The 144,179-nt window shown below is 42.1% G+C and overlaps 1 protein-coding gene across 3 annotated transcripts; it reads left to right on the forward strand.

Moving 5' to 3' along the window:
* The first annotated feature begins 9,338 nt into the window (after nt 1–9,338).
* TUBGCP3 (tubulin gamma complex associated protein 3) lies at nt 9,339–77,797 on the forward strand. 3 transcript variants are annotated; one of them, XM_054801598.1, is made up of 22 exons: nt 9,339–9,628; nt 21,391–21,498; nt 22,049–22,116; nt 25,472–25,549; nt 26,164–26,381; nt 32,281–32,453; nt 35,709–35,827; nt 39,239–39,364; nt 42,909–42,977; nt 47,719–47,851; nt 49,270–49,436; nt 51,233–51,343; nt 51,748–51,856; nt 56,442–56,631; nt 57,904–58,039; nt 58,840–58,908; nt 59,726–59,861; nt 62,491–62,579; nt 62,714–62,845; nt 63,221–63,361; nt 63,703–63,819; nt 77,459–77,797. In XM_054801598.1, the coding sequence occupies exons 1-22, from the start codon at nt 9,553–9,555 to the stop codon at nt 77,462–77,464; spliced, it is 2,571 nt and encodes an 856-aa protein (XP_054657573.1). In that variant the 5' UTR covers nt 9,339–9,552; the 3' UTR covers nt 77,465–77,797. The 3 variants fall into 3 exon arrangements, with proteins under 3 accessions (XP_054657573.1, XP_054657554.1, XP_054657564.1); XM_054801579.1 differs by lacking the exon at nt 77,459–77,797 and adding an exon at nt 66,725–67,867; XM_054801589.1 differs by lacking the exon at nt 77,459–77,797 and adding an exon at nt 66,790–67,867.
* Nucleotides 77,798–144,179: the final 66,382 nt, after the last annotated feature.

Consider the following 144,179-nt stretch of genomic DNA (forward strand, 5'->3'; position numbering starts at 1 on the left):
GCATTCACTATTTTTTCTTACACTGAGGAGAAGAGGGTTTTCTGACTTTCGTAATGCTTTTCACATTAGAAAGATAAAAATAACTTCTTTCTTCAGGTTTAGGAAACCTGAACAATCTGTTCATAACAAATGTGTGCTGCTGGTGTGCCTTCTAGAGATGTGCTGAGTACATATCCCTGTCTTTAAATAGAAAACAGTCAAAAGATAATTGCAGCATTTAAAAACACTGAAAGCATCCTAAATAGGAAGGAAAGAAGGTTCTGTGGTTAAAGTATAAGAAAAAGAGAATATCTGGGTTATATTCCTGGGCTGGACAGATATTTCCTTTATAACCTCGGGCAAAATGCTTCATCTGTGCCTGTCCACACTTCCATATTTTATTCTGTGTAAAATGGGGATTCTAACCCTTTTCTGCCTCAGAGAATACTAAAAATTTTTGTGCGAGGACGGACATCCTGAGATGGAAGGTCTTATCTGACTGTTATTATAAATGGAAACACGGGATATGTCTACATAGGCTCTAAGTTAAGAGCTGATCTAATTACACAGAGGAAACCCAAGAAATAGAGTTAACAAACCTCATTCTCAGAGGCTCCAGTTACTATCTGATTTTTATCTCTCACGTGTATTTATGTCTCTCTCTGGGAGCCCGGCTCTCCTAGAATATGCTTTTAACTGCCTCAGATTTTCAGGAGGGAGAAAGTGTTGAGATTAGTTTCTAATCCACCAGCTATTGTATTTAAGAAATCTTTGAACAATACAGCACAAAAGAAGTTACCTACAGAAAAAACCTACCCTGCCACAGGACAAGGAAAGGTTCCTGCAGTTAGGAACCAAACGTTGTTCCCCTGCTAAATCACACACCCAAGAACTGGCAAATCTTTGTAGCTCCAGCGCTCCTCTTTTTGTCTGTAGCCCCTCTATTGCTACTGCTTCAACAGCGGTAATAATAAACTGTACTTTGCAATTCTATACCATCCTCTAATCTGAGCATCTGGGAGCACGTAACATCGGCTTGGATTCACAAAGACATTTACAAGCCTAAAACCCACCAATGTTTTAAGAGCCACGGAGACGCATATTCCTACATCCCTTTGTCAATTCAGGCCTTAAAATTCACTTTGTTAGACCAATTTATTGTACCTCTTCATAGAATGCGGTAGCTTTTTAACCAGGCAGAGCAAAACGTTTCAATAGTTTAATGCAGGAAGCAGAGAAAAATACCATATTCACTAATTTAGATACAGGGGATATTATTAATCATCAGGCTAGAATGTGGCAGGCAGGAACACTAGGAATTAAGAAGGCTATGGATTGAAGGTTTTCCTTGTCTTTTCTTACAAATATATAGTAATATACACAGACTCCTCCTAATACTGTGAATGAAGTCAGTAATCTTCAAGAATTGTAATGGAAAAAACTCAGGCTGGTATGAAGTGGACTTTAGGAGATGGATGAGCAGCTTCATGAATACGAATGGTTCACTAAAGTAAATAGCAATTCTTCTTCCAATATTTGTAGGAAGATGAAGCTCAAGATGTATTCTGCAGGAGATATTGTTACCCTGACAGTCATTTTTGTCTGGAAGTATGGTACATACCGTTACGAAGTGACTAATTGCTATACTCAAAATAAACCTGCAGGAAAGGAAAGGAAAATGTTTTCCTGTATTTTTAAAATTGTTTACACTACACTTTTAACTCAGCTAGAGATATAGCTAGTTTCATCATTTTCTTGACTAGTTTATTGGAAAGAAAAAAATGAGCGTCAGAAAAACTCTCCAAACACTGAGAGGAGAGCAGAAAAATCAATAAACACTTTAAAAAGCACTACTGAGTGAAATCCTCAGACTGACCCCTTAAAGAGTACACTGTCAGAAAACTGCCTAAATACAGCTCGTTCAAATACAACCAAAAGATGATATTTGCTTATGAGTTTATGAAAATTTTTTCCATTTAAAACAAAAGCACGGGAAGAATCAGTTCCTCCTTTGCCAACTGGATGTTTTCTCTTCTCCCCTGTGATAAAAGGAAAAACTCAAACCTTGACCTTGAGGCTTTCAGCTCACACAGATGTGAGAGTTGCCATTGACATGAGAAATCTGCACCTGGGGAAATAAGTAAATAAAGTAAGGTAAATAAAATAAAATAAAATAAAATAAAATAAAATAAAATAAAATAAAATAAAATAAACCCTCTGACTTTATTGCTTTTTAGTGAAATTAGCTAAAACACCACCACCAAAAAAAAAATTGATACAAAAACTCCAATCACCTTGTCATTCCTGCTTGCACAATATTGCACTGCTTTGTAGAGCTTATGCTATATTTGATCAGTTACTTTTGCCTATTGATATTATCACATTTATAGAAATAAATACAAATACATTAGTACATCTTTTCTGATTGGTCTGCTATCTACCATTTTTGTATTCAATGTCTTATTTTGATAGTTTCCCCCCTACTCCTTCGTGTACTGCTGAGAAAGATCAAAAGCCTTCGCTCTGAAATATTGAAGCCAGTTATGGTCAAAACTCCTCTTGAAAAGCTGATGTTGTATACAAAATGAAACATATATTTGGAAATATTAACTCAGTTTTTTACAGAGCTTCATTCCCTAGGCTCCCTTCCAAAATTATTGCTCTGCTTTTTAAAATGAAATAGTTGTCACAAAGTGGCTTTAACTCCCAAAAAATATTTTGACAGCATTTTGGGGGGGTTGACAAGATAGAAGTGTTCTTGTAAAACATTTTCACCAAACCACTTTCTGGTAGGAGATAATTTGATGTGATTTCTTTACCGCAGCTCCGTATGTGTAACGTGACTGTGATACTACGGACAGCACAGGAACTTAGAAAATGTCAGGTGGTTTTATTGAGCTCGTGGGAATGCCTGTTTGCTGGCTGCAGTTGTACTATTCATTAGAAAGATATATAATGCTGTCCACCCCTGTGTGATCAATAACATTTAATATTGAGTGGGCTTCAATGCGTGTGTGTGTCCGTATATCTTCATGTTGGAAAGGAATTCTGTTGATGGCTAAGAAATACTGGACTGATAAAAATGAAACTTATCAAAGAGTGGAGGCACCACCAGAAGACAAGACAACTGTTCTGAGAAGCAAAACATTAGTACCACTTCCAGTTTATAGGACAGTGACGTGGTTCAGCCCCAGCCCCAGCTGAGCACCACGCGCCGCTCGCTCACCCCTCCCCCGGCGGGCTGGGGAGGAGAATGGAAAAACAACGGCAAAGCCTCGAGGGTTGGGATAAGGGCAGGTTACTGGGACAGCAAGGGAGAGAGAAACAATCAGCAGCAGTACTGATAACAGATATTCACAATGGGTGATAACAATTTACCGGACCTACCAACCAACCACTGAGCCGGAACCCACGCTGCACCCCCTCCCCTGCCCGACTAGCCCCCTTCGGAACCGAGCGGCCCCCTCCCCTGCCCGACTGGCCCCCTTTTGTGGTGAGCATGACGTCACATGGTATGGAATAGCCCCCGGCCAGCTTGGGTCACCTGTCCTGGCTCCTTGTGAAATTAACTCTAGCCTTGCCAGAACCAGGACAGATAGCTAGTATTATCTATCTATGATTGTTATTTTACTGCAAATACTGAAAAAAAATCCAAACTAAAAAATGAAAATGTCCTTAATTTTGCCCTTATATAGCTTAAATCATAGTTTCTGGCATCTCTTAAATATTTACATGTTTCTTTTTTGATATACATGTCAATTCAAAGGATTTTCTGTAGGTATACGGCATTATGGAACACGCTTTAGGGCTCCTCAATCAACAGAAGAACAGCTTAAGTGGAGAGTTTTGAAAACAGAGAGGAGGTGGTACTATTGTGAAAGTTACAAGCAGGCTGCAGTGCAGAACTAACACACTCGGGAGGGTTAAACTGCATCAAACTCTCCCTTCATCTGAGCCCTACTCCTGCACAGGGACAACATCTACCTGAAATCGAGTCACAGCACCTCATCCTAAAACACATGGCTTTTCAAAAGTTAGATCTGTGGGCATCTTTAATTACCTCTTCATATTGCAGACTCAGCATAGCAGCGCTCTAGGCCATTACAGGCTTGCTTAGGTGGAAAATACATGCTTAGGTACCGAAGCAAAATGGTGCTGGAGCCAGAAGAGACCCAGCTGCTGCTCCTCCGGGGCTGCCACACGCTAAGTAAGGCATAGACAGTATCCTCCACTCTCTCCAGCCACTATAATTCTTGACATTGGTTATACGACACAAAAAAAAGGTCTATCTAGCAGAGTGAAATGCTGGCTGGTGGTGTCAGCATGGTGCCTTACTGATTTTGGTGTGTCCCACCAACAGCTAGAGCTATCTAAGGTATTGTGCCCTGTAGACACAACCATAAAGGAGTTAAGAAAACCAGCACAATTAACCCTGAGGTTTTTTATAAGGGTAAGAATCTTCTCTTATCATTGTTGCTTAGATTTAGAAAGCTTAAGACCAAAAGGGACTACGATGCCCTCCAGTCTGACCCTGTGCACAACATAAACACAACTCAGTAGCTTCTGTGTCAGTTTGTATCTGGTGACTAAGCCTGCAACAGAAGGCTGATTTAAAATGTTTGAGATATGGAGAAAGTGCCATGCTCTTAAACATATCTCTCCACCAATTCAATATCCTTATTGAATTAAACCCATAATTTTTTTCCAGCCTTGTTTTGCAAGCTTCAGCTTCCATCTCCTGCTGGATCTCATTGTATGTTCTTCTGTTATAAAGCTATTTACTATTAGAAATACGGTCTTTATGTAGCAGCTCTGAATGCAAGTCTCTTTAAGCTTCTATGGATAAACTGAATTCCTTGTAAGTCACTGTCATACTTTCAAAAGCATGCATTTAACTATGCTAAATGATGGATTTTCTGTACTATGAAAAATCTGAACAGCAATTACTTTTTTTTTTTTAATTGTGCAATGCTCAGAGGCCAAGCAGCGAGGTCAACTAAGGTTATAGCTATACGGTAAGAAAAAGTTGATATTTTTTCTTTCTCATTTTTCAAACATGAAACAAATTAAGGTATGATTCTTTATGTCCATAAAAATGCTGAGGGACATCCTAAGCTGATTTAAGCGATCATAGCTGTACTGGAGTTGGTAAAACCACAATAACCTGCATATGCTAGCAACCTGCCTTGTCAGAATTAGCATTTCTAAACAGGATTGCAGGATTAATTCTTTTCATTAAGAAAAAAAGGAAGGAGATCTGTGAGCAGTAGAACTAACGAAGCGATTTGCATCCCTCTTGCCTCTTTCTGACTACTTTCCACATTATTTCCAGAGGTCTCTGTGTCCCTTACAGCTTCAGTTCCTGCATGACCCAACTACCAGGCTGGGCAAGAAGTAGCTGGTTCAGAGCCAGGTGCACATACCCAGCTATCCAGGGTGTGCATAGCAATCACCCGGTTTGCTAATAGCAAACACAACAGGGAGAACGAAGTTTTCCTTGCACTTCTTTTCCACTAACTTGGCCCTTAGTACTCTCAGCCACTGAATTCCATAACATTTTTATTAAGCTGTTATCTTTAAGAACGCTGTCCCTCTAGTAAATTTGTTTGAAATTGGTCAAGAGATCTGACAGTTGTGAGGAGGCGCTGACACACAGAATAACTGTATAAGCTCAATTTTCCTTAGGAAAAAGAAGCTAGAAATGAAAGAATCCATTCCCAGTAATGTAACAGAATGGTTGGCTATTACAGTGCGTCAGAAGCATAACGAAGGATGTGGTTTTGCTGAAATTGAAAAGCTTAGATTAGTAATTGTACTTTTGCTTGCAGGCACACATGAGAAAGCCCATTTTAATGGCATGTTCTTATTGTGCTGCTCCGTAATGTATTCTCATTTCAGAATGGTGACACAATTGCCATAAGTAAAATGACCGGCATGACCAGAAAGAATTAGTAATATCCACTTAAAAGCAGTAACAGGATATTTGTGAGTGACTGGATTCCCTTGGAATTTAATGATTTTGTAAAGGAATGCCACTTACTGCCAAAGGGGTTTGGTTTTTTTTTCACATGTGAACAATCATACGCTGCTTGATAGATGAACACCTTCCATGACGGAATCTAAATCTGAAGTGACCGTCAGCAGCAGTGAGTCACTGGCTCTTTGTAGGACAATGACTGCCTTTGCTTTGGTGGGGAATGAAACAGAGATTGTTCTGCTGCTCAGTACAAAAAAAAAGTCACACCATCTTCGAAGTCTTTCCTTCAGAATTATTAGAGATGCAGCTTACAACTGCCCCTTATTCACATGGGATAAAGTTCTGATAACTTTAGTAATTTGGGGTTCTACTTTACTTCTCAAAAGACTCTAAAGAAAGCATCAACAGGATTTGAAGAGTTATAATGGAAATGGTAAGACTATGATGCTCCTACGACAATACTCCCAGTAACAAAACACCATACATCCTCAACGAATTTCAGTTCTCAGCTCGCCATCATGATTAGCTTCTACCAGTAATGCTAGTGATGAGCCTTTTTTTACATCTATAATCTTCTTATGATGAAAGGCCTGCAGGTATGTGTCTGTAGAAGGCATACACACAAAATTGTGGCTACACAGAGATAATGAAGCCCACAGGGGCTGCCAGAAAGTGTTTTGCAGAGCAGGAATATATTTGTTTACAGCCAGTGGTGCACCAAACCCACCTGGCTGCTGCAGTGTTTCAAAGCACCTCTTATGGGACAGAGCAGAGGTGAGTTAGCAGCCAACTCCAGCAGCACAGGGAGAATAATTATTCCCAAATTATGTATTTTGGGTCTGACCCAATGTAGACTAAGTAAAAATATATGTTTGGGTCAATGCCTAGGTTATAGTGGCACTGTTTAATTTAGAATTAAATATACTGCATTAGTTTTCTAAGGAGGACCATTGATCAACAGCTTTATTTTGTAAGCCTGATTGCTTCATATAAAATGCATGCCTTGCTAAAGACTATCCTTGAAGAGGAGCTGCCTTGCTAAGGACTATCCTTGAAGAGGAGCTGAGAGACTGATAAAAAGGGAACATCCTGCCCCAGAAGGCACCGAGCTGGATAATTGTCAAGGAAGCATGAAGTCAACAAAAATCTGCAGTAACTGGGGGAAAGGTAAAGGCAGGGGGGGATCACGACCACCAACTCAATTGAAGGATGATGCAAATTACCTCCTCCCCCCCTTCAGGAGCACACGTGCTAATTTTAATATGTTTAACCAATAGTAGATGATATAGTAATTACTAACCAATGAAAGTAAATTTAGACATTTTTTTCTAATCATGTAACGAGATAAATATGTTGTAGTTTCTTTGTGTAGTGTGCTAGCTTTGTGGAATTACCACCTAGCACGCATCTGTGCACAAACATGAAATAAATAAATATCTCGGCTCTGTGTGTAAGACCGGCTTATTGCACACCGGGTACCGGACCATGCTTGTGGGACGACACCAGCATGAATTTATCAAATAAAAGAAATGGAAGACAGACATCTTGGAAAGTCAGTGTCTGTGTTAGGAGGTGACAAGCCTGAGGAGCAGGTCGCTGGGAGCACCCGCAGTCCAGCCAGGAGCCTGCTGCCCCCACACCCCATGCTGCCCGCGCACCCCACTCTGCCCAGCCGGCCAGAGACCAAGACCTCCCCAGGGGACAGGGGCTGCACAGCCGCAAGACCAAGTGGTGCAGGGAAGATGTGGGTTGAGGATCTTCACATATTTTTCCAGATCCGCACTGATTCGTAACTACTTTGTGTGGAAAAGTTACCCACGTGCCTTGACTCCCCAAGGGAGGGAATTACAGCAGGTGCAGGCCCCCCATGGCCACACCTAGCTTGTTCTTCTCCAGGGAGGAATGGGTGAGCCTCAGCTCCCCAGGTTTTTGAGGGATGGGTGAGGGTGGTGACAAACGGCCAGAGGAGAGTTGTAAAAGAATGCCAGGAATCGATAGGGGCTAACGCAGGGGCCTTGAAGATTCACGTTGTAATTAAAACAAAGAACTAAGATAAGGGAAGCATCTGAGGACCCACCAACTGCTGAAACAAGCTGCCCAAAAGTAACCTAACTTCTTTGCCAATTGTGTCCTGGGCTGCATCAAAATCAGCGTGACGGGCAGGTCGAGGGAGGTGATCCTGCCCCTCTACTCTGCTCTTGTGAGACCCCACCTGGAGTACTGTGTCCAGCTCTGGGGGCCCCAGTACAGGAGAGACATTGAGCTGTTGGAGAGAGTCCAGAGGAGGGCCACGAAGCTGATCAGAGGGCTGGAGCACCTCTCCTGTGAGGACAGGCTGAGAGAGTTGGGGTTGTTCAGCCTGGAGAAGAGAAGGCGCCGGAGAGATCTAATTGCGGCCTTCCAGTACCTGAAGGGGCCTACAGGAAAGATGGGGAGGGACTGTTTATCAGGGAGTGTAGTGACAGGACAAGGGGTAATGGCTTTAAACTGAAAGAGGGTCGATTTAGATTAGATGTTAAGAAGAAATTCTTCACTGTGAGGGTGATGAGGCACTGGAACAGGTTGCCCGAAGAGGTTGTGGCTGCCCCTGGATCCCTGGCAGTGTTCAAGGCCAGGTTGGATGGGGCTTTGGGCAACGTGGTCTAGTGGAGGGTGTCCCTGCCCATGGCAGGGGGGTTGGAACTAGATGGTCTTTGAGGTCCCTTGCAACCCAAATCACTCTGTGATTCTATGATTATAGTACAATTATAATGTGAAAAGAGACACCCCTTAATTTGATAATGGTTTAAGATGTACCCCCCAAGCCCTCGTACATGCCCTATGTGCCACATAAAGACATGAGAATTTTAGTCCAATCTCAATCTCTTGTGAAGTTAACCTTCCGTCCTTGAAACGTACAAAAAGCTCTCTGTACAAAACCGAGGTGTGTGAGCTTTGGGGAGCAACCACTCAGCAGCCATCTCTGCACAGACATGAAAGAAACAAGTATCTCCAGTCTGTGTGTTAATCGGACAATGAGAGGACGTTTTCCAAAAATGGAAAGCTGTTACGGGATGGCAATTTTCTACTTCCATTTTTGGGAATTTGGGGGACATTTTTGTCCAGGGCTGGCGCACGCATTGTAGGCCTCGCAGCGGTGGCCTAGGCCTGGTCACCGCCAAATTGCCTCAGGATGTCCGGGCCTCCCTGGGGCCCTGCGTGCCCTCTCCCGGGGGTGTGCCGGGCCCGGCGGCAGCTCAGCCTCCGCACAGGGCTGCCGCGGGCCGGGAAGTGTCGGCGCCTGCCCCGGAACCTCTGGGCGGCGGCGGCGGCACGGCGGAGTGTGTTCGTGGCTGCGCGCTCCGATGCCACCCCGCGCGCAGGGGCATTGTGGGTGCTGGGCTGCCGCCGCTGCGGCTTTCGGCGGGTTCTGTTAAAATGGCGCCTTAGGCGGCGGCGGCGGCCGGGGCTGGAGGTGTCGTCGGGTCCTTGCGCTGCTGAGCGGGGGGCGCCTTTTCTCTCCCCCCACCCCCCGCCTCTTCCTCTGTCATCCCGCCGTGCCCCCGGTTCTGCCGCTGGTTTCCCCTCCCATACCACCTCCTGCCTCCCGGGCGGCGATGGCGACTCCGGACCAAAAATCCCCCAACGTTTTGCTGCAGAACCTCTGCTGCCGCATCCTGGGCAAAAGCGAAGGTAACGGCTTTCACCCCTCCCAATCCCACGCCATTCCTCCCGCCGGCAGCCGTTGGAGCCCACGACCCGGGCGGGGGGGGGGGGAAGGAGGGTGGAGGGGGCAAGGAGGGTGTGCGAGACCCAGGGGGAGGGGGGTGGGGGCGAGGGGGTGCCAGGGGGGCGCCACCGCCGTCGCCGCCGGGCGGAGAGGTGCCGGCCCCGCCAGACCGGCCGCCAAGGGCGTCCCCCTCGCCCCCTCGGCGGGAAACGTGTTGCCGCCCGCCCCGGCCCGGCGGGGCCAGGCAGCCCGGGCGATCCGCCCTTGGCGTCCGGGCGGCTCTGCTGCCGGCCGGGCACAGCAGCGGTCCCGTGAGCCGGGGCTGCGGAGCCCTGTGGCAGGGAGGTTGGCTTGCGGTGCCTCAGTGTCCTCGTCCTCCTCCCCCAGAGCGCTTCGCTGGCTGCGAAGGGCGCTCCCCTCTTGTGGGGAGCGGGGCCCCGCTCCCGGGGTGCTGGGGGCGAAAGGTGGCTCGCGTCTACGTTCAGGAATCTCCGCCTTCCTCTGGTGTCTGCTCAAGTCGAGCCATTGACAACCGCTAGGTCCTCCACAGGTCCTCTGCATTTTACAGCTCCTGGCTGTGATCCTCCAGCAAGGGAATGAATCTCTTGCCTGTTTGCGTAAGTTTCTGTCTGTTGCGATGAAGGCAAAGACGCTGTTTTTAGTAAGCAGCTGGAGGATGGAAAGGAAGAGGTGCATCTGCTAAGTCTCCTTTTTAAGTTGCTCTGTTTATAATTGCTCACCAGACAAAATCATGCCATAGCTTTTGTTGTATCTGTTTTCTTGTATGAGAGATGTATTTCTTCCTTATTAGTAGTCTCTTATGTGTTCTTTTCTCCTTCTGTGCCACTCTCTTCTAACAAGTCATTCCTGGTTACGTTTAGTTATTTCCATGACAGTAACTAGTAATTTTGCATATTGACCTGTTGTAAAGAATTGGGTTCAAACTGACTAAAACATGGCCTGTAAGTGAATTACTGTTATTTTAAAAGTCTAGAAAATAAGTGACAAGGTGGAAATATACTTGTCTCTCTCAAACATTATGTTTGCACCTTTGGAGACATCACCTCATGGTCTCATGTGCCATCCTTGTCTCTAAATTGGAAAGATATGGGTTTAATGGATGAACTATTCAATGGATAAGGAACTGGCTGGCTGGCTGCATTCGAAGAGTTGCAGTCAATGTTGAAATGGAGATCAGTAACAAGTGGTGTCCCTCAGGGGGCTGTATGGGGACCGATGCTGGTCAATATCTTTATTAATGACACAGTGGTACTGATTATGTTCTCAGCAGGTTTGCAGATGACAGCAAGCTGAGTGGTGCAGCTGATATGCTTGAGGGAAGGGATGCAACCAGATGGACCTTGACAGGCTTGAGGAGTTAGGCCCGTGTGAACCTCATGAAGTTCAACTAGGCTGAGTGTAAGGTCCTGCACATGGGTCGAGGCAATCCCCAGTATCAGTACAGCCTGAGGGATGAATGGATTGAGAGCAGCTTTGCAGAGGACGTCTTGGGGATACAGGTAGATGAAAAATTGGACGTGACCCAGCAATGTGCGCTTGCAGCCCAGAAAGCCAATCGTATCCTGGGCTCCATAAAAAGACGCATGACCAGCAGTTCAAGGGAGGTGATTCTCCCCTTCTACTCTGCTTTCATGAGGTCCCACCCGGAGTACTGTGTTTAGCTCTGGGGTCCCCAGTACAAGAAGGACGTGAACCTGTTAGAGCAGGCCCAGAGGAGGGCCATGAAAATGGTCAGAGGGCTGGAACAACTCTCCTGTGAAGAAAAGCTGAGAAGAGTTGGAGGAGTTCGGCCTGGAGAAGAGAAAGCTCGCTCTGGGGAGACCTTATCGTGGCCTTTCAGTAGGTAAAGAGAGCTTATAAGAATGACAGAGAGACTTTTTACCAAGGCCTGAAGTGACAGGACGAAGGGCACTGGTTTTAAACTGAAAGAGGGTAGGTTTAGATTAGATGTTAAGAAGAAATTCTTCACTGTGAGGGTCGTGAGGCACTGGAACAGGTTGCCCAGAGAAGCTGTGGATGCCCCCTCCCTGGAAGCGTTCAAGGTCAGGTTGGATGGGGCTTTGGGCAACCTGGTCTAGTGGAGGGTGTCCCTGCCCATGGCAGGAGGGTTGCACTAGATAGTCTTTGAAGGTCCCTTCCAACACAAACCCTTCTGTGATTCTACGATGTATCTGAGAAGCTTGGAAGAGTTTGGAAGAAGTTGAAATTTGTCTTCACTGAAATGTTGAATAGGGACTCCTTCACAGGAACAAAATTCTGTTGACTGGTTGAACTCAATGATCTTAAAGGTCTTTTCCAACCTAAATGATTCTATGATCAACAGCTGTTGATTGCTGTGTTTTGTGTTCTTTTTTTTCCAACATCCTTTCTGTCTCCATTGCATGTTTAAGTCTTTTGCAAGACCATAAATTTCCCATTTCCAGAATTGTCAATCTGTTATAATTCTGTGACAGGAATTCCTGGTGTGAGATTTTATCGGGATGTGGCAAGTCTCTACTCTTTCCCAAATCAATCGTAGCTTCTAAGCTGTTTAATATCTCTTGTGTTTTTATGAAACCACGTTTCTTCTAGCAACTGGTTTAATTGTATATTAAAGGGTATTTCACATCAGCCTACAATTCTAAGGTGCTGTTATAGCTTTGCTTTTAAAGCCGTGTCTTGCTTTTAACATCCCTGGGAAACCTTTTCTAATACAATTGGTATATGTTCTTATTTATGAGCACTTCAAACTTTTTGCTACCAGAAATCTCAGATTATCATGCTAGTTCTGCTTCCAAAAATTTAAAAAAAAAAAAAAAATTGAAAAAGAGATTGTCTTACTTTATTGGAGTAGTGGAGGCCTCTGTGAGGCATTATTTCTGTATTGCCTAATCCTATTTTGTTCATGACTCCCTTTCTTAGATTTGAAAGAGACTGCGATCTAAACTCAGTCTAAGCTTGTTTCTTGGTATCGAGTATCTTATCTGGCTCTGTGACCTAAAACTTAAACAGAGCGTGAGAAGAAACCTCTCTGTTTATCAGTCAGGGTATCAATATTGAGGAGAGGTGGCTCACTTCTACCAACTTTGGATCTAGCCTTCTTTTTGAAGCCATAGTTTCTATACATCTCTGTCTTTTTTGACTGCAATAATAGTTTTATTTGCAAGCAGTATGTGTGAAAACATGGACAAGAACTCTGATTTTTGTTATTTTAAAAAAAAAAAGTTGAACCTATTTCTGTATGCTGGGATTCTCCTCACATAACTGAAATCTCATGTGTGTGTGTGACTAATGAAAGGGGAAAATTTGCCCAAAAGCACGGTAAGCTGCTGCATGCAACCTGCAGCCCACTACATCTTTCACTTGTGGGTTATATGAGGACTTCTTTGAAGTAACAGCTTTAAAAAAAAATAGTGTGAGTTGTCTGCCATGTTTACCATCACCCATATTTTTCTGCACGTGACAGATAGGAAGCTCATCCTTGTCCTGCTTTTTATTCCTGTGTTATGAGGGACTCCAGCACTGAAGGCTCACCCTTCTAATGTAAGACTTCTCTTGAAACAGTCAACTGTAGTACGTATGTTAGTTTGTCATCAGCTCAGCTATTGATTTAAACTATGTAGGGACTGATAAATCAAAAAGTCTGTGAAAGACATGTCAGTCGTGAAAGTTGTGTATGGTGGTTGTTCCCTGTCTCCCTGGTTTCTATGTCCAGGGAACAAATAAAGACAATAAGGGAATTTTGTTAGTACCAGCATCTTCTGTGTTGAGGTAGATGCATGTATCCCTAGGTGGTAAGGGAACCACCAGACAAGTTATTTAGCATCTTACTGTTTTTCAAGCTTGTAGCTCTAGTTCCTTTCAGCACAGGATAAGTTTGAATTATGGTATTTGTGTGTGATCTATGTGCAGCTTTTCTCCTCCGTGTGTACTGAGGAAGTTAGAACATGCATATACAAAGCAGCCTCTTTTTTTGAAGCAAGCTTTACTAGTATTATCAGTTTAGTCTTTGGTAAGCAATTTATAATGTTCAATTACTTCTACAACGTTTAGGGAAAAAAGCTTGGATACTTAAGAGATCTTTAAATTTATTAGAGAAATTTCTAGTAAAAATTAGTAACAAGAAGCTGGAGCTAGGTACAAACAGTCATCTTTAACCATTTATGTAGTTAGCCTGCTGTGAGTTTCTTGAAATCCTAGCTTTTGATACCTTCCTGAAATAAGTGCTCTAGTAAAATACGAGGTACTGATGCAATTGGGTGAAATGTAATGGGTGAATAATAGGAAGGAGTTGAGATTTGATTTAATGATTCTTCCTGCCTGTACGTTCCCTGAATTTGTACTTAGAAGGTTTGTACTTCAGAAGGTTTGATTTACTTGGCTATGTTCCTTCTCAGCACTTGTGTTTTATTATGTCTGTGAGGAAGCTATGGCTTCAGAAGGAGCTGAAGGATTCTGTTTATATAATGTTTATATTGCAATAGTGCACTTACAGCTAATGTGGGATGAGTGGTCTTACTCTACATCTGTGTCTACATTCTGTGACCCCATGCCTGAAGTCCTCCATAAACCTGATGGAGTCTATTGTCTGCTGGGGATTCTTTTGCTTATGCCTGTGATGGCCTTAGAAAGCCTACACCTTCCACACTTGTTAAACATTTATGTTGAAGTGAGTTTGTGCTATGATGGAATGTGACTGCAGAGGCTCCCAGCAGTGAGGTTATTCTCTCTCTCTCTCCCAACTTTTTTGAGACCATAAGCTAAGTAGATAGCTTGATTAGTTTCCAAAATCAGTCAGCTGCATAGGCCTAGTTACTGTTTGTTCTCAAACAGCTCTGCTTCTGAGAAATTCATTACAAAGTCTGCTGAGTTATGTTGAAGAACTCAATTTAAATTTTTTTTTTTTAAAAATCTACCTCAACTTTTTTTTTTTTTTGGTAGAACTAAGGTTTGAAAGCTCTTTGTTCTTCCTGTGCTTTAGCCAGTTCTCAAGTTCAAGGGCTTAAAGCTAACTTCCCATGGCGCTGTGTGTCCTCAGTCACCTACTGTGGTTAGCTGGGGACTTCTGTGCTCTGCAGTTGGAGCCGTTGCTAACCTCTTTCTTCTTCATGTCCTCGTGGTGTCTAAGAACTAGTGTACTGGTTATGCTTCACCAATCTTTCTGTGTTTATCCAAGCTATCCACCTCACTTTTACACTAATACCTGGTCTTGTGGAGAGCTTGCCTGCCTGTGCGGTGATTTCCATGATTTTTTTTTTTTCCCTTATTTGTGGACTCCGGCAGTTACACAGGGTTGCATGCCTCTCTTTGGGCAGTGAATTTAATCCTTCTGACAAAAAGCTTCTTGTTAGCTGTGTTTCACAAATCTCTTGGTAATCTTTGTCAGAGACTTTGTAGACTGCCGTACAGGCTTGTCAGTTTTAAGACCTCTTAATGTATCCGATGGTATCAAATCATATTGCTGTAAATATTGAAGCTACATCTGTTTAGTTTTGAATCCTAAAATGATTTTTGTGTGCCAAAGTGCTTCTGGAGGTGTGTATGCTCTAGAAAGTGGTATTTCAGTTTTCAGAGAGTACTTTGCTAACTGAAGTCCATACATTGGCCTTAACTTAATCTCTGTAATGTCTGTGGGGGTTTTGTTATTGCTGTTTGTTTGGGGTTTTTTAAGCTCTGAACTACCTCAATAGATCTAAAAATTTCATGGTGGGGGGGAAAGCGGAGAGTTCATTCAAAAGGTGGTATGGAGGGGGTTTTACCTATGCTAATAACAGAAGCAAATGCAAGTTCACAAGTTGGGCAAAAATTTGTAGTGAGAGGAAAGTTCTGAGAAGATTATGTGACTGAGTTGCTGATAGTCTAGTGGGACATTCCTCAAAAAAATCTGTTTACTGACAATACAAGAGCCAGCATTATTGCCAGAATTAAAGTATAGTTATGTTTCTTGTGTTGGGCTTCAAAGTTTGTGGACGACTTCTAAGTAAGGAAAGGCATGTGAGTGTGTGTGGTTTGGGTTTTATTTGGTGGGTTTGTTGGGTGTCCTGGTTTTCGGCTGGGATAGAGTTATTTTTCACAAGAAGCTAGGAGGGGACACATCCAAGACAGCTGACCCAAACTAGCCAAAGAGATATATTCCATAGCATACAATGTCATGCTCAGTATACAAAGGAACTGGCCACGAAGGAGGAGCTGCTGCTCAGGGATAGGATGGGCATCGAGTTCTAGGCAGTGAGCTAATTGCATTGTGTATCACCTGCTTTGTATATTCTTTTATTAGTATTGTTGTCGCTATTTTCCTCTCCCTTTACTGTCCTTATCCCAACCCATGAGTTTTATCTTTTTCTCCTCCCCATCCAACCGGGAGCAAGCAGCCGCGTGGTGCTCAGCTGCTGGCTGGGGCTAAACCACGACAGTCCTTTTTGGTGCCCAACATGGGGCTAGAAGGGTTGAGATAATGACAGATCCAACCAGAGTGTGTTAAAACAAATTTGTTTATATGCATTTATTATATTAGTCGCTGGTCACAATGGTGTTTTGTTTGTTCACAAGGTTGTGTTATATAAATCCTTACTTGCTGTATGTATTCCCTGAGGCACTGTTTATCACCTCTGAGAGAGGCATCAGGATTCTCATTTTGCTGTACTGTGTAATACTGCCTTATGATATGGCAGCATCACTGGTCATGGAGTTAAGCTGGTGTTTGTGTGTGGCATTGCTGTCCTGCCCGTACCTCGGATGACATCTCCCAGAATTTATTAATAATCCCACCCAATCTGTGGGGAAGTTGGGGGGGAATGCTTTCTCCCACTCTTTCACCTCTCCTTTTTCCTTCAGGCTGGCTACAGCAGCTTTTGAGAATTTTGAATATCCTTGGGGTGTTCAAGCCAGCATCCTCTTACTGCTATGTCTCCTGAACGTGTTTCTGGTCTTGTGTAGTTACAAAAAATTGTTTTAAGAATACCATCCAGAGATCTGCCCCAAGACTGGATAGTCATGGGTGGCGTGGCATGTGGGAGAATAGGACAGGCGTCTAGAGACCTTCTTACCTCCAGTGGTTTGGAACTTCAAAACAACTGCAGGGCCCTCCTAAAGTGATAGAATGTTTGAAAGAAAAATGCTGTGGCTATTCCAAGGAGGCACAGCTCGCTGCACTGTGCTGGGCCCTGGCCACTATCTACCAAACACTGCTCAATAGTAGGCAGCACCCTCAGGGGGAGGAGAGGGAAAACAGAGATGGCTGCTCCAGCGCCGGTGACGGGCACTGTGGCTACTCAAGCCCTGGCAACAGGCACTGCAGCTGAACCAAAAAACCAACCCATGCCAGTGTCAGTTGCCCCTATACAGAAAAAATAATACGCAAAAAAATCAGTTCACTTAGTAATGGATGACGATGAACCAGGACCATCACAAGAACAGGAGGAAGAGGCAGAACCAGAGGTAATCACCCAATCCCTGTCCCTGAGCCAGCTGCGAGATACGCAAAAAGATTTCAGCCACCATCCGGGCAAGCACATCGTTACGTGACTGTTCTGATGCTGGGATAATGGGGCCAGTAGCCTGGAATCAGAGGGTAGGGAGGCCAAGCAGCTGGGATCCCTGTCTAGGGAAGGGGGGCATTGACAAGGCGACCGGGAGGAAGACACAAACCCCCAGCCTCTGAAGGCAACTTCTTTCAGGTGTGAGGGAAAGGTGTCCTTCCAGTGAAGATGATGTGTGTCAGCCAGGCAAGTGGACCACCATGGAGAGAGGTATCCAATACCTGAGGGAATTAGCCATGCGGGAGATGGTTTATCACGACCCACACAATGTGCAGTTACCCACAGATTCTGATGAAGTCCGATGCAAAAGACCCATGTGGTGGAAGTTTGTATGGAGCACACCGTCATCATATGCCAACTCACTGGCAGTAATGGACTGGAAAGGCAAAGAGGCACCAACAGTGGGTGAAGTGGCTGGCCGACTCTGACAATACAAAGAAAGGCTCTCTTCCTCCCTTGTCTCAGCTGTGGAGAAACTGTCCTTGAAGGTCCAGCACATCCTTGGCTACCTCAGGAGAGGGTATTTCAAGGACCTAAAAAGGTACCGATGGGCTTTTGGCGTAGCTGCCTTGGAGTCGGAGGAAATTAAACAGCTGTCTACTTTGCCCAGTCTCTTGGAGGACCCTTCTGTTGTGGGGTTGCTGAGGGTCAGAGAACAACAGGTGCCAATCGCTACCACAGCGGTGTGCCAGCAGCGATACTGCACCAGCCAAGACTCCCTAATTCCCATCCATAAGCTGATTTGTCAACTGGAGAGCCAGGGAGTGATCAGCAGAACTTGCTCACTGTTTAACAGTCCCATATGGCCAGTGTGGAAGTCCTGTCGAGAGTGGTGGCTGACAGTAGACTATCGTGGCCTGAATGAAGTCACGCTGTCCATGAGTACTGCTGTGCCAGACATGCTGGAACTTCAGTATGAACTGGAGTCAAAGGCAGCCAAGTGGTACGCCACAGCTGATATCACGAATGTGTTTTTCTCCATCCCTTTGGTGGCAGAGTACAGGCCACAGTTTACTTTGACTTGGCAGGTTGTCCAGTACACCTGGAATTGACTGCCCCGGGGGGTGGAAACACAGCCCCACCATTTGCCATGGACTGATCCAGACTGCACTGGAACAGGGTGAAGCTCTGGAGCACCTGCAGACCTGATGACATCTTCATATGGGGCAACACAGCAGGAGAAGTTTCTGAGAAAGGGGAAAAAATAGTCCAAACCCTTCTGAAAGATGATTTTGCTATAAAATGAAGTAAGGTCAAGGGACCTGCACAGGAGATTGAGTTTTTAGGAAATAAATGGCAAGATCAACACCATCAGATCCCAATGGATGTGATCAACAAAATAGCAGCTATGTCTCCACTGACCAACAAAAAGGAAACACAAGCTTTCTTAGGTGTTGTGGGTTTCTGGAGAGTGCCTATTCCAAATTACAGTCTGATTGTAAGCCCCTGGAAGAAGAACAATTTCAAGTGGAGTCCTGAGCAACAACAAGCCTTTGAACAAATTAAACGGGAGACTGTTCACACAGTAGCCCTTGGGCCAGCCCAAGTAGGACAAGATGTAAAACAAGCTCTCCATGAGCCAGCGGTGTGCAGTCGTGGCCGAGGCGGCCAATGGTATCCTGGGGTGCATTCAGAAGAGCATGGCCAGCAGGTCGAGGGAGGTTATCCTCCCCCTCTGCTCTGCCCTGGTGAGGCCACACCTGGAGTCCTGTGTCCAGTTCTGGGCTCCCCAGTTCAAGACAGACAGGGAACTACTGGAGAGAGTCCAGCGGAGGGTTATGAAGATGATGATGGGACTTGAACATCTCTCGTATGAGGAAAGGCTGAGAGAGCTGGGTCTGTTTAGCCTGCAGAAGAGAAGACTGAGAGGGGATCTTATCAACACTTATAAATACCTAAAGGGTGGGTGTCTAGAGGAAGGGGCCAGACTCTTTTCAGTGGTGCTCAGTGACAGGACAAGGGGCAATGGGCACAAACTGGAACACAGGAAATTCCATCTCAATGCGAGGAAAAACCTCTTTACTCTGAGGGTGACCGAGCACTGGAACAGGCTGCCCAGAGAGGCTGTGGAGTCTCCTTCTCTGGAGATATTCAAAACCTACTTGGATGTAATCCTGTGCAACCTGCTCTGGGTGATCCTGCTCTAGCAGGGGGGGTTGGACTAGATGATCTCCAGAGATTCCTTCCAACCCCTACCCTTCTGTGAAAAGAAAAAAAAAAAACCCACAACCCCAGACCCATCCATGGGATTGCTTTTGCTCAAGGACCTGGGTGTACTTGGTGGGTGATGCAGAAGGATGGAGAAGTCTGATGTGTACCTCAAGGGGATTTGATTTTGGGTGAGAATAGCCAATGATCTAAATTTGATGATATTAATTGCTATATAATACTGTATATCATCACTTCTATAGTGGCTATATGCCTTATCAATGGTATTACAGTAAGAATCACCCAGATTTGATGAAACTGAGCAAAGTGCAGCAATAATGAACCAGAAGTGGCTTCAGCATGCAACAATCCAACAGCACACATCATCTCTCCTGCCCTGAAGGACTGTTTTGACAGATGGAGCCCAAAGTCTTGGTCTGAATGACCTCAATGGTTGTTTTAGAGGGATGGCCTATAGACTAAGGGAGTGATATCTGTGCGTATGTATCAAAAGACAGGAAAAGTGGTAGCGATTAATTGGAATGTATTGGGAAATATATGGTGTAGAATAAAGGGTGGATACTGTCGTGGTTTCAGCTGGGGTAGAGTTAATTTCCTTCCTAGCAGATGGTTTAGTGCTCTGTTTGGATTTAGTATGAGAATAATGTTGATAACACACTCATGTTTTCAGTTGTTTCTACATAGTGCTTGTACTAAGTACTTTTCAGCTTCTCATGGAAGCGCCAGTGAGTAGGCTTGAGGTGCACAAGAAATTGGGATAGGACAAAGCTGGGACAGCTGACCCAAACTGGCCAAAGGGATGTTCCATACCATATGGTGTCATGCTCAGCATATAAACTGGGGGTGGAATTGGCCAGGGAGTGGGGATCGCTGCTCGGGGACTGGCTGGGCATTGGTTGGTGAGTGGTGAGCAATTGTTTTTCATTTGCATCGCTAGTTTTTCTTGGGTTTTATTTATCTTTTTTATTTTCCTTGTCACTACAATTTATTGTTGTTGTTATATTTCAATTCTTAAACTGTTCTTATCTCAAGCCATGAGTTTTCTCACTTTTACCCTTCTGATTCTCTCCCCCATCCCACTGGTGGAGGAGGGGAGTGAGCAGCTGCGTGGTGCTTAGCTGCCAGTTGGAGTTAAACCGCAATGCTATCTCAGTGTTACTGGACTGTTAATCTTCCCAGAAAGCAGAGATACTTGCATTAAAATGGTACTGTTCAGCAACAATATTAAAAATATAATTATTGCATGAAGAAGGAGCAGTGGAGGGAGGTCACTGGCTTGTGACCTCTACATTAGGATTTACATTATGCACTGGGATACGATGCCGATATCTCTGAGCTGGCTATGAACCCAAGTGGTGAAACCATTTAATGTGTTTTAAAACCAAAACGAAACCTAAAAGTAACACACAAACTGGTAAAACCGCTGTTGTGGGTTTCTGAATAAAGGTCCACAGGTGGGATAATCCAGTTTGGGTGCCTGGTGAACATGGCTATATTGTTCCTATGCGTGAGCTGAATTGCCTGACTTTGTGCCAAGTCCTACACTGGTCTAGTGGAGGGTGTCCCTGCCCATGGCAGGGGGGTTGGAACTAGATGATCTTTGAGGACCCTTCCAACCAAAACCATTCTATGATTTCAGTCTGTGGGGAAGGGCAGAGCCAGTTGAACTGTGCTAATGCTCTCTAATAACTGGGTAGGCCTAAGTGACTCTTCTGTCAGCACAGAATGGGAAAGGCTTATTCACAAATTTAGGTGCAGTTATTTTGCAGAGCGTATACAGGTGAGTGTGTTTGAAGTATAGCATTTATGATATGCTCATGGGTAAACTGGACTTCACTGCCCTTTGGTTAGAAGTGTGTCTAAGGATTATAGTATAACATTATTTTATCTAAGCCAGGTACATTTATGCTGGATTCAGCCACAGCAATATAATCTCATGTCTAACTTCTTAAAATTTTATTTTAATAGTACTTAAACACTCAACTGAGAGAGTTTTCCTTTTTTTTTTTTTCTTTCAGCTGATGCAGCCCAACAGTTTCAGTATGCAGTGAGAGTTATTGGAAGCAACTTTGCTCCCACTGTTGAACGGGATGAATTTCTTGTTGCAGAGAAAATCAAGAAAGAACGTAAGTGCATCTTTGTTTCTTTCTTAGAAATCGGAATGGAAGTTTCTTCAAGAAATTATTTGATCAGTTTATTCCTCTGAAAATGGGACAACTGTGCCTCACAGATAGTTACCTAATTAATGTTCACCCCCTGGAAATCTGATGTTGGAAATTCCATTAATTCCCTAGTTAGTATTCTTGAGTGACTGTTTGTATTCACAGCTCAGATTTTTCTGCATACTCTAACCCATATCTGCTTTCAGTTACATTCTAATTCCCAAAACCTGCAGAATGGCAGACTAGACTTTAAAAGGGCTCTTATTTAGAAGGTGTATATCTTGATTGCTCTAAGAAAAGCAGGTACTTACATTGCATCATTTCTGATGCAAGAATTTTCGGGGCTGGAATACGGATAACATGAAAACAGGCAAAACTGTATGAGTAGAGTGAAACAGTTAAGTATCATTAAGCTTTCTTGGGTACGTTTTCCAATTTACCACAAATATATAATTTCAGACATGACTATTATACTTCTTTCAATTTTTTAATTTATATTTCTTTTTTTTATTAGTTGTGCGACAAAGAAGGGAAGCAGATGCTGCTTTGTTTTCAGAACTCTACAGAAAACTCAGTTCACAGGTAGCGTAATAAATGTATAAAGAGTAAAGAAACTGAAAGCACACATATGCATCCTTTTGATGTTATAGAGTTGTTTTGGAGAGTGCTCGGGTCATTAACAATATTTTTACTGAGAGGATGGTTGAATACTAGAACAGGTTGCCCAGGAAAGTTGCGGAGTCTCCATCCTTGGAGACAGTCAGAACCTGAGGGGACACGGTCATGGGCAAACTGCTGTAGACAGCCCTGCTTTGTGCAGAGGGGTTGGACTAGACAGTCTTCAGAGGTGCCTTCCAACCTCAAACATTTTGTAATTTTTGTGAAAACAAAACCAAACCAAACCAGGTTACTTTTTTTTTTTACGATGAGCTGTGTGCTATTAATTAGAAATTAATTTGGATTTAATTGTAAATCAGAAAAGCATAAAGATTACACTTTTAGTTTGAGTCCAGTTACACGAAGGGGCACTTCATATGAAGGAAGGAACTCTGTAAAAGTAGAGGTGTTCATTTTATATGTAAAAATGATGAATTTTCTTGTTATCATTTATTTTACAGCGATGCCTTGCAAGTATATTGATTTGATTAATCTAGCATTCAAATAGTTCTCATGCTTCTGAGTTTAAGTGCTCCAAGTCTTTAATGTTGAAGGGTAAGGGTTTGCTGACTTTGGTTCTGCTAACACCAGTGTTAATCAAAGAATACTGCATGTTGATATACTGACATAAGATGTTAATGTATAGAAAGCCCACGATGCTGGAAGATGGATCAGGTGAAATGGGGCAAAGATGTGAGGATAGAAATTTAGCTGAGGTAGGTGAAAAATGACTGCTGCTAATCTGTTCTGGATTCTCCATAAAATTGAGTATTTAGCACAGTAGAATATGGTAGGCAGTAAAAAAATAAGATTCCCAGTTGTCATTTGCACATACCTGATTTTTGACAACAAAAGTTAGTGATTGTAAAAGATGATGTTTTCTATATAACAGAAAATTTGTCCTTATTGTGCTCTTCGTATTTAGGAGAAATGTTTTTCTCTGTTCTGCTGCTTTTTATTCATTAGTTTATAGATAGATCATGGCTGAGTTTTACAGGATAATACTAAGATTTTTCAGATTACATAGAAGTGATTCTGTGGAGAGTATTACTAGTCAGAACTTGGTTCTGCCCTTCCCCTCATCCATACTTAACTTATCGATTAGCTTGTTAGTGCTTGGAGCTAAAGTTACTGTGCAACTCTTCCTGTTTTCCTTATCCTGTGGGTTTGTATATTTGTGTTGGTTTGTACAGTGAAGCAAGTGTCACTGGTTTGCAGACACCTGTACCCATGACCTCAGCCATTCGTTTCAGCCTCTCCTTGCATGTGTTATGGTGTGTGATCTTGCTCTTTTAAAACAGATTTTCTATGATGTGTTTCTGTATCTCATGTACTATGTTGCTATACCATTGCATTTGGTAAGCAACATAGCTGCAGAGCATGATGGCTGTAATCTTTGAAACAAAATGCCTTTGCTGCTGTGTTCATATCAGTTTGATTATTCTTCCAAATGCAATACAAGCTTACATCAGCAATCTCCTCGTAATTTGCTGCCTGCTCAAATGTTTGAGGTTCTTTCAACCTTCTGTCTTTCTTTTTCTGTGCTAGCATCTCATGTACATGAAATTGTATCATCTGAATACTGCCTTCTTTAAAATTTACTCTACTAATTATTATTCAATCTGCTGTTAGATTTATTCCTAACGGTGGACAATCATTGCTTTTCCCCATGAGCTTAGGGAAGGGCACAGAAGGAATACGCATTTTCTGAATCAACCAGGCTTTTTCTTCCTCCAGCAAATCTCTTGGAAGCAACTAGAGAAAGAAAAAACCTTGTGTGAATCTGTTTTAACTTCATTTCATCCATTACTCTAAAGAGAAAAGGAGGTCAGTGCTTATTTTAGTGGCAGCTTGCCAGTTGAGCAAACTGTGCTTCTTCAGGCACTTAGACTTATTCCATCCTGGCCAGTAGAAGAAGTGGTGATGTTGCTGCTCCTTCTTCACCAGTTGTTAATGAGTTGCTGGATTGGTTAGTTATTTGCAACAGATGTGATAACTCTACTTTTTGCTTGTTGTTGAGATTAAAGCAGAAGATAATAGACTTCTGCTCTACATAAGAATAGAGAATGTCTCCTTCTCATACAACAATATAGAGCTTTGGTTGGTTTGGTTAGTGGGCTCTGTCCTGAAGAAAGAAATGTTCTATGGCCAAAATTCTTATACCATGTAACATACACACACAAAATGCATAATTTGAAGAGAAACACGAAAAATAGAAAAAGGTGAGAATGAAAATGTATTTAAGAAAGAGAATTTCAAAGTGACCTTGAAAGTGCTTTTTGCAAGACTGATAGCACTGAATTACATTGCTGCTTAAGGGATGGAATCTCTGCTGAATCTTGGTATGACTAAATCTTTCTTTATATTCAACATTGCTTAACATTCCAGACCATAGCCTGATCTATATCGTGAGAGAACTTGTATGAGTTTCTTTGACTTACTCCATTACTTAATGTCCATTATAAGGTTCTGTGTCCCTGATCAATTCAGGTGCAAGCGTTAGTGACACAGAACTACGGAGTTCTAGAAACGTATGCATATCTAAAATCAAACATTTTAATATTTACTATAATTCTTCAAAGTGTTCTTATTGTAGCTTGGCCTTTAACATTGTTCTGTCTTCTGCTGGTAAGCTTTCTGCTGAGATCTAAAGCTGCTGAGAGTGTTATTCTAACTGTATGTATCTGCTATTTGTCTCTTTGCTAGAGACTATATTGCATATTCCTCAAGTTTCACGTTAACAGTGTCTCTATCTTAAGCTGTGAAAATTTTGGTAGCTCTCTTAAATGGCATTTAAAGTAATAGAAATTGAAACCCTGAAACTTTTGAAGCTTCCCTGTGAAGGAGAATGAAAGAGTAAGTAGAGAAAAGACAGTTCTTTGCTTAAAATTGTACCAAGAGTTTTCCTCCTTCACCTTTAGGTTAGAGTAGCATCCACATCTGAGGTGTTTTAAGTAGTGAGAGTGTGTAGAAAAGCTGGTAGAAGTTCAACTCTGTATAAACCTCTTAGTAGCTATGAATTTTAAATTGAGTGTACTTGCTGATCTCTGAGCAGGTGAGAGTTCATGATTTGAACACAGTGGAGAAAAGTCATAAAATTAGCAATACAGAGGCTGCACTGCACATTCCCAGTTTACTCAAGAACATGGCTCTGAGTTGGTCTTACTTGGGTGGAAAACAAAATTTTTTTTTTAAATTATCCAGCCTACTAAAATGTACACATATAAATTAATTATTATCAAGAGTTAAACTAATTTCAGGATGTCTTTTTTTTTTAAAGGGCATTTTGAAAAACAAATGGTCAATACTCTACCTCCTGCTTAGCCTTAGTGAAGATCCACGTAAGCAGTCTAACAAGGTAGGTGAGGAGATCTTTGTTACTTCTGAGAAACAGTAAATGTGTGTCACATTTTAGACATCATTAAGAATCACTATCCAGGCTGAACCAACACCTCAGGTTGTGTTTGTGTCTGAGGCTGAAAGGAAGAACACACTTGACACATATCTGCAATTTTTTTCTGTGTAAATTTTTTTATACTAAGTAAATGTAAAAATATGAGCTGTTCAACATTTGTAGATGAAGTTGTGACTTTATTAAATGGCTTTGTTTGCTTTCTGCTTGGTGGTGTAATCTCTGCTCACATTCTAATGAGTTTGAAGTGGAGTAGGGAGAGCAAAATTCCTCCTTTGGTTGCAGCTCTGCTAGTGCCAAAGTGCTTTTTACAGCTATTGCTAATGACCCTTCGCAGGCAAAAATAAGCTATATTGCTAAAAGTGCTTTTGCTCACTGTAAGGGACTTGCTTTTTTTGTCATTACAATTGTAACAACAAATTTTTCTTTGCATAAACATGGTCTTCAGTTATTTTTTTGCCTTCTTGAATATTACACTCCTGTTGCCTTAAGTCATGTCTTTAGTTAACTCACAAATCTTTTCTTTTTATTCCTCCCTTTTCATATCCTTTCCTTTTCAGGTATCAAGTTATGCCACGCTTTTTGCTCAAGCGTTGCCACGGGATGCTCACTCAACCCCTTATTACTATGCCAGGCCTCAGAGCCTTCCATTGAATTACCAAGACCGCAGTGCTCAGTCTGCCCAGAGTTCTGGCAGCATGGGGAGCAGTGGGATCAGCAGCATCAGCCTGTATGCCCTGAATGGTCCAACGCCAACTCCACAATCACTCCTCCCAGGGTAAATTAAATTGTTACCTTACAAATAGGTTTGGGGAAGACCAGAAATTATCTGCTGGGGGTTTTTTTACTATTTTTTTTCCTTTCCCCCATCCTCCCCATTTGTATGCCATTGGAAATTCCACTGTAAGTTCATAGAAACTGAGTTCCTTAGCTGAAAAGTTCTGAATATCGAGTGCTGTCATAGGACCACATGAAACTGTAAATGACTGGTCAAATGTATCCATTCTTAATCTTGGCTGTCTGCTGAACAGCTGATATTTTACTGGATCCGCTTTTTTGGATTCTAGTGCCAAGTTCTTTTCCAGATTTCTTAGTTCTCTGAAACAATTTAAAATACTCTATCTTTCTTCTGTAGACACCTTGGCTTTAGAGTCCTCAGTCAAGTGTCTTTTACGAAGCCTTCCTCAGCCAGTGTCAAATTAATAGACTTAACATCCTCCAGTTTCAAATGTGTTACCTTTCTTGCATGGTCCAACTTTCTTTTAGTCATGTTCACAGCAGGTTGGCTGTTGTACTAGAGCAGTCTTGCATCTTGAGTGGACAGGTAGTTTTTGGTGGTTTGTTTTTTTTTAAAAAATTTATACAAGAGTTGATTAAAAAAAATTAGTAGAAAAATCTTAACACACCTACTGTTCAGCAGTAGTTTAATTGTCTGTTCATACCAAGATGAATCTACATTTGGAACTGAAACATTCAAATATGAAATAGTTCAAATTTTTTATGAGTAAAAGCTGGCTGTTGCAACCAATAAGATGATTACTTGAGTATTGACTTTAACTAAGGCAACACACAGTTACGTGCTCAAAATCTGAGCCCTTGTGCTATTGGATATCATGTTGTATTACCACTGCAGCTCTACAAAGCCTGACAGATGCACTGCATAGAGTCTGTGTTCTATGGAGGGAAAATGAACGTGTTCATAGTCTGCGAGAAGGAGTGGTTCAACGGTCATTCTGTAATACATACCTGGAAATGCATTGCTTCATAAAAGTTAGGCATGGAAAAGTGAACAGTACGTTACAAAACTTGTAAAAGTGAGGACTGTACTTATTTGCATAGGTGTATCAGCCTTGAATAAAAAAGCCTGGAAATAAAGCCTTCATCCAAGGGCAATGGGGACATCGCTCTTCAAAAAACTGCGGTTAATGTCGGAAAGACTCAAGAGAATATAATAAAAGGGGGAAAAAAATTCATCTTCAGGGATGCAGAAATGAGCAAAGCACTATTATTTTGTCCTAACAGAAGCTTCGTGTGTTATGATTTGACCAAATTCCTGAAAGAAGGCTAACTTATGGAAATTTTTATTAATTTCTTTCCTTTCTCATAATCAGAAAAGAGAATGATACCATATTCTTGTCTCTTAATTCTCCTCCCCACCAACAGTCATGAAACAAACAAAAAATTGGAATAGATGCGTCTTCAGAAAGTACCACAGCTTTGTTTTGAGTTGAAGATATTTTTTTTAATGCAGTGTTTTTGAGATGACTTATACAATTCATATTATGGAACTACTAACCAGTGCTGACACAACCGTATTTTATTGTTATTAATACAGTTTACAATACAAATACTTGACTTTGTCAGTACTAGGTTTGTATGGTGTATCTTGGATGCACAAGTAGAGGATATCTTTAAGCTAGGAACACTGGGGGAGGACTGTGCCCCACAACTGAGCGAGGAGATGGTAGATCAGCTTTGTAAGCAAAAGGTGCAGGGTGATCTGGTCAAGAGAGACCTTGAAACCAACAGGGCAGGGCAGAAGGGGGTTCCCCCAAGTGTATGCACACAAATGAGGAGTGTGGAGAAGACAGCCTTATAAGGGAAGCTCTCATACCTTTCCTGGGACATCAGCACGACTTTGCTGGAGTGCCTACACACTAACACATGCAACATGGGGAACAGACAGGAGGACTTGACACAGAGGTCTATGTGCAGTACTAGAGCTATGAGCTCATTGAGATCACAAAAACATGGTGGGATAGTTCGTGTTGTAGAGAGTGGATACAGGCTCTTTGGGAAGGACAGGCTAGGATGGCAGGGAGAGGAAATTGTGTTTATATGAGAGAGCAGCAAGAATATACAGAGCTTTGTCTAGGGACAGATGAGGTGCTGGCTAAGACTTTATGGGTTAGGATTAAATGGCAAACCAGCATGGGTGATGCTGTAGTGGACATCTGCTGTAGACTGCCTTATCAGGAAAAAGTAGATGAAGTCTTTAGACAAGTGGAAGAAGCTTTACATTTTCAGGCCCTGGTGTTCATGGAGGTATTTAATCACCACAATATCTGCTGGAGGGGGAGTGCTGCATGGCACAAGCAATCCAAAAGGTTTCTGAAGTGCACTGATGATACATTTCTGACGCAGGTGATTGAGAAGGTGATGAGGAGAGGTGCTTTGCTGGACTTGACTTTTTTTTTTTTTTTAACAGACAAGAACTGGTTAGGAAGGCAAAGGTTGGGGGCAGGCTTGGCTGCACTGATCATGAGATGGTGCAGTTCAGGATTCTGAAAGGAGGAAGCAAGGCAAAAAGCAGGATCCCATCCCTGGACTTCAGGAGAGGAGACTTGGGCCTCTTCTGGGATCTGCTTGGAAAAATCCCATGAGAGACTCCCCTGGAGAAAAGAGTGGTTCAGAAGAGAATAGAATAGTTCAGTTTGAAGGGACCTACAATGATCACCTAGTCCAACTGTCTGACCTCAGAGCTGGTTGATATTCAAGGATCACCTCCTTCAAGTTCAAAATGGTCTACCCTGACAAGCAGGAGTTCAAGCAAAGGTGGCAGGAGGCCTCCATGGAGGAACAAGTTGCTTCTGACAAAACTCAGACATGAAAAAGTGTACAGTAGATGGAAGCAGGGGAAGGTGCAGAGGGGCATCCAGGGTGCAGGGAAAGCCCAAACTCACCTAGAGTTGAATCTATCAAGGGACATGAAGGGCAACAAGAAAGAATTCTACAAGTACATAAGCAGTAAAGGAAGGCAAGGGAAAACACGGACCTGCTGCTCAAGGGGCAGGGGCTATGGCAACGGATGATGTGGAAACGGCCAAGGTACTTGGTGCTTTCTTTGCCTTGGTCTGTGCTGGTAAGACCAGCCCAGGACCCTGAAACCCTTGGGAAAATCTTCATTGCTCCCAATTTACCCCTGGCAGAGGATGATCAGGGCCTGGTATGCATCCACAAGTGCTGAGGGAGCTGGCCAGTGTCATTGTGAGGCCATTCTTGGTAATGTTTGAAACATGGCAACTGGGGTTCCTGAGGACTGGAAGAAATCAAATCTTGCTACTTTGTTCAGGAAGAAGGATTCAGGGACCTACAGGCTGGTTAGCCTCACCTCAATACCTGGGAAGGTGATGGAGGAGCATCTACTCATGGAAAGCATTTCCAGACACATGAAGGACAGGAAGGGGACTAGGACTAGTCAGCACAGGCTTAAAGGGAAGACATGGTTGATGTATTTTACAGCCTTCTGTGATGAGATGACTGACTTGGTGGACAAGGCGAGAGTAGTGAAAGTTGTTTATTTCAACTTTAGTAAGACTTTTGAGACACTCTACCCATAACATTCTTATTGACAAACTTATTAAAATATGGACTAGGTAAGGTGACAGTAAGGTGGACTGAAAACTGACTGACCTGCTGGGCTGAAAGAATTGTAGTGAGTGACACAAAGTCCAGTTAGAGACCAGACACTAATGATGTAGCCCAGGAGCTGGATCTTGTACACCTCCATACCACCTTATGGCACAGAGTGTGCCCTCAGCAATTTTGCAGATGATACAAAACTGGGAGGATTGGTTGATAAAGCAGATGCTTCAGCTACCATTCAGAGGGACCTCAGTAGGCTCCAGAAATGTGCTGAGAGGAGCCTCCTGAAGTTTAATAAAGTCCTGGACCTGTGGAGGAATAACCCCATGCACCAGTACATACTGGGGGCTGACTGGCTGCAAAGCAGCTTTGCAGAAAGGGCCCTGGGGTTCCTGGTGGACACCAAGTTGAATGTGGGTGTGCAATGTGCAGTAAAAGTGGCCAACAGCCTCCTGGGCTGCATTGGGAAGAACATCACTAGGAGGTTGAGGGAGATTAACCTTCTTCTCTGCTCAGTACTGGTGAGGACACATCTGAAATGCTGGGTCCAGTTATGGTACAAAAAAAAGACGTGCGCAGACTGAAGAGAGTCTGGAGAAGGAACAACAAAACTAATTAAGGGGTTGGAGCATCAGACATAGGGGAGGCTGAGAGAGCTGGGACTGTTCAGCCTGGAGAAGGAAAGGCTCAGGGCCCCTTACTCATGTGACCACACCCTGACCAGGGGAGTAGAGAAGACTGCACTGGACTTTTCTGAGTAATGTCCAGGGAAAGGACAAGAGGTAATTGGCAAAACTTGTAAGACTGGGAATCCCAGTTAAACATAAGGGAAGAAACTTCTGCGGTGAGGTGGGGTGTGTGTTTGGGGGCAGGGGGGATGTTGTGAAACACTGAAACGAGTTGCCTAGAGAGGTTGCATAGTCTCCATGCTTGAAAATACTCGAAATGTGACTGGACGATGCACCAGGCAACCTTCTCTAGTTGACCCTGCTTTGAGCAAGAGGGTTGGAGGAGGTGATCTCCAGAGGTCCTTTCCAACCTCAGCACAATCCTGGTACAATATAGAAAGGTATGTCAGTGAGGTTATTTCGTGTACCTGCTTAAAAATATCAGCAGAACCTACCCTGTTCCTGACATTCTTGGTCTGTCCTGTTCAGACTGTTCCATCTGATAGCAATTTCACTTCTTTCTCTTTAGTCCTGTAGTCTGTGAGCAGGGCAACCCAAATTAAATCTGTGAGCTTCATTCCTCCTGAAATTCTCATTATGCACGTTTCCATTTGTTTCTAGAGTACATTCTTCTTGAAAGGTAACAGCGTAAATTCAGTGTTGTACTCTAGTTGAGGTATTATAAATGCTAAGCACAACAGAGTTGCTCTGTCTTGCAGGCTGTATCCTTGTTCATTAGCTACAATTGTATAACTGATGTGTGACCGTCCCATGAGTTATGATGTGGCAGTTGAGAGAGGCAAAGCATTCCTTGACTTTTTTTTTACATGGGCATGTGTGTTGCACTCTTGTTCCATCTCTCCCTGCAACTGCTTTCACAGCTTTGTGGAATTAGTTTATTTTTTTAAAATATGTATGTATTTCCAAATGTTTACATTCAATTGGGGGAAGAGGGAGAAATGGTCAGTAGCAAAAATCCTTTGCAAATATTTTCAACTTTATTTTTCATCATCGTGATACAGAAATAGTCAGGAAGTTAACTTCTAGTCTTAACATTTTTCACGTTTAAGCCTATTTTTGTGAGAAGAATTGACACGTTTGAGAGGAAGGGAAATCAGAGCTTGTCTAGATGCTTCCTCCTTGATCACATCTTCAGGCACTTGATACAAACTATCCTAAACAGTAGAGTAGCAGGAAAGTGAGCTTCCTCCTCTTTCTCTATTTTCCTTTAGTTCTTTGGCATATAACTACAATTTCAAGTAATAACAAAACTTAAATATTTGTTGTTTATTATGACTTTATTATTATTATTCTAGTTAACTTTTAATCCATTTCAGCATATCTACACAGTTCAGTATGAACAAAGTCAATCTTTGGTATGAAATCATATTTGTCAAATTCATATCTCCTTTCTTTTCTACAGTTTGGTTGGGTTTCTTGAAAGCGTAGGCTCACAGGAAGCAATAAATTCTTGTATGTTCTGCACCCTTTTTAAAGTTTTCTTTATTAAAAAAGAAGCAACACAAAACATCCACAGAAAACAAACTCAGGCTTGGGGCATTTTTCAAAATTTGCATACCCAAAACCAGGTGATGGGTATAGAATCAAAGTTTTTAAAGAGGTTTCTTCCTTTCGTCCTTTTAGACAATCCTATCAAGCTCCAGGCGTTGGAGATTGCCTGCGTCAGCAATTAGGGTCACGTCTCGCATGGACTCTAACTGCAAGCCAGCCTTCTTTACAAAGCACTACCTCAAAAGGCTTTTCAAATGCGGTCTCCCGTGGCGTGCCAAGGTCAAGGCGAGAAGGGGATACAAGTGGTGAGCAAAGATGCGTTTGAAGATAATTTTATACAATTGTTATCTATAGCATCCATTACTTTTTAATGATTTTTGAAATAGTTTTATAGCATGTTGAAGTTTTTGAGGAGTGTTTTGCTAGAATGTATTTGATAGAAGGATAGAAGCAAATATGCAAAACCAGTATATTTGGCCACAATCTCTTTGGCTGGTTGTTAATTTCTTTTTGCAGTGATTGGTTTGATAATGTGTTCTGGTCCTCTTAAAAGGCTGACTTCATTCAGTGTTTGTCAGAATCAGGTGATTGTTTTTGTGAGTAATGCTCGCTCTTGATGATCAGAAGATGCTACTGCTTTTAGAAAGTCAGAGCTCAATGACTAGAACTAGTTTAAAGAAGAACTTGCGGGTGTTTAGTGGACAAGAAGCTCAACATGAGTTGGCAATGTGTGCTTGTAGCCCAGAAAGCCAACCATGTCCTTGGCCGCATCAAAAGAAGCGTGACCGATGGGTCGAGGGAGGTGATTTTCCCTCTCTGCTTGGCTCTCGTCAGACCCCACCTGGAGTACTGCATCCAGCTCTGGGGTCCCTAGTACAAGAAGGACATGGACCTGTTAGAGCGAGTCCAGAGGAGGGCCACGAAGATGATGAGAGGACTGGAGCACCTCTCCTATGAAGACAGGCTGAGAGAGTTGGGGTTGTTCAACCTGGAGAAGGCTCCGGGGAGACCTTATAGCAGCCTTCCAGTACCTGAAGGAGACCTAAGAGAAAGCTGAGAGGGACTGTTTACAAGGGCTTGTTGTGATAGGACAAGGGGTAATGGGTTTAAGCCGAAGGAGGGTCGATGTAGATTAGATGTTAGGAGGAAATTCTTCCCTGTGAGGGTGATGAGGCACTGGAACAGGTTGCCCAGAGAAGCTGTGGTTGCCCCTGGATCCCTGGCAGTGTTCAAGGCCAGGCTGGATGGGGCTTTGGGCAACCTGGTCTAGTGGAGGGTGTCCTTGCCCATAGCAGGGGGGTTGGAACTAGATGATCTTTGAGGTCCCTTCCAACCCAAGCCATTCTATGATTCTATGATTTATTTATTGCCCCACCAACCCAGACTCATCCATTTGTGATTCTGTCTTTTAAAACTTGGAAATGTGCACTGGAATAGAGAGCTCTTAAAACTATTTTTTCTTTAAATTAGCACACTGTTTACGGTGGTTGTATTTAGAGCAATTGACATAAAATATTATCAATAAAATATAAACCAGATAAATATTACTAATTTATTTCCTTTACTAAGTGGCTGTAAACTTGAAACTGATGCCTAGAAGATCTATTCTGAATTTACACAAGTGTAACTAAGGAGGAATTGTTTAACAGATGCTCTCTGTATTAATTTTGTAAGTTTCAACCCACTCCACTTTTACTGTAAAAGTGGGATACTTTTCTGAATAAGAGAACTAATGGCAGATGCTGTCAGCCTACAGTGCTGTTACACTCTGGCAAAGAAAGGTAAGAGTTGTGGGGTTCTTAATGTATGGTTTTTTAATTACTCCTATATAAAGAAGTATGGATAGTTAGAAGGTAAAATATAGAATCATAGAGTCGTTTTGGCTGGAAGAGATCTTTAAGACCATCAAGTCCAACCATTAACCTAGCACTGCCAAATCCACCACTAAACCATGTCCTTAAGCACCACATCTACGCATCCAGTACTACTGTTGTGCCAGAGGACACATGTGTGCGCACATGTTCATATATATATAAAAATAAATATTTATATATTATTTTTATATATATTTGATAGATTTTTGTATATAAATATATATACGCAATCTAGCACTGTCTCTTAGTAGTGGTGTTGTACTAATTGCCATAAAGAGCAGTACGAACTTGTTTCATTCAGTGAGTCAGCAGCTGTGACTCTTGATTCTTATGTGGGATGGGTATAAGGACTGACAGTTGTCTTAAATGCAGTCACTTGTTGATGTAGAAATAGTAGTAGGACTGCATTCAGAATATAAAAGGCTATCGTCAAGAAGATACATTTCTGTGAATATGAAATTCTTCTAACTAATTCGGAGGTGTTTTTTTCTTCTAAAGTTGATTGCTGTTAATTGGAGTTTTCTTATTGCTACACCCATACAGACAGTATAATCTTGAGCGTTGTATGGTTGATAGTAATACCTGTTGTATTATTTACCAATTAAAGAAATGCGAACCTGAATCTTTTACCATTTCACTAAAAGTTTCTAAAAGGGACTAGCTACTCTCATGCACATCTTAGTATTATGAGAGGAGTCTATGTTTTAAACAGCATCTTGAGGTGATGGCTACTTTTGTCAAAATAAGAATAGAATTTAATTTTTGTTGTTTTTTATTCTGGGAAAGTGGATTGTTGGTGAGGCAAACTTAGAGTGCTGTAAATTTTGGGAGAAGCATGTTGTAACATCTCAATTTCTGGATAGTCATTGTTGAAATTGTTTCATTCTTGTTGCCTTAAATGAAGTTACAAAAGCAGATGGAGCTGCTTTGCCCAGACAAGGTGGGCGTAGTTGCAGTGGCCTGCACAGCACTTTATGTTTGAGATTTAGGATATTTATTGACTTAAAAGAAACAGAAGATTGAATAATCTAACCTCTAACTAGAGATACGAGCGAGAAGCAAGCTGTATGCTGCAATAGCAAAAGCTTTACTAAATCAAAGGTATATCTATCTTCAGAAAGAGTATTTACACTTTTCTGTTTGCCAGCTCTATAGCTGTTATGCAGCTGGCACTCTGGTTTTGATCAGTCTTTTCACTGACCAGTGGCATATGTGATTGAAAGCCAATATTAAGCAGCTCTTCCTTCTAAATTAACTGTGGTGGTTTCCTAGCTGAATGTAGAAAAGATAATTCTGTAAGTCCCGGTTAACAACTTCAGCTGTTTGCTTGAAGAAAGGTAAAGTTATTATGATGCTTGCCTCAGAACTTGCACTGCTGATTGAATCAGAAAAGATAACAAGTTTAGGAACTGGCTGAAGTGTTGTTTAAAATATAACATGCCCTGCGTCAAACAAGCTGACCTGCTCTGAGAGTATCCCAAGTATTGGTAGAGGCAAGTAAGGGAATTCTTGGCTTTCGTGTCGGGTTGTTATGAGGACTTAAAACATTTCTTTACAGGTAAAGAAACTTAGGCTTTCTCTTTTCTTTTTTTGGCTAGGCTTCTGGATAGCTTTTTGAAGTTGTAATCGAAAGTAATTATCCCCCAAAAATCTAAATACTGGTTTTGTTTTGTTTTTTCTTTCTAGGCTCTGTTGAAATAACCGAAGCAAACCTTGTAAGAGATGTTTTGTATGTCTTCCAAGGAATAGATGGCAAAAACATCAAAATGTGCAATTCTGAAAATTGCTATAAAGTGGAGGGAAAGGTACTGTATGGTGACTTGTATTTCATATGTGAGCAGAGAGGTATGTAGGGGAAAAATAGCTATGAAAAATATGTTTAAAATATTATCACAAGTATTTTTTTTAAGTACAACAGAGTAGTTTCGACAGTACCAATTTAAAATTCATTGGGTAGATTAGGTTCCAGAAAGAAACTGTAGCATTTCACGAGGCATGAATAGACTCCCAGCTATTAAGCCAGTACAAAGGCCCCTAAGTTATGGCTTAATTTGAGTTTTTTTGTCATTGTTTCCCCTCCCCAGTGTATAAAATGAATATAAAGAAGATGCAGGCTTTTGACCACATTAGTATTGGATTAAATTTAACAGCCTAAGATGTGAAATGGATGTTAACCACTTGATGTTATGGTCTTGATTACAACTTACAAGTGATCAAATAGGATCATGCAGATCACCCAGGAAAGGACTGGTGATAGAACTGAAGTGCTTTCAACTCCTGTTGTTGATTAGAATAAAATCCAGTTGATGTGAATTTGAAGGAAGGTGTCAAATAGGGGGCAGAGGAACAGGAGAGAAGCCTGAGAGAGAGAAGATCTCACTTTAAGGTGGTGAGATGTTAAGCATATTTGCAATGTGGAAAAAAAACAAGAGTGAGATTGGGTCAGCTGAGCAAAGCAAAAGAAAAAGCCGCTCGTTGCTTTAGCATTTTCTTGTTCAGTGTTTAGACAGTACTGCGTCACAGTTCAGTTTCAGCTCACTAATTGGTTTTTGTGTTTTGTTCAAATGGAAAGACAGTGCTCCTGATTTTCATTTGTATTAAGAACTTTATACTGTGACAATATGACATAGTTCTAAAATGGTGGGGAATTGATTTGGGGCCACTTTGTGTGCCAAGAGCACAGTAAACTTATCTTAATGTTGATGATAACTAATTTCCTTTTCTCCTCCATAATACTAGCAAAAAGTGAAATGTCTAATTGTTCCCACTGTTACTTTACAATGACATTCAGGGCTGCTTTGTGGAGGGAAAAATGGAAAACCTAAATCTTAAATCAGTTAAATCTTGTTAATAGATTCTTAAGGATGTCATTTTCTGTACTTGTAGATGTTGTAAAGTTTGTAATTCCTCAACACCTGCACTGAGTTAATTATATTCTGTATATGTTAGATTATATATGGCAAAGGAAAGATGGTGTAACATTTTTCTAGAGGAATGTGGATAAAACTTAATGACTGAAAAATTGGCACTATGGGTTTCATTAGTTTTCTGTGTAGGTTTCATATCAAATAGGCTAGTTTGAGGTAAAAAACTGTTTTAGTTTGAATTCCTAATTCTGTTAATACCCGGAGTTTGATTATTCGAATGGTTTGTGGTCAATAATGCTTTTTCCTGAGAACTTTGTGTTTTCAGTTATTTTTGAAGTCAATTGTCTTCCACCCTCCTTCCTTATTGGCACTTGTGCTGAGCCACTGGACCCAGTGGAGATGAAATTATTTGACTGACTAGAACCACAGCTGGAACTTTTTCTGATGAACAGGAGGACCAAGATCATACCTCCTCTAGCTGTGTTGGCTGCATGTTAGGCAAAATAGTAGTTAAAGCATGTAGTTTTCCCTCAGCTGCACAAAGAAAATGTAATTGTACACAGTCCATTTTTTTCCAGAAACAAGCACACTTTCCAAGCTGTTATTCTTGCATGAATGTTTTCTAATGTCAGCATTACTATTAGTTCTGTTGCTGACATTCAGCACTGTATAAGGTAGCAGCTTCTGATTTGATCTTAAGAGGTACAAATATAATAACACAAAGGCAATTTTGTTTGTTCCTCATTTGATTCCAGCAGATGTGTATTGTACTTAATGTGTGCCAAGTACTCTGTAGTTGCAGAATTCTAAATAGTTCTTATGTCACCTCTTTGATATCTCTTAGATATACAGAAGAAATTCTTTACTGTGAGGGTGGTGAGGCACTGGCACAGGTTGCCCAGAGAAGCTGTGGATGCCCCCTCCCTGGAAGTGTTCAAGGCCAGGCTGGATGGGGCTTTGGGCAACCTGGTCTAGTGGAGGGTGTCCCTGCCCATGGCAGGGGGGTTGGAACTAGATGATCTTTGAGGTCCCTTCCAACCCAGACCATTCTGTGGTTTTAGCTGTGGGCAGAGTTTCTAACTGTGTCCAATTATGCTTGTTTGGGCTAGAATTTATCCTACAGAAGTTGTTCAAGAAGTTAAAGCTGTGCCTCTATAGCTAAACAAGCAGGCCAGGGACTGAACTCTGGTCTTACAACTAAATGCTGCTACCTGGTTGAAGCCCACACTGCTGTAGCTAACACGCTCTGTAGCTGATTTTTATCTTTAGAGAATGCCTGTACTGCTAACTAAAAGGCTTAATGAATTAGCTTGATTTCTAGTCCTTTGGCAATCCATTTAGCTTGTTAGTGCACTTTCTTGCTTTGGTTTGGACTGTTCCAGTTGGCTCTCCAAGTTCAAATTATAGAGGTGGGATAGGCCCAATTGCTGCGGGCAAAAGTCAGTCTCTGCCTCTTGGCCTAATGTATCAGTCAGATTGTTTGGATTTTTTTGTCCAATAAAATTCTGAAATTTGATGATAATGTTCTTGGGTAATGTGACAAAATGCGGTAGAAGCAAATCTCAAGTAGGAACAAGAACAACAGTGTCTTTTGTGTTGGTAATTTAAAGGAAGAAATGTGCTGATTCAGTTGAAAATAGTAGTAGTAGTAGTTAAATAGGGTGTTGGTACTAAGGCAGGCTTGCAGGGTGAAGTGAGATACCTGGTACAAGAAAAGCAGTAACAGACTAGAAGAGCTCAGAGGGGCACATGATTAAATAGCTTATAAAAGCTGTTACTGGTGGATCAGACTTAAACTTGGAATTTGGATTCTGTAAGTTTTGGTTCTTGATACCTAATCTGGCATTGGGTCTTTTCTCTTCTATTAAAGGATTGTTTCACATGTAGTAGTAACTAATTATTTTCTCTAGGTTTCATTAATTTTAGTCATTGACTCATCCTTTAGAGCTCTAGTATTTTTAGTCTTAGTGATTATCAGGGTAAGATGGAGTGTGATTCTACATCATAAAATTCCAGATTTCTTCCTCTTTTCTGAAGACCTTTTTGTTACTGCCATAACTGCCTAATGTAAAAAGAGTGAATGAATACTGTTACATTTAGATTTCCAAAAGGGAAGGTCACAGTGTTGCCAGTAGTTTGTTGCTGCTGCCTTTTGTACACTGATGTGTATAAATTTAATGCTAATTATATAGTTGTCTGCTTTTTTGGCACTATCTCTGTTATAGAATGTAAAATGATTGTTTCCTGAACTGGCTCGTTTTATGAGAAAGAGGGTCTTTCAAGAAGAAACAAGTATTGGTATGGCAGATTTGACTTAATTGCAAATTATTGTTTCTGTTAACTTTGTAGGTGAGCTTGTCCAAATCTCTTAGAGATACTACAAGCAGACTTGCAGAGTTGGGGTGGCTACATAATAAAATAAGAAAATACACAGACCAGAGGAGTTTGGATCGTGCATTTGGACTTGTGGGACAGGTAGGTCAGCTAAAAAATTGATTTTGCTTACAATATTTTGGTCTTGTTTCCCTTAGAAACTACTGACTAAATGCAGTACTAGAACGATGCATAAACTTTGGAGCTTCAATCATTCATCCTTTGATTTACTTTTTTTATGGACTGCCACTTTTGGTATGGGTCATAGTCTGAAGGGATGGGAAAGGCATTTGGTCTTGCTGGTCATAAGGAGGAGTTGCCCCTGTCATTTGTAGTCTCATGCATAGATTCCTTTTCTTAATCTGCTTTAAGTTCATTTTTTTAAGTACTCATGCATGTTTATAAACAAAAACATTGCTTAAGTGGGATGGTAACATCCCTGAGCTAATTACTCACCAATTCAGTTGTTAGTGACCTATGCAGGAGACACTTTTGTCAGCTAATGTTGATGTTCCTGTGTTAATACTGCATTAACTTACATAAAGTGCAAATACCCCATTATCTTCTGCCCTTTCTTTTGAATACAGCATCAAAAGAATATTAATTTTTGTTTTTATAGGTTTCATCATCATGATTTGTAGTCTACAGTAACTTCACAGCTGCTGTAATACCCAAAACCACATTTACTGCTAAGGCATTCCCGTTTCCTCTCACTTGCTCCCTCTGTAAAACTGGATATTATCCCTTCTGAGTCGACAGAAATGTTATCCTTGCCTCTAGCCATAACATCCTACCTAATCTGCCAAGAAATTGAAGTGCTTCTCCCTTCAATCTAATTTTTCTTAAGAGGTCAGTAGAGACACTGTAGTGCTTCCTACTTTTCTAATGTTTTATTCTGTTCCCTTCTGTCTCTTATTCTAAGTAACCCTTTTAGTTACATATAAATAATTATTTTTCTAGTGATCCAATGTTGATTTCCATGTTTTATATGGTAGTGCTACTGTATATGCATTTTCTTCAGACTCTCCCCCTTATATCTGGGTGAAGTTTCTTATTCTTTATCTAGTAGCTTCCTGCTTATGCTTATTTTTACTGTCTCTGGCTTTAATCTTCAAGTTTACAGCAAGGGGAGAACTTTAATTCTTCAGTTAATTTAAATGTACAATATCTTAGCTGCCATATGCAGGTTTCAGGTCCTGTGCAGAAGGCTGTGCAGTTAGCTAGCTGAACCTGCATAGCTCTAATGCTGTTAATTTTGCTTGAGACAAGCACTTCCATATATTTCTAGGACATGAGTGTACAAATAAAAACATATATTCTATTTCTGCTGTCAGTATCGGGGCAAAATGAGTATATACCATTGCTCTTCATGGCTTTTATAGCTGACAACTTCAGGTGCTGTACACTGTGCATTAATAATTTAGCACAAGAATATATTGTGCATTTTAAAGCATCTTTTGCTTAATGTTTTAAAAGAATGCTTGTGTAAACCCTTGTTTAAACCACATGTAGGATAAGATGTCTGTCACCTCTTTTATTATGATCCCGGTGACTGTTTTTACCATACAAATAGTCAAGTATTGACAATTATTAGGAGTAGAGATATAACGATATACTACACTTTAACATTATGTTCTTCTACCTTTGCTGCTTAGTATCTAAGTTCTACTTTGTCCTCAAGAATTAAAAAAAAATAATAAAATAATCAGCAATGAAATATAACTTGCCTTAAATTTTGACATTTTGCCCATTTAGATCCAGTTGCGGTAGTGGGCATTTTAATTTTTCTCTTGAGCAAGCATTCTGTTTCCTTCCTGAATTCTCTTTTGCTGTAGACCAAATCAGAATTCTAGGATAATGTCCAGTTTTCCATAACAGTTAGGGAAACAAAAATCTGTAGTTTGTGATGCGGGAATTGGCACTGGATGTAAATTTTAACTTCTAAGGCTTCTCTGAAAAGTTGTTGGCCAGTTAGATCCTAAATCCTTTTGGCTGCTAAAGTCAGTGATTACTGTTCTCGCTTTTTGAGTACATGTATAGTGCCTTTGAATGTTTTCTTGGAGGCTCTACTCTGCCCTCTATCTTGGCAAGTGCTACTTTAATAGGTTCAAAAATGTACTGAAGAAGCAAGTGAGAAGAAATGAAAAGTGGAGTTACATATAAGGGGATTTCTTTTTGCCCTTCAGTATCCTCTGGAATATCAAATTTCTTTCTAATTTATAACATTGAGTTGAAGAAGGGAACCCTCTTTCCTTATAAAGGATACAATGACGAGATTAATGATTTTTTGATTTTTTTTTTTCCTAGGCTTCTTAGCCTCTTAGCAGGAAAGAAGATTTTTTTCCTCTTGTGCTTGTAGTAATGATTTCTCCCCTGTACATAATCTAGTGAATAAATATTTTAAGCTTTGAGTTCTGTCTTTGAGGTTTTCCTTATTTTTTCTGGATTACTTTGTGATGATTTTAATTTTAAAAGGCATTGAGGGGGAAGTCCTGGGGATCTTCTTATTAAAAAGAAAGTCCATTAAAATAGATATCAAAATCATTAGCTGAGAATTGGTTAAGAAGTCAGTTCTGAAGAATTTTTGTCTGTGCATGGAAGTACTCTTAAAAAAAAAAAAATTTTAAAACACCCAAAAGTGCTTAAAGTCCAACATTTTCAACTCAATCCAAAATTAATGATGAGCCTTATTTTTAATTCTGTTTTAGAAAACGTGTTGCAGGATTATTTTTGTTTTTTATAGTCTGTATGTTAGGTTAAGAACATTACAAAACAAAGCAAAACCCCAGCACCTCAAACTGTAGAAAACTATCCATTACTAAACATGTATTTGTTTAGGAATTGTTTTTAAAATTTACCTTTATTTATTTTTAAACAACCCAAAGTAGCTGTGTTTAGAACTATTTTACAAAGAAGAATCTTTGCTTTAGTTCAGGCCTGTTAACTTCTGCACATTTTATAAATTTCTTAGGATATAGTGTTCTCATTTCTTCCATGTCAAATGAAGAATCATATACAGTTGTCAAATTGATAAAAGGCCAAAAATCTAGAGTACTTGATCCAGCATCACTGACTGGGAATATTCTTTTAGGAGCATTGTGTTTTCTTGCTCGTGTCATACAGTCTATACTGTAAATATAATGATGGTTGCTTCTGTGTCTGATGGACACTTCTGTGTCCTGTTATTAGAGGCCTTCCTAAAACTGAAACTCTATTACTTTACTACATACTGTATTTTACATAATTATTAAAGAAAATTTTTTCTAGGTCATGTTAAGATTTGCACATCCTCCTGTGGTAATTATTAATGTCTTTATTGAGATGATATATCTATTTGGAGAGTTATGTTTATCATAGTTTAATCTGTTGATAGAATTAAGACAGCAAGAAACAGAAAGTCACTTAATAATGCGTACATATTCTTGGAAAAGATCTGTGCATCTCTTAGGGAAGCAGTTATCCATTGGCCAGCTTTCTAAGAGTTGGTTTTTGTGCTGAAAATTGTAGCTTGATTCCTTTTAGGAAATTTCTAACTACCTTCACAACATGGTGATAGGATGAAAGTTATTCTAGATTAAACCGGAAAGATTGTCCTGATATTTTTTCTTTTTTTTTTTTTTTCTTTTTTCTTCTCTTTTGCTTATAGAGTTTTTGTGCAGCCTTACATCAGGAACTTAAAGAATACTACCGACTTCTATCTGTTTTACATTCTCAGGTAAGTTAGGTGGTTCTTATGTAACTTTCTTACTTTGCTTTATGTTGTCTGAATATCTCCTAAAAGGTGTACCTAGGTATCCCGTTAGAAAGGGAAGGATGTCCAGCAGTTTCTATTAACAGTGGACACAATTCTCTGTAACTTGTACGTTTCTTACTCTTTGGATGTATGCACCAATTAATTTTTCTCTTAGAAATTCACTGTTATTTGATGTACTACATAAGCAAGGAATATAATGTGTATTTCTATGCCTCTGTCCCTTTTTATGCATCCTTTTTGTCAGCTTCATCTCACATGATCTTTGTCATTCAAATCCCAAACAGTATGACACATCTTTAAAGGGAAAAAAACCCCCTTTTTGTATTTCAAGCAATGTATGGTTCAGCAGCTAGTAACAACAGTTCCAACTTTTTGTTTTGTCTGGGGCAGTTTGTGCATTTTCATTGTCCCTTCCATTGTATTGAGTAATTTGTTTCAGTGTTTTATTATTTTTCTGTGATACATATAGACCAACTCAGTGTTGATAATCTTGCAGTTTATCTGCAAATATTTATAGGTATGTGCACCTAGATGCTAGCTCTAAAATAAAAATCAGATATTTTTTTTTTCCTTCTGCTTACTTTTTTCTATGGGACTTTCAAGGAGTTCGTTATTTGTAATTGAGAAAAATTCATTTTTAGAATTGACTTAAAGTTAAATTAAAATGCCATTTAAAATTCCAATTTCAAAAAAATCTGTAGCTGAAGTCATAGACTTTAAAAGCATCTATTTCTTTTGACTCACCTGCAGCTCTCAGACATTTTTGAGTTTTGGAAAGCCTGTCACATACTTTTTGCTTGTTTTTCCTGGCTACTCTCCGGCTCCTCTGCAGTTACTCTTTTTGTAATTGTTTCCTGCTCTGTCCAAAATATATTTACTCTCTTAGTTTGTTAGAGCTTTGATTTATTCTGACTTCTTGATTATGAAAATATTTATGGCTTCTTTGAAATGCAGCTTCTTCTACCTTTCCTGCTCCACTAAACCTTTCAAAAGAAGAGATGAGTCTGGTGGGAGGGGAAGCATGTAAGGGGAAAACGAAAGGAAAGTTCTGGCATCGCTTATTTTCAAACTGCATCTGCCTTTGTGGTGGGTTGACCCTGGCTAGCAGCCGAACGCCAACCCAGCCTCTCGCTCACCCCCGTCTCTTGAGAAATGGGGAGAAAATAGAAGGAAGGCAAAAGGACAAGTCAATCAAGTTAGTGACAGATTAATAGGGAAAGCAAAAGCTGTGCGTGCAAGCAAAGCAAAGTAAGGGTTTCATTCACTACATCCCATCAGCAGGCAGATGTCCAGCCACTTCCTGGCAAGCAGGGCCTCAGCACGCTTAACACTTGCTTGGGAAGACAAACTCTGTCACCACAAATGTCCTCCCTTCCTCCTCCTTTCCCTGAGCTTTTCTTCCTGAGAAAAGCTTTTTGTCCTCCATATGTTTGGAAATGGTTTCCCGGATTAGTTGCTCTTGTCAGCATCCCAGGGAATGAGGGGAGTCTCACTGGTGTGTAGTTACGTGGATCCTCTTTCTTGAAGAAAGCTTTTCTCTGGTTTGCTTTCTCCTGGTCATCAAGAACCTTCTCTGATTGCTGTGATGTTGCAAAGATAATCGAGGGTGGATTTGCAGTGACATTGGCCAGCTCCCTCAGCACTCGTGGGTGCATCCCATCAAGTCTCTTGGACTTAGGTATATCCAGTTTGTTTAATGTTCCCTAACCTGGTTCTTCTCTACTTGGAGTAAGTCTCCCTTGTTCCAGACTTCCCCTCTGATCTCAGATGACATCTGGTATTCCCAATGGCAAATCTTAGGAAAAAAAACCCAAACCCCAAGGCATAGAAGGCATTAAGTACCTCAGCCTTTTCCATTTTTTCTGTCACTGCTTTCCCAGCACTATTCAGTGGTTGTACCCACATTTTTCACAGTGTTCCTTTTACTGCATTTCTTGTTGATCTTCATGTTCCTTGCCAGATTCATCTCCAGTGTTAGAGTTCTTGAGTGTATTGAGCACATTGATTAAATGCGTTCTGGTATGGAACTGTCAATGCAGTGCCTGTAAGGTGAAGTTTTGCTGCACTAGCATAGACTGGAGTTTCTGGGCATGTCCCTCAGCACCTGACTGAAGGGGATCTCAGAGGCATGTTATGTTTGGATTTTCAAGAAGCCCCTGGTAAGATTCCTTCCCAAAGGCTGTGAAAGAAAGGAAAGAGATCCAGCAGTGGAGGAGGAGAAATTCTCTTGTGACTTGAAGGCTGGGAAGCGCAAGGCCACACTGCAGGATGGAAAAGGGTCAGTAGTGTGCACGAAAGATAGGTGCTGGCACTGGTTTTAGTTGATGTTGATGATCTGGAGAAGGTAAGGCAGAGTGAAGTCTCCCAGTGCGTCACTGAAAGCTTGCTAACATTGGTACTCTGGATGCTCTGCCCATGGCAAGGAGCAGCATGAAACAGTGTGTGAGCAAATAGGTGCTGGGGAGCCCCAGTGTAGGAACTACAAGGGGTTTTATCTGGAGGAAAGCTAATCTAATATGTGCTTCCTCAGTGCCAGACTTGGTATCAGCAGGCCCAGTTTGGGAAAACCTTTGGTGTCCTTGCAGGTGGTTGTCTGCACTGCTGGACTTGGTGTGCTTTTGGGTGCCAGGGAGATGGGTGCTTAGAACAAGGCAGCAGGTGCCAGTGTGACACTGGAGCACTGTGTGCAGTCCTGATGGCAGCCTCTCAGACATTGGGGAGGTAGAGACTAAGGAGGGAGAAAGTCAGCTACAAGGAGCATGGGACAATTGCTGCGTGAGGAGAGAGGAGATGGGCTGAGTCTCTTGAGGCTGAAGAGGAAAAGGCGCAAGGGGGGCTGTGGCTGAGGCTTCCAAACTAACGAAGGATAAGTGAAACACAAAGTTGTGGGATTTGGTGAATGACTACAAGAGGAAAGGAGGCACTCTGTGAAATTAGCAGGAGGTTGGTATGAAACAGAGTAGCCAACTTGCAAAATTTGTTTCCCTAGGATGTCATGGCAAAAGGCAGTACCAACAGATTGAAAAGGGATTATGCAAATTTGTGGAAGGCAGATCTGTAAACTGGTATTAGAAGGTCTGAGCAAGGATGCATCCTCTGAGGTGTTGAACGCTGCAACTGGGCTGCAAGGAGCCTAAGGGAGATGGACTGCAGAGAGGGGTCAGCTTTGCATGCTTTTCTTGTACAGCACTTCCTTTTGTCATTTTGGAGATAGAGCAGTAGTTCATCTAGCCAAAGTTCTGACAGAGGATGGCATTTCTTATGTTCATAATTGATGGAGCAGAAATCTTTAAGTCAGCATTTTCAAGACTTGTGCCAGATTATCCCAGAGGCGAGCTCAGTGACTTGTCAATTTTATTTTAAAAAGCGATGGAAAACAATCTACTTTTTTGAAAGACACTGTCTTCACAAAACCCGTACATTTCAGTTACTTGAAAACACGTAGAAAACTGTGTCTTGGAATTGAGTGCATGCTGCATTCTTGTATTCGGGAGATCATATGGGCTGCCAGCTTCGGAGTTGTTAGCTGCAGTTTGAGTTAGCAGTTCAGGCACAGTACTACATAACAAGAATCTCATGAAAAGGTTCTGTACTGTCTTTGTATAACTATGTCTTCAGAGCTTCCCCCAAACATGTTTCTGCCTCTCAAAGAGTCATCCTGAGTGTACTGTGTACTATTCCATGAGCTTTTCAGGTCTTTTCCTTGCAGACTGTTTTCACATTGTCAGTTTTTTTAAAAATGCAGTTCCATGATGAAGATGTAAGTGTATCATCTCTTCCCTAAAGACAGAGGGTGGTTCTTGCTCATGTATCTCTCTTACCATTGCCAATTTCCAAACAAAAGAAAACAAACATGGATTCAGGAGCATCTAGGAGCTCATGAATTTAACTGGCTTTAAGGCTGAGCTTAATATGGATGACATTAGTCATCGCATACAGAAACAGAGTATCTTTTCCAAGAGTTTATCTGCTTGGACTGCTCTAGGAACTTGCTTCTGTATTTTTAGGTTGTGTTCTTGTCCTGCATACCCCATCTGTACTTGTATGAGATGTGCATTTGCATCTCAGATTTAAACATCTGGCTTTCATTTTCCATGGTGTTGGAAGCTTCATAGTAGTCATATTGTGACAGATTTTTCTTATCATAGTTTAATGTTTTGGGGGGTTTTTTAATGGTAGCAATTCCTTATTCTCACTATATAGCTAACTTACGTTCTGATGGCTTCTGGAGGAAGACACTGAACAGAATTTGTCCCATGTTGAACTAAAATAAGCTGACTGTGCAGTAATATTTTACCTCCTACACCCTTCCTTTCCTTTAGATGTTTCTCTTTTCTGAGCATCTCTTTGGCCAGTATTTGCTGCCTTTCAGGATCTCTGCTCTCTTTTCCTTTGCTCTTCTCTCCTTTTGTGACTAACTAGCTATCAGCTTGCTTTCTTTAACTTTCTCAGCCTTTGTGCTCTGTCTGCCCTATCGCACTTCTACTTGTCTCTGTCCTTTCACCTGTGCTTGATTCTCTGTTTCCACTTGTGTGGCTCTTGGGTTTTGGCCCAATGATTTAATGAAAGAACATACAATACTAGGTATTCCAAGTATATTAGTAAAAAGCTAACTTCAGAATAAAAACAATGAAACGTCAGTTCTGCTTCAGTTTTACCGGTTTTGTTCCTTGATGCGTGTTTCTGTTTCTAATTTGATCAGTTGCAATTGGAAGATGATCAGGGCGTGAATTTGGGACTTGAGAGCAGTTTAACGCTTCGCCGTCTTCTAGTCTGGACATATGATCCTAAAATAAGGTTAAAGACTCTTGCAGCACTTGTTGATCACTGTCAAGGTCTGTTTAATGTTAATTTAATATTTCTGGGGAAGTTACATAACTGAGTGGTTATGAATGCCAAAGGTGAATATCAATAATATTATTGGGCTTTAAAGAAAATTATTAGTTATTATTAATAAATAATTTTAATAATTATTTATTAGAAAATTTTAAGTAGCTAATGCAGAGAATTCTCTCTCTTTCAGTATAAGTAAAAAACCTGACGAATTGTAGTGAACTTTGATACACCTAGACTTCAAGTTTGGGGGGGCTTTTGGGGGGGGTTGGGTTTTTTTTTTTGAATACAACATGCTTGAAAAATCCTTCAGATTTTAAGCACACACTTTTCATGCTGTTTTCAACTATTCAATTTTAGTCATCTTTCAGAGAATGTTACGCTGTTAAAAAACCCCCTAATGCACTATGAAATGATTGACTTAGTCTCTGCACTATGTATGAGTATTATGCTATTTCTCTCTGTGATGGCATATCAGTCATTTGCAACTTGCCTGCAGATTCATGTGAAACAGCGAAACTTTACAAATCTGCAGATAGTGTGTGGCTGTGTTGGCAATCCATAAGAAAATGCTGAGGAGTGATGTTGGAGTTCACCAAAACTTTGGCCAGTAACTGCCCCATAGGCTATGCTTCTCCCTGAGGGTACTTCAGCTTTGCTGTCTACGAAAATAAATGGAAATTGTGGCCCTTTGGAAAGAGCATCTTAACCCAAAAGGCTTATGACAGCTATTTTACCTTGATTATTGGAAATGGTAACAATTTTGAAAAAAAGGTGGGCTTTACTTTTAAGACATTAATGAAAATTCTGAATGCTACAGCCTGTGCTGTAAGGAACCCTTAAGCTGTGCAGCATAACAGCAAAACAAGTACTAGTTCTATTTTTTTTAATTATTTTTTTTACAACCTCTTACCTTTCAATTGCAAGAAGACAGGAGGTACTACCTAAAGGAGCTATGGGGAGAACTATAACCAAGAAGCTGGAAAGATGTGTTTTGTTTATCTGTATGTATGCATGCAGAATATCTGAGAGAGAGAGTCAAGTACAGGAGAGAAGGAAAACATACTAAGGCTCCTTTAATACTATTCTGGTGGGGGCAGTGGGGAAGAAGAAAAGCATGAAGTCAACCTTTGTGTGTGATTTGATACCTTGAAGTTTGCATTCCTCCAAGCTACCATAAAAAAAGAGAGAATGTGGTGTCAGAGAACTGTGCTTAATGCTTCAGTGAGATTAATGATTCATGCCTTAAAACCTAGGAATTCCCTCTCAACATTAAAAAATGTACTTTTGCTACATTTTAGAATTGCTGTTCAGCAAGCTCTGAGTGACATATGACTAGCTAAAATCAGTGGCTGCTGCATTTGTGTGGTGTATATATTTCCTTCATACATTTCGTTTCCTCTCCCCTGTGATCTTACAGGGAGAAAAGGTGGTGAACTAGCCTCAGCAGTTCATGCCTATACTAAAACAGGAGATCCCTACATGAGATCTCTGGTTCAGCACATCCTTGGCCTAGTATCCCATCCTGTACTGAATTTCCTTTATCGCTGGATTTATGATGGAGAGCTGGAGGATACATATCATGAGGTAATGTATTTGATACAATAAATATTTTATCTCTGTTCATTTGCATTGCGGGAGTATAATCTGTGGGAAGCTTAGAGGAGAATTTGAAAAGTAGACTGTGGTGGAAACATATGACATATGAGTAAGTAATATATACAATAACAACATGAAATGCGACTCTCTCCATGAATTCAGTCAGTGTGATGTCTGGAGGTTGCAATGATGCAGTATGGTAGGTCCGATGAATCATATCCTAGATCTGTTTAGTAGAGGCAGAATGATGGAGTAACAATAGATGCTTACTTCTGAAGAGAGGCAGAGTCATCTCTCTGTCTTTTTTTGCTTAGTGTAACAGTAGCAATGTATGCAGAGTTCTTTGTAACTGTTTAGAATGCAAGCCTTGTATTTGGAATAAACTTCAGAATATTCTATTCTGACTACCTACTGTTATCCTCAGCTTCATAAACAATTTGGGTTTTTCAAGTTGGGTAAAAGAGGTATATGGTTCCAGAGTTCCTCTAGAAACTCTACAGAGTTATTTGTTCTGTCTTCTCTAACAGCAAGTTCTAGTAACTGTCCTTTTTCTTCTTAGAAATGTTTTTATGCCTTGTTAAGCTGTCCCAACTCTTTTTCCCATCTCCAATCAGTACAGTCTTGTTAAAGTGACTTTTTTTTTCTTTCCAAGAAGCCAAAGAATCATTTTTAAAAAATGAATTGAGCGCTTCTGAGACACATCTGAGTAACTTTACTTGAATGTGAAATATGCTGTCTCATTTCTTAAACTGTCCATCTGGGTCAAAATTAAAATGAGTACAAATATCACCCACAGCTGATCTTTAAGGTCAGCATTAGGAGACCTGTGTGAAATATCTTTGGATCTTTATGGGTAGAAGTGTAAAACAGACTTTACTTTTTTTCCCAGCTACTCCTCGGACACATGAGGTGTTGTCTTTGGGTTTTATATCATTGATTAGCTTTCAACACTTTGTTTAAAAATGTACATGTGCACTGTATGAGTGTTCTTAACACTGAAAATCACTGTTGGATGTGGTATACTGAAAGCTACAGTTTTCATACCATAGACACAGTTTTTGAACAAAGACAACTAGCCATTCTTGGTGGAAATGATATTTGGAGGCAGTGAAAAAAGTTCTTGTCCAAAAAATTGGTATCTTGTTTGACAGGATGAGGACAGAAACCATCCACAAGTCATTTTAACAAAACTAATCATGTTGTTTTAGTTTCTTACAAATGAAAATATTCTCTTGTGTGGAGTTGACAGACCTTAGCATTTGACCACCAGTTCAATTGCAGCATTTCCTGGTTTTGTTTTGTGGTTTTCTCTGCAATTCTGCATCTGTAGGAGAAAATCCAACGGGGCTTGAGTAAAAATAGAACCAGTAAAATAAAAGTATATTATAATTATAATCTGAACTTTATCTCCTACCCTAACTGTATAACTAATTGCTGGAAAATGCTATGCACTTCTCTATTTCATAGTGAATGTTTTACAGATAGTACACTTTACCCTGAGGTAGTCAAGGTTTCATAATGTACAGAGGAGACTAAATTATGTGAGCTGTTCTTCAACTTCTTTCTTCAGAGTTCATATTGGTCAACATAAAATTTACATACCGATTGCGAGGACAACTCTGCATGTTAGCCATGAAAATATTTTTTTCTTTTTTTAGTTAAGTGAACAACTCAATATTTTTACAGTTTTCTGAATACAGAAATGAAACACTAGGGGAGAGAGGTTTTGGGTTTTATATATATTTATAAATATATATATATTTAATATTTATTTCAATCTACAGTTTTTTGTAGCTTCAGATCCTACAGTTAAAACTGATCGGTTGTGGCATGACAAATACACTTTGAGGAAATCAATGATCCCTTCTTTTATTACAATGGAGCAATCAAAAAAGGTATGAATTGAAAAAGTTAATCTTCTGATGATTTGTTTGCACTATGCTGCTGTTTAGATTTCCATTAAGAAAATAGAGACATTTTCCATTAAGAAAATTTAACAAGAAATAATCATCTTAAGAATTTTAGAATTGTTTGCTGAGGAAGACTATAAGACTGTTTCTCCTTTCCATTCTCTAACTGATAAACTTTTTCTGAGAAGATCTCAAGGAGGGAAAAGAAGTTTGTGTTTAAAACCTTTTTAGCATTGAAGTTCTGGATTGCTGTGGTTGGGATTGTGAAGCTAAGAGCACAGAAAGATGACAAAATATCCTGTTGTCCTGGTGGTTGTGGGTGGCCACTTTGGTTTTTTCCTTATATGCAAATCACGTTCAAAAAAAACCAAACCCTCTGTTTTCTTCAGGTCCTCCTAATAGGAAAATCCATAAACTTCTTGCATCAAGTTTGTCATGACCAAACTCCATCCACAAAGATGATTGCTGTGGCAAAATCTACAGAGTCTTCAAAAGATGGTACAGTATCAGTGTTACTCAGCTTCTTCCCTTTGAACTGAGCTCTGTACAGTATGTGGTTTAGACCATAAACTGGCATTCTGGATAGTGGGGTGGAAAGGAGTACAAAAGTCCTATCTGCCCTAAAATAGATGTATTTTAAGGGATATTTGCGTTTTACAAAAAATGTATGAAGATGCATATGTGTAATTTTCTTAATTTGATAGTTTTGCTGGATGGTTGTTAATATACTGGATTTTGGAATTAAACCATTCAGAAAACAGTCTGCCTTCAGTTGGCTTTTGGTGATAGGGATGGGGTGGGGACAGGGATATTCTTGAGTGCTGCGGTAAGAATTTAGTACTTGTGACTTCTCATCAAATATACTTCATCATACAATTCCGTAATAATGCTGAATTAAAGTGTGATTAAAAAATAATAAATAATCAATTGGTTGTAAATGAGAGAATGAGCAGTAAAACCAGGCAGGACAGGAGCCTTTCTGTTAATGCACTCTACCACTATAATATCTCTGAAGAAAATTGGGTACGTGGAAGGTTACTAAAATGCTTTTTTGAAGATTACTTAAAATTGGGGTTGCCAGCTGTTGAACGTTAATCCGAAACTTAACTATCAGAATTCATTCAGGTTATTTCTTTATATTTAGAAGAGATTTCAGTTTTAATGAATGAGAACTTATATACTGTTTGCGGTTATTCTTTGGTGGCAAATTGTTTGCAATGCAATTAACATTGTTACGATGAAAGATAGCAAATAATAAACATCTAAACTAAGGAGAGTTTATGTGTAAATACTAAGCAAAGAAGGTAAGACAATGTGTAGGATGCTGCTACATCTGGGAGAAAGGACAACTTTCTTCTGGTGAAGGTGATATTTTCCTACTATAACTTCTTTTTATAACTCATTTAATATACCAAAGAGAGTCTAATTATTCAGATGTAGATCACTGGAATAATTTCTCTGATACTATTTTGTATATAGTTTCTACAAGTATAATGATGTCCTACTAGTATATCCAACTTTTGCCAAGAGAAGAATTATCTAAAAATTTGTTTTTCTGCCAAGCTCTTTACTTAGTTCTCTAAGAACATCTTTCTTTGCATTTTTTGACATCTTGTACAATATCTTTTCTGTTATTCCTGTACTCAAATATGACTTTATTATATATAACTTTGAAACTTGGCTTTGTGGCATTGTCTTTTTTTTTTTTTTTTTTTCCCCCTCCATATTAACCTTGGATTAGTTTTTGTATTAACTCTTCACAGCATGGACTTTTAGCATAAGTACCTCCATGAAAGCTGTTCTAATAATAAAATCTCATTCATGTCTACAAGAATATTTCATCTAATAATGCGATTTTTGTACCATGCGTGGTGCTTGCCTGGTCAAAGATGTGCTTAAAGTGCAGAGAGGTGTCGGGGTTAAGTGAATAAGGACTGTAAATGCATTTGAACCTTCATCTTGCCAGCTGCTCCTGAAAAAGGCAAAAGCGTTCTTTGGCTACGCTGCTTTCACCACTTTACACAGCGTTTGTGGCCATGCTTTTTCCCATGTTTTTTTAATTTGCACTTGTTTCTCTCTCCTTGACTGAATGGAAGATCTACAGAAATACAGGTTCCCTATCACGTAGGGGATGAGAGCTTCAAAGCAAGCACATTATCTTAAGTGCTGAGAATACCTGTTTCAGACAGAAGTGTAGTTTTAGAAATGGACGTTATCCACTATTTCTGCAGTATGCTGAAGCGCGCTGAGTTTATTTAGGTCTGCAGCCTAAATACCTCTTGGTATTGCACTGCCTTAATTCTGCATGAAACTCCATTTGCATTTAGGGCATTTTACCCATTCAATCCAGAAAGAACATTCTGTGTCAGTGATGTTGGAAATGCATCCTGTCATCCTTGTTTGTGCCATCTGACAATATCCTGAGAGTCCCTTCAGATTATTACTTCTAATAAGACGATGGAAAGCTAGGATGGATGCCAGCTTGAATTCTGGATGCTTTTTCTCATTTTAAATCTGAATGTTTCATGGGTTTGGCTGTATTTATTTCTTTAATTTGCTTTGGAACCTTAACTCTCGTGTTTCTCCAGTTTCCTTTTGACGCTGAAGTAATCATGATGTAAAAAACTGTCTGGACATGTATTAAAACAGGAAGATGAAGAACAATGTAGAAGGTGGTCATCTTGACTGACAGAAGATTGTAGCAGGCAGTTGGGGAAGAAGGACAGTAAAAAAAGAAGATAAGGGATGCCAGCTCCGACCTCTAGCTGTCCACAGTTTGGAAACTTCTGAACCAGAAATGATGTGAAACCACTCCGTTCAATAGCAACTCACGGACCTGTCTGTCAGTGCTTTTTGCCTGACCCTTTCTTCACCCGTTTCTGGCTTTTCACAATGGCCTGAGATGATTTTGCACAGCTTTAAAAACTTGTGCCTAGGCCTCTTGTTTGTTGATGTAAGCAACCTTTTTAGTAGTTTTGCATGTCCAACAGGGATATTGCATTACCTACACTGGTGTGCATGTATGCAGAGATGGTGCGTTACAGCTACACATGTACACTGGAATTTTCCAGTCTCAGAGATGAAGGGCTGTGGCCAGATCCCTTCCCTCAAGGCAGGGGGACAGTACTAAGGAGAGGGGAAAGACTTTTTGTCCGCTTGGGGTAACAGGAAGTTGAGACTGGTCCGTGTGTTATCAGTCATAGATATTGCCTTACATACGCTCACCCCTGGGTGAGTGGAGACAGGACTAGCATGTGCAACTCAGTAGGTTTGCCGCAGGCAAACTAGGTGACTGCCTGCTGCCTCTTGGCTTTTGCCTGTGCCTTGAGCCAGTCCTAGGCACGACGTCTGTCCAGTAGCTGAAGGTATTAGCTCATAACTCTTTCTGGGTTGGCTTGTTATCTCTTTTGTTTTGCCCTTTGGGCTTGCAGCGTCTTGTGGAAAGACACTGGCAGGAACAGATCATTGGGGTGTTGTAACTTACTGTGTTCTGCCTGTGAAACTCCTATTCTAGCTTTTTTCCCCTTCTGGAAGCTCTTCCTTCTTCCTCTAAAGCCAGCAGTGAAGCCATGTGGCAGATCAGATGGCTGCTACCACTATGCCTGCAAGCAGCCATGCTTGAACCCATCTTTTGAAGATAGCAGTTAAGAGGACAGGATCTGCTGACGGGGAAAGACTAGATGAAAGTCAGAATTAATTGGACGTTCTCACTGTCCTGTTACCCTGTACCAGTGAGATAAATGCATTTGCATGAACTGACGTTTTTCCGTTTTTCGCAGCAGTGGGAATACTGCTGCATGCTTCTTTACCTGAGCAATGCAAGAATTGCTTTGTCTGATCACACCAGATCTCTGCCTTGACCAGAGTGAGCAGAGACCTCGGTGAGCTGTCTCTCCTGTTTTGCTGTCAAAGGGCACTTTGAGGATTCCTTACTGTATTAATTCTTACATCTCCTAAGCTTGACACATGTTACTTGACTAAGTGTTCTCCTAGTGTAGTGATTTTGAGCACAGCAGTGTATTATACAAGAGTCATCTCTTTGACATCTCTGCATATACTTGCACTTTTGGTGTCTTAATGGAGAACTTAGTTTACTAAATGAGAGTTTGGAAACCTCAGGGAATATCATTGAATCAGACATTGTGAGGTTTCCCTCATTCAAGAGTGATTTCTTTATCAGAACTACTGTTTATTTCTTCAGTTTAAAAGCACTTTATTAATTGAGGCTGAATCTCATCAGAATAACATGAAACTTGGTTTTAGCTTTTCCTGTCAGCAGTACAGGTTGAAACTAATCCTGGAGCAGGCAGTGCACTGTCTTACTGATTTGGTACCTGGATCTTCATTTTTTACCTTTAGAGCAATAGTTGTGTAATTAAAAATGGCTGAAAATGGGAGTATATCTTTTAATGCAGAGAAAGGTCACAATCTTATGATAGTATTTGGAGTTTTGCTTCATGTTGCCTGAAGAGGCCACGCTTCTTGCAATCTCCTAACAGCCTTATTGCAGTCGCTTTCTTAATAAGCTTGTAGTTGTAGAAGAGAGTGAAATATGCTTCCTACTAAAGGGTGGTGTCCTACTTTCTGCCCCCAAATTGCCATGAATTAAAGGTGGAGAAGAAAACATCCGATTGCTAGCTGTCCCCCAGACAACGCAAGCATATTCGCTCCTCTCTTGTTCAGACTTACATGCGGGAACTGTTTTCTGTTGAATGTTCTGACTGATTCTTTGATTGTTTTTCCCCCTGCCCTTAGAAGTGACTTCTGATTTAAATATCTCCCCAACAAAGCTTTTCCCGAACTCCGACCTTTTAGAACTCCTTCAAATTATTTGATTCTGTAAATTGCAGTATTTGAGCAAGCTAAAAAAAAAAAATCACTTTCTGTGTGAAAGTTATGAAATAATATGATCTCTTATTGGAATGTACAAGCTGGGCACAGATTAATAATGTTGAAGTATGGGCTGGTTTAGACTTCCTTTCACTTTGGCTATGCCAAATGTATAATATAGTGGATCAGAATAAATACCTTATTTGCCTCAGTTTTGGAAAAATAATAATTTAACTTTTTTTTTTTTTTTTAGCTGCTGATTTGTTCACTGATCTGGAAAATGCATTTCAAGAGAAAATTGATGCAGCTTATTTTGAGACCAGCAAATACCTGCTGGATGTTCTCAATAAGAAGTACAATTTACTGGAACACATGCAGGCCATGAGGCGCTACTTACTACTTGGTCAAGGAGACTTTATCAGGCATTTAATGGACTTGCTCAAGTAAGAGAGTGGGAAGGGTAATTATGTTGAATTTCTGATGCTTGCAAATGTGCATGACCAGCACAGAAACTTTTGCTTTTGGAAGAGGACCCTTTAAGTATTTTATTAGTCAAAGGTTTAATTGAACAACTTTTAAATTCTCTTTTGGGCTTAATTTCTTTGACCCTGAGGCTTAAACTTTTGTCTTCCTTTTCAGTTGGAAGTATGTACAGTACCATTTCCCAATGTCTTGAAAAGTTGCACTAATATAGCTATCTTTATGCTGACCCTGTGACAGCCTTGAGGATGTCAGCGCTTCTCTCGCTCCTGTCAACAAGTTTAAGCAGAAAAGTTATGCTTAAAGTTATCATTGTCATGAATGTTAGGCTTCTGTATTTGGAGATGTTTGGTCCAAAACGTTGTGTCAAAACCCCTCAAAGCATTTTTTAAAATGTAATTGATGCCTCACAAGTCTCTGTTTTAAGCACTCAGGTACACCCGCAAGTATCAGTTTCAGTTCTTACCGTGTGTTTGCAAGCTCACTGTATTTACATGCTGTTGCTACTGATGAAACTTAGTTTGTCAAAAATGTCCTTTACAAAGCTTTCCTTTGGTCTAGAAGGCAGGCTTTGTAATACAGCTTCCATTAACTTGTTTGTAAATCAAAATCAGTGTTGTCTGGTGATGATTTTACATGACCATGTTTTTTAAAGTGAAAATTAGTGTGAAGCAGGATAAGGTTGATTTGTGGAGTCAGTATTATATTTGAGGGGCTTTCCAGTACTGATGATGGGGGAGAGGAGTAGTTCAAGGTGCTGTTACTTACATGTTGCAACTCTTTGGAAACTTTAAGTTACATAGAGGGGGTGGGTTTGTGTTCTTCTGCCGGTACTTCTAAGCCTGTGGGATGGCTATCAGTAAGTCTCTCAAGACTGAAATGAAATTACTGGTTTGATGTGTTAATGATGTAATCTGCCTCATTTTAGATATGAATGCAACTCAAATTACAGGATAGTGATGCTAGCAATCCTGGTAATTTCAAATTACTGGCATTAAATGAGGATCAAGTTACTCCTCATGCTGATGTTCAGGTGTACAGCTGCATATGAATAGACATATTCTGCTCAAATATTTTGCTCATTGATTTTCTTTGTGGTTAAGACTGAAAGAGTAATACGAGAGGTTTTGAAAGTCTGTCAGAAAAACATTTCGCTATGTGCTGCGGTTAATACCAAATTGCTGCTGCAGAATATCTCAGTAATATGCTGTGACTGTTTGTTTCATAACCACCAGGCCAGAGCTTGCACGACCAGCTACAACCTTATATCAGCATAATCTAACTGGAATCCTTGAAACAGCGGTGAGGGCAACCAATGCCCAGTTTGATAATCCTGAGATTCTCAAACGATTGGATGTTCGACTTCTGGAGGTCTGTTGTATCATGGTGACTCTGACCTGAAACATACTGTGTGTGTGTGTGTGTGCATGCAGACATCTGTATGAAACAAAATTTTCATATGTGTATATAGTAAATACATTTCCCCACACACACTTTCTATTGAAGTCTACTTTGAATTATGTAAACCTCATTTCATAAGTCGTCTTTTCCCATTTCCTGCGTATTGTCTATTTGTATTTCAAGCTGTGGGTTTACAGCTGTTTCATTGACAACATGAAGTTGAGTACTTGGGGTCTAACAGTAATTGATGCTGGTGGCCCTAATTTGAGGGTCTGTAAACAGCTCCTACTGCTGTTGCTCTTAGAAGAACCTGGAGGGTAGTCTCTTTGTCGCCAGTACTTATAAAGAGTGAAGCAATGAAAGTGCATTTCATGAAGGAGACCTCTGGTAAGAAACTTGAGTTAATGAGCGAGCTCCAGTCCCAGAGGTGGGAGTTAACTGATGAACTGTAGCATCTGAAATAAGCCTATACTTTAGGCTGAGTCCTGCCTAAGAAGTTTTTCCTTCCCTTCATTTCCTTTACTAGTTCCAATGGCAAAACATCGATATTAAAACACCAACAATTTGGTGAGATGAATCCCACCCTTGAGTCAAACTTCAATTAATTTTTGCTTACTCTACTACTTTTGACAAGGAACTCCTGTATCTTGTATTGATGTAGATGCTTGTTTTTTCTTAGGCTGTGGAGAATGGAAGAGTAAGCAAGAGTTAGTCTTCAGCACTAGTACGCTCTGATTATACACTGAAAGTAGCGTATCTTTTTAATACAGGTATCTCCTGGGGACACCGGATGGGATGTCTTCAGCTTGGACTATCATGTTGATGGACCAATCGCAACGGTAATGTCATATACTACTGGCTGTGAACATGTCTCAGTGAATTGAATTGCTAAATATTTTTAATTGAAATAAACTTTTTTTTTTTATTCTGGAGTGTAAGATCAGAGAGACTTTTTTTTTTAATCTAGGATGCACCTACTGCATAAACAGTTGAGCCAAAATCTCAATTCTTATAAATTAACTGTGAGTGCTGAAAAGCTACACATAAAACAATCATTACTGAAAACCAGTAATTCATTTGTTCCAGCAGATGTTTTAGCAAGTACTTAATAAATGAAGTGCTCCTCTTCTTCCATTATTACTAGTTTGTAGCTGCTAATTTGGGATATTTTGGAAGGAACTGAAGAATGTCTAACTTATTTGTACTGTCTAAATGAAATTTGATAGGTAGCATTCATTAGAATTCCTGAGAAAATAGCTGCACTGTTGATCAGAATGCATTTAGCCTCTATAAAGAACTTGTAAAGAACCTTTTTTTTTTTTTTTTTTACACGCACTGGACATTGAAATGTGCGTCTGACCAGCAGAAGGAATTTTCATGTGTAATTTGAAAAGAGTGAAATCTTTAGGCTTTGTCATGTTCACCCCTTCTTACACTTCCTGCATTGCCCTGTTCATACTTGAATGTTAGGTAACTCAGTTCAGCCCTTGAGGGAGGATCTTTCCAAAAGCTCTGGGGTTTCCAGAGATTTGGTTTTGACGATATTTACCAATAAACTGCATGGATCAGATAAGATGGAATGTGAAGAGGTTCTTGGTCCTTCAGAACACATGGCGTGTCTGTTGAATTTGTACTGGTATTTTGTTTGTTTTGTAGGTATTTACACGTGAGTGCATGAGCCATTATCTAAGAGTATTTAATTTCCTTTGGAGAGCGAAGCGAATGGAGTATATTCTTACTGATATATGGAAAGGGCACATGTGCAATGCAAAGCTTCTGAAAAGTATACCAGGTGAGAGAGGCCCAAATTGATGACATGCTTGTAAACTGGATTTAGATGACTGCATCTTGTTTTAAACTGTGTGTTAAGAGGGGAAAAAAAAGTCTGTTTGGACAGGTGAATTTTATGTTTTGTTGCTCCTCTTGACTGACTGTTTAATGGTAGATGATGGTGAAGATAAAATAACAGTATTGTAAATGGAAGTTTTCCTGTTTGTTGTTTTACTTAATCCTTGGTTGTGAGCTTTTGTAGCAGTGAGCAGATGAAACATCCCATGTCTCTAGAAAAAGACCGTTACTCTTCCGTGCCCTTTTAGTCATTTTCCTTGATGCCTTCCTATCTGTACCCCATGTCTCCCTCTTTCTTGTGCTGGAAGTAGTAAGTCTCACATGTGCACACTTCTGAATCTACTAGTTTTAACTTGACTCACTGCTTTTGTTTAGCTAAGAACAGAAGAGGCTAAGATAAGAAGAAACAGATGTTTGAGAAGAAATAGGAAAGCTCTTAAGTGTAGTGACTCTGGTGTATGTTTAATGGACTGGGATTTTTTGATCCTGTTTCTCAGCTGAGAATATAGTCATATTTGCGAGCATCTGTACTGGCTCAAGCTTGACTGCTTTTTACTTATCTACATTTCTCTCAGTAAAAATTAGGTATTGAGGGTTACGCTTCTTTGTGGCAAAGATAAATTTGTTTTTATAGTTCAGAACTGTTTGGTGGGTGGGAGTGGACACCTTGGCCCCAGAAGGTTGCTGTGAAACAAGCTCTTGTAAAGTCTGCCCTAGTGCACAAGGCTGATGTCTGAAAATGAACAGGATGACTAGGTTTCCTTTCTCTTTCTGTGGGATAGGATTTAGTTTACTGTCATTTCCCTGTCCCAAACAAGTGCTTGTTTGACTCAAAACCAGTGGTGTATTGCATTCTTGCTTTCTGTTCCCTTTAAGACTAGGGTATATTTAACAGATTTTATTCTCATCACCTGAGGTCTTCAGGCTGGAGCTGTCTCCCATTGCTAGGATTTTATTTTTCTTTTGTTCTCAAGAGGAAGTTTGGGTTTTCTTCCTTTTTTTTTCTCTCCCCCCACCACCTCCCCTCCCCAGGGAGGCCTTTCTTATGCTTTGCCATGGAGCAGTCTTCTGTAGGAAAAAGCTCAGTTACTTGTAGCCTTTAGGTTTGGCTATGTTTTAAGTAACGCAGACATTTAAAATGCTGGCCAAGCTCTTACAGCTATTGTTGGCAGAAGGAGCCGAATGTTGTATTTCTCAGTTTGTGCCTCTGACAAAGGAGAGTATTTTTACAAAGACCTGTACTACCTGCTGCCTGGAGGGACAAGAGTCTTTTTTGCTCACTGGCATGTCAGATGGAAGCTGCAAGTAGAGCTTTTTTCTGAAATGCATGGAGACTCCACCCCAGCACTGATTTATGAAGAAGTAGTAGAACTTGCTTTTATTTTCTCTCTCTCCCTCCAAAACAGTACCTTGCTCTTCCAGTCACAGAGCACCAAATGGAAGACAGTAACTGATAGGCAGAAGCAGCTGCAGAGTCCTTTGGTTTTCAACCACAAAGAGGTAGCGCTGACTTTCAAGGACAGCTTTATTCACAATTCCCAAAAAGTCTTAACAGCCAGGGATTTTAATGCTTTAAACGAGTACTTCTAGGCAGTAGCATCAAGCTCACTCTTTTCCTATCAGTAATTGGAAGAAGTAGCACAGATGTATCCAGCTCAACAATGCTGAAGAATTTCTGTTGTTTAGCCAACCCTGGAGGTTTTTTTTTCATTGATCCTATTTGAAGTAGATAGTAACATAATGTGTCTTCCTGCAAATGAATAGGAAATGAAGAGCAGAGTAGCTTGTTGTAATATCCTTCAGATTATTGGAAGGTTCTGTAACATCCCAAGATACGAAAACAGAATTCCTTTTGTAGTAGTCTCATAGCTTGTCTGCAGTGGGAAATTACTTTGGCAGCTTTTTAGAAATTACTTCCTCTGGACATCTGCCTGATTCCAGAAGGCTGAGTATCTTCATTCCAGAGAATTGTTGCAGTTGATGGTAATCTTGATAATACCCTTCTGCAACAGAGGTACCTTCTCTTACAGGTGAGCAGCTGAGGCCATTAGTGACTCACCTGTGGGTCTCTGTTGTGGATCAAGGAATCAAACTTGAACCACATGAGCCATGAATTCCCTACCCCTGTCACAACCACCCTCTCTTTTGGTCTCAGTGTAGTTAAGTAAGGCAAAATACAGAGTGTGTTTTGAAGGCTAATGGTAAGAGATGCGAGAGGCCCCAGATGTAACTGCAAATCTGTGGCCTCAGATTTTCAACCAAAAGAACACAAAGGGCATTAACTGCATTTTGGTCTCTTGGGACTGAGAGGGTCTTTTTCACTTGTGATACTCAGCAAGTTTCCAGCACTGTCTGAACACGCAGTCAGTGTCATCTTTGGCTCATATTTTCTAGGAGATAATTGTGCAATGTACTTTGCTCATCTGTTGCCAGGCAGTATTGCTGCTGTCATCCAAGATTAGTGGCTGTTTTATGAAGTATTCAATTTGGTAGAAAAAAGTTTACCAAGCTGGTTTGATGGCTGTGCCTGTCCTTGCGGTCTTTAACATGCCATCTCTTTGGATTTTTTACAGAGCTTTCTGGGGTGCTGCATCAGTGTCACGTTCTGGCATCAGAAATGGTCCATTTCATTCATCAAATGCAGTATTACATTACATTTGAGGTATACTCTATCCACCCAATTAGTTGCTTAAAAATGAAGTACTTTTAATATTCTGTATGTGTTGTGTGTCTTAAATTTCAAAGAGCTTGTCATCTAGCAAATCAAAACAGCCCAATCCTGAATCATTGCTCCAGGTGCTTGAGTGTTCGTGGGATGAACTCTGGAACAAGGTCCAACAAGCACAGGACTTGGATCACATCATTGCAGCTCATGAAGTTTTTCTAGACACAATCATAGCTCGGTGCTTGCTGGATAGCGATTCCAGGGTAAGTCTTCTCTTTTGCATTAAACTGTAGCGTTGTGATCTTGGTGATTAGGAACCACCTTCTTTTATGTTGTAGGAGCAAGGGGTAAAGTAATCTTTCTTCCTCTTATATAAGACCTTATTATGGTAGGCGCTGTACATACTCCCCAGACGCAGTGACAGATGCTGACTGTAAAACTTGTTAGAATATAGGGCAGTTGGGTTTGGTCCTAAGAAGCAGTGCGATCATGCAACAACTGACTTAGGGGGTTGCAAAACAGTCTCTCTGGCTGTGTGTAAAAAGATTTAATTTACTCATGTTCCAAAGAGTGGTAATAACTTGAAACTGTTTTGCTGTACAACTGTTTCATTGTTTTGTTGCTTAACGGTCTCACAGGTACTTCTCAACCAGCTTCGAGCTGTTTTTGATCAGATCATTGAGCTCCAGAATGCCCAAGATGCAATGTACAGAGCTGCTTTGGAGGAGTTGCAGCTGAGGTTGCAATTTGAAGAGAGGAAAAAACAGCGTGAGCTTGAGGTACAGTAAAGATAAAAGTGAAGGAAAGGAAGAGGCTTTAATATTCTGAATTCTTTTGCAAAAACGCCGTAGCTCCATGCCTACCTCCCTACTGTCAGTCTGTGGGACACGCAGTGCTGAAGCGAGACTCACCTGCTTTGCTAACCTCAGATTTCTTTCATGTGCTGTACAACCACCAAGGGGACTGATAGATTCAGTATTAGAGGCTCTGTGTTTGGCTTTCTGTGGCAGTGCTTGGTTTGTTTAAACACGGTGGTCTAGCTGGGCAGAAGGTGGTCCAATTAGCAACTTTCATCATGTGACACACACTTGACCTTTTAACTCATTTGGTCTCTGTGTAGGGCAAGTGGGGTGTAACTGCGTCAGAAGATGAAGAAGAGAGCAAGAGGATGAAAGAATTTCAAGACTCAATACCCAAAATGTGCTCACAGCTGAGGATACTCACTCACTTTTACCAGGTGCCCTTTGATTATATTTTTATATGATCAGATTATATGCTGAACTTTGATATGTAGAAAAGCATTGCAAATACTGAGTAGGTGTAACTTCTGTATTCATGTGTGCAGTTTGTGGATCTAGCTCTTAATTTTTTGCTTCTCTACTTAGAAGCCTGTATTCACTGTTCCTCAGTAAACGGCAGGTTTTGTGATCATGTATGTTCCCCTGACAAAAAGGAATAGTCTTCTCATGCAGTCTCCTCCTTCCTCCAGCAGTGGAAGTAATAGCTATCTTCTGGTGTAATCTGGAAAAATAGGATTCCTTCTGCATTCCATTTCTTCTCACCATCTTTGTAAGTCATTGCTATTAAAGACTGCAGAAAGGATCCTTATTAAGGGCTTAACACTTGATTTTAAGTGCACTGGGATGGACAATGGGTAAGCTGTTTGGGGGAATGTGTGCAGGCTGTTTTCTTTCATGAAATTACTCTGGTTTTGTCTCAGTTTGTTACATATGATTCTAAAGCTCCCATTCCCCAGGAAAATCAGCTGTTAGATTTCAGGGAAAGCATTCCAGAAAGCTGTGAAAGTGAGGGGGTGGGCAGCACTATGTGCCACAGCAGCCTTTCAGGATTAGACCCCAGGTTAACTGAAAACCAAAACCCTATCCCAACTCATCTTTTGACTTTTACATGTGAGGTACTCTTGATGTTGTGTGGTATACCTTTTAATTTCTCTTACTTATCACCTTTGACGTGCCTCAAGTTAGGATTTTTTAATGATGTTGCTACTGAGTTTGACTTAAAGCTGTAGGGCCTGCTTTCTTCCTTCTTGCTATTGACATTTCTTGTATCTTTCTTCCTTATTTTAATATCCATAAATACACATTTAGACAAATATTAAACAACTGTATCCTGGGCTGCATAAAAAGAAGTGTGGCCAGCAGGTCGAGGGAGGTGATTCTCCCCCTCTGTTCCATTCTCATGAGACCCCACCTGGAGTACTGCGTCCAGCTCTGGGATTCTCAGAATAAGAAGGACATGGAGCTGCTGGAGCAAGTCCAGAGGAGGCCTTGAAGCTGATCAGAGGGCTGGAGCACCTCTCCTATGAGGACAGGCTGTGAGAGTGGGGCTTGTTCAGCCTGGAGAAGAGAAGGCTCCAGGGGGACTTAGAGCAGCCTTCCAGTACCTGAAGGGGCCTACAGGAAAGCTGGGGAGGGACTGTTTATCAGGTAGTGCAGTGACAGGACAAGGGGTAATGGGTTTAAGCTGAAGGAGGGTTGATTTAGATTAGATGTTAGGAAGAAATTCTTCACTGTGAGGGTGGTGAGGCACTGGAACAGGTTGCCCAGAGAAGCTGTGGATGCCCCCTCCCTGGACGTGTTCAAGGCCAGGTTGGATGGGGCTTTGGGCAACCTGGTCTAGTGGAGGGTGTCCCTGCCCATGGCAGGGGGGTTGGAACTAGATGATCTTTGAAGGTCCCTTCCAACCCAAACCATTCTATGATTCTATGTAAGCATGTGTTGTTTCCCTAGGTAAATGAATGAGGTTGAAGTGGTTTTGCTGGCTTGTTACCCATACGTTCATTTTACCTTGTAACAGTGTAATTGGTTCTTTATAGCAGCTATAGTTGTGACTTAGCACCTGTACAGCACGTGCAGAGCACTTCCCAGTCCTTCTCTGTGGTGGTTTTCATCAGATCTGTTTCTTTATTGCCTATAGTTTTACCAAGCTATAGCTACCCTGGATGAAGTGTCAAAAGAGTTCAGTTCATCTGGAAGTTGGAAGGAAAACAAAATAGTGTTTATAACCCAGGTTATAAAATACTGGTGGCTTTTGGTGAAGACTGTAGAGATCCTGAGCTTTTGATGTGAGGACTTCAGATCTGGGAGGAATTTGCTTCTGGGTCCAAATACTGCAGTTCTCCCTCCCAGAGGAAAATAGAGCCAAATTCTTTAAGAAGTGTAAGCTGTAAATAGGTTGTAGTCTGTGGGCTCTACAGGATTGCTACAAGTTGGCAATGTAGCTTTTGCCTGCTTGGACTGTATTTCTGCTGAGCCCTACTATGGATTTTCCATGCAAGACTTCCCTGGCCAGCTTTTGTCATCTTTGGAAGTAATGGGGTACTCTGGATATGGGCATGTCCGCATTAATATTTAGTGGAGATCAGGAATGAGCTCTTCAAGTGAGTCTTCCCATCCTCCCAAAGTCCTCTCCTTTTCTGCATTCTGTGGAGCTCTTGCAGTCCCTTGGCTAGAGCTGAATAAGAAGATGGGCTCCAGAAGCATGCCTCCCGCATGCCAAGTGCAAGTCCCACATAAAATCCACTCCAAATGCGTAGAGTCTAGCTATTAGGTCTGTAGCACCAACTGCCCTGATTGGCAAATGCTCTGCTGTTCTGGGGTGCCGCTTGCTGCTGTATAACCTCCATCAAATACCTATTTTTGAAGCAAGCAGTGCTCTAGTGCTGGCCTGGCCTGCATTGTCCATATAACCTGGAAACAGGGTGCTGTCTCCTGTTTCGTGGGTTGGGTCCTGGATTGGACTCCCAGGTAAGGTGGGACCACGCTGGGAGGTCGGGGCAGTGGCAGAAGGGCAGCTCCTTTGCAGCTTGGGAGACTTCGGACAGATGGAGAGTGTCAGCAGGGCAAGGAGTGGGAGGGTGTGTTTAAAAGACCGAATTGTTTGCACTGGAGACTCTAAAGTGCCTGGCAGACATTTGAAGATAAAACGAAGCTCTGGGTTTTTGCAGAATGAATGAATCTAGCATAACTCAGTTGCTAACGATTGGGTATAAATGCTTGTGCTCGCCCTTTCCCGGATTCCGTCTGCCTCCTTGCCAGGCCCAAGCACCCCCTGGCATCCCTGCGCAAAACACAACAGTGATGTCGTCTTAGCTATCTCTTGGGTTTTTCTTTCTCCTTCAGGGAATCGTCCAGCAGTTCTTGGTCCTGCTGACAACGAGTTCTGACGAAAGCCTTCGGTTTCTTAGCTTTAGATTGGACTTCAATGAACATTATAAAGCGAGAGAGCCAAGGCTTCGTGTCTCCTTGGGCACTAGAGGCAGACGGAGCTCACATATGTGAAACAACTGCGAAGGACTGCACCTCGGTATCCGAAGGATGTTGAACCTCTTGTTGGACAAGGCAATCAGTGTTGACGTAATACAACCAAACCGTGCGTGATCGGTGTCTACCATTTCTGCAGGCAACATGTTTTCAGTCATGTGATTGTGTGACACTGTATAGCAGAAAGCAAAAAAAAAAAAGAGTAGGGTTTTTTACACTGACATTTCTAGAATTACCAGACTTAATGGGCTGATTGAACCTCTTCCAATCAACTTCTTAAATCATCCTTTTAAACAAATGCCAATTTTATTTTAAGCTGAGCTCTCTGCACTGTAACTTATATCTGTGTCAAGAAAATCACTTCTTTTGTTTATAGAAAGCACCGTTTCCTTTTTTAACAAGAAAATAAGAAGGTTATTTTTTCTATATGTACTTGTTCTATTTCAAGAGAGCTTTTGTTAAAGCCAACAGATTAGGACCCAGACCCAATGTCCTTGTTAAGAAGCTATACAGCATTTCATTATGCTGATTTTCAGTGTTGTGATGTGTTTGACTGTGTGAGAAACTTTGTATCAGGAGACATAAACTTATATTTAATTTTTTTGTTGTTTTCAAAGTTAAACTGAAATAAAAAATTTAGTAGGGAAATTCTATGGTTACTGTACAGGAGAAAACTATAGAAGCAGAACAGGATTGTATCTATTGCACATAAGATCTAAAAAATGAAATTAAAGCCTCAGTACTGTGAAAAGAAAGTGTTGGTTAAGATTGAATTGAATGAAATAATTGGTGTTCAAAATCAGATGTGTAGAAACAAACTGACTTGGCTAATGTTGATTTCATTCTTTTCCCTTCCCTATTTTTTCATTGTAAATATTTATATATTGCTGTCCAGATGTTGGGGAGAGGGAGGTTCCTTTGCAAAGTTGTCATTATATCAGGTCATTTATTATGTTCCACAAGTGCAAGCTTAGAAAAATAAAACCACGATTATCTTTCAAACAAGTGTTTTGCTTTTTGTAATTCAAAGTTTATGATTTTAACCACAGGGTGAGAAAGGAGAAGCTTCCAGTTAGGAGTGTATTGATTTACAGATCCCTAACCATTACAGGATTTTGGTACTAGTCTTATCTATACTTTGAGCTGTGTGCGATTCATTAATTAACAGTTACCCTCAGATCAACCAGGGCTTTGTTTGCCTTTTGCCCTTACTCGGCTTGAACCTCTGGGAAGCAGAGGCACTTGCCAGGCCATGCAGGTGAGGCTGCCGTGAGTCAGGATGGAGGTGAACCCTCATGGGGACGATGCACTGACTTGCAGCCCTGGACAAGCGGGTTTGCCCTCCCGGACACCAGGATTCCCGTTGCTGTGCAGGCCCTGGAGACCTTGCTTTTGTCCAGTAAAACACGTCAGGTTTCTAACCCTGTGCCCTTAAAAGACCTGCTGGTGCAGCCACCCTCACGGGAGTATTTGGCAAGCAGTGTTGTGGCCATAAGAAGATATGTGCCCTGAAGTCACTGATGCTCTGTTTGCCCAAGGAATGCTGAAGAATGCCGAACTTGGCGTCACGAGGTCACAAATCACTTGACAGGCAGGAGGACTCTGGTTCTGTGGGTGTGGTGGGAGCGTATTGTTCTTGTAAAGTGTGAAAGAACTACAAAGCTTATCTGATTGTGGTTTGGCCAGAGCTCTTGGGGGAAAAGATTAGCTGCACAGGACTTTTGGCCATTGCCTTGAGATATGTTACATGATCCCACGTGTCATGAGACTCCCCACACGCCAGAGAGGCAACATCAATGTCAGAACTAGAGGAGAAGTTCCAGAGCAAGATTTAGTTCCCTTCGGTGCTAAAATGAATCCAGCAGTATGCAGGAAACCTGCAGTAGCAGCCGTGTTGGGAACAGTCATTTTGGGGTGACTTCACAAAAATCCATCAATCTGGGAAGAGTCGTCGCTGCTGCAGGAGTTGCTCTGCCAGGCTGAGGGGGACGTTTTGAACATGAGGCACAGAACACTTGGGCCAGTGGGGACCTGCCATCGTCCTCGGTGCTCCTTTATGGATGGAGACCGGTCTTTTAGCCCCTAACCCAGAAGCCATCATGTTTATTTCAGCCTACACATTTTTTGTAGATTCTGATCCTAAACTAAAACTGATGAGTTGTGGTATAACGAGCATAGCTTGAGGAAGCCAGTGACCCATTTTCAAGTAAGATGGAGCAATGAAAAAAATATATGGACAAAACGATGAATCTTTGTGATCATCTGTTGGCCTTATACTGTTAGGGCCAGATTTTCATCAAGAGAGTGGATGAGAAGTTGAGCAATCAATACTTCAAATCTTCCTTTGGCCTTGGAAATAACTGTATCAACAGTATTGTCATAATAACTTGTAGGAGAGCGCCTACACTTCAAAACGGAGCAGAAAATTGAGACTTGATGCATCGATAAATATTTAAAAGGCGAGGCAGAGAATAACCTGTCCAGCTCTGTAGGAATACCCCCTGGAAGTGGCCAGGAACTGTTCCTGAGTTTCAGTTCCTCAGGCAGTGGCATGCATTCTTCTCTCCTCTTCAGACATGGCTTTACCTGGGGAAGAGCCATCAGCAGTCCTGGACCCCCTCTGACCACCAGGCTGGGGGGAAGGTTCCGAGTGCCTGGCACTGAGTAACTGGACCAGCTCTGCTGGAAGATCACCTGGGAGTAGATGGGAGCTAGTGATATCATCTTTGATTTTTTTTTTCTGGCAATTTCAGCCATATTTTTTTTTTCCTTCTGCTGATTTATGCTTTGCCTTCACCTGCAGCTGGGTCTTCCCTCTTTGGGGCAGTCGGCATTGCCCAGTGCTGCTTCTCTACAACACAGAGCGTGGTTTTTGTGAAAGAACCTTCATCAATGTGAAGGAGGAGACTGATTGTCTAAAGCTCTCGCTACAGCAATGCTAACAGTGCTGCCCACAGCAAACTGCACTCCGGGATGCTCTCCCTAGAAATGCTGCACCGCACGGAGCAGCCCTCCAGCCAAGAACGCTGGGAAAACCAACTCGCCCTTTTCTCTTCTTCAGCAGACATTTAACCAGCTGACCAGTGATTTTGGAAGGAGAAAGTGTGGGGAAAATGGAGGGATGAGCAGATAAAAAGGGCCGGTTGTATGTAAATAGGGTGCCGGTCAGTATGTTTTTCCAGCCTTCCCTTCACCTGGTCAATGCAGCCTGTCCTGTCTCCTTACCAAATCCCTTTCCCTTTTCCTGGGTGTGTGTGATGGGGGTGGGCATGCAGCGGCTGGAGCGGGATCGCGGGTGGGAGCTGCGCCTGTGGTGCAGACACTGCAGCGAGAGGACGTACGTATGTGGAGGTGAGAGGGTCCAGGGGTCCGCTGCTGGCCGGGCTCTGTGTGTAAGCCCAGCTACTGGAGACATCCACGTTTGTACTGGGAGCCTTGCAGAAGGCGGCGTATTCAAGGAGTCAGTGATGTTGAGCAGACATGGCTGCTCTACTGGGCCTCGTGCCTGGGGCTTGAGCAGCTGCTGTATGGGGACCCGATGGAGGGCCCCGTGCCAGCCCATCCTGCGCGCCAGGGCGTGGGAAGAAGGAAACCCTCCATGGACAGGACCTGCACAGCACACCACGGGAAAATCCATGAAGGCTCTGACCGGTGCTGCACAAATGCGGGGTGCCCAGTGTCTGAAGGGGCATAGGTTTTAACTGACTACCTGTATTCCTCTTTTTATCCTATTTATAGTCCTGGTTTTACTCTGTCATATTAAACCAGCTATTTTGTTAAGCCATTTGTTGTCAGGCCTTTGTTACTGAGATCCAGAAAGAAGTCTGCACCCTCCCTCTCTCTCACTGACCTCTTGGTGCAGAACAACATTGTACTTACATAGATATAGATATATAATTTATTTTTATATATGATATATTAGTGGGAGATATCTCCTACTAATATATCTGTATCTCCCACTAGTGGCCCTCCATCCTGCTCAGCCAGAGGTTGTTGATGCTACTTGTGTTCACGTGATTGTGCTGCGTGTTTATCTGGGTTGACGTGTGTGGCCAGCCACGTATACGTACGTACTTACGTGGTGCGTACGTGTGCCCTGTGCGCGCGTGCCTCTGGGGGATGCGTCCTGAGCCTTGCTACTGGTTGGAGCCAGGGCTGTGGGGCTGTGGCAGCCCGGCCTCTGTCAGGCTGCTGGATTCAGCAATTCCGAACAAAAGTGAGAGATAAATGATCTTGAGTTTCATTTGTGCCTGGAGGCCAATACTGAATTCTACATCAATGTGCACACTTAGCGTAAAAGTGGGCAACCTCCTTCTGCTGTGGCTGCGCAAGTGGCTTACCTTTCAGTGGGTGGCAGCAGCCAGGTACATTTCTAAAGAGAAACATAGGAGTTTTACCCTTTTATTTTACTTTTTAACACTGAACGGCTTATCTACTTGCAATCAATGTTAAAGATTATCATTCTTAACGACACATTTACTCTTTCAAGGCTATTCTTTATTTTGTAAGGTATGTAATGCAGGCTTCTGGGTGGCAATTTCGATGCTCTTCTGTTGGAGCTACGGTGTCTGAAAATACGGATGCAGCTGAGTGCCCAAGTGGTCCCGTCTCTGGGCTGCTCCTGCTGTTTGCATCCTCTCCTGGGGCTGTCACTAACTGCCCCCGCATACTCGGCACTCTCCTTTGCAGAGTTGCCAAGGACTAAAGAAATTTCTGAAAAATTGCAGTAAAAAGCAGAAATGCAGAAACTGGGGATAAAGTTATCACCCACCTCGGGATGTCATACAAGATGCAAAACTCTTCTGGGGTGAAGGGCTATCCATGCGGTGCTGCCAATATCATAAATCCATTTAAAGGAAAAGAACTGGAAAGTATTTATGTCTTATTCTCTTAAACTACAAGGGATGTTTGTCCTGGTAACTGACACAGAAATTATATCTTAACCAATGTGAACTCTGAAGAAGAAAAAGTTAAAAAACAGCCCCTGAAAATTTTATCTCCCTCCGTAAGTCACAACAGCTTGTCTGCGTCAGGGTCCACTACGATGTAATTTAATATCTTAGAAACATCCACTAGGAAATGCAGAAGCCCACAGTAGAATGTATTTTTCAGTGAATTAATTATAGGTTTAGGGTAGGAGATCAAGGACAGAATATAATCATAATCTGGTTTTATTTTAGTGATTCTATTTTTTACTCAAGGCCCTGTGGATTTTCTCCTCTCATAACAGATGCAGTGAACAACTGCCAAGGTCTCTCAACTCTACATAGGAGAATGCTTTTCTTTATAAAAAACCTAAATCTATCATCTGATTTATTTTATTAAAATTAGTTGTGGAAGGATTCTGTCTTCTTCCTGTCACATATGTAAGATGTCCATTTTTTGGACAAGAGCTTTTTCAGCTCTTCAAAACAGCATTTCTATCGAGAATGGCTGATTCCCTTTGGTCAGTGTGAGAACCGTAACTTCCAGTATGCCACATCTAACAATGTTTTCAGTCTTAAGGACACTCTTCAAGTGCACATGTAAATTTTTAAACACACACTAAGAGTTGAAAGGTAATGAATGATTGAAAAAAAAAAAAGGGGGGGGGAAGTGTCTGGACAGAAAATTGAAGCTTATTTAAAACCTCCTAGACTGAAGGATTGAAGTTGTCTCTGGTGTTTCATGCGTGTTTCCTAATGCTGAACTTCGAAACCAGCTGCGGGTGTCCACATGTGTACTCACCTCAATTTTCACCTGAATGAGCAGCCTCAGAGACGACAGAGCACGTTTCACGCACACCTAAAGGTGCTCAGAGACTTCTCAGAAACGCCTAAGTCGTTTTGAAAATCCTCTTTTGGCTGCTTGAAACCTAAAATATCACTTTAACCTCTAATAAGATTCTACTAATTGGAGAGAGGGAAAAAGAGTTGGGAGAGCTGCAAGAGATGTGCAAACCTTTGTCAGTGGAGCAGGGACAGATACAAGAACTTGCTGTTTCAGAAGTCGGAGGAAATAATTCTACATGCTTTCTAGAAGGGCTTTGTAGCCGTCGCCTGCTCTACCCAATTTAACAAGCCAAAATTACTTACAGTGCCAAGGATAACAATAAACAGCCACAAGTAAAGTGTTCTCTTTCTTAGTCTGCAGTTGTTGAGAGTGAAAAGTTTCTGCAGCCATTGATTTAAGCACTCATCCGTCACTCTGAGGGCTTGCTGAACTGCAATTTTAAAATGTAGTGAAAATGTTAAGTTTTGGTTGACAGAGAATACTAAGAATTTAACATATAAACCACTCAGTCTTTCTACAGTATTAAGCCAGGCTCCATAGTATTTTAACTTCTTTATGCTAGCTTGGAGCAATGTGGTTTTTAAGGCATCCGAACCAGTCCTAAGGGTTAACTTGATACTCTCTTTCACCAGAAGAACAGCAAAGGTGCCTCAGTCAGTATTTATTTTCCTTCTTTTTGGTCCAAAGTTAGCTTTTTGCTAATGCACTTTGACTACCCAATACTGTACATTCTCTCATAAAATCATTGGGCAAACCCTGAGCTGCACACAAGTGGAAACAGAGATGGGAGTGCAGGCGAAAGGAGGCGAGCAGAGGTGTATGGGGTCAGAGAGAATACAGAGGTCACGAACGTCAAAGAAACCGAGGTGATGGATAGTCACTCACAAAAGGAGAGAAGGGATCCTGAAAGACAGCAAATGATGACCAAAGAGATGCTCGGGAAAGAGTACAGAAAGAAAAACATTTTTTAAAAAAAATCCGAGGCGTGTAGGAGGTGAAATTTCTATCATCGCACAGTTAATTTACTTTAGCTCTTTGTGGAACAAATTCTATGAAATGTTTTCCTCCAGAAGCCATCAGAACACCAATTAAGTTAGCTAAACATTAGAGGATGGAAAATGCAGTTGGAGTGATTTTTACCATCAGTCTGAATATTAAAAGATATGACAGGAAAAAGCTGTCGCAGGCTGATTATCCCCTGTATGAAATATTCCAGCGCCACGGAGGACGAACACCAAATATTTGCATTCGAGGATACATGCCACAAGAACAAAGTAGTTAGGCATCTAGGAACCCTCTCACTTCCACAATGGGAACAGTCCCAAAACTTGTCAAGGTCACTTCATCATCCTTTAAAGTTTTTCCAAAAATTGCCAAGAGAGCGGCAAAGAACACAGTCTTCTGCTTCGCTTTCCAACACGGCCCAGCATTCACTTCTTCAAAGAGGGTGTTTGTACTGAGCTTTACCTCTTCTTTCTAACGAACGGTGCTGAAGGGCGTAAAGAAACAGAGGGAAATTACAGACAGGCTTACAACAGCAACTAAAAAGGCAAATGGGAACTTTCCTTTAACACTCTGGTTTCTAAAACTAAGAATTAGAGCATATTTTAATAGGCAGAAAATGAAGAAAATAAAATTCTCTAGAAAACAAGTAATTTAACCATCAGGTGGATAGGAGTAAAACTGCACTATTTAGTGGAGAACAGAAAGCATAAAGAGAATGTAAAATGTGGGGTGAAAATAGTATTTGATAAATGAGAAAACCAGGAGAATCCTCACTCATTGTGACTTTATTAACACAGCTAAAGTTTAAGACAAAAACAGAACGTATTTTTGACAACTGTGACCCATCTTATTAAAATGTCTGTAAATAAACTGAAATATTTTGTTTCTTATCCTATGAAAGAGATTAACGCAGTATAAATTTATACTCTTTGTGTACATATATATGTAATATATGCACATAATTAATAAAAGCGCCAATGGACCACTATGAACATAATTATTATGTCATTTTATTTGCTAAGGAAAAAGACATGATACAGATTTCTCAGCTAGAACGGAATGGATGAGCCGACATCGTTTCTCTCCAAAGCGCCAGACAGGGCGTTAGATGCTGCAGAAAATGGGTTCCATAAACAGTGCAGACGACACAAGTGCTGCGCTAGCTGCAAGAACACTTGGAGATCAGTGTTTCCCAAAATGACTGAAGAGGAAACACGGAGTGACTTTACTTCCTAAACCTCTCATCATTCTTGTTTTCAAAGAAGACTGAGAAATAAAGAAGACAGATACATCCTGACAATATCATGTCACAATTTCCCTTTCACCTTGGTTTCCCTCCTCACCAGCCTCATTTCTCCCTTTCAGACATCTAGGGCATTTCTGAGATCCTTGATACAATGAGGAAGGAGAGTTTAAAGGATCTTGCAAATGCAGTTCTTGACAGATGAAGTTAGTCAAGAGTTGGGGGAAAAGGGGATCCTTTAGAAATCCATAAATGAACAAATAATCCTAACTGCAGCATTACACAAACACCTTCTCTGAATTTCCCAGAACCTGCACTCAGATTGCCTTTGTACTTCAGCTCTACATGGTACAGGCTTTACAAACAATATACTCCAGGCCTTTCATATTTCCATCAACCAGGTTCCTTCATTGCCCACGGGAGCAATTAGTTGATTACATCTACTCCGTAAGCCCCTGTGAGCAAAAGAAACAGATAAGCATTTTCAAAAAGTCTTCAGGGGACACCAAAGAAACAGGCAAAAAGTAGTTTGGGCATCGTGAAGAGACACCATGTCCCATCTTCTAGGAGAAAAGCGGCAGAGCAGCTGTGAGAGGTGAAGCAGCAGAGGAACAGCGTCTGTCAGATCCAGACATCCTAGAGTTAGAACGAGTGCACGGGCTCCAGTATTTCACAGGCAAAAAGTTTTGGAAATTAAAACAAATCAAAGCTCCTGCAAACCGAAAGAGCAAAACAGACAGTAATAACAGAATAGGAAATAATTACAAAAAGAGTAACTGGATGGTAGCCAGGAGGTATAATAAAAGAATAAATGTTATCGTTTCCTTAATTAAGAACATTAAAGGGCAATACTGTAAGTGACTCAGAAGAAACAGCTGCGTAGAAGTTTACAGGCGCTTGTGACTTAAACTATAGGGTTTCTTAATGGGCAATTATATAATTGTAGCCTTATTTTAAGGCTTGACCTTTCTCCATTACAAATTAAGAACTCCTCAAGTACATCTTATAAAGGTGTAGGTAGGTACCAAACAAGATCAAAATTTTAAGTTCATCCTGGCAAGCTGATCTGGATGCACGTTACTATTTGCAGCAGGCACCCGGACACGCTAAGCGACTTGCAAGCGTCTCCAGGCGAGTGAAGCGTATCAGGATGCAGAATAATAGCAACCCTGCTGATCCCATCCCTTGCCAGAGACAACGACGCTGCCGGTGCGGCGTCACACGCCTCACAGACGTGATGCCTCCGTTGTCTCTGGCCAGACTAATCCCTTGCAGCAGCTTGCAGAGCTCCAGCTGAAGTTCTGCATAAACCTCCCACTTTTCCTCCACCCGCTGGCCTGCGCTCTGCTGCATGGGCACAGAGCAGAAGCAATTTGCTGTTCAAACTCCGAGGCTGAAATTCCTGAAACAGCCTTTAGAGGACAGCGGAGAATTGCAAATGAGGCGTTTTCAGCTCTGGCCTCATAGTCCGGGATCTGAATTATGAGCTCTGAGTCAAAGTGCAGCCGAAGTGTAACTTCTGTATTAATGTGTGCTGTTTATTTGCTATGGCTTTCTAAGATAAGGTTGAGGATCGTAACAGCCACATATTTTTAATTATATTGTAGTCTTTTCTATCATTAAGAATTCCAGTTGCCATCTGGTTAAGTTAGAGCCTTGCTGAACGAATTGCTGCATTGTCAAAAGGAGCTCAGTGCTTCGTATTCAGGTCTAATGGAAAAGAGAACAGTGTCCCCAGATAAAAAATACCGGTGACTCTCGCTGGAGGCTGTAGCGATCCTGGACTTTGACATGGGGACTTCAAATCCATGAGAAATTTGCTATTTGTGTCCAAATATTGCACTTCTCCCTCCCTGAGAAACGTTGGGCCAAATTTTTTAAGAGCTGTTAGCAATAATTAGACTGCAGTTGAGTTTTGCTCTAAATTGCTGGGAGCTGGCTGGGTCAGCAGCACCGACTGCCCTACTGCGGAGATGCTCTGCGGTGCTGGGGTGACACCTGCTGCTATAGGTATGGCTCACATCGAATACGTATTTTTGAAGCAAGCAGTGGTCTGGCCTGCATTGTCCATATAACCTGGAAACAGGGTGCTGTCTCCTGTTTCGTGGGTTGGGTCCTGGATTGGACTCCCAGGTAAGGTGGGACCGCGCTGGGAGGTCGGGGCAGTGGCAGAAGGGCAGCTCCTTTGCAGCTTGGGAGACTTCGGACAGATGGAGAGTGTCAGCAGGGCAAGGAGTGGGAGGGTGTGTTTAAAAGACCGAATTGTTTGCACTGGAGACTCTAAAGTGCCTGGCAGACATTTGAAGATAAAACGAAGCTCTGGGTTTTTGCAGAATGAATGAATCTAGCATAACTCAGTTGCTAACGATTGGGTATAAATGCTTGTGCTCGCCCTTTCCCGGATTCCGTCTGCCTCCTTGCCAGGCCCAAGCACCCCCTGGCATCCCTGCGCAAAACACAACAGTGATGTCGTCTTAGCTATCTCTTGGGTTTTTCTTTCTCCTTCAGGGAATCGTCCAGCAGTTCTTGGTCCTGCTGACAACGAGTTCTGACGAAAGCCTTCGGTTTCTTAGCTTTAGATTGGACTTCAATGAACATTATAAAGCAAGAGAGCCAAGGCTTCGTGTCTCCTTGGGCACTAGAGGCAGACGGAGCTCACATATGTGAAACAACTGCGAAGGACTGCACCTCGGTATCCGAAGGATGTTGAACCTCTTGTTGGACAAGGCAATCAGTGTTGACGTAATACAACCAAACCGTGCGTGATCGGTGTCTACCATTTCTGCAGGCAACATGTTTTCAGTCATGTGATTGTGTGACACTGTATAGCAGAAAGCAAAAAAAAAAAAAAAAAAGAGTAGGGTTTTTTACACTGACATTTCTAGAATTACCAGACTTAATGGGCTGATTGAACCTCTTCCAATCAACTTCTTAAATCATCCTTAATGAATGCGATATTTAATTTGGAGCTTTCTGGTCTCTCCCCACTGTAACTTGGGTCTGTGTCCAGGAAATCACATGTTCTTTTGTTTAGGAAAGCACCATTTCCTTTTTTAACAAGAAAATAGAATTCTTTTCTATATATACTCACTCTGTTTGCAATCACTTCGGTTAAAGCCAAGAGTTTTGGACTCAGACCTAATGTTCTTGTTAAGAAACTATATAAAGCATGTAATTATGCTTATTTTCAATACTGTGATATATTTGTGACAAACTTTCATACTTTAATTTTTTTCTGTGTTTGTTTTCAAGGTTAATATTACAAATAAAAGTCATTTAGTAGGGAAATTCTAGGGGTACTGTACAGGAACAAACTGTAGAAGCAGAGTGACCTTACTGTGTAGGAAATATCTTCAATACCGCCAAAGGAAAGTGCAGTTTATTTTCAAAATCTGATGTGTTAGAAAGAAAACAGCTTGGGTAATCAAGGCTACTTTATTTCTCTTTCCTTGGCTATTTTTCTTTTGTAAATATTTATATATTGCTGTCCAGATATTGGAGGAGGGAATTTCTTTTTTTGTTTGCAAGGATGTCATTATATAAATAATTGAAGTATCCATAATTATTATTACTACAGGTAGCTGAAGTATCCATAAATTAAGTTCCACAAGTACAAACTCAGAAAAAAACCCGGCAGTTATCTTTCACTTGTTTTGCCTTTTGCAATTGAAAGAACAGAATTCATTAATTTAAACTTGCCCTCAAATACACCAGGTCTGTGGCCTTTTTTGCCCTTTCCTTTCCTCTGCTTGAACCCCTGGGAAGCAGAGACACCTCCCAGGCCGTGTAGGTGAGGCTGCTGTGAGTCACGGATGGAGGTGAACTCTGGTGAGGACGCTGCTTCAGACCCGCAGGTCCAGACTGGGAGGTTTGCCCTCTGGGCATCCAGACACTGCTGATGGTGGAAGCAGCGCTCCCCCGTAGGTTATCCTGCCTTTTCCAGGTGGGACGGACACAGGCTTTTCAATTGCACTGTGTGGTGTAAGAGGGATGGACCTGCAGAGAAGAGCTAAAGTTCAGGTGGTGAGCGAGTCCTGGGAACAGGGGTAGCAGAGGGCGAGGGAGGTGGGGATTCAGCCGCGATGTCATTTTCTTTCTGGACAATTAGACATATCACTCTCAAGATGAAGCCTTTTAAATCAAAATCAAAAGGGGCAGATTAACTTCCTAGCAGGCTGCCAATCTCTTGAAACAAATCCGCTGACCAAGACTTTGCGGATTCTGTAGTTGAGGCAAAGACACTGTTCTGCCTCCTCCCAGCTCCAATATAACGTGCCCTGTATTTTTCACCAGAAGAATCTGGGTGATACAACCTGCAATTTACACTGCCAGTCTGATTTGTCTCTCACTTTGCTGTCTCACAGAGGAGGGGAATCTCTCAGCACCAAGTCGCTGATTTAGGCCAGGGAGGAGCACCTTCCTGATGATGCAAAGGTCTGGTGTAGTATAAACTTAGGCTAAATTGGCATCAGGCTTCTGAAGCAGTCGAAGGTCAAACTCTAAGGTTATGTAAGCAGTTTTACTATCAGGAGAGAAGCCTGCCCTACATCAGCTTCTTCCTCACTTGCATTACGGGATGGCTGAGCTCTGTCCTGAGCTAGGTAAGCTGCGCTGAGACTCTGATCTTTGCTTGGAAGCAGCTATTTTTAGCAAGATAAAATGTAAATCTCCAAGTTTTGCAACAGAAACATCCATTATGGCAATGCATTTGATAAAACTAATTGTGACCTGTGTAGAGGATCGAGACCCGTAACACCAAGCTGTCATGTCTTTCAGTGTCACTTTGCAGGTCGTGCACTTGTTTAGCAAAGAAAGTTTGTCTCGTCTTTTCTCCCACTCCCTTCCCTCTGTTTTGCCCCTTCTTCACCTCCCTAAACTAGCTGTAACTGAATTGTCACCATGTCCTCCCTCCTGCAGCCGTACGTCCCTCTGCTCTTCCTCTGTTCCTTGGAGATCTGCAGTGAGCTCCTGGGACTTGCTTGGTGCCTCCCTGAGCCTTCTAGCTGAGATTTGGGGATGGAGTTTAGAAAGTCTTACTTCCCCTTCTCTTCTTGGGTCTATTTTTGATCCTTTTAGCTGTAGTTAGAGCTATGTTTCTCCTTTAAAGCAGAAGTCAGGCTTTTTGCCTCCTTCTTCTCACTCTTCTCTCCCAACTAACTAAACTGCATTTTTATGAAGTTATTTCAACAACTCTCTGGCTTCACCAATTACAGTTATGAGTTCAGACATGTTTTGGGGAATGGATTCTTCACTCCTGTGAAATAAAACATGTACAGTTTTTATTTCTGTTCCACTTAAGGGACCTGCCAGTGCAGCTCTGTGGGAGCACTTGCAGGCAGCATTTCAGCCAGAAGAAAATTTGGTCCATGATGCAAGTCTTGTTTTGTGTACAAAGGGGAAGCTGAAGGATTCAGAGGTCTAAAGAATTGCCAAATTAAGTTGCCTCTGTAAATTCAAATGCATTTACAGACCTCTGGCAAACATCCTGAGGGGTTGGTGGCTGGCTCACTCGCCAGTATAGGCACCTTCTGTGTATCACTGGTACAGTAATTCTGTTGCCACATCAGCTCTGGCCATTTGTAAAACCTCAATATTCATTTACAGGCATGTTTAAATAATTTAACGGTCTCTCTATGAGCTACTGTAACTGTTGCAGAAGTGTCTCTGGAGCCCCAAATATTTATTCTCTGCCAACTGATGTCATATATCCAATACTTGCAACAAGTTCTATGTTGGTGGACCCAAATACCCAGACAGAAATCACTGCAGCCACCAAGAATGTGCTCCATTTTAGCCAGACATGTTTATTTTGGAGAGGAAGAAGGAGATCTGGTTAGTGCTATTCTCACTGCCACTTAAGATGCTCTTAATATGCAATTAGTTCTAATTACTTCTAATATCAGCAAGTACCCAAGCCTGATAGAAAAACTTTTTTTTTTTTCATTAGAATCATAACAAAATAAAACTTGAATTTCAGCACTTGTAGGACGAAGCCACAATCACACCAGGTAAAATTACAGATGCTAAGCTCTCACAGTACAAAATGACTAGTACTAAAATAGCCAAGTGACATCACAACTTCTCCAGTGTCATGAGGCAGGAACTGTCGTTCTTCTAAGTTTTCATTTCATTTCATTTATTTGTGAAAGCTGCTCATGGTTTTGGGGTGCAGTAGAATTGCAGAAGTTCTGGTCTTCTCATCATTTGCTTTTGATGTTGAATTAGTGTAGGATGTCTCATGAGCAGGCTGCTCTTCTGGAGCTGCTAAGTCCATACTATTGCCCTAGGATTCCTCTGCTGGCAGTCACAGAAGTTGACTGTAGTTATTGTTGAGATTCATATTTTGTATGGGAATCACATCCTCTTTTTGCTTATATTCCTGAGTTTTGTCTGTGTTGTTCTACTTCGGATTCTTTTCCTTTATGGGCAGTGTCAGTATTAGTTAATATTCATCCTCTGCAATAATAAAAATGTTTCAGAAAAGGACACTCACTGGTATGAATTAAGAGGCCAATTAAAAATAAAAAACAACTTACAGCAAAGATCTCAGTAGAGTATTGTTAACAGCTAACGTTGCACTCCAGAGTTTGGTGGTGAATACTATAACTACAAACACACTTAATTGCTAATATCAACCATCTAATAAAGAACTATGTGCATGGGGGGAGGACTCAACTGAATGTTTTCTCTGTCACTGACATAACTGCTGAAGTCAACGATGTCCCAACCAATACGAAAACAGAGACTGCTGCAGACACTGTTATATGGTGTTTTCAACATCTTTATGGTCTGCAGCCTTTGTGTTCCTTCTCTCTGGAGGGAATCATGCAATCCATATGTTAGAAGGGTGATCCTGCATTGCTGATAATCTCACAGAGTGTTTGACATTCTTGTGTAATCTTGTGTAATTTGTCTCAACATTGACAGGAAATTCTCTTTTTCACTTTGTTACTGTCTCTGAATGAGTGAAAATCCTGGAACAGCAACATTTTCTTGATTTCAGTAGCAACAAAGGGAACTTCCAAGTCATTGCAGCTTAATGTGATGTGGAACCTCTCTGTCGACGGTCTCTAGAAACGCTTTTATGGCTATGGCAGTTCTGACTGTTTTACTGATCTGATTCAGCGAGACGCAGCCACATTCCCTCTTGTCCTTACAGACCATCCACATGGTTACAGAGGGGGTCAAAGGGAAGGGAAGTCATCGCTGTCTTCCTACATACCTTGTTCCCATGTCAGGTGCTAAAAGCTTTCCACTAAACAGTGTGGAACCGGGCCTTTAATAAGCACTAATGTGGAGAGCTGGAATTTCAACATTCAAGAGATACTTGCCAAGCTTTGCTAACGATTTAAATTTGCTGTTGCATTTAATGTTTTTTTTATCTCTGCACATGTAGTCTGGGCTCTGGAGCACAGGCCTGGACTCAAAGCTGCTACCCTAAAGGCGACCTTATCATCTAGATTGGGAGGCCATTGGAAGAAAGACCTTGGAAGACCTTGCAGGTGCATCCATCCTATTGTTACTGCTGTGTTAAAGGATCTTCTTCCATCAGTGAACTCAGAGTTCAAGAACCATCTGGATGATGCTCTTAGTCATATGGTTTAGTTTTAGGCAGTCCTGTGAGGAGCAGGGAGTTGGACTCAATGATCCTTATGGGTATTACACTTGAGGTATTCTATGATTCTATGAGCTTGACCCTCAGAGCAGTGAATGCTGTTTCTTCCCACCGCTCCCACTGGAAGACCCATCTGCCACTGGATTAGTTTAATGATTACACATCACAGCTGTTAAAAGAAATGTTTCCATGGGCAGCCTACGCATGTATGTTCCTATGCCAACATCAGCCTAAAGGGTAAGTTTCTCTTCTGCCTTCCTTGTGTTCACACAGGACCACGTAAAGCCATGATTACCCTTGGCCAGCATTTGGCCCTTAAAACATTTCTGGACAGTTTTAAATGAGAAAATATCTGTCTTTTCCTACCTAGTTTGGCACAACTTCCATTCCTTCAACACAGCACTACCCTTGCTTCGCAAATCCAGAGACTACAGTAACAAGTTCCCTCCTTTCCACTTTCATATTAATGCATTCATCTTTCCAGATCTTTTCTTTCCTGCTTTCTTGTTCCTTTCTATGTCATCTGTTATTTTGGTATTGCCTTCTTTCTCCTTTTCAACACTTTTTAAGAGCAAAAGAAGTGAGAGACCTTATAGTACTCCTTTTCTGGGGTTGAAGTGTTTCTTAAAGATAAATTACTATCCTTAAGAGTTTGCTACAACACAGACTTAAAGCACTCACTTCACTGCAGGATCTTCCCTGCTGAATCAGGCATCCCTAGAAATAATCCCTACGTATGGAAGTTGAGACATTAACTCTGGCTCAGAGGGGGTCTGTTAGGCTAATTCCAGTGCAATAGTCATTCATAGTGGGAAACCATGGCTAACAACCAAACTCCCACCCAACGACTCACACACCCCCTCAGTGGGATGGGGTGGGGGGAGAAAATAGGAAGAACAAAAATGAGAAAGCTCATGGGACACGATAAAGCCAAGGGGATCACTTACCAATTACTGCTACAGGCAAAACAGACTCGAGTTGGGGATAATTAATTTATTGCCAATTAAAATAAATAGTTAATTACTGAATCAAGTGGTGAGAAACAAAAAGACAAGCATTAAACCAACACCTTTCCTTCCCCTTTCCCATGCTCAAGTTCACTCCTTCGCTTCAGACTCCTCTCCCCCTGCCCTGGTTACCACTGCAGGTACTCTTGGTCCCTTCAGCGAGGCGACAAGCCGTGCAAGGGGGGTGTTTGTGGTCAGTACGTAGTGGTTTCTCTCTGCCGCTCCTTTCGTCCCCCATCTTTCTTCTGCTCCAGCGTGTGCTCTCCATGGGCTGCAGCTTCCTTCAGGAATATCCAACTGCTTTGGTGTGGGTTCCTCTCTCCATGGGCTGCAGTGTGGATATCTGCTCCAGTGCCTGGTGCACGTCCTCATCCTCTTTCTCTGACCTTGGTGTTTGCACTGCTGTTTCCCACCTTTTTTTTTTTTTTTAACTCCTCTGCCTGTTCGGTGTTTTTTGCCCTTTCTTAAATATATTATCAGCAAGGCACCACCAACCTAACTGATGGGCAGTGGTGGGTCCGACTGGAAATGGCTGTGTCTGGCATGGGGCAGCCCCCTCACAGAGGCCACCCCTGCAGTGCCCCTGCTGCCAGCCCCTTGCCATTTATACCCTACACCGCAGATTACTTTGGCATCCAAAAATCAACTTCAAAATGGATCTCGGGGGGGGGGTGGGGTGGGGTGGGGAAAGGAGTGTAAACAAAGATATCTCAAAGCAGTAGAGGGAGATTCTGGGATAAGCAGTATTTCCACTGGGCTCCTCCTCCTTCTGTCCAATAAATACTGTTCCTGCCCATCTCTCCATAGTCTACTACCTACAAACTAAAAACTGTAGACTTCCCACTGAAGATGTGCTGCATGAGGGAATCATGGATCATATGCTTTTACTGCATTATTATTGTTATTACTATAAGAGCATTACTGCACTTATTTAACTTTCTTTGTTCTGTAGAATACACTTCAGCTGAAAAATATTGCTCTGCTAGACCCATTAGTGAGCTTTAATTTGTAAAGTGTTTTCTTAGGGTCTGTTTGATGAATTCTCAAACCAAATTTGCACAGCTGGATTTCAAAATTAATGCAGAAAATAGACCATCGGTTTTGTGCAGTGTCTCATTCTGAATTCTTATGTCTTGCCTTACCAGAGTTTTTCCTTGTATTCTAAATGACTCAATAACAACAAGATCTGCCCTGGTATTTCTGTAGCTGAGGTCATATAGCAATACAAAAATGCTTGCTGTCTTTCAGCTGGGTAAAACACAGCTATAAGCCCCAAAGCAAGGGTTCAAAACCAGCATGAGGATAGCTGTATTTTACTAAATTACAACATACAGGACCACAAAGACAAAATCATACCCCTCTTGTATTAGGTAAGACTCAGTTTAACTACACAACCCTACATTGCACAGAGATGGGCAGGAAGAACAAACTGAAGTTCACCGACTCAGTTTGTTCATTAGTCTACATGCTAGTGTGCAAGCAGTCTTGACTGGGTCACCCGACCTTGGGAAATACTCTGCCTAGTGAAATGTGAGGAATATTTCAAGCAGAAAGACCTTGGAAACAGACGGAGGATGAATAACTAGTATTTTGGTTGGGGTGAATTCTACTTGGAGGTGACTATTTTCCACACTGACCAGATGGTGTCTCTGGTGACCACTTAGCTTGAATACCACAGCTGACAAACTGAAATGAGGTTGGACACCAGAGTGGGCAGGAGATGATGAGGAGCAGAGAGTGCCTAGCGTTATGCTAGGGCTCCAGAGTCTTCCTCACTGAAACTTCACCTGGGTTACTGTTATTTGAGCTGAAAATCATAAATCAACATTTTGGGGGGTGTGTTTGGGTGCTGTTTGGATGCTGCTGCTCCTTGCACTGAAGTGATCTAATTGCTTTTATTTAGGACTAGGCAGAGCTAGTAGAAGATCCCAGCAGCTCCTTCTTCCCTCTGCCATAGGGAGGTAGAGGCTGCTGGTGGGCAACAGAGAAGGCGTTCTCCCTGCTCTTCAAAATGCCTGGAGAACCAGAGGGTAGATCTCTCCTCTCAGGCCTCTCAGGGGGAAATGGAGCAGAAAGGGTAGATTGCTCTAGTTCTTTCTCATCCTTTTTCAGACAGACGGTTTAGGTGCGGCTAATTTGCTAACATTCAGCATCCATTCACTGCTGAAGGTTCTGCCAGAGAAGTGCGCCATCAGGCTTCACGTGCCCATGTACAACTTACTGCCATTTTCTCTAGCAGGAAGATTCATTTGGAAAGATTTTGTTTGGCATGGAGTTAACTGACACCAAGGCAGAGAGTGCTGTCAGAACATAAATCATCATTTCACCTTATGCAATCATGCTTTAAAACACAAATCAAAAGACAAAATGTTACTTGTGCAAAAGATGTTGTTTCTGCAAGCACTGTTTTAAACCAGTACGTAGTATCCAGTCTGTTGGGAAAGCATATATTGCTCTTAAATCCAACAGAGATGGAGATAAATAAACACCAATCTATGTAACTGCAGCAGGCCACAAGTCATGCTCCAAGGCTGGGCTAAACTTTGACTTCAAGGGACATGAGCAAACCATCCCTATGGGCTTTCTAACCACTACCTGCACCACAAACAGTGATGTCAAGCAGTGACATCTCTCCCCCAGACACCGACGAGTGATGGATGCAGTCTCTCTGCAACTAAGAGTCAATGCTTTAGTACCAAATGGATTTGGGATCTACTTTAACTGATTTCTTCAGATGTGACCAAAAAAAAAAAAAAAGACCATTGACAAATCATGTGCTGTGACTGACTGACTTGCATCAGTAAATCTTGAAAACATAAATAGTTGAAAATAGTGGAAAGTGGCATTATTTCAACTTTGCTCTTTGGAAGCCTTGATGGAAAAATATGTCTTGTTGTCAGTAGGTTTCAGTAGTTGAGAACTGCTGTAATTTCATGCTTGCTAAAGTGAGGATCAATTTTTCTTCAGTTGTACCATGAGCTTATATTTCCCTTAACTTTATCAGGTTTTAAATGCTCTCGTTTCCCAGGGACAAGGCTAGAAGCTGAAAGGAGAGCAAGGCCAGCAGGCAGTAACCTGTACGGGGACAGGATGTGGAACAGGACACAGCCTGCTGAGCCAGCTCCTGGCTCTGTGTGCCCCCTTGCTTGTAGTGACCTTCACACTGAGGCAATGGGTGGGACAACTCCTTTCAGCAACCACTGCTTTCTGGCAACCACACATCTGAGAAGTATGAAGGTCCCTGCAAATGCAAATGCAGACAAAAGCACAAAAGCAGTAGGGGATCACACATCTCCGACACGGCAGGCTTCTCAAACCTGGGCCACACAGTGTGGGCGCCTGGGTAGCATCCTGCTCTGACGTGTTGGTGAAGGTCCGCAGAGGTAGTGGAAAAGAAGGAGGCTGGGCCAGCCTGGCTCGCTCATCTTCAGGCTGGGAGACTGCCTGCAGGCCAGGCAAAGTCTGCCAGTCTCAGCAACCCAAACCTGGCTGTGCATCTTCTCCAAGGCCCAAGGCCGTTCTCCCTTTGGGCAACTGGGATGCTGCTTGTCCTGTGACAGCTAACGAGGAGCTAGTCCTTCATCAAGTCCCCTGTGCACTTCAGTGTAAGCACCGTCAACAGCCTCATTCATCCCATCACAATTATGGAATCACAGAATCGCAGAATGGTTTGGATTGGAAAGGACCTTCAAACTTCATCTAGTCCAAACCCCCTGCCATGGCAGGGACATCTCTCACCAGATCAGGTTGCTCAAAGCCCCATCCAGCCTGACTTTGAATGCTTCCAGTGATGGGGCATATGACAGTTTGCAGGCTGAAAATTAAGCACCGACAGCAATGCCTGCAGAGCCAGCATCTTGGCCTGATTTCCTGCATTAGGAAAGGGCAGCCAGTATTGTTTTCATCATCACTCCTGACTTAAACTTGCCCAGCTGCAGGTGGGGCTCATGCATGAGCTGAAGACTTTCACCAGTTCCTGACACCTGGATACCAACATCTGCAGAGCACAACTCTGAGCAGTAATTGTAAAACTGGGGTAGTGACAGCCTCTGGGGCTCAGCTTGGACTAGAACTGGTAGAAAAGGCTCTGGACCAGCTTTCAGCTCGCCAGCAAGCACGAAGCGTGACGTGGAGCGTCACTGCATCATGGCTCTGATAGATCCCCTCCCACTGCATAAGCAGTTTATCCATACATGCTTCTAAAAGCTCAGATTTACAAGTCTTAACAGTTCACACAGACTGAAAGAGACCCAGTGTGCTTTCCGCAATTCCTACAGTAACTCCTCCATCATCTCAGCTGGCACTTCAGAATGTTTTGCTTTTGTATCTTCATAACTTACTCTTTGAGTGTCTTAAGAGAACATTTTAAGTTAAATTTCACCTGAATAAAATATTTAAAAGTAAATTTTTATTCTTTCAAATAAATAACTTTTTATTACTTAACCATGGAATTATCCCAAGTCAAATAAGTACAAAATTATTCCCAATGTAAATTTACTTTAGTAAATTGTACAGCATTAACCATGCCTTTGCAAAGCTGAAATTGGGAAGCCTTCACATAGTGTAGTATTGAGGATATTTTAGAATAGCTATGACTACATTGATGGTTCTGGAATGGTGTACTGGTTTCCTCAGTTACAGGAATAGCATAACAACACCAGTGTGGACACTGACAACAGCAGGGATATGTGTGAGGTATGTTACGGGTCTCTTGTACATCTAGAAGACCCCTGTGACAGAGAAGTAAATCCTAAAATATACTTAATGAAACTGCAAGGGCATTGTTATGCCCTTGAAACTGCAAGGGCGGTAGTTATTACCAATGAAAATGCTTGCAACAGAATGGCAAGATGGCACAAAACTCCCTGTAAATGATTCTGAAGTGGGTATTTGGGAGTGTAAGCAAAATGTAACCTTGTGATAAGAAATGGGTCTGTGTATCAGGTCAAAAAGCAAGAACTACAAAGGTCTGACATCTGACATACAGCATATCCTCAGTGCTATAGGGCCACGTGGTACTACCTGCTCTGCAAGCAACGGAGAGTGTGGGAAGCAACGCACCCAGCTGGAAGAGAAGCTGGGACATCGAGGCACAGGTGACCTTGCTATTCAACATCACACAGGGCAAATCACTTGCACAGCTTCTACTCTATGTACTGTCAGAATTCCTGTGACCAGCCAATACTTTCTCACTGACCAGAATATCCCAAGTTCATGGGATTATTGTATTGTATTATTCCTAGCTTAATGAGTGATGACTTCTTCAGCCTTAGCAGTATTTTATGAGCATGTGCCCATTTTGGTTAATTTCCCCCCAAAGGAATGAAGAGAGAATCTCTCCAGACTGAATTTCTGCACTGAATGGGTGTCTGGACTAGTGCACATAGCCTTGTCCTTAAGTAATGCTGTGCTTTTACGGGGGACTTCGGGAGGTGGTTTCCAACTCCAAGAGTGTATATCCATTAAGTCACCTAAGATGGTACTTTCAGTGACTGTTCCTTTGCCTAACTTAGATTTTTTGCATAGCTTACATTCTCCCTTGCCATTTCTTTGGTAGAAACCATAGAAATTACAAAAAACTCTGGATTCTAAGACAGTTCTGTAATCACCTGCTCCAACCTCCTGCTGAAATCAAAGCCTTCGGTTAAGTCTTCCAGGGTCCTGACAAGACAAGTCTTGAATATTTCCAGTGAGGGAGATTCTAACATGTGTCTGGCCAACCTATTCCAAAGGTTAAGTTTTTCTCACAGCAAAGGCTTTTTTCTCATATCCATACAGCATTTCCCCTGAAGCAGCTTGTGCCCATTGCTTCTCATCCCATCACTGTGCATCCCTGTGAAGAGAGCACCTCCGCCTTCTCTATAACTCTGTCTTAGGTACTGGAAGACTGTGGTTAGATCTCCCTCTGAGCTTTCTCTTCTCTAGGCTGAGAAAACCCAGTTCTTTCAGCCTTTCTCCATATGAGGTTCTCCAGCCTTCTCATCATCTTTGTGGCTGTTGAATGGACCGTCCTCATTTTTTCAATGTTGTTCTTGAACTAGGGGGACTGCAACTGGACACAAAATACCAGGTGCCAGCAGGACTGGAATAATCACATCTGTGGAACTGCTGACTGCATGCTTGGTGACACAGCCCAGGAGGCTGTTTGCTGCCTTTGCTGCCAGGGCACACTGCTGGCTCTTGCTCAGCTTAATTCCCCCCAGGTTCTTTCAGCAGAACTGCTTTCCAGCCAGTCAGACCCCCACCTGCTGCTTGGGATTATTCTGACAGGTGTAGGACTTTAAATTTTTTGTTCTTAAATCTCATGTAACTCTTGTTGGTCCAATCTTCCAGCCATTTGAGGTCTATCTGTATGGTGGCTTTTTGCCACTTTGGTGTTGTCTGCGGTCTTGGCAAGGATGAGTTTAAACTTGTTCATCCATACAATCTGTAAAAACTTTGGATAGTGTTGAAGCCAGTATGGACTCCTGAGGAACTCCACTTATGAGTGGCTGCCAGTTTGACATTGAACCATTAAACACCAATTTTGATCACGGAAGTTCAGACAGTTTTCCATCCATGTCTGATCCATCTGTCCAGTCCATAACTTTCCAGGTTGTCAGTAAGGATGTTTTGGGAGATGCTATCAAACACCTTGCTAAAATCAAGGTAGCATCCTCCACAGTGCTCCTCTCATCTACCAAGCAAGTTATTTCATCACAGAAGGCTATCACCCGCTATATGGCTTTTCTTGGTCACCTTCTTGTCCTTCCTTTGCCTGGAAATACCTTCCATGAGGGCTTGATCCACAGTTTTCCCAGGGAATGAAGTGAGCCTGGCCAGCGCATAGTTTCCCAGATCTTCCTTTTTGTCCTTTTGTGGATGAACATAATATTACCCTTTCCTACTTGTCTCGGACTCCCTGACCTGCATGATCTTTCAAAGATGATAGAAAGTGGGTTTGCAATGAGGTCAGCCAACTCTTTTAGCTCCCTCAGCTGCATCTCATCAGGTCCCATAGACTTGTAAATACTGGGTTTGTACAGATGGTCCCTAACTCAGCTCTCCTCTACTATTGGTAAGAATTGTATTTCTACATTTCCTGTCCTTCTAAACCCCCTGATAAATTGCACATTGTTAAAATGAACATTTCCTGTCATTGAATCTTTTTATATAAATGTAGTTTTTAATTTTTACTTTCATTTTATTCTGATTATGATTATATAGTTCACTTGTTAAAGACAGAAGACTTTTATGCCATTTGACACATCTACAATGCAGCTGCAAATAAAAATACTTCTTTATTTTCTCACATAAAAGTCATTAAAATATTTTTTGTAGACGAGTGAATCCAGGTTCTACACCAAGAGCTTGTGATACCTGAATACGAACTGCCAGAAAAACCCCAGAGGAAACACTCAATAACTGTGTGAAGAGAATAGATAGAGAAGGCAAGCGGTCTTTATTTTTTGAAGCACTATTTCTTGCTCGACGCTGAAATTCAATAGTAAAAACGAAGCAGAATGCTCCGCCATGGGTCTGTGTGAACTTCGGGTGTGCATGGGTGATGGTGTGGGTTCACCACCGGCAGCGAGGCAGCTGCTGGGACCGGCAGTGCCGCTGGCTGCGGGAGACGTGCCGCCTGTGCAGGACCAGCCCCAGGGCCGGCACCTCCTCCAAGGTGGCTAGGAAAAACTTCTGCAGCCTTTTAGATAAACGTGTTTGGACACTGAGGTAAAACACATCCCAATGAATAGAGGAGGAGAGGAGGGAAAGGCACAGGCACTGATATGGCCACACGTAGCCTACGTGGCTCACAGAGAGAAGGAGGTGTAAGCAGAGGACTTCAGCTTGCAGGCCTGGCCCTGGGGAAAATTTCCCTTGAATTCAGTGAAAGTTCTGCCAAAATGAAAACGAGGACCGGTCCCGCATGCAGTTGGCACAACCACCTCACTGCACCCATGCAGAACAACGCATTATATTCAGGAAGGGTATGCAAGCCCCAACGCTAAACCAACGACAAAGCTGATTTTGAAATGGTTTTAATGATAGAAAATCTGCATACCAATTGACTCATTTGCGTATACGATAGCTTGGAACAATACCAGAGAAATATGTAAAAAGTCTGCAATGCTGTATGACAATAGCTTCCAAGTATGCTGACCTTTGGTAAATGAAACAAACGGAAAGTACAGTACTCTTTTGATGAGGCATTAATGAAGGATTAAGAGCGGATACAGCTGCATCACACGAGCACTTTGTTAGACACACTGTTTTCACTCCGCGCCTTTCCCGTAATTACAACAGCAACGCTGTGCGAGGCAGGCAGCGAGCACACGCTCTAACACGTTTCTATTTTACAACAACGAGGCGGCAGGGAGCAGCGCGGTGTGGCCTGACCCCCCCATCGGCCCCACACCGACTGTGGCAGAACCCACTGGGTGCTCCGGCCGGTGCTCTCAGGGCATCCCCCTGTGCGGGGACAGAGGGAGAAGCGGGGATGGCAAGGGGTCCTGCCAGCCTCCGCAGCGGGGACACCTAAAATGCATCCCAGCCAGCCACAGCACTGCGATGCGGGAGGGTAAACAGAAGGCAAGAATGTGAAACCTAGGGAAAAAAATATATTAATAAGTGAACGGGAAGGACACGAACATTCATGCAACTGCTTTGTCACCAGGGCTCTGACGTTGCATTTAACAGCTGCAGAGAGCAGGGCTTACGGATGAGTTTGTAGGCTGGACCACAGTCTTTCTATGTGCAAAAAAATCTAATGTGCAACCGCCCCCATCCATTTAAAGAGATTCTAGCTGTTTGAAGGGGTGCTCAAATCCTTACTGGGTGACTACTCACGTTTTTGCTTTTACCTTGTTGCCTTCCCTTGGTATCCACCTCCAGAGTAGGGAGGCATGCCATATATGTAGGAAAAATAAAGCGCATATATATATATATATTTCCTTTTTAATATCATACTGTGTTTCTTCCAAAGCTTATTTGTAAGGAATGAGCTGAATAAAACTGAAGCTGCTAACATGCCAGGAGGCTTTCTATTGTAATGAATTGACTTTGAGCGGTTCAGTTCAGATGCTGCAGGTCTGTTTCCTGACTCTTCCCACTGCCACGTACCCAGGATAACTCCCATGGTGCAACTGTTCCAGGGAAAAGGTTGCCTTTTCTTTTTTTTTCTTTTTTTTTTTTTTTTTTCCCTTCTGCAGAAGCAGCTGCTCTGGTTGGGTCCCAGGTATGGCTCTAGAGTACACCATCCAGACTAAGAATCATTAATCGTACTTTTCAGCTCAGTTAGTATTTGGTGCTTCTGATTCCATGCCTCGTGGTGTTGTTTTTAAAAGACTATTAGGGGTCTAGCTGGGAGCTTAATTCTCACTGACATTTCCATTCCTCTGGTACCAAGAGCGGATGATGCTTGCTCTGGCAGCAAGCGCAAGATTTGGCAGCCTCGTGGTTCTGCCGTCTTTGTGGCGGAGCAAGGGTACGTGTCCTTTCCTCCAGAGAGTCCTGACAAAGATCGCTGGGATGGTGTGATGAACCTCTTGTCTTCATTTATTTTCAATGCAGGTCATTTCAGTCATCTGCCTTGGAGCTTATCCAGGCTACCAGCAACGTGGCACGAGTGCAAGTGAGTGCAGCAAAGAGGCAAGAACAAAAAGGTATACATCTTAAAGGTATATATTTTAAAGTTAGTTTTGATGTAGAAGAAAGCATCAGTAGCAACATCAGGAACCATTTGAGCCACAACTACAACAATATGCTTAGATCTCTGTTTGAGACAGCAATGTTTTACTAGAGTTGTTTAAGAAATGATTTCTTGTAGGGTGCAGACTTGCCCTGAGCCGGCTGCAGATCTGAGATAAAATCAGATCACTGAGATGTGAGTACTCAGCATGTTTAACATGTTTGAGGATTTCTGAGCAGTTTAACCTTTCCACTGCTATTATTTAATAACTTCCTGGTGAGTTTTTCAATGGAAGCTGTTCACATACATCTTTTCTATGCCAGTGACTACTAATTAGTGCAACTCGAAAAGCGCTAGAATTTGCTGAAAATGTTCAGGGCAACTAAATGCTCCATATTGCCACATAAAGCTATACAGACAGATACACATTGTAGACTTTCCTATGCTGAAGTGATACACAGCTTTTTCAAGCTTCCAGTTATATTCACAGCCAACGTCCATGCAATATTTCAATTAACTGCCTTAATACTGAAAGACAATATATGAGTATAAAATTTTCATAAGATGAAATTTGGAGCAGTCTCTCAAGCACTTTGGAGGACAGATTCATAATCCAGAAGGATTTTGACAAACTGAAGAGATGACCTGATGTTAAAAAAAAGAGCAAATTCAATGCAAAGTTCATAACACTATATGTAAGAAGAAGAAATTGATGCACAAATGTGGAGAATATGTATTATCTCTCAAAGTAGCAGCATCATAAGGAGAGATCATGGGATTCTGTGGTGGGTTGACCCTGGCTGGGGGCCAGGTGCCCACCAGAGCCACTCTGTCACTCCCCTCATTCACTAGACAGGGGAGAAAAGGTATAACAAAACGCCTGTGGGTCGAGATAAGGACAGGGAGAGATCACTCACTAATTGTTGTCACGAGCAAAACAGACCAAACTTAGAGAGGGAATTCATCTAATTTATTACTAGGCAAAACAGAGTAGAGGAATGAGAACTAAAATCAACTCTTAAAACATCTCCCCCCACCCCTCCCATCTTCCCGGGCTCAACTTCACTCCCGGCTTCAACCTTCCCCCCCTCAGCAGCACAGGGGGATGGGGAATGGGGGTTGCGGTCAGTTCATCTCACGGTGTTTCTGCTGCTTCTTCATCCTCAGGGGGAGGACTCCTCTCATCGTTCCCCTGCTCCAGCATGGAGTCCCTCTCACGGGAGACAGTCCCTCATGAACTTCTCCAATGTGAGTCTCTCCCACAGGGTGCAGACCTTCAGGAGCAGACTGCTCCAGCGTGGGTCCCCCACGGGGTCACAAGTCCTGCCAGCAAACCTGCTCCAGTGTGGGCTCCTCTCTCCACGGGGCCACAGGTCCTGCCAGGAGCTTGCTCCAGCATGGGCTTCCCACGGGCCACAGCCTCCTTCAGGTGCCTCCACCTGCTCTGGCGTGGGGTCCTCCATGGGCTGCAGGTGAAATCTCTACACCCCCTCATCCTTCCTCCATGGGCTGCAGGGGCACAGCCTGCTTCACCATGGTCTTCACCACGGGCTGCAGGGGGATCTCTGCTCCGGCGCCTGGAGCACCTCCTGCCCCTCCTTCTGCACTGACCTGGGTGTCTGCAGAGTTTCTTACATCTTCTCACTCCTCTCTCCAGCTGCAAAAGCTCTCCCTAACTGTTTTTTTCCTTCTTAAATATGTTATCACAGAGGCGATGATGGGCTTGGCCTTGGCCAGCGGCGGGCCCGTCTTGGAGCCGGCTGGCATTGGCTCTGTCAGACACAGGGGAAGCTTCTAGCAGCTTCTCACAGAAGCCACCCCTGTAGACACCCCCCGCTACCAAAACTTTGCCATACAAACCCAACACAGATTCCAGGAGATCAGAAGCCTAATCTGAATTGGTGACGTGATCTTTTTCCAGAAGCGCCTAATTCTGGGTTGTCTTAGAAGAAATGTTAGACATGGGAAAATGCTGGTGAAGCTTATGGTGGAATCCTGTGACTGGATTTGCACCCCAGACTTCAAGAAAGAGGTAAGCAGAGTGCCATGACAGTGGTCTTGCAGTACCTAAGAGGACGGATGATTATCATGTCCTGTCCTGTCCTGTCCTGTCCTGTCCTGTGGGAAGTTGTCAAGAAGCTTAATTTGCCATAAAAACTTTGTAGATAATTGTAAAGAAAAGATTCCTAAAATAATTTAGGCAAGTTGATTTTCTGAGAACAGAGCAGCTTGGCAAACTGGGGACTGCTGGTGAGGATGAATGAGTTGAACCCTGCTCTGGAGGGTCACTCAGTCTCAAACTCCCACCTGCTGTCACTTCATTTGTATATGCTATGGCCATGCCTGAGCAATGTCCACCTGGAATTCCCACCTTGATCTCACAGCAGTGCATGGGAAATGGACTAGGAGACTTCTTGAGGCACCTTCCACCCCAACACTGACATTTCTGAAACATCCTTCTCCAGTCCTCAGTTACTGCACTAAATCAGAAGTCCGTACATTGTTACCTAGTCTATGCTTACTCTGATCAATGTTAAGATGGTTGCAGTCAACATAAATTCATCCAGAGCTTTTAAGAGAAATGTGAAGCTTAAAAGAGTTCTCAGCTGAGCAAGTGGCAAAAGGTGAACAAAATTTACATTTTTCATTGGGTCCTGTAGATATAATTGTCTTATCTTTGTACCCACCTATTTTAACAATAACCACAGTATAAGAACATCCTCACCTACTAATCCAGAGCATCTACAAGTTTGTGGCAGATGAGCTTTTTGGCAGACAGTGTCAGCTCTCAGTTAGCTATTGTTGTTACTCTTGAGATGTGTTCTAGATATGAGGTTACACCAGGCAACTATTTTCAAGCCTTCTCCTACTTTTTCAATTGTTTTTTATTTGTCCTCTTGTATTACTTACTTTTCCATTCTAACACCATCTCTGTACAGACCCATAGCTCTGTACAAGAAAACAAAAATGCAGAATAAACTAGCAGTAAGTATCTGTCATTCTCTATAATAAAAAGAGAAAAACTAGCTAATCTGTTGCCTTTGGTAACTGTTCTCATTCCTCTAGAGGTGGTAGAAGTGGACTAGAGTCAGGTTCAACTCCCTTTTGTAGGCCACCAAAACACGTCAACTTCATTCATCTCTCAAGCTTTACATTTCCTCTTCTTTCTTCTTTTTATCTGCTTTATCTCCAAGGAAACTTTGTCCAATAAGGCTTTTTAGCACACTAAGAGGTCTTTGGTAAGAGGTGTGTGAGGTGCTATCAGGATGATACTGGATAATCCACTCCAGAGAGAGTTTACAGTCTAGGAAAAATTACCACTAGAAATAGTAGGGATGTAATTTCTGATTTTGGCTCAGATATCAGAGTAGTTTAAAAATACCTTGTTGTGAAACCCAGTGGAAAATTAGTAAATTAACTAGATGCATATTAGTGCATAGATTGACAATAAAGACCCTGCAAATTGTAAACTTCTAGGAGTTAAAAAAGTGGAAGGAAAAAATCATACAAATCTAATCTATTTGAACTTTCTTGGTAGGAAACTTAGGATTAGCTGTGTCAAATATGAAGACTGGTCCAGAACATCCTTGGTCTGTCTTAGTAAATAGCCAATATCTGATGTTTTAGAAGAGCATGGAGAAATTTTAAAATACAGCCTTCCTTGTATGATGGTGACAAAATCATGACCACAATTTTATGTGCCTCAATAGCTGGAATACAAAATCAAGAAGAAAAGAGAAAAGAAAGCCATTATCTGTAAAGCAGACTACCTTTGTTCTTAACGGATACTTCCACCTGGACTACATTTGTGAGTATCACCTCTTTTCAAACAACATGCTAGAAAAAGACTGGGCTGATTTTCCTCCTCACTTTGAACACCCTCTGAAACACGTAAGTTGCCATATTGGCTCAGACCCAGGCTTCATTTACCACAGCGCACTGTGCTCCGAAGGAATCATGGAAATGCAGCAGATGATGGAGTCTCACCCTGCACACTAAACCAGAATGGAGTATACCCAGACTATTCCTGAGGAATGTTTGTTTATCCTCTCCTTAAAGAGTTCCAGCAGCAGAAATGCTACCGTGCACTGAGTTACACCTTTCCAGTGTTTTGCTTTTGGGTTGGAAAGCTTGTTTACCAGCTTAAATCTCCAGAGCAGAATCAGAGAATCAGAGAATCACAGAATGATTTGGGTTGCAAGGACCTCAAAGATCATCCAGTTCCAACCCCCCTGCCATGGGCAGGGACACCCTCCACTAGACCAAGTTGCCCAAAGCCCCATCCAACCTGGCCTTGAACATTTCCAGGGAGGGGGCATCCACAGCTTCTCTGGGCAACCCATTCCAGTGCCTCACCACCCTCACAGTGAAGAATTTCTTCCTAACATCTAATCTAAATCGACCCTCCTTCAGCTTAAACCCATTACCCCTTGTCCTGTCACTACAGTCCCTGATAAACAGTCCCTCTCCAGCTTTCTTGTAGGCCCCTTCAGGTACTGGAAGGCTGCAATTAGATCTCCCTGGAGCCTTCTCTTCTCCAGGCTGGACAATCCTAACTCTCTCAGCCTGTCCTCACAGGAGAGGTGCTCCAGCCCTCTGATCATCTTCATTGCCCTCCTCTGGACTCGCTCCAACAGCTCCGTGTCTTTCTTGTACTGGGGCCCCCAGAGCTGGACGCAGTACTCCAGGTGGGGTCTCACAAGAGTGGAGTAGAGGGGCAGGATCACCTCCCTCGACCTGCTGGTCACACCTCTTTTGATGCAGCCCAGGACACGGTTGGCTTTCTGGGCTGCAAGCGCACACTGCCGGCTCATGTTGAGCTTCTCATCAATCAATACCCCCAAGTCCTTCTCCTCAGGGCTGCTTTCAATCCATTCCTCGCCCAGCCTATAGTCGTGCTTGGGATTGCACCAACCCACGTGCAGGACCTTCTACTTGGCCTTGATGAACTTCACACGGTTCACACGGGCCCACCTCTCCAGTCTGTCAAGGTCCCTCTGGATGGCATCCCTTCCCTCCAGCGTGTCGACCACACCACACAGCTTGGTGTCATTTGCAAACTTGCTGAGGGTGCACTTGATCCCACTGTCCATGTCACTGGCAAAGATGTTGAGCAGCGCCGGTTCCAGTACCAACCCCTGAGGAACGCCACTTGCCACTGTTCTCCACTTGGAATAATGTGCAGGGGCTTTCTTCTCTTGCCTCACTTGGGGGATTTTCAAGTTAGCTGGGGATTTCCAAGTAACTCAAGCAGGAGGACAGGCCTGAAGGTCAGTAAATTACAGTTGTTGAATGTCTGAGCAAGAAAAGACAGTGAATTGCATAGCTGGAGGTGGATGGGAAAGAGAAGGGATAGAGGTGACTGATTAGAAAAGGCGGTGAACAGAGATTGCTGTGACTGAAACCAGAGGCTTCCCACGGTTCTTTCCAAGCCACCCCACACTTGTTCCAAGTCAACTGAACAGAAGCTAAGCAAAGCCGTATGGACGTGGATCCGGGCAGGCTCATACATTTTGGTAAATGTGAAGGTGCTGCTGTTGGGTATCATTCATGCTCCTGGCAACCTCTGGTAAGAAAAAGGAAGACGACCTGGGAAAAGTGTCCAGTATATCAGGGAATAACAGTTTGTTGAAGTTTAAACATTTTTTTGTAGAAAGCCAAGTTAAAGATAACTTGCATTGCCAATTACTGATTTTATTAACTTTGAGAGTATACTTAGATATACATAGAAAGAGACCTGTAATTTGGCAATGTACGTTGCATATAAAGTAATCGCTTGTTTTAAAACACAAATGATGCTGACTATTATAATGTGAACTGTTTTCCAGATGAAAAGAATTAAAGGGATGTAATTGGAAAAGTATGCAACAGTGGCTAATATGCTATTATTTGCAAAGAGATATTACAACTTATAATCTTCTTTCACGAGTTTATGTTGTTAGTGTTTAATCAGGCGTGTGAGTGTATTCAGGTGTTAAACCATTCTATTAGCTAGGAAAATTGCACTATTATTTACTGAGCTGTTTGTGATATATTGTTGTTGGCTTTTTTAGTTTCTATTTCTTGTCTTCATGCAGTTTACATAATTGTCCTTTCTACTTTTGTCTTGTACAAAGGCTTGTAAAGTGTCACTAGGGCAGATTAGCTGTGTCAAAAATCAGGACTTTTTTGGTACATGACATGAATTAATCTGATTTCCTATCTTGTTTTATTGGAAGGCACCACAGCTACAGGCTGGTGCCTTTGAGTTTTTATCGGCTTTCATCTGGGAAACAGAAGATCCTCTGGCATCCCCAGTCATCTCCAGTGCTCAACCATGACGGCAAAGTGAGAGAAGAAGGGCTTGGTAAGATAGTGTTTGCTCCAGGGCCCAGGTCATTGGGAAGTTTGTGGTGATGAGGCTGGGCCAAAGTCAACCCATGGGTTGGGGTCCAAGTGTGGATCAGCGGCTGCATGGCCGGGCAGGGCTGCAGCACAGGAGGACGGATGCGCTCAGGGTTTCTAATGCAGGAGTTAGGTGGGAGGTATCCACAGCTGCCTCAGCACCACGCTGTGTGCAGACATAAAAGAGGACTTTGGGCAGCCTGTGGCTCTGAGCAGCCTTCCCATCTCCTCAGAAGAAAGGTGATGGGCTGGAGGGACCAGTGCTGTGAATCTCATCCTCCCACTGGATGATGCTGATTTGTAGTGCCGTATTTGGGACAAGCTTGCCTGTCAGTTCCTGAATAGGAATGGCTTCAAGCACGTGTTAAGTGCTTTTCTAAATCAAAACTGGGCTCCGGGAATTTGTGAGTTCAGCAGATGATGATGACAACTTTGCCCACCCTTGTCCTGGACAAGTCAGCAGGACTTCTAAGCAGACTTGAGGTATCTTACTTTAAAAACCAAACCCCAATTTTGTTCCTCATCAAACTCTTAGGTCTCTCTCTGTCCTGAAGGTTGTCTAGATACCTGCAGTTGTGCTGCATATCACCCAGCGCTGCCCTGGCCCTGTTACCTGCCTGTGTCTGATCTAGCTCAAGGGGAAGCTCTCTCCAAATGCCTTGAAACACCTAAATGGGTAGCTGTGGTCTAAGCACATTTGCTGAAACAAGATACAGTAACTGCAAATGTGCCTGTGTCCACTTTTTAAAATATGACCAGGGAAGATCTTGGATGACAAAGATAAAGAATTTGTGTGTTTCAGAGGAGACCTAAAGAGCTGACCTTTGCTTAGCCTAGTTGAATGAAGACCAGGAGAGCAATCTGAGTGCTCAGCATCACTCTTTTGGGGAGTAAATAACAGGGAAGGTGTGCAAGTAGCAGCATATTACCTTATGAGTACAAGTTGTTCATGGGTTATTTTAATCCGAAATGAGAAGAATGTTTCTAATCCTTGGATGGACTCTGAACTCCAGTCTGTAAGTCAGCACCCTAAAGTTACTTGACTTGTAGGTACGCATCCTCTCTTTGGAAGTGAACTCTAGTTAAACTCTGATTTTTTTTTTTAATTATTTTTTGACCGGAAAGTATCCGTCTTGCCTGTTCTGTGAACTCTGATCGTATTTGTGGCATGCTTTTAAAACTAAAACTGAGTCATGCCACTTCCAATCTAGGCTACAGTGACTGAGTGATTTGGCCTGAAGGGAAAGGCAAGGATAATGCATGCAATCTGATATAAAAAGGGTCTCTACATCTTCTTTCTGGTTGGGGTCGCTGCAGCTTTCCTCCTTTCTACCTGGGCAGCCTGTGACACTAGTGTAAGATTTTGCTTCTAACCATAAAAATGGAATAAAATTTCCAGTAAGGCCCCTGCTATACTGGAGACCACATTTCTGTGAATCATTGATGCAGCCATATTCTTTTACATCATCACACATCACAAAACCCAGGATGAACCCTGTGACAGGTGAGACCAAAGTCTTATGAGTGTAAGCAATCCAGGTTGAAACAGCCTTCCAAATAAGAACAGTCAAATAAAGGCTTGTCTTTTGGGGAATTTCTTCAAAATTTCCTCTTTGAAACTAAAAAAAACCCCAAAAAACCCTAGTACTAATGCTTGAATTGCCAACATTTCATCCTGTCCCTCTAAAAGACAAGAAAATTGAAAAGAAAGGAAATGAAAAATATTCACTCCAAACAGAGATTTTTATTTTCCAAAGGGAGAAAACTCCATGTTTCCAGTAAATCTACTCCCCTGTGCTTAAACACTTCTGGTGCAGAAGGCAGGCATGGACAGATTTTCTTAATAAGCTCATTGTTCTATTATAGCAAAGCACAAAGGATGGGACCTAACTGAAGGCGCTCACAGGACATGACATCATTTAGGTGTCTTCTGAAGAGCTGACTAGCTGACTCAAGGCTGCTCTATGGTCAGCAGAGGGAAACGGTCATTTGTAACCCATGATTCACCTTATGCACTTTAATTATTGACATGAGCATAGATATACTGGGGCACAGGTAGACCTCTTTCTTACTTTCCTTTTCTTTTTCTGCCTTCTTTCTTCCATGAAGTTCATAGATGTCAATTTTTGCCTCAGTGTTACTTTTCTGTACCCAGTTCACCTGTTTCAGGCATGTGTACATTGTAGTTCCTGACACACATAAGAAAATGCACTGGTCATTATTTACTAATGTCCATTAAAACTTAATTAAAAGCATAAAGTTTTTACAGATATGTGGAAACAAATATTATGGAGGAGAAAGCATATGCTCCTCTCCTTTGTTGTAGTGAACGGTGAAACGTCAAGGCCTGCTGGTGGATTGACCCTGCACGGGTGGAAGAGCTAGCAGAGCAGTCTGACTGTGGAGCTAACCTACCTCATCCACTATGTTGTAGAGACAGTTTGGGACAGACCAGTTCAGGGAATGTTGTCTAGGAGAGGGAAGGATCGGTGTGCCAGTATACAGACAGATTCACGGACCCATAACCTTCCTGGGGGAGTACTGGGAGACAGGTCAGCTGCTACAGTACCCATCAAAGGCTAGCAGCATCCATGAAGGCAAAAAAAAATTGTTTCCCTTCTAGTATTACTTGATCGTAGTTGTAAACAGCAACACCTTCTTGGGGTGAGCCGTACTGCTGCTGGCAGGGAAAGTGGAGGGGAAAATCTACAGGATGCGGGCAACAGAAGCTGCACTCTGTGTGTACAGGCGAACATGACTGGGCTGCACAACCTATAAATACGGGGATAGCCCCATCCTGTGACAAAGGATGCTACACCCTATGGTTAACGTGACAACATGTAGTTAGAGTATGTAATGATTACCAGTCATTTAGCTCACTTTTCTCACCATTTAAAGATATCACTTGTTTTACACATAGCACTGAAGCCTAAAAGGAACTTCCTTCTAAAATTATTTGGTGAGTTGGATAGAAAAGGAGTAAGTGTGATGGAAAATGAAGGGACATCTTGAGAGATTCAATATAGGGACACTGAGTCATATAAAGTAAAATTAATTTTCACTCAAAAAGGGGAATTTTCACCTCACTGAGGTCGGTGGAAAGACTCCTGTTGCCTTTGATTGAGTGAGGAATTCACCCAAAGTGACTGGATGTTTGTTAGGAACCCATGTGAAGGAGAAATGTTAGGACTGGCTTTTGTGGAGTTCTGAACCCTTGAAACTCTTGTGAAGGTACACTGAGTGAAGGTGCACCAAGTACATTGCTAGACAGACCCTTTTGTTTACATCTCAAGACTTGCTGTAGAACACTTTTTCAGGATTGGCCTGAAATCTTTGTTCAAGTAAAACTTTTCAATGGAGAACAAGATTTTAATATTTCCCCTATCACAGTGATTTCAGATCAGGTGATTCTGGCCAGATTAAGTAGAATGGGTTGGAATGGCTGGATCACATGAAGTCGGGGGGGCAGGGCTCAGTCGGTGAAGTCAGGATGCCCCAATACAGAGCCTTAGGTCATGGCATCTGCCTCTGCACTTTGCCCCTGTGGCTGCTATGGGAAGGGAGGCAATAATAAACAGGAGCTTTACCTCCAGAATTGCTCACAAGGTGAACAGGTTTAGTACACTGCTTACAGGCTGCAAGAATCACAGGTACGAGGAAAACAGGAGAAAGTGTAAAGAGTGACATCTTCAAATGATGTGAAAAACCATCTCAATGCCTGTGCTACGCTTAAAGGAACCATTGAGGCCTGTTCTCACTAATACAAGGGTTTCAGGGTCAGAAATACTGTGGAGAAAAAGGCCTGCATGAACATTTTTAGTAAATACAGTCATTTTCTGACCATAATGAAAACAAACCTTCATGTCTATGAATTTTGGCTAGCAATGAAAGGGCACAAACATTTTGAGACACATGAGAAAGTGTTGGTCAAAATTCAGTATGTTGTTATGGGAAGTGTTTTAATGAAGTAAGATTAAAACAGGCTTGAAAATTAATCTGTATGAATTTCAAACTTGCCTTTGCTGACAGAGTTCCATCCTCATCTGCTTTACTAAGAAAATCTACTGAAATGCAGACATTTCCAGAAGCTGCTGCAGTATTCCTTATAAACTTTAGGTTTTTTTACTAAACCTCTGTTCTGTCAAATGTGATCCTAATTGGCTGACATTTAATGTCATCCATCAGACCAAGTTTTAATTCCTCACATGCTGTTTCAAGAACTCTGATCCCTAATTCAATTAATGAATCATTGTTTCCCGAGTTATTAGCTGCATCTGTTCCTCAGATTTTTTTAAATGATTGCAATATTTTTTTCACTTGTCTCCTTGAAAATAAATGCTGCAAATTGGTTGTTATACTCAAAAGTGCGCTTGCTTTCGAGTCTCCCTTCCCTTCCCTTCCCTTCCCTTCCCTTCCCTTCCCTTCCCTTCCCTTCCCTTCCCTTCCCTTCCCTTCCCTTCCCTTCCCTTCCCTTCCCTTCCCTTCCCTTCCCTTCCCTTCCCTTCCCTTCCCTTCCCTTCCCTTCCCTTCCCTTCCCTTCCCTTCCCTTCCCTTCCCTTCCCTTCCTTTGGCAAGGGGCTAACTGTGACCCATTTAGCCCCTTCGAAGTTCCTGTGAGGTCAGAGCTTGTTGCAAGCTGTTTTATCTGTTGCCTTTCTTCTATGTAATGACATCTGAGCCCCAGTGAAACCTGTGAACATTTTGACATTTGGTATTTTTACTCATATTACAGCTAATTAATTCATGCCTCTGAAGCACTTTAAAACTATACAAACACTTACTTAATATTGTTCTTTTTTATGATTTACCATTCTTAACTCACATGAACTTTGAATTAGAGGATTTCTCTCTTTGTAATCTGAAATTGGTCTTCTCAAAGATTGACAGACTGTTTCCACTCTTCAGAGCTTGCCTTCTCAGTTTTGGCTTAACTTTGCTACTCACTGAACGAAACCCTGTGAAAGCGTGACCTCACCAAAGTCAACAGGGACCACGAGCCTTCCAGAAAATGTCACCTCAGACACGACTGAATTCCTAAAGTTCATGCAAGAAAGATTTTAGGAAGTTGTATGAACAGACAGGGTTTAACTTCCCACCTATGGGATCCGGTCAAGCTTCCTGCCTTTGCTTGATCCACCTCTTGCTCCAGCGCTGTGTGGTAAAAGCCAAACTCAGCCAATTTTGGCTGCCCCCTGCAGTAAGGCAGCCGGGGTCAGTGATCGTGTTTTGGATTTACGCCTAGTCTGATTGCACTTAGAAACTAACACTACAGTACCGGTTTGGGCAAATGGTAGTTTCATCCAGATCTTCCAGAAACTTACTCCATTTGTATTCAGTGCTTGAGGATGTGCCATAAATCATCATTTTTGTAAAAAAATTATTTTGCAGGAATAAGGCCGAGCTCTTTAGAAAAGTAAGACCAGAATAATTTTCATCTAAAAGCTGTGGCTTTCTTTTAACCCAATTGCCTGAGTTGTGCTCCCAGGAGAAATCAAAGTGAAGGTGGTGGGATGAGGGAGAACACTGTGTTTAGGTCTTACCCCTGACTGGGCATGGGACATGGCTGCACTCCACCTTGGACCATAAGAGCATTCCTGTAGACTGTTTCAGTCAAGGCTGGGATGAACAGGCACTTCTCAAAACCATATGTAGAAATCATCTTAATTGTGTCCTTTGTTAAAATAGGTGGTTTTATCTTAAGCAGTGATATATTATTATTATTTGTTATGTATATTATCATACTGCCTACTTACACTTGTATGTTATTTGAGAGTTAATTATACCTCCTATCCTTTCACCGTCTCCACTAATGTTCAGTTTTAATGCACTAATGTGTTCTTCTTATACGACGCGTATCCTGGATGCAAGAATAAAAATTAAATTGAAATATTAAGGTAAAAAGAAAGCTCATCTCAGTTAATTAATATTTACCTCCAGCAAAACACTGACTTAATTACATTGCTGTAGGGGGGGAGAGACCTGCAAGGAGCTGGTTACCCATTATCTGCCCAGCCTAAGGAGCTCTCCCAGCCCCTGTGATCTGATGAGAGCCCTTGAGAGACTCCCAGCCGTGGTAGCAGGAGCACAGATGCTTTCTCCCTCTCTACCGCGCCTGTGCTGCTGAAGAACCACAGCAGAGCCGGCACCAGCAGCTTGAGGCAAGCAGCCCGAGGCTGGCGAACAGGCAGATTTTGTGTGGCACCCAGCAGCGCCACAAAAGCGTGAGCACCTCCCTGCTCCCGGCTGCCGCCGTGCCTGGATCACAGCGCACGCTGGGGTCGGTTGCGGAGGAGACGGATGAGGTATTGCAGGTCATTGCTTCTCTTGGAGAGGCTGTGTGCCCTGGCTCCTGCTGAGTGCCTACCAATGCACCTAAATCTTAGGTTGAAGAAGGATGTGTCAAACTGGCTCCTTTTGACAGGTTACTGACCCTTGGGGTAAGGTAATAAAGAAATGGTCCCATTGAGCAGTACCTGGCAGGACGCCCTGGTGTCCTTCAGTATGTGTTGGGCCTGACCCCTACTGCCTTAAGGTAAACGTGGTTCTTTTATCACTGGGAAGGAGCAGAGAGATGGGGAGTGCTGGTGGCACAGACCAGGTGATGGCTCTGCTGCCTGTTTGCTGTGATCCTCCAGCACCGCAGCACAGCAGCACTGTGGTCCAGCAGACACAGGCACCTGACATTGGGGAAAGTGGGGCTCAGCTCCCAGTGACGCTGCTTCCCTGCTGACATTATTTTGGGCAAATTAGTTCAGCTTCTTCTACACCTACAGCTTGCCAGCTGTAAAATCAGATGCTTGCAGGTCTTTCCAAGATCTGCTGATAAAGAGCTCGATGGTAGCCCTAGGAACAGGGAGTTTCTTAAGCAGATGGTCTTGTGGGTGCCACTGAGAAGCTCTCTTCGACCAGGAGAAGACTTGAGTCCACAGCTGTGAGATTCCCCAGCTGGAATGGAGGGAAATGGCCGCAATCTTAACGTACTTTCCACTGGCACTGCTGGCATGAGGATTCCTGCCCCCATGCACGTCCCCTCAGTAGAACTAGGCCATGTAATGGTTATATGTCCGAAACAAAATTCACCCTATTTTCCATTAAAAAGATAATTTTATATGTATCTCAAGTAGGTTTTCTGACTTAGTGGCCTAACAAACTCACAGGATTGAGTGGGTATCATTTCTCTAAATCACTTTTAACAGATCTTCTCATTAATCATTGCCGATCTAAACATTTTGATCCCACTGAAGTATGTAAAGCATGCATTCAGTGACTGACTGAGTTATGGAGTCACCATTTAGTCCAGAGGTTAAATGCAAAGTCACATTACACATAGAGTATTGCAAAAACAACCCAAGGCTTTTAGTTTTGATTTCCACTTTATTGATTTGCACTAGTTAAATTTAATTCCAAATCTTACAGATGGCTGAGATGATAGTCATTCAGTTTTGTCATTGTAGTGAAGAAGCCATTAGGAAAATGGAGAAGTAAAGGTCACAGTAATCTTTTCTGGAATGAAGAATGAAGAACCAATTTTATTCAGAGGTCAGATTTGTACCAAAACCTCTGAAGTACTCACACTATACCATTATTTAAGCACTTACAAAGTTTCATTGATATGCAACCTTTGTGAAATACAACATTGCTCAACAGAAGATGGAAAAGTTGGAAGCAACTTCTTTCCTTCCAGGCACGGGTTGTGAATTTCCCATGTTATGCAAGTATATCCATAGGCTCCTTCATCCTGTGTACTTCACCCTGTGGAGGTGTTTATATCGGCCCTGTGATCTCTGACTATGATGTGGAGAAGGACCTTGGATTTGCCTCAGATATATATCCACAAGCTCACAAATAATCACTTTTTCTTCTGAGCAGTCACTTTTTTTCCTCCAGGGATACTTAGAGGAAATACTTTCTGCTATATTAGATAAACTTAATTTATTGACTTTAATTTTAAATGTATTTTTGCACAATAAAGATATTTAATGTGCTTTAACAAAGCCTTTTCACATTTAAAAGAAGGCAGAGTAAGTATGAAAGTTACATATTTGTTTATTGGAAAAAAGGGTGGCTTTTGCAACCACAAAGTGTTGACGAGTGCCTGAAAACACCTTGTAAGCCCTTAGCGTGGGAGAAATTCAGATGCCTAAACAAAGGGGTCTAAAGCCACTGTAAATGGCCTCAGGGTGCGTGACTTGGCTCCCCAGCTTTCCTGTAAGTGTGAGGCAAACCTCCAGTAGGTCCTGGATCAGATCTGTCAGGCGTGCAGGGTGCTCCACGGCACGAGGCACCCGCACCGCTTGCCCTGGGGCTTCTGCGCTAAGGGGTGAGGGACAGCTGGGAGCAGGCAGCCTGGAGTTGGGGCTCTCAAAACCCGGAGGTTGGGCTGTGCGGACAGCTGCGTTTCAGAACCCCCTTAGTTTAAGGCGTAACTACAGCCGTTTGCCCGCACCAGTGTGCTCGCCGCACTGGGAGCAGAGTTTGGACGACTGTATTAGAGGACAATATTCACTTCAGCCACAGCCGGCAGATCCATTTCCATCTCATTACCCCCTCAAACATCATCAGCAACTGAGCTTCCTGGCCACATCCAAGTCGTGGTGAACATTTCCACCCAAAGTCTGCTACCAGCCATGCCACGCAGAAGAAGGGTGTTGCAGCACCGGCTGTTACAGCATGGGGGTCTGTTCTCCTCTGGCTGCAAGGATGTAGCCGTTCTGAATTAACAAAGCATGGTTACGGAACGTGCAGTATTTGAAGCCTCCTCCCCGTTGTGGTACTGCACAAAAGGCCACTCGCTACTGGGTGATTTTACTGGTTCCCCTCATAAACGTCCTCAGTGGTAGTAGCTCAAGGTATCATTGGCTACCGGGGCTAGAAACAGAGTTGAGTAAATGGAGCGTTTTCTTTGTCAATTCCTATCTCGCTCTGTCAGTATTACGGGATTTATATTGATATCCTACTTGCTGTTACTTTAAATTCTTTCACTATGAACATAACGCCATTTGCCTCATTTAGCTCTATTTCTTACATCTTTTATCTTCAATCGAAATGCTGATATAGAATCATGGAATCATAGAATTATAGAATCACAGAATCATAGAATGGTTTGGGTTGGAAGGGACCTCAAAGACCATCTAGTTCCAACCCCCCTGCCATGGGCAGGGACACCCTCCACTAGACCAGGTTGCCCAAAGCCCCATCCAACCTGGCCTTGAACATTTCCAGGGAGGGGGCATCCACAGCTTCTCTGGGCAACCTGTTCCAGTACCTCACCACCCTCACAGTGAAGAATTTCTTCCTAACATCTAATCTAAATCGACCCTCCTTCAGCTTAAACCCATTACCCCTTGTCCTGTCACTGCACTCCCTGATGAACAGTCCCTCTCCAGGAGACTATGCTTTCTTCCTTGTACTCCTCATTGTGTCCCCAGTGCCAACAACCTTGAACCCATGGCACACCGCACACTCACAAAACAGAGAGCACTTTAGTGCACTTTATTTAACATAACGTAACGTAACATAACATAACGTAATGTAACGTAACATAACATAATATATATATTTCAGAAATACGTATGAAAGTCATAGAGTTTTCTGCAGATTTTCTTCCTTTGGAAGAAAGCAGCAATCCAGAGAAAACCACTTGATTTTTGAACTGTGAGCCTTAAGTTTTTGTCCCATTTATTGAAACATGATTTAAAAACTGACGTGGACAGGACTAAAGGAAGTAATAACCACAAGTGTCTTGAGGAAGCCCTCCCAAATTCTACTCCACATGCATTAATTGAAAAGTGTGCTTTAATTGCACTGAATTTAAAAAAAAAAAGCAAAATAAAATCTCCTTTTACATTTGGTACTGCAGCAATGTCACAAGCCTTATTACATTTTTAATTACGTACTACAGTCCGCTGACTCTGTTCCAGGGTAGCGTGGGGCTGGGAACTCTGGAGAAGGGAAAGCTCCAGTTCATACAGGAAACTCAGGCAAAGGAGGCACCTGGGTTTGGAAGAAGGGGCACGTAGCAAGGGATGATAAACTCCACTTCCTCTAAGCTCTCCATGCCAGCTGCTCATAGATTACCTCTTTACCCTGACCTGTTCAGGGCTCACATCGCTGTTGGCCGTTGCAGTATCCCGCTATCTTGCTTGCACTCCCGAATTTACTATATTGCAATCGTTGGTGACAAGAAGCCTCTCTTTGATCTCAGACGCCTTCCCAGGCATGGTGTTAACATTAAATGCATTAAAAGAAGGGAACTGATGAGGACTGGGTCTCCTCCTGGATTTTTCACCGGCTCCTTGTATAACTCTGGGTGAGCCCCATGGAGGCTTCGTTTCTTCAATGGCCAAACCAGGGCTAGCGACGCACCTGTGTTTCCTGATGTTGTGATAAAGTTTATTCTCTTCTAAAAAGAAGTATGTGTGAAGGACTAACAGCAAAGTGTCACACACCAAAAAAATATCTGTAACTGTACCTCTACCTCTTTTTTTAAACTGAGGTATCACTGAATCCTATCATTTTAATTCTTATGTGGCTTATTATCCTGGGCAGGCAGCAGAAGTAATGAGTATTTACCTAATAAAAAATGGCATACGTTGAGGATTTCCCTTTCCGCTTACTGTCCCTTCCTTCAAGGCCCCCTTCCAACCTTGCATCCCACAGGACTGCCCCCCGGATTTCTGTACAGAGATAAATGCTCCTGTTTGTTTCATTTCATGTTTCTGTTTAAAGGGAACGTGTGCATAAAGGTGAATATTCTACAAAAGTTTGATGAGAAATTTTTCCGTGGTCTGTATGAGTGCTAAGATCAAGTGCCTAGAAGTGTGTGAAAAAGTGTGCTTTCCTAAAATTTCCTTAAAAGTGGACTATACCGATGGCATAGTTGATATACTCATTTATTCAGTTACTTCTTCCGAATAAAAGCAAAAATATTTTTTTATTATGTCAATGCATTTTAATTAATAACATATTGCATTAAATTTTCTGGTTTAAATTTTAAGCCCTTTTATGCCACTGATGTGCCAGTGATTTTCAAATGTTACTTTGGCTGAGATATACGGTAAAATAGAAAATGGCTTCAGAATCCTGGATTAGCTGTCACTGATGGAATAAGTCTGTCAATAGCAGCCAGTAAATGCAGGAGACTGACTTTTTCTCTCTTATTTTTATTTATAAATTCCATTTCAGAATAGCAATAAGACACTGCAGGCCATGCATTTTGAAGGGATTATTGCACTTCTCTTATGACTAAAGTCACTTGCCCTTTAGCCTTGTGTCTTATAACACCTCCCGAGGTGTTCAGTAGCAGTCCAGAAATGCACGGCATGCTGTGTCTTATAGCTTAAATATATCTAGCTTGATAATACAGAAAAATAACGATAAAGCAAGAGAACGTGCAAGGAACACCACCCCCAGCTATTCCATTCTTTTTCCATTGTTTTTTCATCAACTCATAAGCAAAATAATTCTCAGGTTGCCAACTATTTGTTAAAACAAACATGAAACATGGAAGAATTGTTTCCTTGTTACGGTTATGGTATCTTGCAGTATAGATGAAACACCAACCTTTTAATACAGTTTGGATTGTTGCATAATATAGAAATACAGCTAAATTCTTAAAAGGGTTAAACAGTTCCATTCTGCCTTAAATTACCACTGTCATTCAATTCATTAGATGAGTTTATGGAGTTACAATATGTCTGTAATTTATAGCCTGCTTACTGACAAAGCTTAATGCTAACATATGCCTAATTTGCCAAGGTTATCTCAAGCCCCATTCATCTCCCCCACTAACAATATGCTGCTGATTCCATGCTTCATGGATGAGGTACATGCGGTTTCATATTTAGCGCTATCAATCACAAGTAATTGCCTCCAGCCCCCCGCCTCAGTGTTCAAAGTGATTTCTCTTCAGCCTCCGATGCTTGATGAAAAGGGGATGCGTAGCCAGAGGAGGGCATCCTCCTCCAGCCTTAGCAACTGCAGACCTGAAGGAGCTGGGAATCCGAGAGCAGAGGCATACCTGCAGCTGATATTTCCAAACTTTTCTCTTCAGGGGCAGATGCTTTCTACGGTCAGGAAGGTACGCTCCTTGGTATACGCTTGTGCAGCAGTGGCAACGCTCCCATGGGAAGTGAGCCGGCTTCTGCACCGGTGCCTTCGGGATTTCCCCAGTGATGTGCTGGACTGACCATGGACATCTCCAGCCCAGCTCACCATGCCCTGGATCACAGCCTGGGGTCCCACCACTGAGCTCCTGGGCCTTCAGTGTGGCTGCACTGACACGTGGGACGTGGTGGGACCAGGGTCTGCCAGAAGAGATTGCAGTTCTCACATCTGTTTCCAGTATCCACTGAGTCTTCTTGGTGGGTTCGTTATACCTCCAACAAAATGTACCTTACGTAGCTTAAGCTTTTGAAATTGTAAGAGCCCCGGTCCTACCAACTCTTAACCTGTGCCCAGCTTCGCTCCTGGGAAGGGTCCCGTTGGTTTGCCTTGCAGAAGTCTTTACAGTATCGGGGTCTAAGGAGAGCGATTACCTCACAGTTCCCTGTTCTCTTCTTCTTCACTTGCTGGTATTTTCCGCAACTGCACATTAAGCTATAATGGCCCCTTGTATCAGTATGTACCTACCCCTCTCCCTATCTAATTAGGCTTTTTTTATATGGCTGTAATCACCCTAGAAGCTGAACACTGAATGGAAAAATTCAGCTGAAGCGTCTGATCCAGAACTGTTTATGCGTATTCTTACTGCAAGTCACAGGGATTGCTCACATTCCTGTATGAGTACTAGCATTTGTATTTATAGTGCATGGATCAAAATCTTTGATTTTGTGAATGTGAACAAATACATACGTGCGCGCGCACACACACACACACATTGTCTATGGAATGAGCTGCGGAGCCATGCAGCTATGTCTCTTCCTGAGCCTTTAGATACATTCCAGAGATCTCTTTGCTCACGTTAGAAATCACAGAGAATGAGTTAGCAAATATATTTTGCCTAAAATCCATTTCCCACTTTACTTTGGGATTCGACAATCAAGAATATCTAGGAAAAAGTTTGTTCTTGGATACTCTGCTATCAACCACCTGTAATCTGAGACTTGTTGAGGATGTTGTTGTGCTTGATAATCTAAAACTTTCCGGGGATAATGGACACCGTTTGGCAGACCCAGTGAAACTCTCTGTTCATGTGAATTTACTATGATCTGCAGTACTGAAAGAAATGGTTGCAGCTAAAACAATCCTGAATGGGTGAGCAGACAAATAGGATTTAAAACCAGAGTGATATTCATTAGCTTCACTGCATAGGAACAGTGTAATTTTAATATTTACTTGAAAAATAAAAAGCATTCTGGAGCAAAAAATGAGTTTAATTGTTTAATTAAAGAAATTGCTGATGCTGATACTGTTTTTTTCTATGAAATGAAAATCATTGTCCTGTGTGGAAGTGACAACTGATGAGATGAAAATGAGTGTTAGCTTCTCTTAGGGGTTTGGGGTTTTTTGTTTGTTTTCTGTGTTGTACCAGAATTCAGGAGCGTGCCATGGAAGGATAGCGGTCATGGGCTTCAATTAAGTTTCCTTAAGAAAGAACTAACTCCTATAACAATCAGAAAAACTATTGCATTTGCAGAACAAAATACTAACTCCGTGGCTGCATGGTTAATTGTGGTTATGCGTGTTATGAACTGACATTTCGGTGAATTTAAAACTGTAGTAATTCTTGCTTGTACTTAAATAAGCTTTTCTTTCTAAAGAGTCTGATAGGATAGAGTCAAAGAATATGCTAAAAATTTATATTAGTTTTGCTTCCTGCCCTCAGATAAAAGGCCAACCATTTTATTTTTATACTATAGTTCTAACTTTTCAGGTTTACTTTTCAATCAAATCAAGTGAGCAACAGAAATACATATAATGCTCTTTCCCATACAATTTGTATTAACATGATTTACAGTTCAAGAGGACTGTGCCATATGGGTGCAAAATAAATTACATTTAAAGAATACAATATTATCTATTAATTAATAGAGAGGTTGGGGTTTTTTTTATTTGGAATATCTGAAATAAACATGGAAACAAATAAATCAGAGATTTTATAGAAAACATTTCTGAAATAGAAGAATTTGTAAAGATTTTTTTGAAATACAAGTGTTGTAAGGCTCGAGGAAGATACACATTTATCTAAATATAACTTAAGCAGTACCACTAGCCAGTAAAAGAAGTATTCAGAAAACTTATCTTTTTTGTTTTAAAGACTGTTTCTTAATCAGTGGCTGGAAGGAAATTTCTTTGTGAATCTTTGCATATATTGCAAAGGGCTCTGAGGCTAAGTGGCTGCACTTTGCATTGCGGCTGCTGACTTCCCATTCAGAGCCTCGCTGACAAGCGGGGGGTGGAGGGGTGCTGTGCTGTGGTTTGTGGGAATAGGCTCTTTCAGTTCTGGTTTATTACATGGCTAATTAACCAAGGTCACCGAGCTCTTTTATAAGTCTGCCAATAGAGACATCACTGGTGCTTTAACAGATCTGTTTATTATATTGCATGCCCTGATAATATGACAATGATTAAAAAAAAAACCTACGGGGCAGCGTTTACCTGGAGCAGTGTATAACCATGCAAACACAGGAAACAAAAATTAAAATGAAATAACAGTCGCTACAATATTGTAGATTTTGACATGTTTAATCTTAAAACCATTTATTTTCTATGTTATTCCACAATGGTTACGTGTACCAAATATGAATAATGACTCCAGGAATTTATAAGCTCTAACAGGAACATGTCACAGTAATAACCTGATTTACCTGTGACACAGGATCTTCGGCGAGATTACCACTCTGTATACAAACTAACGAGGAAAGCATGGTGGTGAATAATTAGGGAGTAAAACAAGGGACAGCATCTCAGGATTATGCACCACACTAAAACAAACCTCTGTGTCCCGAACGCTGCCATGCATGCAGAACAGAGCTGCTTACCGCTGACTCTGCGCAGAGCCATCTTGCAAGATGTTGTCACCCTCACTTAAGTAGTTAAGGGCTCTTTTAAAACTAAAGAGATCAGTGCCCTGCTCTGGCCCAAAAGTTGGGTGGTCAGAGGCCTCCTCAGACCATCCTTGCCATGCACGGCATCCTCACTCCAGCTCCAGCCCCGTGTGTGAACCCAGGCGTGTGTGACGCTGTCCCTCTATGAATGACAGGTCCAACACTTCCCGGGGGAGTTTGGCAACAGCTCGTCAACCCCGCAACACCCGGCCCGTACCTGCCTCTGGGAGACCCCGCCGCAGCTGTGCATTGCTCCCTTCTCATCTGCCAAAACCAACTCAGGGAGGTACTGCTGCTGCATGACAGCATGGCTAACGCCAGCGTGGTATTCCTGTTCGTCGTGGCAGCCTCTCCTCAGCCGGGACATGAGCTGCAGTCCCCCGTGTCTGAGACTGCTGGGTCACTGGTGGTTGTTTATCCTGCATCTGAGCCGATCCGTATGGAGCGTGTTTGCGCATGGCTGCACGGACGTGTACGTGTGCCTCCAAAGTCCCACCTGGATGTCCCCCCGGGTGGTTTGGCCCCCGCAATGCCACTGCCTGAACCAGAATGATTTCAGGATGATCTCCAGGAAGGCGAGGGATATGCAACCCAATCTTGAGTGATGGTGGAGAGGGCAGCCTGAGTAGTCTCACCCGGGGGGTGCTAATCTGCACTTGCTGTAATGTTGGACCTCTGTAGGGTCCTGCTTTTTCCAGGAGAGGGCTCTCAGAGCCCAGTGCACACCCCAAAGGCCCCTTAAAAACTTATGTAATGTTCACAGGGGGTAGAGGCTGTACGTTTGGTTCTTGGCCCCAGCTGTGATTTTCTGGGCTGTGATCTGAGAGGCTGGGTGCCTCTGTGGCTCCAGCTGCGTGTCTTGTGCTTCCCCGGGGCTCCAGGGCAGGCAGGCAGCTGTGACTCTCTACTGACCTTTCCTGTATTTCCTCCAGAGGCCTCCAGTGCGCTATGGGAAACATCTCTAGATTGACCTCCTCAGCATCTCTCTACATGCCATTCCCATCCTCAGCCTCACATCCTGATTTGGTATCAACAGGTCAGCTGTCTCCTTGCAGTGGAAGGCAGGAATCTCAAAGGGTGTGTAGTCTCCTGAAAAGGTCGCCATTTGGACCGTGACATCTCTCCACTGCCTTGAACATTCTTCTATGGCTATTCCCCGTGTTATTTGGCACTGCCAGAAAAACTACCTCCATTACTCACTTACTCAACATTCAAATAAGCATCTTCTTGATCTCTCCACTTTAGAAGAAAGTTCTTCCTAAAAATTTGTAGTTCATTTTGTTCTATCAATCAGACCTCTTCCTGAGCTCTTCCGTTATGCCTACGAAGATCCTGAAAGTGGTAAGGCTGCTGGTGTACAGAAACCACCATCTTTTAGATGATGCAGAAACCACCACTCTCTCCTCATCCACTTTTTAGTCTATTGGGTTGGAGCTCAGCTCTGAATCAGGATATCTGTACATAGATACGGATGCGTAGGTGCCACATACGGACTAGGAGCCCAGGCCTACCTTATGGTCAGCTGTGTCTAGTTAATACAGTGGAAATGGCAGGGTGATTCAGCTTCCTCAGGCAAGGGCACTGGGGGCTTGATTCATCTACCAGAGCTCCTGGTAGAGAGATGGTGCACAAGTAGGAAGCCTACAGTAATACATGTAACAAATAATTATAGCCATAAAGGGATCCTAAAGGTAGATTGGACAAAAAAACCCCAAACAAAATAGGAATTCTTCCTACAGTTATCTAGCCAGGAGTCTTTGCTCCTTAGGAAGTTTGTGCTGCCTGGAGAAACTAAAGAATGGTTATCAGTGCCTTTTAAACTGAGTAATGTCACCACTGAAGCTGACACTGCTTGTCATGGTGGACCACATCTGCAGTAGTCACAACCAGCAACAGTCGTCACTATTGTCCTCCTTACAAGGATCTAACGCAGCACTAGGCAAGATGCAAAGAATGACCAGGACTTTTCATAGTGTTTTACAGTCCATCAGGCAAATCACATCATTGTAAATCACATCTATATAACTTGGTTTCTGTTCCTTCCTGAGACCATTTCTGGTCTTGTCTCTCAGACACAAGTATGCTTTGTAAACATATGTTGTCAGAATGAAAAGAGAAAAAGCCCAGAACAAAAACAATCCCACCCTAAACCCCCCAAACCCAAAGAACTATGCCCTGTCAGAGTGAAGTGTCAGTAGGAGTCAGAGGTCTGACTCCATGAAGATCAAGCAAGGTGAAAACCTTTTACCTTCTGTCCCCCCTGCATTTTATCATTCAGTAACCTTAGCGGATGAATCTGGAACTGTATTTTGCTCTTTGTCTGTTTAATGCCCTGTTGCAGTCCTTGGAACGTAGGTCAAAATACTGTTCTTTGTTTAATATACTCTAGTTTAAGCTGGTGTCATAGCCAGTAGGCTGCGATTCATGCTAGTGATGGGTTAGATTACAGAGAGACACTAGTTTGCAGCTCTTGTGTCACACATAGATTTATTTCCTTGCTGCCAGGAAAGAAATTCAAGCACATGGTTCGTGTCCTGGATAAGTGTAAGGATGGAACAACTACTTCTCACATTTTAAAAGGAGAAGAGTGATGGGTTCTCCATTTTTTATGAAACAAAATGAGATGCGTCTTATTTGGTCTGATTCGATTTCAAATTTAATGGTATTGTTACTCACAGAGTATTTCCACAAGTAGTGAGGGCAAACAGGCTGTTCTTTTGAGGTAAGGGTTACAGAGAAGTTCCTCTCAGACTCATATTCTGTGACATCCATGCAATCGTACCAAAAGTTTAACCCTCTGGTGATGACTGTGGTAAAGGGAAGTTTATAAACAATTTAAATTTGGAGCAAATTAAAGTACTGGCTTGTTCATCACCAGTATAAAATGTGTTAGCCTTATCAGGATAATTTTTCCTATGATGTGCCTTATTTCTGTTTGTGGAGCCTTGGATGTAAGGACTGAATCAGCATAACTTTTTCATATCAGGACAGGATATCCAATAGTAGCAGCAAATACATTCTGTTCTTACAAGTATAATTTGAAAGGGAATCTGGCTGTTGCTGCCATTCCAGTTGTAAGGGCAGTGTATTTGTAAACTTTTAATTACCTACTTTGTAAAACCTGAATTAATGTTTTATAGGAAAAATCTAACCATGATGTTTCTGGAGAAAAGAATGTTAAAACTTTCATTGCTTTTATTTTCTTCCAGCAGTGCCTAATATCTAAATGGCATAGATTTAAATCACTTCCACAAAGCTGTTGAATTGAATAGGCCATGCCAACCATTTTACCAATAATCTCTTTTCCTTTCACATCTATATTTTTTCCAGTCATGTAAAATCTGCTCTCTTTGGTATTAACTTTCTGTAATTCTTTGGGTAAAAAGAGCAACAACCTTCTTATCCTCATCATCTTTTCTCCTGAACACGATCGTTTGTGCCTGGCTAATAATGCAGTATGAAAATTTAATCAGTTAATGTCTGTTCCCAGTGTTTTTCAAGAGTCCTTTTGGTTTTAGACACCCACACATGGTCTCCTTTTGTAAAAAGGGGTGCTTTTCCTTTAAGCCCCCATACCTCGCTTGCTAAATCCTCAGTGAGTTAAGGGGTTTACACCAGCAGGATTGGTACACATGGTCCTCTGAAAGCTGCCATTAGAGCACTTCATAACAGTGTAGTAAAGGCATTGTGGATTGTAAAATATCTCCACATCTCGGATTTTAAAGTTCTGCTAAAGCACTCTGTAACTGCAGTTTTGAGTTCATTATCAGTAACAAAATGGTGAACATTATGTTACCTTAACAAATTGCTGAAAGACCTGTTTGGAAAGTTCTTTAAGCCTCTCAGTCTGTAATTTCAGAGCTTCACTTCCTTCACCAAAAAATGATTTGAAAGGCCTCTGAGCCTTCATTGCCCATATTATCTGCTGATCCTAAAGCCCAGGCACATTATGTATATTTTATTTATTTTTTTTTATATATATATATATATATATATAATGTCTGTCATTGTTACCATGTACCTGAAACTACAGCTGTGCTTGAAGAACTGCTGCATACCCAAAGTGAGCTTCCAATTGTGCAGCCCCATATAAGACTTTTCTTTCTTTTAAAATCTACTTGCACTGCCTTGTGCAGAGTGGAGGCCAACCTTCTGCTTGTTGGCTGGTCAAGGCCTCACTACATTCATTTGGCTTTTTGAAAAACAGAGCTCACCCCTTCCAAAATTTGCCATCAGGTCAGTACAAAATTTTCTTTATTGGGAACATCCCCATAGCCAACGCAGAGGTTTAATTTGGCTTGTTGAAGGAAGGTAAAATATCTGCTGAGAGGAACTTTCCCGAGACATCTGTGAGTTTGTTGAAACTCTCAGAAAAGATGCCTGGAGCTTCTCTTCTTGCAGCCAGAAGGAAAGAAGAGTGGGAGGTGTCTGGTTGTGTGCGGCTTGAGGAACAGAAAGGACATTTGGGACTTTCTTTGCTTTGATCCAGCAGGCGAAGGCCAATGTGTCTGTGGTTTAACCCTGAGACAGGAGGATTTGGGACTCTGTCTTGATTGGAAAGAAAGGGAATTTGGGACTAGATAGGCCAAAGACCTTTATTTTTAACCCAAACTGTCTTGAAAAGGAAGGTGGTGGTTAGCAAAGGGAATTGGCTGAAGAAATGTTTCAGCTTCTGAAGCAGATTCCACCTAATGAGATAGAGATGTCTGTATTACCCTTTATGAGCTCCTAATCCTTTCCATTATATGCCATTATTTTCTTCTGTCTATAATTCTGTCAAGTTTCTGTGACCTGAGATGAAATTTTCTTTGCTTGCACTCTGCCAGTCCCTGAATTTCCTGGGTATTTGTGAAGAGACGCAAGACTTTTCTGTGAACAAAGTTAGAAAAAGTTTTTGTGAACTCGTCCAACTCTTCTATATAAATTGTCACTATTTTCATGCTTTTGAGCAGGTATTTGAATTTTTTCATGAGAAATTACCTGGGAATAAGGGGGGATTTTTGCCGCCCCATGAGAGTGCATGTGGATTTGAACAAGATAGGAAGAACTTCACTATTTTTTTTCTATCATGGGCCCAGTCTCTCAAAAGTGGTGATTTGCCTTAGGCATCTCTGATCTTGCTTCTCTGATTTGAGACACCCGAAGGAGGTTGGGAACCAGAAAATTGTTTAACAAGGCCACTTACTATTTTTTTAAATCTTTATTTAATACAGAAGGAAACTCTTCCAAAATATTTCCACGTCCTCTTCGCTGCTACAATTTTTAAATTTAATTTTCCATGTAGGTATTTACCTACCTGTTACCTTTTCCCTTTAGCCATTTTTATTCTTAATTTTATCCCTCCCTTCTCATTTTCACATGGAAGTATTTTATACTGTGAAAAAAGATCCTATTTTCACTAAAAGCTATTCCAACTCCAATTACATATGAACACTTACCTCTATATATATGTGCTTACCTAAAAGTTAAGTGTCTTAAAGTACTTAATGAGATTACTTTTTTAAGATTCCTAAGCATGCCCATCTTGATATTTGATGATAAGAAGTTTTAATTCCTCTTGTTGATGTATTTGCCCTGGAAGTGGAACTTTTTATAAAATGAGAGAAATATTGCTAGGCCTGCAAAAGGAAGCAGCTTTCCAAACCCCAGCCTGAACTCTGACAGAAAGAAATAAAAGGATAATAAATCCTTTACAAGTTGGTCTGAATCAACGTTTTATTTTATTTTTTTCTGAATGAGAAAACTTACTTTAAAACTGGCGTTCCGTTAATACATTTTACCATTGACTACATCATCTCCTTATTCTTAAACACCTCTTCTAACTAGCAAAAACAAAGTTTAGGCTTAGAGGAGAAGAAGGATTGCAATTATGTAAAACTTACAATCTTACATAAATACACCTTCTCTTCAGACGCTTGTTAAATCTCTGCCAGTTGCAGAAGTGATGCTCATCAGGCCAGGAAATAGCTATAACATTGTGATGAAACTCAAATTAAAACTCACGGTTCGAACTCTGACTATGGATATGGAGCATTTTATTAAAGATCTCACAAATATTTTAGCATAAACATAGACAATCATATTCAGTGCTTATTAGTGGAAATTCTTAAATAAACCTGAAATAGTGCAAATATTCAGTGAATAGAGCAATAGAGATTTCATTGTGTAACCAGTAACTGTGAATTACTCACCTCCATGAGATACAGAAGAACATCTGAAACTTGTTTTCATACTCTTTTGGTGATCTCGGGTAAAGGCCTTTGCATGCTTTATGAAACTTTTAGAGAGGGAGCATTGTAATAACAACTGAGATACAGATAGCTGGGTTTGAGACTTTTATTACACCACTGTGTTGAGAAATCTTTAAAAATGGCACATGGAATATTGGAATTGTGTCACCATTTTGTACATCATCTCCCTTCTCAGTACGTCACAGCAGGCATTGGTCTCTCTCTGTCTTGTGACCTAAAAGAAATGTTTAATCTCTGTATGCTTCAGAGCGGCCATTCTCCAAAATTGCCTGTAGCTCTATTTGCTCAGTTCTCCATGCAAGGGGAGGACGGACTCTGATTTTCACCCTGTTGTTTGTACATTTGGTACTTGTTTGTATTTGTTGTATTTCTATTCTGGGCTTTCATCCAATACCTTTTATTAACATTTTTTCTTGGCTGTCTTTCCTGTTCCACATCTTATTTTTGTATTTGTTTTTATTTTTAACTTATTCCCACAGTTGTCTTTTTTTTTCTTTTTTTCTTAGCATCTCCTGCAGTCTTTTCTGCTGTTTGCTGGAGCTGTTTCCTTCACGACTTCCCTCAGCAAGGGCACCATATCTCAAAAACAATGTTCCATTTCAGCTTTCTAAAGAAATGTTGTTGTATTGTCATCCACTGACCTAGGATCTCCCTATCCTAATGCTTTGAAATGGAGTGTGTCATGGATTCAGCTTAACAGTGATCTTTGATGGCCAAAGATTTAGTTTTCACTGTACAGAAATAACCTATGATTGAAAATTTTATTAATAAAAATGCTAGGCTTCTTATTTAATGGAGCTCTTTTCCACTTTCTAATATGGTACTGGGGAAACGTTGCAGCCAAGCCTGACACACTGATCATACATTTTTTGCATTTGTGCTACTGGTCTGAAAGGTCTAGTTTAGTTTGCCTTCAGATTTAGAGAGCTGGAGAGAAAGGTCAGTCCAATATCAACACTTCTAACCATCTCTGGTTAACGTCTATCCTCTATTAGGCTCTCGTTCCATTTCCTCATGGGCTAGGAGTACATTTACCAGAAGAAACCATAGGGATTTGAAACTCTGTAACCTGGAAGACATCAGTGCATAGGCCTGGAAAGATGTGAGATCTCTGTGTACTGGGGGCCGTCTCATCCTGACATCTGTCTAGCCCACCCTTCTTCATGAAGATGGCCTTCTTGAGAGGTGGCAGCCATGGAGGGGTAGGTGGCAGGGGGCTTTTTGTTCACTCCCTCTCACAAAAGTTGTTCTTTCAGAGGCTGAGTGTGGTAAACAGAGAAAGGACAAGTCACAGTATGCCAGAGATCTCCTATCTGACAATCAATACGGAAACCTGGCATGGTTTCCCTGAAATAAATATTGTGCTATTCAAATTTGTTTGAGTCCTTTGAGGTCATTAGAAAAATGACCAAAAAACGCCAGTTAACAAGTGTTTGGACTTTTAAAAATGCTCCTACATATTTTTGTGTAAGAAACCAAAAAGCCGCAGTGCTTTTGTGGACATCTCTCCCAATAAATAAAGAAGGGATAGACATGAGTGGGACAGAATGAATATTGGCTAAATAGGATAAATATTGTCAGCATAGCAGCAATTTTCTGCACTACTGTTTTATTCAGGAGGTCTCTGAGGATGAACAGGACCATCACTTGAACACAGTGTGAAAATGTATTATACAGAAGGGGGATCTTAACTCCAAATTCCTGATTTCAGGTGTAGTAATTCCTCAGCTGCTTAGCAGTCCTCCATCTCATGCCAGTAAAATGTTGCCATCCTTCTTTAGGTGAACACCTATTTCTCTGCAAAATCTAAAGTGCTGAAGAGGGTTGGTTTTGCTTTTAGTGTGGGAATTCTCATATTCCAACAAATATAAACACTGTGTGCCCTTGTATTCTCTTTGCTTGCCAACTAATTAGTGAGACTCGCTGCATTTTCTATAAAGGTGAGGTCTACAGTTTTTGAATCTGTGGCAATTTTAACTTCACATAACATGGCTGTGAAGTCTGGAGCCAGTATTTAGCATTCCTATTGTTGTCTGATTAATATATAAGATATAAATTGGGCAGAAAGTTCTAAATCTGAAATTTTTAAGTTCTTTGTAAAGCGTACCGGTTTATGAACACTTTTTACATTAAAGATTATATTTTTCATTTTTTTCCATTTAACTTCTTTTATTCTTTATTTCTATTTTGTATTTTTCTTGTAGGAGCCTGTCTCCCAAACTGGTCAAAAGTCTAAGAGGTACCGGGACAAATCATCGTCCCAGGTATATGATGCATGGGCTCTATTTGTCCACCTTTCTCTTTCTCTTGTGATTCCCCATTCCCTGCTTCTGGTAGGGGAGGTACTGAAATTATTTGGGCCACCATGGCAATATTGTGCTGCTTAGCAGCAGTTCGTCTAGTCCAGGAGAAGCAGCTCTGTTGCCCGTCAAAAGCCTGACCAAGCTCGAGAGGGAGGTACGAGCAAATTCACAGAGTTTTAATCTGGGCAAGACAGAGCTGATGCTGAAGGAGGAATGTGCAGGAACATGGGGGAACAGAGATTTCTTTTCTCAGTGAGTGTTTGCCTGTCTTTCCACAAAGCATCGGCAGTACAGGACTCTGTTTATTACTCTATGTCCAACTTGAGTGATGTGTGGCAAGATAGGTATTGCCTTCTCGATTTCTAGAGCGGCGTATTTCCTCTTCCTGAGTGTATCCTTGAGGCTGGCAAGCTGTCAGGGAAGGCACTATCAGGTGTGGCTAGACATGCCATCCTGGGACAGAGCACTCCCCAGGACTGCGTCCACACTAACACAGCTCACCAGCACCCTGATGGAGCACAGCAGTTGAACGGTTTGAAATCTACCTCTCATTTCCTCTTCCTCCCCAGGACAGAAGAGGTCAACAGGCACTTGAGCAGGAAGTCCCCAGGTTTAATTGCCTAGCAGTCACTAGTGAGACATTTTCAGTGGAGGACTCTTGACTCTGGAGTTCTCTTCCAAGCAAGCCCAGAAGGGATTCATTGACCTGTGGGGCACAGCCAGGCTTTCACCTGAGGGAGAAATGGGCGAGCAGGTTTTGCTTTGGAATTATGCACAGAGGAAAGAGAAAACTATTGTGCGGTGTTGATTTGGTGAATTTTGTGCACACACTCTGTGTTGGGCGCATATTATATATGAAATGGAAATTGAATCATTGGTAACACAAGCCGCATATTAGTTCCCCATCTCCATCTTCTAGTTTGTTTGTACCCCACAGTTTTCAAAGGCAGGATTAATTTCCTGTTCCCTGAATTCGTTCACCCATCCTACTACCACCCCCAAAGACTCACCCTCACAAAAACCAGCTGAATGTCTTATCCCCAGTGGCCTCTCCATTAGTCTGCGATTTGGACAATGGTATTAAAAATCACTCCTCAATGTAAATGTAGGTAGACAAATATGTTTTCATAACCTGGGTGACCATGATGTCCCGATTTGAAAAGAACCTTCTGAAATCCATTGGTCTTTCATGGACTCCAAATGGCAAAGACTGATGGAAAATCTATTCCTCCTCTTTCAGATTTCTCATTACCTCAGCTAACCCAGAGAAGAGCCATTCAGTGTCATTTACTCTGATGGACAGACTACACAAATCTGCTAGCAGTTCTTCTGCTGTGGATCATTATTGAACTAGACATACAGGCAGAAGAATCTGAATATCAAGCAATGCCAGAATTTATAATCCATCGTTTCATCTTGGTTTGCACTTTACAGCCCAAGATTGTAGGCAGGTGTATCTCCAGTGACTTCGTTTTTTTCTGACTTCACTAAAGACTTGTCAGAGAGAAATCTGGCTCTTTCACTCCAGCAGGAGCTTACAAACAACAGTAGACAGCAATCCCATTGTAACACTGATAATGAAGAACTGGAGTCTAATGGAGAATATCCCTTGCATGTGCCAAAAATCAAGCAGAAAATTGAACTTCAACTTTTCTACAAAGGGATAAATCTGTGTGGAATAAAGAGGTGTTTTGGGTTTTTTATCTATTTATGGTTTTATCTCAATTTTTATTGAAATGATTACAGTTGGCTTTGGTAAAGAGTATAGATGTTTTGAGAACACCTGGGTTACAGTTGAACTGAATGACCTAGAAGTGTTTCCAGGCTCCTGGGTTGGAACATAAAATCTAGCTGCATTTTTATTCTGTGTTAGAGTGAGATATATGCACCCAACATAACATTGCTCCTTCTCTAGCAAGGGAACTTTTGTGTATGGGCTAAACAGGAGCTACGCGAAGTTCTGCGAGATGCCCTCTGCAGACAAGAGGTATCCAGTCAGGATGTAGACTTTATCAATGCAAATGGCGCAGAGGTGCAAGTTGCGACTGCTTTATTCACAACATACTCATGGGATAATCATGTTATCTTCAAGGTGTCTCACCCCAGTAACTTGAAGCAGCCTGGAACGTGAGCTTAAGAGAGAATTAAAAAGGGAGAGAACACTTCGAATGACTTCATTAATGATTTTGGATTAGTAGATATCGTCAAGTATCACACCAGCAGTGTTGCTCCCATTTATAAAACTGTTATATTTTACATGTCGCAGTACAAGGATGTTTATGGAGGGGCTTTGAGATCTTATGCAGGAAAAGGCACGGTGTGTGCAAGTCAGAATATCCCCAAATTGCTTGTGTCTGTAAACATGCACTCTGGGATTGATCCTTTGTCCTTTCCTTTCACACTGAAACTCCAACTTGCCAAGAATCCCAAAAGCCCCTTCTAAATGAAGGGATGAGGCTACAGAGGTTTGGTTCTGGATGTCAGCAGCTCCTGGCTTCATAATCTCCACTGATGCCTGTTCTTGGAGCAATTTGCATTCCTGAGTGATTAAGGGATGTTTTGTCCTTCAGGTTCTGTAGGTCGTTTCAGTATTAAAAGCTTGCAATATTTTTTCCAGACTCTCTCTCTCTTTCCTTCTCTCTCTCAAAAAAAAAAAAAAAGAAAAAAAAAAGAAAAAGAAAAAATCTGATCTTTTTATCCAGGACCTTATAAGAGTCATTGGTGAGCTCAGAAGCTTTAATGGAGTTGTTTATTGTAGTTCAAATAATCTCTAGCAGCAGTTTCCTGGAGCTATAACAATGGAAGGGTATTTTATAGCTTTGAGCATAATAGTGTCCTATGGAAAAAAAATAAATCTTTATCATCTCAAACTCTCTATCTCAGACTTAAAGAGCACACTAGAGGGACATTTTTATATATCTTTAACTCAATACTTAATAAGAACAGAAATAGCCCAGAGAACAATCTTTGCCTAAATTACAGAGCCTACAGGACTTCTTACCTCTCTGTCTTTGAATGTGTGCAGACAGTCTGAAAACAAGCCACCACTCCCAAGACGAGTAATTATTTTAATCTTTGTCTTGGAAACTCACTGCATTTACTCTTTGGTTGCAGAGGAGCCAGTGGGGAAACGTGAGCAGCTCAAGTTCGCTTTTTAAGAAAAAGTCCCCCGTGTCCTGTACGCCGGTCTTTGGCAGGAGCCCATCAGACACCTGTGGTCCCAAACCTGGCCTGCTAGAAGTGCCCACTACAGATGTCAGAGCTCTTTTGTTGACTTCCTATTAGTCACCACTTAATGGATGCGAGCCGAACACAGCTTTGCCTAAGCACTTATCAATAGACAGCAAACATTCTTCTTTCAGTGGGCAAAGGGTCAAACTGTTTCGCCTGGCTATAAAGCTGTGCCAGATAATTGCTGGTGATTAGCAATTTTAATTACCAGGTGCTAGGGGTCGTTGCTCGTGGAGCTTTTTTTTTTGCTGTTGTTGTAATTGGGCAGGCTGTTAATAGGTATGGGTTATTGTACGCATGGTGTATATTTTACAGATACATCGTGCATCCTTTTAAAGCAAGTAAAATAAAGTCAGTAACATAACCCGCTTCTGTTTGCATCTGATTAGCCGCATAGTGCTTCAACAGTTTTTTCGATAAAACTTGTCTGATAAAGGAATCTTTAATGCAACTCGCTAAAGCAGCTTTTAATCCTCTTGTAAACACTTGTATGTACTATTGTTATTGAAGAGAGGCAATGATTTTAAAATCTTTTCCTGCTACATTGGTCATGTTGGAACTAAGCTTGTCAAACATGTTCTACCTCATTGGTTTTGCATGCAGACTTTTAGGGGGTTTTCAGAGAATCACAAAACCAACAGCACAATTAGCAGTGAACTAATCTCTTCCCATATTCAGCAGCGAAATGGGTTCAAAATAAAACTGACACAAAAGACTCTTCTCTGTTCTTCCTCACAGCAGTGAGAAAGTAAGCAGCTATAGTACTTCAGTTTCTTTCTTTTTTTACTAAAATTTCCATTTCTTTCCTTTACTTATGTTATTTTACATCGCAAGCCCTGCAGACATACTGAAGGTCTCTGAAAGCTGAATGTACTGTTTACTTATCTACTTGGGTTAGTAGATTAGGCTTGTTCTTTGAGAGAATACAAAGGATGAATACCTCTGCGGTACCGAGTTCTAGCTCTGTTTTCATTTGTTCTGCAGTAATACCTCATGTCCCAGCTCAGATCACAGCTTCATTTATTCTAGCAATAGCCAGGCTCTCAGTCGTGGGCTGCTTCCTGGCCAACAGAATAGGGCTGTGTGAACCGCTCCCCAGCATCTTCTCTCTCCTGGGGAGCAAGGAGACAGAAGCCAGTGCTGGGCTGAGGTCTGCATCACTTGTTCTGATCCCTCAGCCCTGCGATACCCTTTCCTGAGTGCTCCCCAGAAATCAGGGTACACACCTGGCCCTGGGGATGGGACGCTGGCGTGTCGGATGCTGCTGGATTCACGCCTGGGTTATGTGGGCAGGGAGGTGCTGCAGCGTAAGGTCTTGCCTGGGTCTGTTCTCAACCATATAGCCCTGCCCGGTAAACAGAGGTGGAAAGGGGACAGATTTTAGTCTTTTTTTTTTCAGTAGAAAAGGCACATAAGCCCCCTCACTCCATTTTGATGCGATAAAGACTCACTGGAGTCTCAGGACTCACTGCTTTCATGTGAGAAGGAAATTCCCTGGGGACAAGTGGCAGAGCACCAGCCTATCCTCAAGGGCAGTGGCAAAAGTTACAGCTCCTTTTGTCATTTCTTCATCCCTATGTAGGGGTGTTTATGGGCCCTTGTCATTATGGCAAATCCCCGCCTAGAAACCTGAAAATTCCTTGTGGAGCACAGAAACACAAAAAAGCAAAGAAATATAATGCATGAAAACCAGGGTTTTGAGCCAGCTATGAAAGCATCAGCAGAGGGCAGGTCCTGTCTGGTCTAGCAGCTTGCTTTGAAGCAACACCATCAACTTTGAAGGCGCCATTTGCACATCAAGCACTACTGACCATTGAAAATGTTACTGGTCCCTGGCCCTAGGTGCACATGGCCGTAACTCAGCATCTATGGATTTATGCATTCAGGATGTGCATTTTCACTTGAAGAAGTGAAAAAATTTTGTAGATTTTTCCACAGGAACTGCCAGAAAGCATCCTGTGGCAGCAGCTGCCATTGAAATTGAGGGCAAAGCTTTGCCTGGCTTGAGGAACTGTGAAACTGTACCGTCAGGCCCCTTTTGTGTCAAAAAAAAAGATGTCTTAATGCGTGAGATTACTATAATGGTGGTTACGAAGCTCTGCAGCTACAGATTAGCCATACTGGTTCACCTTCTGCCGCTAGTTAATTTAATCAGAGCTTTGAAATCATTGAAACCTGGAGGAAAAAAGAAAAAAAGCAGTTAAATAGTTAGTGCACATAGAAAGATGCCACTGGAGAGGAGGACGCAGTGCTCAGGGTGCTCCCGTCCCCTGTGTTCCCATGGCACAGCTGCAGCCCTTGGCACTCCCTGGAAATCACGGAGCCTCCTCCTTTCCACTGACCCCATAATCTGCGGACAAGCTGCAAAACCCCAGTGCCAGGCTGACACCACTCCAGAGAAAGCTGCACGTAACTCACACTCCTGAGAAGTGGGGCAGCCTGCGGCAGCATTTGATTTCCTGAAATCGGACTATGAGCCGTGGGAGACACAGGCACTTGGTAGCAGCTGGTTATAAGACCAACACACAGTCATGATGGGTTGATTGGTTTTCACAAGCAACCTTTGTTTCCAAGTCTGAAATCTTTGTCGTAGAAACAAATTTCTTAGCTCAGATATGGCCGTGTTCTTTATGTTTCCTTCACCTGGAAACAGATTATTTTGCTTCCTACTCTGTATTTTTGTTTGCTTACAATGACAGGCTGAAGTAAGAGGTTCTTAATTTTCAATACTATTGATGCCATTTTATTTTGATTTCAGCATGGGCTTATATCCCCTCCTTTCTCAGACTCCCGATAACTGCAGTTCAAAAAGATGCAGAAACCAAAGCCAGACAGACCGTTCCTGTTGTCACAAGAAGACAGTTCACAAAATCAGTGTTTCCCCACCTCTGTTATCACAAAACTCCAATGTGCCCTGAGGAGCAAGGAGAAATACGCAGTCATCTAAACACCACTCATCCCAAACACCTTTTGCAATTATCGCAGCCTCTCCCCAAAGTCCCAGGTTTCGGGCTCACGTAAATGCAAATGCTAGTAGACGGTATCCTTGCCGGATTTAAAGCAATCGATAGGAATCTGCATATAAGCGTAACGGTGGGTTTGCTTTCTCTCACCGTCGGTGTGGCAACACGTAGCAGCGCAGACTCGAGATGAGAGTTCAGCTGCATTCATAATGCAATTCCTAAAGAGAGTGGATTATGGATAGAGTTTAAGCCTTAACTTTGAAATGCCTTGCTTTTGTGGATTGAAGTTAGACCCACACAACATTATTTGAACATAGTCTCTGGTACTTTGTTGATATTAGTTACCTGCTGTGACACACAGCACATGGCAGTTTCATTTTTGTACTCTGTAAAATACAGGTATTGTACACCTGAATTATAATCTTGCTGTGATAATATGCCTCTATTGATTCAACAAAACAAGTTGTCTATTTTGCCTTCACTCAGACATCACTATGAAGGAAAGACTGACAATCAGAAAGGTAAATATTTTGGACTTCACATCTCGTGGCATGACGAAAAAAGATAAAAGTGTAATAATTTTGAAATGAGACCTCGCAGACAATGCCACTCCATTTGAACCAATGAGATGAACTTCTTACAAAAAGTGTTTATTATACAGCAGTGTTAAAATGTTGCAGACCATGTAGATTTAAAAATGTATAAAGTGAAAAATGGTCTATTTAGTGATGTACTACCATCTGAAGTATAAATATGCAGGAACCAAAATGTAAAATAAGGCTGAATTTCGAACTTTCACAAAATGAACTATAATGCTTCACTTTCTACAAGGATTTTGTATTTATTGTAATACACTAAATTCAGATAACGTACAGGTTCTGAAGAGAGAGTTGTATTCAGAGACCACTGATTTTAGTGTGTTCCATGAAAATTAAAGTTAAAAAACCAAAAGCTATGTAGTTTTCTTATGAGAGATTTCAGTCTTATTTTGCAGTGGCTTAATTTTAAAATTTTATTTCCATACGTTCACGGTAAATGTGTTACAGTCCTGATGGAGCTGTACCCAACAGGTGCCCTTGGCAATGCTGATTTCAAAATAACCCTATATCCAGAGCACATGAGTTGCACTGCAAGAAGCCAGAATTCAGCCTGGACCAGTATTATTTGACAAGAAATATTGAAGTGCTTTCAGAAAAGACCCGTGGAGCCATGAAAGGATGTGTCTTGGACCATCTTTCCTACCCAGAACTTTTACTACAAGGGTGGAGGGTGGCTGGAGGCTACACAGCAGCACGGCTGGAGGCTACACAGCAGCACAGCTGGAGGCTGCACAGCACATCTGGCTATGCCCAGATATCCCCCTTTTACATGTGCACAAAAGGGTACTGCTATGTGCCCCAGGTTACTCAGATTTCTGCCTGGGGTTACTGGGTGCTGGGTCCAAAGGCCAAGCAGGAACGAGCTGGCAGGAGCGAGCTGATTTGGCCCTCCTGCCACCTCCAGGGCCATCACTGAGTCTGTGTAGCCTCAAGAAATACCTTTTTTTCCTGTCTGGCACCACTGTCATGGTTTAGCCCCAGCCGGCAGCTGAGCACCACGCAGGCGCTCACTCACTCCCCCCGCCTCCCTCTGAGGGATGGGGAGGAGAACGGGAAGGAAAAGGCAAAACCTCGTGGGCTGGGATAAGGACAGTTTACTGTGACAGCAAAGGGAGCGGGAAAAACAACAACAGTACTTAGAACAAAACTGGTGACACACAATGCAGTTTCTCACCCAACGACCATACAACTCCGACCGCACGCTCAGACCCCTCCCAAAACTGGACCGTCCCTGAGCCACACATCCTGGAGCTGTGCTGCCCCTCCCCGACTAGCTCCCCTTCTATGCTGATCATGACGCCATAAGGTATGGAATACCCCTTTGGTCAGTTGGGGTCAGCTGTCCTGTTGTGTCCCCTCCCAACCCCTCGTGCACCCCCAGCCATCCCGCTGGCGGGACGGTGCGAGAAGCAGAAAAGGCCTTGGCTCTGTGCAAGAACTGCTCAACAACAACAGGTCCATATAACAAAAAAATCTCTATGTTATCAACGCTGTTTCCAGCACAAATCCAAAACATAGCCCCGTACTAGCTGCTATGAAGAAAATTAATTCTCTCTCAGCTGAAACCAGAACGCACCACCCTATGCACAGGCTGTCTCTGTTACTAGCTACTTTCACTAGTACTGCACCGTGTCTGTGGGGCAAACTAGTTAAGTGCATCTTTCAGTGGATATTCTTGCAGTATTTTACTGACTTTTTCAAGAACAGGTGTTATTTAAATTACATTAATTCAGGAATAGGTGTTCCTGAATAACACTTGAGTGGGCAGACCAGGAAAAATAGTCGAATAAAGACATTTATAACAAAGCAATGAATCAACTGCTGGTGGACTTTGAATACCTGATGAAAGTGATGTTCAGGTCCCATAAAGACCAAGAGGGCTCAAGACCTCCTCAGAGATGGAGAGAAGCCCAAGGCATGCTTAGGAAACTAGAGGAGATGGAGTGCTGAGACACACTTTGACTGAGTAAATGTCTGCTGAAGTGCAGACAGTTATGGTCCACAAGGTTTGTACTTCCTCACCGCTGCTTAGTACCAATGCCTACAGAGCAGAGGGACAAGACTGGATCACGAGCTCTCCTCCATGTCCTTCACTGTGAATGCTGGCAGCCTAGCAGCAGGTCTGGGTTTTTGTGTGAGCCTTGAGGAAGGGGTAGAGGGGTGCCCACATCTGTGCCATGAGAACTGGGGAACGGTAACCTGTAGTGGGACAGTGTATGCCGAGAGGACATGGAGAGGCATTTTATTTTCCATTGCTCTGTGCAGAAAGCTAATTCCAGCAGAACATGCATACCATGTGTTTCAACCACTGCATATCCTCCCCGTATGCAAATTATTAACCAGAGTGCTCATAAGGTAAACGCTGGGAAAGAATGTGTACCAGCAACTGAAAGGCCGTAGAGGGGACTCCACTCTAATCCTTGGCCTTGAGGGACTACCACAGCGGGATGACAAAGCTGCACTTCTGCAAATGGTAGGCACGCTCTGGGTCCTGGAAGTGTGCCGGAGGAGAAAGTGGCGTCGCCTATACATGCCAAAGTAAGCTAAAGGCATCTAAACACAGCAATGCAGTGAGGTGTTCACAAGAAGACCATGATGCGGTAAGTTCTATTAAATAAATTGGGCTAGAGAAATGGGAGACCCAACCTCCCAGGACACCTTCTCTCTCATTCCCTATGGTGAAGGAAACAATATATTGCAGCTCATCGTGGCATCAGCCTCCGGAGGCAGATGATTTGAGAATGATGCTTGGGTGCACAGCAGGAGAAAATCAACAGAAATGAGTTGATATATTAATAGGACTTTAAGGGATTGGAGGAGGAAGGAGATTTTGCGGTATGCAAGCATGAAAGTAATGTGATGAAAGAGGTTAATGTGGTAGATGTCTGTGAGAAAGAATAAAAGAAGAAAGTCTAAAATGAAATTGCTACCAGATGAAATTGTGATCAGTGCCTACAAATACTGTCTGCTTTTCTACCCAAGGCTTTTCCCTGAAATTATATAAGGCACTCAGGAGTTTGTATACAAAAACTGTATCAGTGATTTTTCAGAGCCTCTTAGATGTGTGTGAGCCATAGTGACTACGGGACAAACGTGTCATGGAAGGAATTACCTTAACACGTATCCCCCAGAAATGTCAGGGTGATAGTGACAATCATCTAAAGTGAGATCGACCTGTTGCCCTACTTATTGCCCTATTCTGGTCCTTACATTTTTGAAACTGTTGGTCACTGCCCTCAGTCTTATTTTCCGGCCATTGCATTTCCTCCAACTACTCCTCTCCTAGGGCCCTGGTCAGGGGTCATCTCCCCTCTAGACCCTTTCCAACTCCAGTGAAAATCAGTCCCTGTGATTAGACCCAATGGTTTAGCTGAGGCTTTTCCAGCATCAAGTAAAGCTGACAGATTACTCCGTGTGTCTTACAGATGACCCTCCTGTTTACACATTTCAGCATGTTGGGATTTTTTTTTTTCTGTCACATGATGTCTTTGGCTGAAATTCAGCTTGTGATAACTCCAGATCCTGCAAATCTGTTAAGTAGTTAGTCATTTCCCACTCTGTATTTATGCAACTGAAATACTGAAATGAATGTAAAACTTTGCATCCAATATTTGTCAGACAGTTCCAGTTTCTCAAAGCTCATTCAGATTCTGACTCCTGTCCTCCAAATCACTTCCAGCTCCTCCCGGCTTAGAGTCAGCTGTAAATTTATAAAGTGCACTCTCTATTCCATCATCCAAGTTGATAATGCAAATGTTGAATAGTGCCAGACACCGGACAGACTCCTGGGAAACCCCTCTCAATGCATCCTTTTAATTTGATGGTGAACCATTGATAACTAATTTCTCAGCACAGTTTCCTGGCCAGTTTTGCATCCACCCTATGGCTGCTCTTTTGTTACTGTCCTGCAACCGGGGGCTGTTCCTGTAAGCACCTGCTCTTTTGTCAAAAAAAAAGATGCTTCTTTTTTTTTCCCCCCTCCCTGTGCTCAGATGCTGGTAACGCCAGGGAACAGTAGCCAGAGAGCCGGCGAGCACACAGCGTCTGAGGAGCTCCTCTGGGCCCTCAGACAGCCAATTAGTACAGGATGAAAAGTTGGGGTGCCCGTGGGCAATTTGTCTTTTCATTCTGTCATTTCACTTCTATTTAGCGCTCCAAAGAAATGCCCTCAGTGTTTATGCAGGGTTTTTTTGTCATATATTGCTCTTGTGACCCTTGGAGGAAAGAAAGTATTTGTCTGTCTGAGAGTGAGCTAATGCCAAACACAAGTTTGTGGTTGGTTTTTTTTACTTCCTAGTACTTGATGGCTTTTCCTTAATATCAATATTCTAATATCATCTTTACTATCAAAAAAGAATGTAAAGAAAGGCTATGTGAACCCTGATACTCAAAACCACTTTGGTCTGCAAGCCTCAATGCATGTTGGGAACTCTGGCTGCTCAAGTAAAGAATTAATATTTTGGAAATTAGAAGAAAAACTTTTACTTGGAAAAATAATTAACCATGTATAATATCAGATTTTTTACTATTCAGCTTTTTTATAAGAAAGTTGCCAGTAATTTTTCTGGATGCTTTAAAGCCCTGGATTGAGTCCTACACTTCATTAAATAAATATACCCTGTGAGTTCAGTGAAAGACAGTGCTTCCCAGAGAGGACTGATAATATTTTTCTAAATAAGCATCAAAAGTTTGGATATGATTCAGGGATAATGGGCATTACCAAAGGTCAGACTGTTGTTGTAACCATCCAGAATAAGTGGAGATGGTGAATCAGAAAATCTTTAACATATTCAAAGATACACTTCTCAGAAAGTTGGATCAAGGCATTCTAATTCATCTTTTACAAGAGGAGCAGACATGAGGTGACGAGAGATGTTCTGAGACAGAGTTCAGGAGTCCTTCACAATTTGCAGAGCAGCCTGTAAGAACACAGCCCACTCTGGCCCCCACCTTGAGAAAATAAGCGTTTGTGAAATGGTTTGATATTTAGAAGTGCCTCAGATCTTGCCATTACTACATTTTAGATGTCAAAGGCATGGATGGATAAATGTGAAGAGCCTTTAAAAAAGGAGTTTTTCAGATACTGGAGTTGCAATCTTATACTGAATGAATAATCCACTCTAGAAATGTGGAAAATATTTAGTGAACAGCTGGAGTAACTACAGTCGATTCATCACTGTTTTAACGGGGGATAGAGGTCAGCAAATGCTAACTATGTTTAAGTGGGGATATGAAAATGAGTATAATCAAGAATTTTTAAAAATATAAACCATCTGGTTAAAGCAAGAGAATTAGAGGATAATTTTCCAATATCAGAAGCTAAGCTAAGGGATAATTAGGAGAGCAAAAATATGAATTTTGAACTGCTGAGAACATTTCAGCTATCAGCAGAACACACAATGAGGCTAACACAAGCCCTAGCTCCAGTTTTAGCAGAGTGGGGGATTGACACACTCCTTTTCACCCTAAGCAGCACACTGCTTCCCTGGAATCAATGAAGCTGCCGGTATATTCCCATTGCTGGAGAACTGGCATCCTCCAAACAGGTTTCTGGCATGTTGCTTCGAAAATGAACAGTGCAACACTGGGACTTTAAAGAGCAAACCTTCAGCTGGGCTGTGAACACCAGTCAGATACACCTGCTTGGCTGAAACTGGTTCCTCTTTGACATTTTTACTGCAATTCATTATGGGCTTGCTTGTTTTCCCTCTGCAGTGATTTAGTCCTAAATGAGTAATATAGGGGTTTACACAAAATCAGCGGAGTTGTAAATCACCACTGAGAAAAATGATAAAACTACTTCTAGCATCTTTAATTTCCAATCAATGAACAAATGAGGTTATTGGCTGAATAAGGGGTAGAGGATTGTCAGGCTTTTTAATTCAACCATTCTTCTGGTCTGACTCAGCTGTCAGAGCTGACTTGAAGGGAGTGGTTGAGACAACACACAATCCGAGTTGTTAGAGGGCAAGGAAATCTATAGAATGAAAGCAATGATTATGACTTCCCAGGAACATTGATATGCTAAATCTGTGAGCAAGAAAGATATCTTGGATAAGAGTTTTAAATAAATTCAAGATTTTCGTAAAAAAATAGCTTTTAAGGCCCACAAGAAAAGCTTGCATTTGAAATGTTGGCTGCTTGGATACACCTCACCTACATGAATTGTCTTGTGTGATTTTTTGGTTGCTAAGGATGCTATCGCAAACAGACGGAATTTCAATTGGAGCCTGGAGCAGGCAGCCTGCTATTTCTGGCGAGGTGTGGAGTAACTCGTTCTCATCTATTTATTATTACTTTTGTAGCAATATATCAGTTCCTGGAACTGGCAAAGCAATCTTTCTTGGGAAGAAATGTCTTCTTTCTCAGATGGGGAAATTCGGAATACCACCACGCCAGGTGAATTATTTACCAGATTTATGTAAAAAATCATAGCATAGTGTGTTTCGCAGTCCCAGGTCTTGTCAGGTTATGTCCACGTTTGGGTCACAGCAGCTCAAAAAGGCATATTCAGACATAGCAGGTTATTGCTAACAGTGGAACTGAGGCAGCACAAAGCTCAGCAGAGACCACAGGTGGGAGAAAATCCCAGTGAATACTCTGATGTTGGTCACATTAGGCATCGTGGTATAACGGTCATACGGCCATCAAAACCCAGCCTCACTGTAAACATACCCTTAGTGGGGATTTGCTGGGAAGAAATGCTCTCCAACTATTTTTTTCTCTTTTTTTTTTTACAAAATGTAAGAACAGACCATCCCTAAACTACTGTGGTCCATAGAGACACAGAGATGTCTGTGGGCTCTGGTCACCCATGGGGGCTTTGAAAGTTTTCCCTGCAACCCCTCTGTCACTAAAGACCATGCTTCTTCTGTCAGTGGATGTTAAGAAGTCCTGTTAAAGCAGTTCCCAGAATCTCTTCTGCTTCTGTTGCTCTAATGTCCTAGGGCCAGGCAGCTTCTTTTCTCTATATATAAATTTAGACCTTGCAGAAGTACCAGAAAAATTCCTCTCCTTGCCTAACTGTTGGCAACAGGGCTTAAAAGAGCTCTTGAAATAAAGCTATATAGGAGAATACCTTGCAAGCTGTCTCCCCATCTAAACAGCCCCCTAATCCCGCAGTGATGATCCTCTCGGTTTCCAAAGGCCTCTCTGGATGGGAGGAAGGAAGAGACCACCTGGCCGGCCGACGGGGGCTGTGGGTTCTGGGCTGTTCAGGTGCCTTTTCGCACTGCCTCACCTACCGTCTGCCCTCAGATTGTGCTGTGTCGGTGACTGACAGCAACACGCACATCGACAATCGTTGCTTTTAAACATGAGATTCACAGAGTGAATTTTAAAAGTCTTAGGCTGTGGTTGGTCAGTGTGTCTTTCTGCCGCCGCTTCGTTTTCCCCCATCCTCTTCCAGATGTGCTATTGAAAGTCATACTTGAAGGAAGTTTGTTACTAGTGACAGCCCAATTTCTTAACTAACAGTGACTCACCACAGTGACTCCAGAGACACAGAATTACTTTTATTTTTAAAAAAATCCAGATAAGCTTATATTTTCCTATATGTGATCTGATAACCCTTGTTATTCATTCAAAACATATGTAATTCAGCTTAAGTGAGGGGAAGGGGAAGCAGGAGGAAAAGGATGCATCCTGTTAGAAAATGGAAAATACTGTATTTATCATCTTAAAAAGAACAAAAAGATCTGCAAGTTATGTGGGTTTCTGTGACAGTAATTATCCTTCTATTCAAGAATGAGTAATTACATTATTCTGCATGCTAACTTCCCCCCTCCCCAGTTATGTGGCATGTGCAGGCAGGCACAGACACACACCATGTGGTTGTACCCTGAAGAATAAAACCAGGGTGCACTAGAAAAGGTAGTTCTGTTGTTTTCTCGAGTAATGGTGATTATGGAGCTTTTTTGTTTGTGCCAAGCACCAGTGGGTGAGAGGAAAGCAAGCTGAATTTTTTTACCCTTCTCGTTAGGGAAGCAGGGTACTGCTCTGCCTTGGCACCAGCAGCACGATGCGTTGGAAGTGTTTGCTCCCTTCTCTCTACGCTGAGAGATACAATGAGAAAATATTAAGTACTAATTCAATTAGAAGACAGTTTGTGAAACATATGTAAAGGGAGAGTTTATCCACCATTCAGCACTTCCGAAGAGTGCTTTCCCTGTGGTGGAAAGGATACGTCTCCCACTCCTTTTACGCACGTGGACTCGTGTAAATTGAACTGCACGTTGTACCTGCCCTTCTGCGGTGGTTTGAATTCAGGTCTTCTGTAAAAAGTTGAAGTTCTATAGTCCAAATTCACTAGTTACATGAAGTTTACTTTTAACTTGTCTTGCTTCCTTTCCATGCTCACTGTGTAAAGCAGATGTATCTTTGCCAGACTTAGTAGCTACTCACAGATTAAAGGTCCCCAGGGAAGTTTTGCCTGCTTTTACAGAACTCTTCTTGCTTCATGCAATGATGTGCTGTTGAGTGGCCTCTCATTTAATCAGTAGGACTCACTTCTCTATCCCACTTGTCATGCACTCGCAGCAACCCTCAGAAAACCTTAGCCAGTCATGGACACAACCTCAGGGGCTGAGCTAGACCTTCCCAAGGCAGAATCACCTACACACTCTAATTCCTTAGGGAGTCTCATCCAACCTGTTTTTAAGCAACCCTGATGTTGGAGGTCCCATCATCCCCTCTGACAATCTCTCCAACTGCTCCTCCGTTCTTCCTGCTACAAAGTCTTTTGTCGTTCCTAACCTGAATTTTTCCTGTTGCCATTTAATCCCACTGTTGCCCAGCCATCATAGGCATGGAGAACACATATCAGTAAACATGAGTATTTATAGTAGTCCTCTACATATTTGAAGATTGTTGCTGTATCTTCTCTAGGATAAATCCTTCTTCATTAGCAAGTGTGTTAGACCTTAATCAGTCCTTTGCCTTTTTCTGGGCAATCTGCAAATAGCCCTCTTTTGTCTGTAACTGAGGGACCCAGAACTTGGCGCTGCTGCAGGCAAGTCCTCACCAGTCCACCTAATCTACTCACGCACCTTGAACCTACATTTTGGCAAGTAGAGAGGCAGTATTCTTAAAATAATTCCCCAAATTCCTAGAACTCTTAATCTCCAGAGATCTAGGTCAGATCTCTAAATGTAGACTGACAGATTTCCCCTTTGGATATCATCAAAGCTCTGATAAAGCTTAACCTGCTGCTCAGGGCTAGACTTTTCTAGAACAGACTAGCCACCTCCATATGCGGCAGGTCGCTGGGTCCCATGCAGTGCCCCTTAGACCTCACTATTATTTTTCATGTGTTTCTTCAGTTCCAAACTTCAGAGGTGATGGGAGGGCTGTGTCACGGCCCCTCAGAGGACTGTTTTTACAGCACAGCCCCCAGCCCGTGTCGGTGTGTGGTGTGAGGGTTCACAGGGGTGGGCGAAGGAGGCTGGGGCTATGTTTTGGGACCAGGCAGGGCAGAGGGTCCAGCCTTGCTGCACTGTCACCCAGCCTCTGCGCTGGGAGCAGTCTCCAGAGGGAACTGTCCCACACGCTGCACCTGGATGTTGGTTTAGGGCAAAAAAATCAGAGCTTGGGAGTGTGATAACGCAAGTACAAGACCTGGGAGTTGGCTGGGGCGTGAGGTCAGTCAATAGCGTGGGTGTGTACCATGTTTGGAGAAGGAGGTTTTGTTCATAGCATTTTTTAGAGACGTGTTTAAAAGAAAGGACTGCAGGACCAATATTGTGCCATCTCACGACAAAAAAAGTCTTTCTTCTTGTTTATGTACCTGTCTCAACAGCTCAGTGTCCACTTAAGAGAAGAACTCATCGCATCCTCCTATACTCTTTCCATGGGAGTTTGATTTAACTAGGTCGGAGAAGACAATGGAATAATGAATTGAGATGATTAATGAAGTGTCCTAAGCAAATGTTTGTTAATACTCTGTATTTAAACCCCAATTGTTTTAATTTATTTAAACATCAGTTTACTGTACAAATAAATATATTATGGAAGGTTTCTGCCCTAGCAGCTATTTGAATTATGAGAGAATTAATTTTCTCTTATACTTTGCAGAAAAATAATGCGTTTTCATTTCTTGTAATATTTTCTCTCTCACCTAGCTATTGGAGCAACAGAGCATATTACAGAATAAGTTGCTTATTCCTAGCCTTGAACACATTTACCAAGCAGGCGTTTTTTTCAAGGTAATTTTCAAGTCTCTTGTAACAAGTCCCTCCATTCTTTGATTTTTGGTGGTTATTTACCTTGATCATACCCATTCTGTGCTGAGAAACAAAGCAAAGCAAAACAAATGCAAACCCCTCACCTCTATAAAGGAAAAGCCAGGCTTCAAACATATATGCGTTGAATTTTGATAAAGTTCTTGGGATGTAAAAAAAAGCAGGCCTGCTGTAGGCAATTCCATTACAAACAACAGTACCAAAATATGCATACTCAGAGATTAAAAAAGAAAATCATATTTTTTTGTGTTTTCCCACCACAAAATGACATGTTTCACTACACTGAAAAAGAGCAGCTGAATGTCAGCGATCTGGGTCAGGTTTCATTAACAGTCTAAACGATAGCATAGCAACTGCATTCAATACATTCGCAAACAAGCAAAACTTGAGAGGGGCTGCAGGCCTGCTGGACAAGGAAGAGAATTCAAATGTTCTTGGCAAATTGGAGATAAACTGAAAAAGCCAGATGTCACGCTGGGGTATATAAATAGGAATACAACATGCATGACATGTCAAGCTCTTCTCTTCTGCTCAGCGTTGACAAGGCCTCGTATGAAATACTGTGTCCAGTTTGGGGTGTCACGTTTTGGGAAGCGTAAGTGGAGGGGGAGCAGTGAAAATTATGAGAGCTCCAGAAAAAAGTGGCATCTCAGGTCTGCTTGTACTAATGGAGTGAATACTGAGGTGCGACAGGGCAGGTGTTGAAGTACGTGAAAGGCTGCTGCCCCTTTTTGTCTAAGATGGATGGGAGAGAAACAACGGGCTTACACTGCATAAAACAGAAATTCAGGTTAAACACAGAAAAAAAACTCCAACTATGGATGCAGAAGTGCTGGAATACATTGGGAGACCTCATTATTACTGGAGGTATCAAAAAACCTATTAGGCTGACATGTGTTAAAAAGGAATTGGGATGTTTGAGCTTGCTTGGGTATAGAGAATGGGTATAGCTGGGATCCCACCAGCCCTGTGGTTTTATGACTGTATAAATAGTTCGTAGATATAAGGGAATCAACACCAGACTAGAAGGTAGGTCCAACCTTACTATTTTGCCAGGTACCTGCTATCAAAGATAAGCAAAGGAAGAGATGCTTCCCCACCCCCTTAAAAGACATTGGTGACTGGAGTATTTGAGAGCTCTACCCTAACTTGCAAAGGCAGAATTTGCTTTCCTACTGCTTTCATAGACGCTATGTGACGGTGCAAATATATTTCTGAGTTTCCATGTAAAAGCATACAGGATAAAAATAAAATTACATTATATCTGGATCCATGAAAGCTGTGGGTGGGTGGGAGGGCTGCTGCCAAAGCCCTGATTTTAAGCTTCATGGGAGAATTGGGGAGAAATTGCGGCTCCTCAGTGAGATTGATTCCATGACTGCTCAGCTTGATAAGCTCAGCAGAAGATCAGCAGGAAAAAAAAGATCCTAAAACCTGTGGGGGTTTTTTGTTTGAATAAAAGCCCATGTTATGAAACTGTAGTACTGCTTGTTAGTAGCTCTGCTGTTTGACACAAATATTACCCATCAGCTGATAGTGATTATTTAGTATTTCAGCCTCTAAGTAACAAATGCAATGATAAATTCCTGCAGAAAATACCATTGTGCTTTGCACTGGCTACTTTTTCAAACTTGTTTTATGTTTTTCAGTGAGGCATATAAATAGGATGCAGCAATAGAAAGGGGTTTTTTTGTGTGGTTGGGCTAGAAAAAAGGGTTGTGTACATTTACTTCATAGTTTGAGAATTCAAGGGCGCAGAGGAGCTTTTGGCATGTACATCCTGGCTTTAAAGGGAACTGGGAAAGCTACACCAGGCTTCGTTGTGTTTTTCCTGTAGATCTCCGTTCCCTTTGCCATCTCTCCTCCCTCTTTTCAGACGAGCTTTGAAACTCCTTACGGACCTGATACAGCATTGCTCTCGGAGTTTCCTCATAACCAAATCCTGTCACATGAGGATACTGCTAAGAGGAGAAAAAGCCCTAACAAGTTCTAGCAATGCCAAATTACATTCAGTTCTTGTATTTTCTCTTGGCATGGTAACACTTCCAAAGAGCGATTGTTTCACAATCAGAACTTCTGCAGCCTGTTCATTTCTTTTCTCTTACTTAGCTGTTCAGAGACCATCAGACACCAGGCAAGCCAATAAATGTCCATCTGAGCAATTACATAGCATAAACATCAAATGAGAAAAACTATTTTTTTCTTGCAAGTACAAATTAAAGGGACAAAACTGATAGTATCACTAGAAATAATTCATTTGCCTGGCAACTCTTTTCTTTTTAATGAGCTTCATGTATTAATTAAAATCAAAATCCTGATTTTAAGAAAGCTTTTCTCCTAAAATAATTCCTCTGTCGTGACAGGTATGGGACACAATTCTCCTAAAGAAAACTCAGTACCTGCAGCCATGATTCATGCGACCTTTTCAGCAAAGTACTCAAGAATATGCTGGTTGTTCCTAGGCTGCTTAGACTTAAACTTATGCTAAAAGTTGTATTTATGAATCAGGAGGTTGTGCGTGCATCATTTGGAATAGAAGCAAGTCTCTTTTTAGGCTAGTCCCTGGAAGAAACACTGCTATGCATAGGGATGTCGATGGCTCTTCTATTAGGGATCACCGGTAGCATCATTTACAATGCTCTCAGTGAAGAGATTGAGTGGTTTACAGCTCTTCCCTCTGATCAGCATTAAAATAAAAGAAATTCCTTTACGCAGCACAGCAGATGTGCAAAAAGATGACTGATGTTTAATATCCATGCTGATAGCCATGTTACCCACAGGGAGGTCCTGAGCAAGAGGGATTTCTGAATCACGGAGCTCTGAGGGAGGAGGCAACCTAATTTGCTAAGAAATTGGTATTGGTGGGATACTTGTGAAAGAGGTCAAAACCAGCTGGGTCTGGTTAGCATGAATTGCAGACATCTGCAGGCTCCGGTTTTTGTTTCAGGGTCTGAGTGCAATATGGAAGTGAACAGATGACATTAAGTGAATGTTATTTGGAGTCTCAGATTAATTGCTGTCCATAACAGGACACTGACATTCAATCCTTCTCGTCCCAGTAAACTCCAGGTGTTCAGCAAAGGGGTCTATGCTGATGAGCCACAAAGGCTAAAACTCATATCTGCTGTCTTTAGATATCTGCAGTTTAAATGTCTGTGTGCACTAGTCTCCCTAGGTTCCCTTTATAAAAACTGGAAGAGAATTTGACCCTATTTTTGGCATCTGCTTTAAGATGGCGTGAATCATGCCTTGAAAATGCTCCTTTCTCTTTTTTGATTAGAAAAGCAGCCAGTGGCAACTAGCTCAGAAACAGAAATTTAAGTAACGGATCTTTCAGCTTGGGAGAGATGAATCCCAGCCAAAAGCACAAATATGCACGGTATGCCTGGACACACATCCCTTTTGTCGTGGTCCTCTGCCGATGCCAAATGACATCTGGCTGGGCAGTGCCACGGGGCACTCCTGGGCTGCAGGTCTGCCTTTCATTCACCTGGAAAGCGGAGAAGAGGGAGGGAGGAGAGGGACCAGCTGCTGCCCAGCTCTCATCCCAGTATGCGGCAGGAATGTGGCTACAGAACCCACCAGGCCCAAGAAGTGAAACATGTTTTGAGGTGCCACAGCACAGAAATAGCCAATGTGCCTGTTATGAAAAGGCTGTAGTTCAATTCCCAAGAAAACACGCAAGTACCAGGTTGGGACCCCTCAGCTGGTGGCCTCACTCCCTCCTTACATGATGCTCGTCATGGAAGAAGACGTTGCAGGCATCGGGGCTGGAAATCAGAGCACCAGGTTTCTTCCTGTTTCAGTTTTCAGGTATAAGAAATTATTGCTCAGGAAGGGAGGCAGTGTTAAAGCAAAACCTCTGCTTAATGGCCCAAGTATCTTCTCTGGTAGCAGACCTATCACCGCATTAACATTAGCAGTCTGGCAGTGCAGGAGGTATCTCTCCAGCTGAGGATGTTTGGTGGGGGCAGCAACAGTGAGGC

The sequence above is a fragment of the Grus americana genome, chromosome 1, assembly GCF_028858705.1.
Source record: "Grus americana isolate bGruAme1 chromosome 1, bGruAme1.mat, whole genome shotgun sequence".
Taxonomy (NCBI): Eukaryota; Metazoa; Chordata; class Aves; order Gruiformes; family Gruidae; genus Grus; species Grus americana.

Excerpts from the sequence above, each read along its gene's own strand:
- TUBGCP3 (XM_054801579.1), top strand. The coding sequence starts at position 9,553 with ATGGCGACTCCGGACCAAAAATCCCCCAACGTTTTGCTGCAGAACCTC. Across the intron at positions 21,499-22,048 it reads AGAGAAAATCAAGAAAGAAC|TTGTGCGACAAAGAAGGGAA; the intron begins GTAAGTGCATCT and ends TTTTTTTATTAG. Across the intron at positions 51,344-51,747 it reads CAATGGAGCAATCAAAAAAG|GTCCTCCTAATAGGAAAATC; the intron begins GTATGAATTGAA and ends TGTTTTCTTCAG.